The 109,723-nt window shown below is 40.0% G+C and overlaps 5 protein-coding genes and 1 long non-coding RNA gene across 27 annotated transcripts; 4 read left to right on the forward strand and 2 right to left on the reverse strand.

Moving 5' to 3' along the window:
• The first annotated feature begins 983 nt into the window (after positions 1 to 983).
• carm1 (coactivator-associated arginine methyltransferase 1) lies at positions 984 to 26,002 on the forward strand. Of its 12 annotated transcripts, none has more exons than XM_079830254.1 (17): positions 1,042 to 1,202; positions 3,596 to 3,721; positions 3,918 to 4,024; positions 4,235 to 4,339; positions 5,902 to 6,012; positions 6,725 to 6,902; positions 10,706 to 10,796; positions 11,024 to 11,105; positions 12,124 to 12,209; positions 12,342 to 12,431; positions 15,629 to 15,766; positions 15,854 to 15,943; positions 16,032 to 16,129; positions 16,269 to 16,367; positions 18,244 to 18,312; positions 21,764 to 21,820; positions 22,929 to 24,868. In XM_079830254.1, exons 1-17 carry the CDS (start codon positions 1,061 to 1,063, stop codon positions 23,066 to 23,068), a joined length of 1,809 nt encoding a protein of 602 aa, XP_079686380.1. In that variant the 5' UTR covers positions 1,042 to 1,060; the 3' UTR covers positions 23,069 to 24,868. The 12 variants fall into 12 exon arrangements, with proteins under 12 accessions (XP_079686383.1, XP_079686385.1, XP_079686384.1 ...); XM_079830250.1 differs by having other exon boundaries at positions 1,048 to 1,202; positions 16,032 to 16,144; XM_079830255.1 differs by having other exon boundaries at positions 1,048 to 1,202; positions 16,032 to 16,144; positions 16,269 to 16,349.
• Positions 24,860 to 30,038, reverse strand: yipf2 (Yip1 domain family, member 2). The gene is made up of 9 exons (XM_079830795.1): positions 29,756 to 30,038; positions 29,585 to 29,662; positions 29,362 to 29,504; positions 29,192 to 29,272; positions 28,366 to 28,453; positions 28,113 to 28,229; positions 27,628 to 27,794; positions 27,361 to 27,543; positions 24,860 to 26,414 (listed from the first exon to the last, which is right to left on the reverse strand). Exons 2-9 carry the CDS (start codon positions 29,613 to 29,615, stop codon positions 26,310 to 26,312), a joined length of 915 nt encoding a protein of 304 aa, XP_079686921.1. The 5' UTR covers positions 29,616 to 29,662; positions 29,756 to 30,038; the 3' UTR covers positions 24,860 to 26,309.
• A 625-nt stretch (positions 30,039 to 30,663) lies between these two features.
• Positions 30,664 to 31,984, forward strand: timm29 (translocase of inner mitochondrial membrane 29). Its single transcript, XM_079830813.1, has 2 exons — positions 30,664 to 30,776; positions 31,092 to 31,984. The coding sequence occupies exons 1-2, from the start codon at positions 30,680 to 30,682 to the stop codon at positions 31,724 to 31,726; spliced, it is 732 nt and encodes a 243-aa protein (XP_079686939.1). The 5' UTR covers positions 30,664 to 30,679; the 3' UTR covers positions 31,727 to 31,984.
• A 29,184-nt stretch (positions 31,985 to 61,168) lies between these two features.
• LOC307134500 lies at positions 61,169 to 63,593 on the reverse strand. Its single transcript, XR_013817573.1, has 3 exons — positions 63,470 to 63,593; positions 62,673 to 62,722; positions 61,169 to 61,271 (listed from the first exon to the last, which is right to left on the reverse strand). It is a non-coding gene; the product is annotated as an uncharacterized lncRNA (long non-coding RNA).
• An 11,831-nt stretch (positions 63,594 to 75,424) lies between these two features.
• slc25a23b (solute carrier family 25 member 23b) lies at positions 75,425 to 92,765 on the forward strand. 4 transcript variants are annotated; one of them, XM_079820499.1, is made up of 11 exons: positions 75,425 to 75,904; positions 75,999 to 76,190; positions 79,381 to 79,504; positions 80,380 to 80,467; positions 80,666 to 80,777; positions 80,886 to 81,044; positions 83,161 to 83,307; positions 83,412 to 83,525; positions 84,923 to 85,090; positions 90,589 to 90,739; positions 90,880 to 92,758. In XM_079820499.1, the coding sequence occupies exons 3-11, from the start codon at positions 79,474 to 79,476 to the stop codon at positions 91,059 to 91,061; spliced, it is 1,152 nt and encodes a 383-aa protein (XP_079676625.1). In that variant the 5' UTR covers positions 75,425 to 75,904; positions 75,999 to 76,190; positions 79,381 to 79,473; the 3' UTR covers positions 91,062 to 92,758. The 4 variants fall into 4 exon arrangements, with proteins under 4 accessions (XP_079676625.1, XP_079676623.1, XP_079676624.1 ...); XM_079820498.1 differs by having other exon boundaries at positions 75,684 to 75,904; positions 75,981 to 76,190; positions 90,880 to 92,765; XM_079820497.1 differs by having other exon boundaries at positions 75,425 to 76,190; positions 90,880 to 92,761.
• A 1,404-nt stretch (positions 92,766 to 94,169) lies between these two features.
• Positions 94,170 to 106,816, forward strand: znf207a (zinc finger protein 207, a). 8 transcript variants are annotated; one of them, XR_013817414.1, is made up of 15 exons: positions 94,212 to 94,325; positions 96,437 to 96,563; positions 96,644 to 96,782; positions 96,876 to 97,055; positions 97,139 to 97,214; positions 97,306 to 97,376; positions 97,475 to 97,620; positions 101,640 to 101,720; positions 103,076 to 103,297; positions 103,635 to 103,791; positions 104,155 to 104,339; positions 104,539 to 104,617; positions 105,679 to 105,733; positions 106,383 to 106,467; positions 106,581 to 106,816. XR_013817414.1 is itself a non-coding variant. In XM_079828179.1 (12 exons), the coding sequence occupies exons 1-11, from the start codon at positions 94,285 to 94,287 to the stop codon at positions 104,313 to 104,315; spliced, it is 1,401 nt and encodes a 466-aa protein (XP_079684305.1). In that variant the 5' UTR covers positions 94,212 to 94,284; the 3' UTR covers positions 104,316 to 104,339; positions 104,539 to 104,866. The 8 variants fall into 8 exon arrangements, 4 of the variants coding, with proteins under 4 accessions (XP_079684306.1, XP_079684305.1, XP_079684304.1 ...); XR_013817415.1 differs by lacking the exon at positions 101,640 to 101,720; XR_013817417.1 differs by lacking the exons at positions 105,679 to 105,733; positions 106,383 to 106,467; positions 106,581 to 106,816 and adding an exon at positions 104,792 to 104,865.
• The last annotated feature ends 2,907 nt before the right edge of the window (positions 106,817 to 109,723 follow it).

Raw genomic sequence — 109,723 nt, forward strand, 5'->3', positions numbered from 1 at the left:
ATGTATTGAATCTCAGGTTCTTTTTGATAAAGATCGATGCTGTGTTTCTGATATATTCAGTTTTCTTAATTTCTGAATGAGGTACTACTTTATGTTCAAATGTGTTTTCTCTAATCTGGGGGGTAATGGTGTCTGCATCATTTTGAAGTTTCATAAATGTTAAGCAGTGTTTACACAAGAGACTCAAGTGCAGAATTATCTATTTTTCTTTTTCTTTTCTTTTTTTTTACTGATATTTGCTCATGAAGGGATGCTGCCTGTCCATTGCACCTTTAGTCTATGAATTGAACACCAATGACTGAGCATATCAGCTGGCCTGTTTTTGCATATACTCTGTCCTTGCATGTATATTTATCTCATTTTAAATCTGTACTGTGTCTTTATCAGTCAACCACTGGACATTCATGCAAATGTCATTTGTACATGGGGGTTTTTACTGCTGCCCTGCATTGTTGACTTTTTCGGTCTGTTTACCTCATGCATGTCTTGCCTTTTAAGTGTGAGTGTGCCTAAAGGAGCAATATCCGACTTGTGTGCAGTAAGACTGTATACTAAACTATATACTATACCTCTCTTTACAAAACTGAATCACAATGTAATTGAAAAAAACTAAATAAAAATGAGAGTCTGAAAAGCTTACACTGATCACATTTGAATTTTCTATGGGTTTAAAAGCAACAATTCTACTTTTGTGGAAGCTACTACAGCAGTTTTATTATCGATAACTAACATGTACAAAACAGCCGTCTTATTGATCAACTGGGGAATTATGGTGATATCTATTAGTTATTTCACCTGTGGTGCGTTTTCACACACTGTACAATAAAGCAGGTTTCCAAGCAACACGTCCCATGTATTTATTAGTAAATGTACTCAAAATGTTTCTACTTTTTTTCTTAGTAACCCATATCATGTCTTGAAATTGAACAACAGCTGGGGGAGAAAAAAAAAAAGATGTGGCCATGTGGAGGCAGTAGTAAGTCAGGCCTATCTTGACCATTGACTCCAGGGGAGATCTGAGCCGCTGCGAGCTGCCTGCATGACTCTCCCCAGATCGAAGATGGCGGTGTCCGTGTTCTCAGGCGTGCGTCTCCTCTCCATCGGAGACGCCAATGGAGACATACAGCGACATTCAGAGCAGCAGCCTCTGCGACTAGAGATCAAAACAAACCAGGACGCGGCTCTCATAAGCCTCTCGAACAGTAAGTAGACGCTGGTTTTAAACACTTTGCATCCGGCCTCAGCTGAGCGGTGTATCCTAGCTTAGCCTAATGAGAGTGATGCGCGTGCGGCATGTGCGTGTGTTGCAACCCCTGATCAACCTTTGGCTTTTGAGTTGTGATCTCAGATACGGCCCTCGTGCCCGTGCATGCTCTCTAAAACATGTAAAGTCGCGGGTGCCAGGGGTTTGGTTGTAACAAGTATGCCACAAACCACGTTGATCGTAGCATGTTAGCATCCGTAAACACTTCGTATTGTGTTAAGCTGCTTATAGTTAGCTGCTACCCAGCTAATACGCACGAGCCGCGGCAATCCAGCACTGAGTGGGTTTCTACAGTCTAAAATATACATGTATTGTGCATGGTTTTCCCCCCCTAGATGCATGTCCTGTTGATCCAGGCTTTCTTCCAGACATTTTTAGCTGGCAATAAGGAAGGATTTGGATAATGTTGATTGGCGCCTATATAGTTAGCCGCAGTCTAAACCTTCAGTCATACTATTACGCTTCAGAAAGTGCAAAAGAAACCTCTTTAGTTATGTTGTGCATTGGTTTTATTTGTGTAAACGGTTGATGTGTTTATTGAAATTGTTTTAACCTGGTTGGATGATGGGCTGAATGGATGCTGCGAGTTTACTTGATTGATTGCGCACATCCCAGGCGCGCAGTTCTGCGCCACCTCTACTTTTACTATAGTGTACCACCAAACAGCCCGGGTTCTCTTACTCGAAGTGCAGAAGACATTGCGAAAGTAATGTGAATTTCGCGGAGGTTTCTTACGGTAGCGCCGTTTGGTCATTCATCTTTGTTCAGCGGGGAACAATAGCGGGTCCCCCGCCTCCCTTTCTCCAATGTCCCGCCTGTTCATTCAGCGCTCAGTGCTTTTGTTTGGAGCCTCATCCTGCCGATGTCCCGTGGATGAGATGAATGTCTTACTGAAACAGATGCGTGACCCACATCCTATAGATTTCTTTCTTTTTTTAAAAGTTTTATTTCTTCAAGCCCCACTTGCAGCAGCACCCTCAGCATTTTTTTTTTCGTCGAAAGCCCAAGTTTAATTAGTGTGTGAGGGATATTTTGGGCGTTTTATGCACGTACGTGAAAGAGTAACGTTATGCTCTTACATATTCATTGTTGCGTAAAAAATATAAATAAATGATAAATGTGCTGGTGTTTTGCATTTCACAAAGAAATATTACAATTATTTACACTCGTGAGATTAATAATTATGAAATACGAGTCGTTTGTTGTACATGCCCCTTTGGCTGCCGTGTTTACATCACATGGCCGGTCTTGTTGTGCTGTTGAGGGGGTTAAAATGACAAATGTCTTTATGCTGTACACAAAGTGCCTCAAGGTGCTGTACAAAGCATAAACAAAACAGATTGCGTGAAATTCCAAACACAATGAGTATGGTTCGGAAAATAATGAAATGGCCAAATAAACTGGTACTTTTGTACTGTATGTTAGCTAATGACATACTGAGTGCAACTTTAAGGAAGTAATTCAGCTCTTCCACACTCTTGTGACTGGTTAATTCACGTTTGTATAGCAATTTGTTTCTTTCACTTTCACTGTGGTATACCTGTTTTCTCTTTAGCTTGTTGTAAACAGTTGTTTAGTCTTTTAGGTTGTTTTTGGAGTCCAAAGAGCAAAGGCTTCAGTTATGAACAGTTGATGCCAAGAATCGCTTATGTTCTAAAGCTCAGATTTTCATGGCTTCAGTGCCTTGCCCCTGTTTCAGAGGTATTTTCTTGAGCTGCTGTAGAGACTGTTCTTGTTTTCAACTCAATTATATAAATGAATACCAGCCTAATCTGTCTATGGAAATCCTGACCTAATCCTACAACAGCTGGGGAAATAAATGACAAAATCCCTCATTCTGGCATTACTGCATACTGTTGCATTGAATTAGAAGGCCAGGTTAATGTCTTTGAACAGGACTAATTTAGTTTGCCTGGCTTCATTTTTGTATAGTTTGTAGTAGTAACCTTTTAAGGAGCTAGTGTAGTTCATATTAAAGCTGAAGTGTATGTTGTTGTTGTTTTATTGTTAAAATAAACTTTCTCCTGTCCCATCTTAAAGTAATGAATCACCTATTAACCTGTATGACTTTTTTTGTGGAACAGAAATATACAAATATATAATGAAATTCAAATGGTTCCAGTATTTTTGGGACCAAATTTGGCTTCCGATGTATGGACAAAATCTGTTGAAACATTCTTCTAAATATATGTCAAATAATTTATTCTGTTTTTCAATGAATATCAAACACAATCTGTTTTAGGCCGAGACTGTCTGTTTGTTTAATAATAACAGTATAAATGAATTATCATACATGAATATTTATATCCGTGCAATTGCTTTTCTCCACAGATGAGGAGACGTGTGTCTTTAAATGTTCAGTATCGCGGGAGACAGAATGCAGTCGTGTTGGGAAGCAGTCCTTCATCATTACTCTGGGCTGTAACAGTGTCCTCCTGCAGTTTGCATCTCCAGCAGGTAGAGTTCACCTCCTTTTGCAAGTGCATCACCCTTTACGGTGATTTATCAGTTCGCTGAGACATTCAGACAAGCACAGCTGCAGTCACTCATGGTTTACAAACACATTTAAATGATTATAGGCAAACCTGAATGAAGAGATGGTGCTGTGAAGCATGTAATCTCATAATGTGTCCGCTGTTGTTGTGTTTGCCAGATTTCTCTTCATTCTATAACCTCCTGAAGAATTGCCGTGGACACAGGGGCGAACGTTCAGTCTTCAGTGAGAGGACAGAGGAGTCCTCAGCTGTACAGTATTTCCAGGTTTGTTTGGCTTCATATTGTGTATATAAATATGCAAAGCGGGCATTTGATGGACCTGTTCTTACTCATTTTAAAACCGTAAGATATCTTTTTTAATAAGTAACAGGTATCCAAACTACCATTTAAATCCTAAGTTTTTTTTTTATGGTTTAGCATAAACAGAAGTGGCATGTTATGAATGTTGTCTTTCTCTTTTTTTCTTTCTCTCAGTTTTATGGCTACCTCTCTCAGCAACAAAACATGATGCAGGATTACGTGCGAACTGGAACATATCAACGAGCCATCCTCCAGAATCATACTGACTTTAAGGATAAAGTACTGTATTTTTTCCCTCTGTATTTTTAAAGGGGTCATGAACTGCATTTTTTTTAAATAATGTTTTCTGAGGTGCGCTTAGTGTTAGTATTAATTGTTATTTTTTTAACAAAAAATTGTCAATTTAGAAATGAAAGGCCCTTTTCTACCCTGATTTTAGCCCTCAGTTTGAAGGGGCGTGTCTGTTGTGAGACTTCAGTGTACAGACCCACAGCTGTGATTGGCTAACATCTTTCCGTATGAAATAAGTATTACATGTGGAACTTTCTCTTGAAATCTTTTACTACGTCTTTACGTTTATTACAGTTGTCGAGATGAACTAATTGTAAAAGTGTTTATTATAGCATTATATTTAGATCTACTCCTGTGGCATGAAAGGTTGCAGCGATGAGCATTGCAGCCGATGATAGACATGTCTGTTGAGCGCATGAATGCAGTGATCTCGTCATTGCAACTCAATTTCTGCACTCTCTGGAATGCTTTTATCAACTTAGTGCAAACACAATGTAAATAAGAGATTCATTTTGCAGTGTGAACAGCGTCATTGACTATAACTGAAGTTTTGGTGGGAGTCCAGAACTGTTACTGGTAAACTTGCACTGTGATTTGACAGCTCCAGTGATTTTAAAGGGAGGATTCTTCGATTGCTTTCTTTATCCGTTTGATAAGTCTGATGCGGCAGCGCTTCCGGGTCCAAACGCTCCATCTTATACCACAAGAAAAACAACAAACGGTGCTAATATACCACACAATGCGGTGTAATACTACAAAAAAAATATATAATCATAACCTTTATCTCCATACCAAAATTCCAGATGGATAAATCATTAAAATTTTAATGTCTGCAACGCTGTGAGCACAGAGACTGTTGTGTAAACTGTAAGTATTTAAATGTTAAACTTTTTAAAATGTTTGATGTTTAATATTAATAAATAGCGCTCATAAATGGCCGTCGATAGCATTCTCAAGTGAAACGAGTTGAGGCTTGGACCCAGAAACGGCGTTCCTTACGTCACGATTTAACAAGCGGATAGGATTCAATCACGATTTAAGTAACAGAAAATTCTACAGAGGCAGTCTTTAGTCGCACTATTACGTCATAATGTGACAAAGTCTTTCTGAGCTTGGTTTCAATAAAGGCTGTTTTTGGATGAACAAGGAAGTTTTGAGTTCTGAAACTTAAAGGATGTTTTTATAGTATAGTAACAGTGTCAAAAGATCAAGAAAAATTTGATTTCTCAATTCATTACAGTTGAGTGGTTTCAGAACTGCTTTATCTGTGTTTATTGTAGCATTTCTTGTTCTGTTTTTTGTTGTTGTTATTATTATTAGTCAGACATGTTGGCTATTATGACCTTGACTTTTAGCTTTAATGTTGTCCAGACCAAAATATCTGAAACTGGAACAGTTGACTTGTTACAATTAAGTAAAAAAGGACACTTGAGTCTATTTAAAAACAAAAAAAAAAGGTTATTCCTTTGTGACTGCTTCTCTGAAAGCATTATTATCTGAATGCATTGATTCTTGTTCTCATTCCTCCCTCTGTGTCCTCCTTGTCTCAGGTGGTGCTGGATGTAGGTTGTGGCTCTGGAATTTTATCATTTTTCGCAGCTCAGGCTGGTGCCCGTAAAGTTTATGCTGTGGAGGCCAGCACCATGGCTCAACATGCAGAGGTATGACATTTCATATACAGATTCATCAGTCATTAACAAACACTAGCCATTCAAAATTGAGGTCGGTAATGTTTTTTTAAGAAAATAATTATCTTGGCAAAGCTGAATTTTCAGCATTATTACTCCAGTCTTCAGTGTCACATGATCCTTCAGAAATCATTAATTTGGTGCTCAAGACAAATTTCTTATCAGTGTTGAAACCAGTTAATACCTGATTAATTAATGTTTTATTTGGTTGTTTTAAGGATTCTTTGAATAGTAAGTTCAGTGTTTTGAAATAAATAAAAAAATATTGTAACCTGTCTTTACTGTCACTTTTAATCAATTTTATGCATCCTTGCTATAATTTTCTTTCCAAAAATCTTACTGACCCCAAAGTTATATGTATACATGTAAAATCACATTTAATCATTAATAAATGTGCATGCAATTGTTTTGTTATACTGGTACTAAAATAAGTATGGTGGTATAATAAAACAAATATTTATATTATTAAATAGTCAGTAATAGTCATTTTTACTCCCCTAAAAAGGATGGGAATGCATGACAAAAAAAAATGGCATTAAAACTGGTATTAATACTAAATAAAATAAATCTGTTTTTATGCCAAAGCCCTAATTTTGATATCGATACAGCCTTAGGAGATAATAAGATGGCCGTTGACCTCGACTAATCGAAAGTGATACTAGTGCTAATAATTGTGTGTCCACAGGTTCTTGTGAACAGTAACAGGCTATCAGATCGTGTTGTGGTGATTCCTGGGAAAGTGGAGGAAGTGTCCCTGCCCGAGCAGGTTGACATAATCATCTCTGAACCCATGGGCTACATGCTGTTCAACGAAAGGATGCTGGAGAGCTATCTACATGCCAAGAAATTCCTCAAGCCTAACGGTAAGAGAAAAAGGTTAATTCAATAAAAAGAACCAATCAACAGAAGATTGGCACATGCTTGGGTCATAGGAGTTTGTAATAGTGCACAAAAATGACGGTTCACTATGTACCTCGGTTTTGAAGTCACGGTTTGTTTGTTTTTTGGTACAGCAGGTGGAAAAATTTTAGTATTATTAAAGAGATAGTTCACCCAAAAATGAAAATTCTGCCATCATTTACTCACCCTCAAGTTGTTCCAAACCTGTTTGAGTTTCTTTGTTCTGCTGAACACAAAAGATGATATTTTGAAGAAAGAGCAACAATTGACTACCATAGTATTTATTTCCCTACTATGGTAGTCAATGGTTGCTCTCTCTGCTTGTTTAGAAACATTCTTCAAAATATATTATTTTTTGTTCAGCACAACAAAGAAACTCATACAGGTTTGGAACAACTTAAGGGTGAGTAAATGATGGCAGAATTTTCATTTTTGGGTGAACTAACCCTTTAACTCTCTCCCCGCCAGTGTTTCACACAATTTCACAAAAGTTTAATAGCCCCCAGAATATTTTGTTGTATGAATATCTAAACATGCAATATATCAAAAGAAAGAACATACCCTCTGCTTTTAAACAAAAAAATATTCAATGTTAGCTTCATCAGGGTTTTTCCTACATTGAACATTTTTTGGTGGCCGCCAAAACAAATTTGTCCCGCCAAAGCCTTATTTGATCAGTTATTGTGATTTATGATTGATGTAGTAGATGACTGCTGCGCTTGTGTTAACTGAGTGACAGAGAGAACGAGAGAGCTCCACTCTCTCTGTCTTCAAAATAAGCATTTTTAGCTTTTGTAGCAACAATGAGTTTTGGGGAATAATTAATTCAAATGGTATGAATATTCATGAGTCTATGAATATTATTTGCTTGTTGTACAGACAAAAATTTACGTATAACGGAACCTTTAATCATTTAAAAGTAACCTTTATCCAAATTGATTTCTTCATCAATTATCAATCTTACAAACCTTAAGAAACATTGATCTGTTTGATCAGGACAAATAATATCTCTTATGTTTGAACCATTTGTATCACTGAAGGAGTAATACAAGAAAATCAAGCTTAAATGGGTAGCTAAAATCTTACGTCTCATTGACTTTGATATCTGTGAGCAAAACAATACGGATTCAATTTAATGCAATCATTGGGTTTTAATAAAACAACTACAGTTTACAAAGCTACGATTCATACGGGGGAAATATGCATATATATGTAGGAGAAAACAAACAATATGGTACAAACAAGGAAACATGAAACTTAACGAATAATAAAAAAGGAAGAAGAATTAACAAGAGAGAGAGAGAGAGAGAGAGACAGAGAGAGAGAGACAACTTCACAGTCTTTTCGCAAGAGCCCACAAGAAATTCATATAAATTCATAATTCAGACAACCTTTTCCAAGCAGTTTGATTGTGAAATGGAATACTTGCATTACTACGGCTTCTCGTGTAAGTGTCTGAGTTCGAATCGTCGGGGAAGTTCGCTAAGGATTTGCGAGTCCCAGGTGAGTTTCTTTGAAGTTTAGGAAAGTCGCTCCAGAAGTCTGCCGGTTTCTCTCTCCGTGGAGGCCTTCTCTCAGGGTTGGGAAGACCAGGGTTGGTCTTCCCCTCCATGGCGAAATGCCAAGAGGTCCGTTCCTTGTGGTGGCGAGAATGCAAAGAGCTGACGGTCGGTTCCAGTTTTTATAGAGGGGAAGGCCGACGCCCAAAGAGTTCGACTCTCCAATCTCTTGCGGCTACATGATGCAGTTCGGATCTAATCAGTGTAACACACAGGCCCTTTGTTTAAGTATGATTTGATTAGACAAGTCACGAGGGCTGTGAGGTGTTCAGACTTTGGTCTATCCTGCCACATGACTGATTGAATCATTACTGTTACACTTTCTAATATTTCACATATTACATTCATCAAAATCAAAAGGTCGGAAGACCGAATCCATGTTGCACGTGGCGCTATCAGACGATGTTTTCCTTTAATTACCGCTGGGTGTGAATTGCGCTCAAAAAACGTTGACTCTCTTCTCTGACCAGCTGACATAAAGCATACTTTCAATAAACAGGAAACAAATTCTATCCAGTTATGAAGTGTTTTCTGTGTGTTGACAAATCTTTCGCGATGTTCTAACAGACGGGATTCGCACACAACGCGTCTGCTAATGTCCGATTCACGACCTAATGACTCGTTTGAACCGAGTCATTTTAACGACTGGTTAGAACAACCGATCTGTCCAACACTGAACTTGCGAATCAGTTTAATCATTTACTCAGAACACATCTGAAATGAGAACACAAGTGTGCTTACCCAATTTAGCAAGAGTGGGTGTAAGAGTTATTTTTAATTATCCACAGTCTTTCAGCTTATGCTCACAATGTGTAGTAAAATCAATAGCCTATAAATCATTTAGTTTAGACTGGAATGAGGTGAACCCAGAACAAAGTTGTTATTAGCTAGCTGATAATTTTATGAAATTGTATATGGCAGAAAATTAGGCTATTTGTTCTTTTTTTTTTATACTACTTTTTAATATTGATATGATTATATACCAAAACAATGATCTGTAAAATAGTGTAAAAATGAGGAACAAAAACAAACATCAAGGTATCAAAACAAGATGAGCAAAAATTACAAACTTTCTTTGAATTTATTTAAAATGTATTGTCAGTATTGCACTTGCTGATCACGTGGGTAGGGTACTTTTTTACTGTGCGTGTCTGTGTGTATGGATGACCATGTCTGTCAGCCACCACCGAAGACCATTTTTGACCCAGGAAAAACCCTGTTCATGCATTCTTTTTTTATCAACACTTGAATGTGGTTAAGTTTAATAAAATAAAATAAAAACATTGAGCAAAAAGCTGAAAAAAATTGCTACATCCAGATCGGATTCAGAAAGATTATCAAAACACAGATGGAGTAGATCAAGTCCATCTTCTTTTCCTTTCGGCTGTTCCCTTCAGGGATCGCCACAGCGAATCATCTGCCTCCATCTAGCCCTATCCCCTGCATCCTCTTCTCTCAAACCGACTACCTTCATGTCCTCCTTCACTACATCCATAAATCTCCTCTTTGGTCTTCCTCTCGACCTCCTGCCTGGCAGCTCTAACCTCAGCATACTTTTACCAATATATTCACTCTCCCTCCTCTGAACATGTCCAAACCATCTCAACCTGGCCTCTCTAACTTTGTCTCCAAAGCATCTCACATGTGCTGTCCCTCTGATGTACTCATTCCTGATCCTGTCCATCCTCGTCACTCCCAAAGAGAACCTCAACATCTTCAGCTCTGCTGAACACCAACACCTCCAAACCATCAACACCTCCAGTCGTATACCACTTCCTGGGCCGACATTTAATTCAATAACAATAAACATGATCACATTATTTTTCATATGCATCTGCTTGCATATGAGTGCTCATTTCTGCTTCTTCTTTGTCTGTGTTTTGATCTGGAGAATTCTGTACTTGTTCAGGAGATTTCAGTATTGATACATATCAATATTTTCGAAGCGCTTTGTTTAAGACGTCTCTTGTTTACGGCAGTTTGGATCATGCACTTATCTGGCAGCGATATAAACAATATTATCCCTTCCTGTGGGGAAACTCAAAATTTTTAAATTATATTCCACACACAGAGAACTTCTGCACATGCAGTGGTTAAAACAACACTGTATTTGTTTGGCGTACCGGACATTTTTGCTATGAATACATGTACAGTTAAACCACTAATAGTTCAATATTTGTATATATCACACCTCTGTTCTTTTACAGGCAAAATGTTTCCCACCATTGGAGACGTTCACCTCGCTCCTTTCACAGATGAGCAGCTTTACATGGAGCAGTTTACGAAGGCCAATTTCTGGTGAGCTTTCTAAAAAGAGGATAAGGACATTGGGTGGGGAGGGAGTAAAGATGCAAAATGTTCGTGTGTGAGTAAATAAGCAGGCAGTCATGTAACGGGTAGCAGATGTCAAATGACAGACTCAAAGTGTAAATAAACTGTCATTTAAGACTGCAGCAGATGACTAAGACATAAATGGAAGATTTATTTTGTTTATACTTGATAAACTGACATTTCTTGTCTTTCAGGTACCAGCCATCTTTCCATGGGGTGGATTTGTCCGCGCTGAGAGGAGCTGCGGTTGATGAATACTTCAGACAGCCTATTGTGGTGAGAAATGGGAGGGAATGACTAGCGGATAGGGTGTGTGCTAGTTAATTCGTTAGTGCATGCTAGCTTTTTAAACTTAGCCACAGTTTGGAAAGTTCATAAGGCAGAAAGCCATAAAAACACATTAGCTTGTGTGTGTGTGTGTGTGCCTTCAGAGGAAAGATTTTACTGATAAATTGTGTGTGAAGTATGAAGGTAACTGGAGATTTGTCTCCTCACTGGCTATAGAGGCCTTGAGGGTAAATACGGACAGGATTGAGTTACGTACTTGAGCCCAAATGAGAACGGTGAGGATGTTTCTAGGAAATGGGGAAAGGCAGTATGCTTCATGGATTAGGAAAATGTATTCAATGGTAGTTTCATGTAGGAGACGGGGAAGTATGTATGCTTGCTTTGTGCCTGTGATGAAAGGCTGTACTTTGTGGTCAGGGCTTCTGAGCTCACTGTTTGTGTGTGGTCAAGGGGTATGCAATAAATTTAGATCCATCAAGGAAGGTTTATGAAGCATGTCTTTATGTGAACAAGAACGCATGCAATTCTAGAAGTTGATTTTCATCTAGGATCCTCAGTGTTTTGAAATCCATCAGAGCTACTTTTTCCACTTTCGTGCCCTTGAGAGGCCAATTAACATGTCGATTGTGTGCTCGGTTTTCAGTCCACTGATTTCTAAGCATCATAATTATAGTTTACATTCTGTGTGTGGTTTATATCCAGCAGTAGTCAGCTGTTCAGGCATTTGAGGTGTCTGTAATGGTGTTACACTGCTGGGACAGTGACCTGCTGTGGTCTGGCTCTAGGGGGGGCTGTTGTAGCATCCTCCAGAGTTCAGGCTGAGGCAGGAGAGCCCTCTGAGCTAGGACTGAGTCTGATTTACTGTGGCTCAGCCCTTGACAAGAGGCCTCACAGCGCATCGTCCTGTTTGATTTGACCCGTTACATCCTCCTCCGCATGCAGGACTGCGTGTTATATTGAGATGTCTTGTCTTGGCATTTCTCATGTATTCTCTGATTTCTTTCAGGACACTTTTGATATCCGGATCCTTATGGCCAAATCAGTGAAATATACGGTCAACTTTTTAGACGCTAAAGAAGATGATCTTTACAAGTATGGGTCCACCAACTGCATCATTTTATTGCATTTAAATGTAGCCTTTTTATTTTAAAATATGGCAAAAAATAATGTCTGTCTGTCAATTTTTTTTAAATGTATATTATTCTTCTTTCTTGCTCTTCCCAGGATAGAAATCCCCTTCAAATTCCACATGATGCATTCAGGGCTTGTACATGGGCTGGCTTTTTGGTTTGATGTCGCATTCATTGGATCAGCGTACGTTCCAAAACATTTCTCTTTATGTACAAGTACACACGGTTAGAAAAATCTGCGCTTCTGATCACACGCACTGTATGCTGAGTTGCTGACCCTCACGTATAGCCGCGTTTCCACCGAAATTACCCGGAACTATTTGTACCAGGAACTTTTTTCCCAGGAACTTTTTCTCCCCCAGATCTGCTACAATCTGCGTTTCCACCGCGGTCTAAAGTACCGGGGAGATTAGGCAAATTAGTCCGGTGACGTGGGAATGCGCGCGGCTGCTCCTCCCAGTCACCGACGGACAGTAATCTCTTTTGCGCGATACTGTCTGCAACAATAACAAGTGTAGGTGATGCAAGCAGCGCTGCTTTTGCTGATTATGTACACACATTACCAACACTGCTTATTTAAACGTGCACTTTCACCTGGTTTGACCATTTTAATGCAAAATGGGATGATGGGCAATCCAAAATCTGAATGTGTTGTAATAGCTCAATTCCAAAACAAAACATTTTCTATAAAAGGATAATGAGGTTTCAGTCATTCATGACAGATGTGTGAAAAGTTAATTGAATGAAAACAATAGACTGAATTAAGCAGTTGAAAGATTAGGTACTAGACTGCAAGTATTTTATTTTTTTTATCACAATAACATCTCTTAACATTCACAAAAACATAAATAAACCACATGACTAGTATTACAATATGCTTCATTAAATGCATAATTTTAGAGACTTCTTCCTCAAATTTGAAATGAAGCAGGACCACACTTATGGCTTCACTTAAGTTGTGGTTATAAGTTATTATAGCCTACTACATTCACATAGTTATACATTTAAAAATATAATATTTGGGTTTGCTAGATATGTTTATGTGCATATTCAGAAAGACTTGCGAGCAGCAGCCCTTTTATTTGCTTCCTACACTATATGAATACAATTAGAATGTGGTTATATAGTTAAAATGTGGAAATTAAAGACACAGTGACATTTTACACATTTGACTTTATTTTAGACAGATTAGTTCTTACAAAATTAAAATAAAAGTGTGCAAAGACAAATAAATTACTAGAACAATAAAATGAAAATATAAAATGTGAAAACAACAATATAAAAAAAGTGTATTTTTCAGTAACCTTTCCAAGAGCTGTGCCAACACGTACAATATATAAAGTACAAATGTGGTAGTGCAAATGCTTCATTCAAGCGGCTGGTCATTGTGGCTACTTCTTGAACAACTGGACAAACTGTCCCTCTGCTGCCGTCTGCTTTCTTCCGCTTCTGACTGGTGGAATGCCAGCTCTTGCCTCCTCATCTCTCCTCGGCCTGGCTCTCCAGTAACAGCTGCATATATTGGTCAGTTCTTGTCCATGCTGCAGGACGGCCGGTTAGCATCCGATCCATGTCCCTCAGTGCATCAAGAAAGTCACAGTCCCTTTTCCTTTTCCCTAAGTAGAAAAATTGCACAGAAACACATGGAAATTAATACACAAGGCAACCATGAAACAATAGAAACCATCAATTAATTATTTAAAGTGTTTTCACTACAAATAATGAACAATTGTTTGCCCAGCTTGAACAATGCCCAGTGTGCAATTTTTATCATGGGCAATTTAAGTTTACAATTAAAAACAACAAAACCATTAAGGATTACACATCAGTTTTAAAATATATACACATTTTTGTCAGCTTTATAACGTACTGGTGACCGCGGGGGAAAACACGCTGGTCTCCGTTGCCTGCGATTCATCAGGGCCACTCGTTACGTCTGGAAAAGCACGTTGAAAAAAGTTACTGCAACGTGTTTAAACACTGCAACGAGTTTAATAGATGATACCAAGATGATATATTTACCTTCAACCCACTCGGATTCCTGGATGGTTTCCAACAACGCACTAGCCGAGTCTTTCGTTACCGCTGCGCCAGAAAAGGACGGTCTGTGTCCCAGCAACGCGTCCAGGCGGTCATAACACTTGTTGGTACGCCGGTCGGAACCGCTCCGGTTGTTATGATCCTTTAATTTCTTGTAATCTTGTCTAATTTCTTCAACTTCTCTCTGCACTGTTTTCCAGTGTGACTGGAACCGAGTCGATATCTTCAGTTATACCTTTTCATTGCGGGTCGCCGTTTCCAGTTCCCGCTGGATGTCCTCCTCCGCTTATATGCTCAATAAAGCCTGAACCTCGTCGTCGGTCCATCGGTCGAATTTTTTGTTGAACTCCATTGTTGCAAAAAAAATATTTACTGAACGCAAAACCCACGGAACGAACCTCGCAAAAGACTTGTAAATATGGCGGTGGAAAAAAAAATAGCTGCGAGAGCTCAACCAATCAGCATGTTCAGCGCCCAAGTCCCACCCCCGAAAGTTCGGGAACTTTTGAAAAGTCCCACCTCGCAAGCAGGGCCGTTTGGAGGGGGAAATATTTACCCGGAACTTCATTTAGACCCTGGTTCCTGCGGTCGAAACACACCGAGTTCCCCCCCAAAGTTCCTGGTTCCGGGGTAAAGTTCCTGCGGTGGAAACGCGGCTTATGTGTAAAAAGATACTTTGGCCTTAAGCCTCGGATATACTCCGGTTCGGACATGTACACAGACGGCTGCGGACAGCGCGGACTACTTGTATTTATACTACTTAAAGTGTATGCTGGGGTTCCACACGTGCAGTAGATTTGCGTCCACGAATTATTGCACATCTGGCTGTCTTTTATATTGTTTTAACTATTTAGGATTGCGGAGGGCTTCTTCACACAGCCTCTGTTCAAACTCGAAGTCCATGTTGTTTTTCCGCCGCATTCACAATTGGTGCTTAGTAACTGCGTGAAAAAGTGGGAGGCACACGGATGGCCGAAAAGAGCCTCCATGTACACCCTCCGATTTTTTTTTTTAATGTTACGCGGACCCTTGTGCACGCCGAAAGTATAACAGGATGCATGTACCATTGCAGCCTTTGCTATTTGAAGTTGCTACTATATTTGAAGTTCTCCATGTGCGTTTTGTGGAATTAACGATATCGATTGATTAATCGTTAATTTTAATAAAAATCGATTATTAATCTCCCTGACAATTTACATCAATAGTAGTTGTGTGATCATTTATATAACATTTCCTCTTTTTCTCTTTTTTTGAGGGACTATAATCATGTTTTTGATTTTGAATAATTTGTAATCAGATTATTGTGACAGGTCTGCTCTTATGCTGTGTGTCTGTGTACAGGATGACGGTGTGGCTCTCTACAGCCCCCACCGAACCCCTCACTCACTGGTACCAGGTGCGCTGTCTGCTGCAGTCACCTCTCTTTGCCAAGGCAGGGGACACCATGTCAGGCACTGCACATTTAATCGCTAACAAGAGGTGAAGACACACTATTCTTTGTGGTAACTCTCAGGTTGCGAACGTCAGGTGGTTAACGGTCTCATTTGTTTTCACTTCCTCTCGCAGACAAAGCTATGACATTAGTATTGTTGCTCAAGTGGACCAGACAGGCTCCAAGTCCAGTAATCTACTTGATCTCAAGAACCCCTTCTTCCGGTGAGAGGACACTTTGGAAACCGTTAAGTGTTTAATAAGTTTCATAAGTGTCTGAGACATGTTGCTTACGCTATGCTGTGTTCTGCAGGTACACGGGCACAACACCCACCCCACCTCCAGGGTCACACTATTCCTCCCCTTCAGAGAACATGTGGAACACTGGGGGAACCTATAGCATGAGCCAAGGCATGGCTGTGTCGGGTAGCTCTTATGCAATCATTCCTGACTTCTTTTCACATTTACATCAGTTGGCCACAATTCCTTCCATCCAACTTGGAATTTGGAGTAATGTCACTGACATTTTTCTTCTCTTTCTGTCTGTCAGGGATGCCTACGGCCTATGATCTCAGCACTGTCATTGGCGGAGGTGGGACAACAGTATCCCACAACAATCTCATCCCCCTTGGTACAGACACGCACGCACGTATGGATATTTACACAAACATACTCACACATACACACATATTTTGAGTGAAATGAGCTCTGGTGTGGTTAATTTAAAGAGACCATTCACCCAAAAATTTACATCCTGTCTCTCCAAATCCATAAAACTTCGGTTCATCTTTGAAACACAAAGTGAATGAATTCCCACGTCTCACCAGGAGATGGCGCCCACAGCTGAAACAATCTGGATAATCTGTGTCGAAAGGTGCAACAAAAAATGTACTTTTTATGGAGGCTCAGACTGTTTGGAGTTGCTCAAAGGGTCAGGTTGCTGTTTTATCATGCCTGTATTGAATCCATCATACTGTATGGTATAGCAGTCTGGTTCGGTAATATAACAGTTACTCTTAGATCTCAGTTGAACCAGTTTGTGCGTATAGCAATGAGGCTCTGGGGCTTGATCTACAGTCCATATTCAACAAAATAATTTTAACAGGCAAAGAAAATGACTTTGGACCCTTCTCATGTGCTGTATCCAGAATACGAACAAATTCCATCTGGTTGACTTTTTCGTACTCCAAAGTTCAGATACAACCGCTATAATAATTATTTTGTTCCTCTGGCTACCAGGTTGTTAAACTCTAGTTCACAAAGGACACAACTGTGTGATCATGTATTGGTGTGGGTATCTTGTAATGCAGCTTACCTGTATTGCCCAAAACAATTTTTCCTTAAAGGGACAAATAAAGTTAAGCAAGCTATAGGGGGCGATTTCGAACACGACATTGGTAAAAGGAATCCAGAAGCTCAGACCTCATTGGTTCTCATGCATCAAGAAAGCATGTTTGAGCTTCTGTGTTTACTGTATTTGTATGTTTACAAGAGCTCTATGTATGGGTGTCCAAACTCTGTCAGGCAGAGGTTAGTGCCAACAATTGGGGCTAAATTCTGTCTGCAGGACACTGGGGCTGAATTCGAAATGCCCCCTAAACCATATCACTATCTTCAATCACTATTCCCTACGTTAGTCCACTAATACAGTTCACTTGAATTCGGACAGCCGTTGAGTGTACATTGGCTGTACACTCGTTATTGCGGTGCAATGTGGTATAGAAGGAGTGCACTCAATAATGTCCTCTACAGTTTCATACTACCCTATTTGAGGGTATGGGGGGTGATTTCGGATTCAGCCTGGCCCTCCAGGAGCAGGATTGGACACCCCTGATATAAAGTTCAGAAGACTTGGATTAAACCACTCAATTGTATATTTATTACTTTTACAATGTATTTTTGGACACAACCAAAACTTTGATACTTCAGTGGATAGACAAAAATGAAAAGTAAGTGAATATAAATTAATTAATTTAAATATATTTAGTTATATTCTGAGGATGAAAGGAAGTCATGCAGGTTTGGAACAATATGAGGGTGAGTAAATGACAGAATTAACATTTTTGGGTGAACTATCTCTTTAAGAACCAAAGGCTGAGATTTAAAAAAAAAAGTTTGTGATATTAAAGGGGCCACATCATGAAGGATTCAATTTTGATCTTTAACTTGATCTTTTAAGACAAGAGCTTAGTATGTATTATATAGCTTATTGGAGATGTTGGGAGAGGGTTGAAAATGGCTATAAAACATCTTTGGTGCAGAAAACGTCATTTATAATGGGACATCAGGGGAAAAAATTAATGTATGATCTGACCCCTTTAATGTATGCTGTTCATTACATGCTTATATTTTTTATCTCTTCAAAAACCCTTCACACGACATAGTTGTATATTGTTTAAGATTTTCAATACTACAGTACAGTCAGTCTCCTTCAGCTTCATGTCAAGTGTTCATTAGTTTTTTTTGTTAATCACATTTTGCTCGTGTATAAATTGAAGAGAGTTATCTGTCTTTTTCCCCTCCAGTGAACACGGGGATTGTGAACCACACTCACTCCAGAATGGGCTCTATAATGAGCACCGGAATCGTCCAGGGTGAGTGTCTCTTCTCTTACTGTCCTTAACAAGGCCTACACTTTTACAGATTAAAGTAATAGTTCACCCAGTAAGGAAAATTCTGTCATTTACTCACCATGTTGTATCATAGACTTTTGTTCAGCTTCAGAACTAAAGATTTTTTTTTTTGGTTTTTAATATTTTGAAGTTGTCTATTTATTGGAAGTCCATATGAATTGAGTGGTTTAATCTAATGGTGCGTTCACACCGGACGCGATTCGCGCGAGTGATTTACATGTTAAGTCAATGCAGAGACGCGAAACGGTATTCTGCGGCGCGATTCGCGCGATTGAGGCGGCGCGAAGGACGCGAATTGAGCGTTTTGAACGCGCGATTCGCTGGAATCGCTCGAGTTGAAAAATCTGAACTTTGGCGGATATTTCGCGCCGCGTTAACCAATCAGGAGCTTGCTCTAGTAGTGACAACAATGAGGAGAAAATCTGTATATTAATATCTGGTTCAGACAATATGATTATAACTGTGATAACATTAAATGACATGAAACACAACCCAGTCTCTTTTTGTTAAATGCAAGTTTATGTATGATCAATAATACAAAAGTATAAGTAATGTATAACAAGCTATACATGAAATAAAGCAAACAATGCAGTCAAACATTCAAAGTCAGTGCTAGTAGGCTAACGTTACAACTGCAAAGTACAGTTATAGCCTAAAAATATAAAGTAATGAAACTTATCTTTGCCCTCAGCCTAAACGATTTGCCAGGGAACAAATTATAGATCCATGAGACCAAAGATCGGCCGTTACAAGACGAATTATAGATCGAGACACACCACAGAGACATCAGAGCCAGCGGCAGACGGCAGAAGGACTGGCCGAGGAAAGGTTGCCCTCGCCGGCTTTGACGAGCGCTGACCGCCGCTGTTTGCTGGAGCTCACAACTCCGAAAACGCCAGATAAAATGTTCAAATAGGCACTCTTTATATAAATAAACCACAGATTTGAGCTTTAAACAACTACATTATCGACTGAAAAAGTCTTAAAACTACGTTTTGCCACACATTAACAGTAGATTTTAACAAAAAAAAGACATGTAAACACAGCCCATGTCAGCCATTTCTCAACGAGACGAGCTGCTGGCGGAAGCCCCACCCATGACGCGAATTCGCGTCTGTTGTGCAGTGAATGTCACGCGCGATTCGCGCGAGTAAACTCAAAATGTACACGCGTCCACCTTCGCGCAATTAGCGCGAATTATACGCGCGAATCACGTCCAGTGTGAACGCCACATTAGTCTTCTGAAGAGACATGGAACGCTTTATTAGATTGAAAAATAGACTTTATATATGAATAAAAGCCCAAATTCAAACATGAACTTTTATTTTGGATACCTTTTAATCGATTTTGACAGCACTGATATAAACATTGATTGATATGCAAGCTGTTGATGTTGCTTCATGCATGAGAACAAGCCTCAGTGGTTTGAGCTCCTGTGATGAGAGAATATAAAAAAATCTTCATTTGTGTTCGACTAAATATGAACATTTGCTTTGGGTTTGGAATGACATGAGGATGAGTAAATTATGACTATTTAGATTTTAGATTTTTAAAAATTCTCACAGAATAAACCAAAAAATGAAATAAAATAATTTAAGTTTATTGTCATGTTGCACTGAACATTTGTTCTTGGTGTGATATGAATTGGCCTTTACAGTATAGTGTGTGCTGGGTGCCTGCAGAAATATATATTGTATTCATTCTCAAACCATGAGGGTTGTATTCGGGATGCCATGTTCAGTAAAAAAGAAAAAGTTCCACATCTTGCATCTCCTGCATTCTATTCAAGTCCGCTGTGTTCAGTTTTTATAAATTATATATATACATTTATTTATTTATTTATTTTTATGCAAGAAGCATCTCAGGGTCAAGTTTTTTTTTTTCTACCGTAAATATTAGCTGACTAGTAAAAAAAAGTTGCACCCTAACGGTCTTTAATTTGTTCTCTTAAGCCCAAAGTATACATAATCTTTTTTGGGCGTGAACACTTCTCCATTTAATAGTGTTTGTGCTATTTCTCTCTAAAAGTTATTACTGTTAAAAATCTTTATACTTTTGTACTTGCACTAGAGTTGCAGGTAGAGGTCTGCATGGGACTGTTTTTTTTTCGTCCCACTCCCGCTAGGTTCTATTCCGCACCCACCCGCTCCAACTTAAAATTCACTCTGTTCACCCGCTTACCGCTTTGAATGATTTTCTTCCTGACCCGACCAATTCCGCTACATTTAGACCTTGTTTCCAGATTAAAATTTCACCTAAAGAGAGTGACTGGGATAACAAATATAAAATGTTGGCTATACAATAATTGTATTAGTTATTTTTGTCTTATCATGATACTGTCAACACCGTAAAAAATGTAACAGAGAAAAACAGGCTAAATCAAATTCGACATCTGTTACTCAAATGTATAAGCCAAAAATACAAATAAACAAAAACGGTTGGCTTGGTAGCTATAGCTACTGCAAAATGATTTTTTTTTTTTTTTTTTAAATCCATGCAAGAACAGAATGTTGCTGATGGATGACAGTTTCATTACCGAAAGTATCTCCTCCAAAATCCGACCACAAAGGCTGAATATTCTCTCTGAAGGTGCTCTCGTGGACAGAATGCAAAGAACATACACTCACCTAAAGGATTATTAGGAACACCATACTTAATACTGTGTTTGACCCCATTTCTGCTTCAGAACTGCCTTAATTCTACGTGACATTGATTCAACAAGGTGCTGTAAGCCAGTGGTTCTCAACTCCAGTCCTGGGGACCCACTGCTCTGCAGATTGTTTGTCTCTCTTATCTGACACACTCAGTTCAGTTCATGGAGCTCTCTCCTAACGAGCTGATGATCAGAATCAGGTGCCTTAAATAAGGTAGACATACAAAATGTGCAGAGCAGTGGGTCCCCAGGACTGGAGTTGAGAACCACTGCTGTAAGCATCCTTTAGAAATGTTGGCCCATATCGATAGGATAGCATCTTGCAATTGATGGAGATTCGTGGGATGCACATCCAGGGCACGAAGCTCCCGTTCCACCACATCCCAAAGATGCTCTATTGGGTTGAGATCTGGTGACTGTGGGGGCCATTTTAGTACAGTGAACTCATTGTCATGTTCAAGAAACCAATTTGAAATGATTCAAGCTTTGTGACATAGTGCATTATCCTACTGGAAGTAGCCATCAGAGGATGGGTACATGGTGGTCATAAAGGGATGGACATGGTCAGAAACAATGCTCAGCCATGGCATTTAAACGATGCCCAATTGGCACTAAGGGGCCTAAAGTGTGCCAAGAAAACATCCCCCACACCATTACACCACCACCACCAGCCTGCACAGTGGTAACAAGGCATGATGGATCCATGTTCTCATTCTGTTTACGCCAAATTCTGACTCTACCATCTGAATGTCTCAACAGAAATCGAGACTCATCAGACCAGGCAACATTTTTCCAGTCTTCAGCTGTCCAATTTTGGTGAGCTTGTGCAAATTGTAGCCTCTTTTTCCTATTTGTAGTGGAGATGAGTGGTACCTTGTGGCGTCTTCTGCTGTTGTAGTCCATCCGCCTCAAGGTTGTGCGTGTTGTGGGTTCACAAATGCTTTGCTGCATACCTTGGTTGTAACGAGTGGTTATTTCAGTCAAAGTTGCTCTTCTATCAGCTTGAATCAGTCGGCTCATTCTCCTCTGACCTCTAGCATCAACAAGGCATTTTCGCCCACAGGACTGCCGCATACTGGATGTTTTTCCCTTTTCACACCATTCTTTGTAAACCCTAGAAACTTTTAGAAACCCTGGTTGTGCGTGAAAATCCCAGTAACTGAGCAGATTGTGAAATACTCAGACCGGCCCGTCTGGCAAAAAATAGCTTAAATCACCTCTCTTTCCCATTCTGACATTCAGTTTGGAGTTCAGGAGATTGTCTTGACCAGGACCACACCCCTAAATGATTAGATAATTGCATTAATGAGAAATTGAACAGGTGTTCCTAATGATCCTTTAGGTGAGTGTATATTGCCAGGTTCAGGGCAGGCAACTGTGTGAACGCCACCATTGCAGAAAGTTTTGTTCACTTCAAGGTCAAGCGCAGATACGCTGTTGTCAAAGGATGTCGGGAGCGGCTGGCCTATTATCAACCCGCCTGCTCCCATCCAAAGTACTCCAGAGTGACCGACCGCTACCGTCTTTGATTTGGAAGTTAACTCTCACGCCGTGAGAATTCTGATCGGTTCACGCGGGAATGCCGTGGGAATGCAGACCTAGTTGCAGGTTTCTCTTTACCACCTCACACAAGCACTCGTCAATATGGGCGTCTATTGTTGTCGTCTCCAGTAGTTTTTTTGCTCCTTCCTATCAGTTTCTTTTTCGACTGTTAAACAACAGCCTGGACGAATTAGTGCACAAAAATGTAAGTGTGAGCTAAGCTACACAAGTAAAATCTAGCTGCACACATACAGTACACGCAAAATTTACATCATGCGCAGTTGCAAACTTTACCCATACCCTATGACTTTAATGTCTTGGATGCCAAGTGTTCATAAATGCAAAGCATGTAATGTTGCTTATTGCTTTTATCTCTTCTCAGGGGCCACAACTGCCCAGCAGGGTCCCAGCAGCAGCAGTCCTCATTACCCCGTCACCAACCAGTTCACCATGGGCGGCCCGGCTATCTCCATGGCATCTCCTATGGCCATCCCCAGCAACACCATGCACTACGGGAGCTAAGGCCAAGGGACGGCCTCTGCATGTCCAATCCCCACCCCCCTACCCCCACCCCTGCAGATCAACCGCAGCCAAATTCAGAATACCAAAACCAGTGCACCAGTCTCTGACCATCACTTTATAGTCTCTCTCTCGCTCTCTCTATATATATAGATATACATGTATACGTATATATATATTCTAAACTCTTTCTTTATCTCACTGGTGTTTTATTCTTACATATCCGTCCCGCGGCCCTATAACGTTAGCGTGTGCAGGCATTCGGCCAGTTCAACACGTCTGAGGTGTGTCATTGTTACTCTTCCACTCCCTAGCCGCACGCAGCGCCTGCTCTAAAACCAGCCACTGGGAGGCAGCACTTGTCTGTAAGCATGCTGAAAAAGCACAAACCAGAGACTCAAGACTCAACGGAAAGGACTCGGGCGCAGAAACGCTGTCGTCGGGACACGTCTTTTTTAATATATAAATGCTTTACAAATGTGCACATGTTCCCCCTTAACTTCATGAGCTCCCACTTTTTTTTTAGCCGCACGTATGCCATCATTGACTGACTATTGATATGAATTTGAGATCCATTACAGGATCTTGCCACTGTTCCTAACAAGTCCAGCTATGTTGAACCTACACTTCACTGTCGGCTTTTTTACGTTTCCAGCAACATCGACTGGCCATCGCATCTCGATTCTCTCAGCATGGGCTTTTGACGGCCACATTGACTCACCTAAATGTTGCGCGACCTCTCATCGCTCACCAGAAGAGATGGACACGTGCTGTAGATGCTCACAGAGTTCATTACGGCTACTAGCACAGTACCGCTGGATCCTGCCTGTAGACAAACATAGCGTAGATAGAGATCGTCTTACTTTTCATTCCATTTCTGACTGTATTTTAATGTAGTGCAGTCCCAGATTTATGTATTTTGCTTGGTGTTCCCTGCGGTGAATTCTGAGTGTGGTTTATCGAGACCGCTTCTGTCAACCCCCCCCCGACTCCAACACGAAGCAAATCTGACTTATAATTGACAGAATGAATCCGCCAATTTATAAGGACATAAAAGGTTTCAGGAATAAATGACCAGCAACAAACCCTCCACTACCAGCCAAGGAGGACGGCGGAGTGCTGGGAAGGACAGTCGGCAACTAGGGGGAAGAAGACAGAAAGACGAATGATATAAACAGTCAGGTCTGTGGACACACACGGACCGCTGCAGCAGGACAACTGTTTGGAATTGCAGTATCCTAGTTTACATCCCTTGAACCTTTATTTTGTCAACTTCTGTGTGTTGTGAGACTCGTTGAGGAAAGGAGGAGATCAAGTGATGCCTGACTAGCTATAACTTTCCTCCTCATTTCCTCTCTCTCCTTCCCTTCCCACACCGAGGGATATGATGAGAACCCCATCAAAGACTTTGAAGTCGTATGCACCGCTTCCAGTCAGGTTTTTTTTTCTGTTCATTTGGTTTGAAATAGCAACTTTCATGAGATCATGAGATGAAAAAAAAAAAACGTGTCTGTTAGTTTGTAGAATTAACTTTTTGTTTTGGTTTCCTTTCACAAAAAAGCTACAGACAAAAAAAGGAGCAAATTAAATGTTGATGGAGAAGTCCCTACGTGTGGCTACTTACAGTAGCATTTGTTGTTTTATGGATGAGTGCGCAAAACGAGTATAAAATCAACCTTGATAGTTGGAGGAATCGTGATCTGGTTAGGTTGTAGATGGCTAAAGATTTTCTGCTTTCCAGTGAAGCAGATCTTGAACAGATTTAAAAAATAATAATAAATTCAGTACACTTTACACTGGTGTTCAGTTTGTTAATATGCATTTGGTATTATGAACTAACAATTCATTTTACAGCATTTATTAATCAATGTAAATGTACATTTCTAAATGTATTAATGTTCATTAATTCATGCGTTTAATATATTGTTCGTTTATACAATGACATTTTGTATAAAATATGAAGAAATTAATATTAACCCAGATAAATGCTTCAAAAAAGTTGTTAGTTCATGCTAGCCATTGTATTAACACACAACATTATTGTAAAGTGTTATACACAATTCTGTAATATCTCATGTTGTTCAACACCCGTGACATTCTAGTTTTGTCTTTTCTGAAACACAAAAAGACAAATTTTGCAGCCTAAGCAAGCTACTCTTTTCCAAATAATTAAAATAGCCAGTACATGAATTTTGTCTGTTCTTAACACAAAGCTGTTTAGAATACTTATTTTAGTCATAGGGGCTAATTTTAATTTCAGCTTGTCAGCTACTGGTCACTGTCCACATTTTTTGTATGAGAAAGAGCAGATTGGACTAGATCAGTTGAAGAAAGTCGTACATGTTTGGAGCAACATGAGGGTTTGGGAATGATGAGAACTATTTGTGGGTGAATGATCCCTTTAAAAAATTGCTAGAGGAGGAGTAAGTGTTGATGAAACTTAAATTTTTGCGCATAGCTATCTTTTAGCCATACAATACAATGGAACTCATTGGGCACCAAACCAGTTACCGACGTTCTTCAAAATCTCTTCCGTTTCACAGAAGAAAAAGTCATATGTGTTTGGAAGCGAGCTCGTTTCTGGTTAAACTACTCATTTTAAAGCTTGACTGTGCACAAGCACAAAGCATACCTCATTAGAAATGTGTGGCCCAAAGTAAGTTTCATATCCATTCATACCAAACAAGCTCAACATTAAAAGGTCCACCCTGACAAGAATGATTTAATCCACAGTGTCATCAAACAGAAAACTGCCCAGGAAAGCAAAATTAAATACTTAAATACATGTACTTCATCTCTCAATTTACAGAGCAATGAGAGAAAGTAGCCTTGAAAGGAGAGCAGTCAGGGTTTATAAGGCAAACCTCAAATCAGTTCAAAGTAATGCAAGATCATTGCTTTTAAATTACTTCAGTTTGAACTGCACAAAACCCAACCAAATTAAAACATAGCAAACGGACAAGTGACCATAACACTAAAGGAAAATAATATCAGGCAGGTCACTTTATGTATTCAAGAAAAATAGTACAAACTAAAGTCATCAGTAAATCATTACTGTGATTTTACTTGAGGGAGGTTATTTCATCTGCTGGGTTAGTTACAGACTGGAAACACTTTCGATGTATTTGCTGGGAATGCATGTGTGCGTCTAGAGTTAGCACGCTTATCAGAACTCTGTTTCGTAACTTTATAGCATATTCCATGTCCTTTGAATCTAAAGACTCTTAGGTTCCCATTCAGTTGGTCATTGATGTTTTCCCACGGTAAGTGCTGTGTGATTTGAGGCTGGGGTAATCTGTTGTCCGGAGTGTGATGATCCTTTGTCCGTTGCCGTTTGGAAAAAGTAGAGCTAAAACGAGAGAAGAAATGTATTAGTTAAATACTAAATCTGAGTGTAACTACCTGGAGAAATAATGAATGGCACTGTAAAATTGGAAGGGGAGTTTGTTTATGCTATACGTATTTCAGTCACTCAAAGGATACACATCCATTCAAAAAGCTTGGGGTCAGTAATATTTTTTTAAATGTTTTTAACAGCATTTTAAAATGTAATTTATTCCTGTGATGTCTAAGCTACATTTTCAGCATCATTACTTCAGGAATTATTCTAATATGCTGATTTGTTGCTCAAGAAATTATTATTATCAATGTTGAAAACAGTTGTGCTGCTTAATATGTGGAAACCACAATAATTTTTTGATGTACAAAATCTTTTGTAACATTGAAAATGTCCTGTCATTTGATCTATTTAATGTGTCCTTGCTGAATAAATTAATTGATACCAAATTCTTTTTTATTTTAAATACTGACCCCAAAACTTATGAATAGTAGTGTATGCCAGATTATAAATCACCTGACCTTAATCAACAGCATCTGTTGTCAATTATCACAGAAAATAATAGGCACTCATCCTTTGGTTTGTAAAAAAGTAACAGACTTGGAAGAAAGCACAAAACATATATTAAAATGTTTATTCACAGTGCTGTCAAACGGTTTCAAATTAAAAGTGTTAGCATAAGACTGGTGTGAAAGAGTCGGTTTATGTGCAAAATAACATGCAATCTCTCAACGCATGCCATAACCAGCGATAAAAGTAAACCTGGCTACTTTAGTTTCATATTCACATATGGATAACAGGAATTATGGTAATGCGTAACCAATAGTTGCTCCTAGAAGCGAGGCCAATTTAAGGAATTTTACAGCTCAGAGAAGAGTAAGGATTATTTTCTGTGATGTAGCGAATTGCTTTTAAGGTGTATATGACCTGGAATATTCATTTGAAGAGTTTCTCTCACCATGCAGCCAACAGCCAGAAGGGCATGAAGTGACACTATAACTGCCATGGTAGCGAAAGCCGTTAGTTTTGTGTCATCGCGAACAGCCGGCCAGAATGTCAGGACCAACACAGAGCCAGAGATCACCATGGCAATGATGATCAACAGCCACTGGAGCCAGTAGTAGGGAATTGTACATAATATCTGAAAACAGAGATCAAGTATGACTTGCTGGGTCTAACATGATGAAGTCTGATCATGTGTTTTTGAACATGATATCAATCTTACCGAGGTAGGGATATAAAGGAAGAGAGAGTAACCATAGACGCACACAGTCTCTAAAAACGTGTAACCGCTGATCTGTCTCTCAACACTTTGACGCCACGTTAGGAAGCCCCAAACTCCTAGAGGCACCAGCCATGCATAAAGGAACACAACGACTGCTGCAATCGAGACTGCAACAGAACAAAACCTTCATTTCGTATATTCATAATCGATTGACAGAAACAAAACTGCTATATGACTCGGTTGTTTTTAATAAATCAATTGAAAAGACTCACATTAGTTAGTACCTCAAATCTGATTGGATGTTCATATATTAATATGTATTAAAAATAAATGTTAATAAAAAGTTATATTTTTGTTCAATATATTTGTAAAGTATATTCAAATGTATTATACTTTATAATTATATTAAAATATATTTGTAAAATTGTTAGGAAATGAGAAGCAGAATCATTCTCTATACATTCCCATCCCTACTGCCCTCTCACCTCTGTGGAATTCAGGTCTGTAGTGATAATTTGTGTTTCCCATATTACTCAGAAAAGTGTAGAGATTTCCACTGATGGCCACTGAGAACACTAGAGTCGCACAGATCCAGAAAGGACCTGACAGAGGAAGGGAAACAATTTTTTGAGTCTCGTGATAATCCAGCAATGCAAAAATACACTCAAATATAAAGAAATAGTTTGAATGTGTTGTGAATAGGTGTTCCGCGTGAATAAAAATAATATGGTACATTACCATAGAGGTCAGGGTTACTTCGAATGTGGTGTTTGACGAAATTCCGCCCTGGCAAAGGCATAACTGAGCCCTTTATCCTATCCAGCACCTACAATAATAAAGATAACAGCACATACAATTACTAGGGCACTCGAGTTGTCGATGTTCACACTTGAGTGTAGAAGCTCCAAGTAGACGGGTTTGGAACGACATGAGGATGAGTAATTAATGACAGAAATTTCATTTTTGGATTAACTAACCCTTGAAATGACCAAGCAACCAGGATCTCACTTTAAAATATTAGTAATTTATCAAGATATGAGATATCAAGACTAAAATGTATAGTTACTACTACTGTATTATGCTGCAGATTTAATTTGGATTTTATTGATTAATTTGGAAAGTGTGAACACAAATTTTTTACAATAACATGTTTGTGGGTCAATTTGCACAGAAGCAGATGTATATTGTTATGTCAGTTTCTCAAAATTCTTTGTTGATGGCATATCAGTTCATGCATATTAATTTAGCTGGGAATCAAACCCACAATCTTGGAATTGCTTTTACACATTTTATAATGTTAACGTTTTTTTTAAATAGTTTTTAAAAAATGTTACGATACTATAAAATGTATAGTTAAATGTGTTAAATACAGATTTAAAAATCCTGTTACATTTTTATAATGTGTGGTTAATGTTAAAGGTTTACTGTTTTTACCCCATAGTGTAATTTTTGTTAAATTATACTGAATGCAGTTAGGGTCAATTTGACCCACATATTATGATCGTACCCAGATTTTTAATTGTTTGGGATTAAAAAGAATGCTAGAAGTAAGAAAACATTGTACCTGCAATGTATCTACGTTGAAGAACGACTGATAGTATTCAAACGTCCAAAAACCACCAGTTTGTTTCTCACCTCCAAGCAACTGTGGGAATAATGAACAAACTGGCTTATACTTTTGACTATAAACTTAGAGGCATGTGAAACAAGCATCTGTTTTGTTCTGCAGCTCACCTCTGATCCCTCTTGCTGGTTTTCTTCATCATCTGACAGGTCAACTTTAACTTCTCCAGAGGAGGCTGCAGCGCTGGGGCTGGATAAACTGAGGGTTGAGGCTCCAGGATTTGAAGACAGGAGATCTGTGGCTTCCTCAAACTCTGGAAACGGGAAGAATAAAGATTAAAGCAGAGAGACAGAGAAACAAGAACAATGTGGCACATATCAGAGGCATAATTACCCTGAAACTTTAAATCATCTGGACTAGCCATGACTGGAGATCACAGGTTCTCTCAGGGAGTTCTCATAAGAATACAATCTGCGAGGGAGGAAAAAAAATGCATAAACATAACAAAATCATTCGACAACCGTCAGCAATAAAATAATATCAGATTTAGACTAATTCACTCACCTGGCTGCTACAATATGGTAACGTTAATCCTATGCCAACGCTGACTCCTTCTGGCAACTTCAACAATCGAGCTTAATTGTTTCAAGGAAGCAGGTTAAAAAAAATACTGTTCCGTCAGCCCGGATGCTATTTAACAATATCCTTTGATCAACTGATATTTAAAACATCATTGACCGATTCGATTGAAGCGAGAATAGACCTGAGACCGTCTTAATAAACAGGGATTTATCGTTATCGTCCCCATATTCCACGTCACCTGCAGGGTTCCGGTGCGTCAAAACATAACCACGTGACCGGAACAAAGCCGGAATTAAAACGGTATATATTTTTTTTACCTGTACATCATTTTTTCAGTATATTGATGGCTCAAAATGAAGGATCGTCAAATCACGTTGTATTACATCTTAGACCAAAAGGGTTTGTATGAAATAAAACCTCTGTGTCCTATTGTTTTTGTTGTTGTAGACTACTTTTATCAAATAAATACTGTTATGTAATAATTAAATACTTTGAAAACATATTTATCAGTACAGACGTATATAAAATGGTCAGAAAATCTTCATGGCGCATAAGAATATTTTCTTGCCAAATTCCACATTCACAGATCCAAATATTCAAAATTATAACGCTGTAAAACATTAGTTAAACAAAACATACTGACAATTAATACCACTCTCCTCTTTTGTTTTAGTATTGGTTTTTATTTATTTGTTTTTTTATGATGGAACGGAAAAGGACATTTTATGTTTCCCCACCGGACCAATAACATTTCACGTGCCGTGCGTCTCGCCATTTTGGCTCTGCAGTTTCATCGTTGCCACCGTTACGTTGGGCCACCATTGTAAACTGACTGCTGAAAGCTCTTCCTGTGCTATATTCACCGTGAACTGTGAACTGTCACAGTTCGTGAGTTCATTTGCTAACATGGCCGCCTCGTGGCTGCTGAAGAGATGGTGCTCCACTGCAGCCACAGTGACAACCAAGGGCACAAGATGGCAAAGAATGATAAACAGTCGCGCCGGTAAGATTAAGCTACGGTTTTTCTTTATTGCTTCTGATATAAGTAGAAATATAGTGTTCATATTAGCGTTAGGTGGTCAATCACGTAAGTCGAATGTACAGTTACCATCTAAATGGACTGCAGTGCAGGCATGTTAATTTTATCTACAGAAATAGAACTGTGTATTAGTTTGCTAATAATTTTTCTGATGGCACTAAGAAGATGCTTCCGTATTGCATGCTTTTTTTATTGCATTGTTTTACGTATAATGTGTGTCAATAGGAAAATTGTATTAGTTGAATTTTAATCAAGATCTGCTATTTGCACTGTGTTCAGCTGTATGGTGCCGTAGTCTTTTAAACGATTACAAGGAGGCTTGTCGTGAGGCAGTTGTAGGGGCCCGGGAGCGACCCCTCAAAGCTTCAGTGTACCTGGGTCTTCTGGGAGGAATGTACGCCTGCTCTTACACCAACCCAGATGATGGCTCTTTTGAGACCAGCCTGCTTGAAACCTCCAACCGCCTGGCTCTCCTGTCACCATGGATACGCAGTGGCACCTCAGATGGACACATCCAGAGCCTTGTGAAACTGCGAAATGAGGGCAAGCTGTGCTATGTCAGTCTGGGCATTGCCTCTTTGACTTATTACACAGACTACAACCCTGAGTCCAGCCTGTATGAGGCGCATTGTTCAGCAATCTCTGTGCCCTGGACAGAGCTGCCAAAACGTGTGCTGGATGTGGGCTTTGCGGGACGCTGGTGGGTGCTTGAAAATAAAATGAAGGATTTTGATATAAATGAGGAGGAGTTCAAACATCTTCCTCCTGCTCTGATGGCAACAGTCCCCCCGTCACCCCAGATAACTGAAATGAACGAAAAGCTTCATCAGGATTCGTGGAAAGCTGTGGTGATGGAGGATGAGAGCAATGAATTAGATAGTATACAAAAAGACATGGTCAAATCTGTTAAATGAAAGGAAAACAACTCAACATAGATAGAACAGACTTTTTGATGAACGTGTTAACTTTGTGTTATCTCACAAATGACCCCAGTGATCGTGCTTTCAAGAATCAGCTGTTGATAAGAAATGAAAAGTAAAAGATATGTTAGTGGAAATCATTATTATAATGTAGTCTGTTACTGCTAAAGTTGATAAGTACATTAAAACATCTGCAGTGAATGCTGACCTTGTTTTATATGACACAATAGCACAACACTACATAAACTGATCAAAGATATGTCTCTGTCAAATTTGTCAAAGTATAGTTCTTTAAACTGTTTATTTTATTTATTTTTGCTATATTTTGTGATAATGGTGGCAATGCATCAAAACATGAATTATAAAAATAAGTATATATATATATATATATATATATATAAAATGTATAAGTATAGTAAAGACTTTAATTTTTTCAACAGCAAAAAAATCTAAATAATTGTTGTTCTTTTGAAATTTCTAGTAAGTACCACAACTGTTTTAAACATTGAGAATAATTTTAAACTTGTTTCTTGAGCGACAAATCAGCATTAGAATGATTTTCTGAAGGTTCATGTGATTGATTGGACAAGATTTTAGACAAATATTATATATATATATATATATATATATATATATATATATATATATATATATATATATATATATATATATATATATATATATATATATATATATAATAATTATTATTTTAATTGTACAAGGATTGTTCAAACAACATTTCAAAGCTGTTGAGGATAATATACACAACAAAGCCAAAGGCTTATTTCCATTGTGGTCTATTTACAAAATGGAAGGACAGATAATATCAACATCAAGTTCAGCATCTCACAATACATCACCTTTAAATGAATGATAAAAAAAAAAAAAAAAACACTTCCTTTCTAAAAACACTTTCAATTATTATCTGCTTTATACAACAAGGGAAATCATTCCAGGTTATAACACTAGTATATAAAAGAGAATTCATCCCCATTCAACTGTTTAATCTAATAAAGGATAAATAGCAGTGCTACTCCCCCTTGTGGAATGACTATGCACATTTCTCACAAGTACATAATACTTTGTCAGGTCCCTTGGAACACTTTTCTTTATTATTTTGAAAGGTCCCATGACATGAAAATTTCACTTTATGAGGTTTTTAACATTAATATGAGTTCCCCTAGTCTGTCTATGATCCCCCCAGTTGCTAGAATTGGAGACGGGTGTAAACCAAGCCCTGGGTATCCTGCTCTGCCTTTGAGAAAACGTAAATTCAGATGCAGGGTTGCCAACTTTTGAGATCAGGTTGGAGTGAGATTTTCTTTTCTTTTTTTTGGGGGGGGGGGGGGGGGGGGTACGTATAATAACGTATATAGGATATGTACGTTATTAACATTTTAAAACTTCCCATTTAAAGAAATCTAGTGTTTGATCATATCAAAATATTTATTAAAATGCAAAACTGCAATACTTTTTTGAGCAACTAGATTAGATACATGTATATTGATTAAAGAGCCATAAAGGCACCAGTGGGTAATGGGATTACAAATGGAAATTATTACTTTTCAAGCCACAAAATGACTCTAATTTGCCTCTTTGAATAAGAATTCTCTAATTCAACCTTATAAATAAGAAAAATATTAGAAGAACAATATTTTAAGTGGTCAGGACCATAATTATTGCACAGATAGTATTTAGTACCAAAATATCTCAAAATATTCAATTAATATTTTTGAACTAAAATATAGAACATTTATTCAATTGAAAAATAGTGAAGGTGTATGGTCACATTTGACCATCAATGTGTATGAGTGTATGAGGGCTAAATACAGGAAAAACATTAACATTAATGTTAACAATGTTGCATCTCCATCACTCTCTATAATAAAACGATCCTGTATGGTTGACGTAATAATCAATGCACACTATGCTGTACTGTTTACCAAAACTTGCTGCAAACACCTGAAGTGGAGCTGTTGTGTATCCAGCCATTCAAATGCATTGACACAGCGCTAGAAGTATTGAGAGCTCCGTGGAGCACGTGACCGCGCGCGCACCCGCGAGATGAGAGAGCATGTCGCATCTCCGTTTTTCAACACTCTGGCTTTAACTGTTATGCCATATTAGCGCCAAAACGCTATTTATTGTTTGAATTTCGCATTAAAACTTAAACAAATCTAAAAGCTTAGACTTTGTTTAATATCAAAAGCAGATTTGGCAGTTTGGCGTGAGATTAAGTTGGGCAGCGTGAGACAGAGCCTGAAAGCGTGAGTGTCACGCCAAATGCGTGAAAGTTGGCAAACCTGCAGATGGGCCAATCTGAAATCTTCCCTATATGTCATTATACGAGGAAATGTTATCTCCCCTTTCTCTGCTTTTCCCGCCCAGAGAATTAGGAGAAAAAGGTTGCAGTTTATTTTTTACATTTAATTCAGTCGCGATGTCAGCACAGGCTTTACTAACAGACTTTTACCATATGGATTCGACAGCACCGCCACAAACAGTGAGTAACAGTGTTCATTAATGCCTGATCTGTGATCAGTGATTTCTGATGTGTAGCTAATCATTCAAGTTCACACAGACTTTCTTTCTAAATCGTTTAATACTGTTTATGTGTCAGTGAATCAAGCCAGTGACTAAACGATCAGCTTCACATTTTTTCTCTTAGTAGCATGAAAACATTGCGATTAAACTACATAGAGCGATCAAAGAACACTCTCTTTATAATGTTCGGAGCTGTCAATCACACGTTGTGAGTGTATCTGCACACTTGCCCAAACTGCCGTTAAAATGAATGACGCTGTACTGTATTCATATCGATATTGTGTTTGCTGTTAGTTGTGGGGAAAGCATTTTGTGAGAGAAATAGTGCTGCAATGACGAGATCACTGCATTCACACAACAAACAGCAAACACAATATCGATATGAATACAGTAAGAGCTTTGTTGACAAACAGAAAGTCTGTGTGCTCAATGCCATTCACTGCAGCCTTTCATGTGATGGGAAAAGATCTAAAACTAATGCTATAATCAACACTTTCACGATTCGATAATCTCGACAGCTGTAATATTATATTAAAAAAACGTAGTAAAAGTATTCAAGGGGTTCAAATGCAAAGATGTCAGCCAATCACAACAGTGGGCGTTTTCACTGAAGTCTCACAGCAGACACGCCCCTTCAAACAGAGCTTTCAAGCCAGAGGGCTAAATCAGGATAGGAAAATGCCTTTTATTTCTAAATTATGACATTTTATGATGTAAAAATCATACTAACAATATAAGTACACCTCCGTAAACATTAAATAATAAAAAGAATCTACATCATGGGACTTTTAAATGGCAACACCAATTTGAGAAAACATACCGTTTTTTCCAATTTTAAAAAACCAAGTTCTCTAAAAGTTCTCTCTTTGTCGTTTAGATGCAACTGGATGTGCTTTCAATAACCTTGCATAACTTATTTTGAGCAGTCTGCAATTTACTTTTGGTTCGTTTTGTACTACCACTAAACCAAAATATTGCAGCATAATCATAATGTGACTGCACTAATGCTCCAGCTAACATTTTTAAAGTTTGAGTGTCCAAAAAAGATGCTTGTCTTGCTAAAAAAAAAAAAAAAAATCCTATTACATATCTTCTGTGACACTGAAGACTGAAGTAATGACGCTGAAAATTCAGCTTTGACATCACAGGAATAAATTACATGCTAAAATAGAAAAGAGTTCTTTCGAATTGTAATAACATTTCACATTACTGTTTTTACTGTAGTTTTGATTGATGAGCATTATAGTTTCTTCGTAGCTAACCAATAATATCTTTGCTGCCTTTTAAAAAGAGTTAATTTAAAAAAGAGTTGGGTTAATTATCTCCATTAATCCCATTACATTTGACCTTCTGTTTCAGTGGCCGACTTTGATTCATTTTCAAGGGAAATCCTCTTTTACATTAATCTCTTTACTCTTCCTCTCTCTGGCTTGTCTTCCTCCATTAGTCTTTCACTCGCTCCCCTATGCAGTCCTTTCTAAGATGGTTGGTATTGATTCACTGGCTCACGGAGCAGCATTCGTCTCTTTTTCTGATTGGTATCTCAGCTCCTGGACAGGATTGTTCATTCGGATTGTGCAGTTCTCCTGCAATAAAGCATGTGAACGCAGCGCTGACCCGTTCATGTCAAACTAGACAAGATCATATTTTCAGTAAAAGGCCAAATAATGAAAGTAAAGGATAGTACACACTTAATGATGAAAAGCACTTAAGATACGCTAATGAAAGTGTAGGAGCCCATTCGAAGACGTTTCTAATAACATAACAGTGGCAGACTGCAGGGGCTTATCTGTGTGTAACTTAACCCTGCTACAGTCAATGTTGAAATAATAATGTCATTAGGGTGCATTTACAAACTGCCTAACAGAAATATTGCATGTCACTCGAGACGAGTATTAATGAGAGAAGACCTATGGCTTGCTTCAGGCAAAGGCTGAACCATCTGAACCATCTGAAATCCTAACGATCCCCTTTTAACTTCTCCACTGTTATAAATGACTCTTACTGTTGTGTATTGAAATGGTCACTTAGCATTATCACACCGCTGTTATCCAATCACTAAAGATTTTCAGCCGGTAGGAGGATGTTGCTTTAGCCTCGGGCAGCGGTATCTGATGTGCCTCAATCCTCATAATGTACTGAAGCACTCTGTCTGTCCATCAGGGTGTCCACAGGGACACAGGCATTGGCTTATTGCTAAAATGGAGGAGCTTTTCTAACAGTGTACAAGACACTCTCAGCTCAGACACACCACTGCTGCATCCCAGTGCTTTTAAGGTGCTGTCCCTGGCCTGTCTTATTGCCTTCAAGCTCACTGAACTGAGATAACTAGGCAGTGGAAAGCAATGGAGTGGAAGCCCACCATGTTTTTCAGGTAGTGTCGCTGCGTTCTTGTTTGCTTTTTACTGGGCTAAATGATGAGGGAGATGAAAAACTGGTACTCGTTCATTTAAACGTTCGTTTTGCCTTTATATTTCATGGATTCTTGCTTCTCAATTGTCAAAAGCAATGTTTTCTCATAACCCCATGACACTAAAATAGCTAATACAATATTTAAGGGATAGTAAATGAAACGTCTGTCATTCTTTACTCACGTTCCAAACCTGTGGGACATTCTTTCTTTTTAGGGAACACATAAGTAATGTCCAAAACTATTGACTTGTATCGTGTGGACAAAAAAAAATGCTGCTTGTTCAAGTTATTTTGTAAAATGAGCTAAAGCAACAATTATGTAAGCAACATTTTGTCACAACTTAATTTCATTATCTTGAGTAAATTTGTAAGTCATTTTTTGGGACTACATGAATCATTTTTGTTGACAATTAACTGGGCAGTTGATCTGTAGTTCCCAGCATGCTTTGCATGAGACTGCATTAGGAGAGGAAATGTTCAAATTAAGTTTAATTGAATGTATTTTTCAGTAAAGAGAAAGGCTTGTTAATGTTTAATGCTCACTTAAGAACAATGGATATTTTGAAGAGTTTCGGTTGTTTTGAGGTTTTGTGGTTGTCATTGTGCTGAAGGAGCTAGGCTACATGATGATCTTCATTATGTCTGTTGCTTCACTCACTGAGCAATAACTGTATACAAAGTAGTATGTAGTAAGAAGTACATACCAGTAATGAGATCAGTTGCTACTTACTTGCTCATCTCATGTTACACATAACAATGTAAACTGTCTTTTTGCAACTGTCTTTTTCATGCTAACATGCTATTGTTATCTAACACAAGAGCATTTAGTTCAGCAAAACATTCTGTTTAAATGAACTTGTTTTAGTCTTGTTGTACTGGCCTAAAGTAACTGTGTGGACTTTTCCTGTATTAAAGTTTAAGTGACACGTGAAGGCCAAGTATGGTAACCCACACTCAGAATTTGTCCTCTGCATTTAACCCATGTTAGTGCACTCACATAAGAAGCAGTGAGGAGTGAACATACACACATATCCAGAGCAGTGAGCAGCCATTTTTGCTGTGGTGCGCTTGTTCATTTAACAAGCTTAACTGAATATTTTTCAGAATATTTTATTTTATGTTCCACAGAAGGAAAGAGAATAAAGGTAAATGATGACATATTTTCAACCCTTGTACTATGTTACAGTCGAGCTCGTTCATCCTTTGATCGACTTGGATCCTCCCCCACCCTCCCCAACCTGTCCTGTATTGACTATCGACTGTCACTCTATCCATATACTCAGCTGCCAATGTCAAACGGATATGGTGGCTGAGGCTGATCAGTGGTCAGTCTGGAAAGGGGGAGCTTGGGGTCAGCGAGGACATGTTGGGAGGGGGTGGGGGTCATGCGTAGGGGTGAGGGAGTCTAGCCATGGCGCTAACCCCAGTGACCACAACAACACCACCCCCTCCCATTATGTCTGATCAATATGTCACTATAAAGAAAGAGAGTATGGAGAGCACGAGGGGGAGGAAAATGTTGAAGGCACAGCGATGCACCAGACACTGGATCCGTCAATGCAGCATCTGAAAGTAGTGTGAGTGTAAGTAGCGTGTCTGTTGGGAAAATAATGCTTTATGCAATTCTTTCCTGACACCACACACATGTCGCTCAGATGATTGCACAGCGTCATGCACATGCTGAGTATCATTTATCTGCCTGTTACGTTTTTGTATGTTCAAGAAATTGTTTTAGGCTTAGGGGATTAAAACACACACACACAGACACATACCAGTAATTCCACACCCGTCGAGATTTCACACGCGTTCAACTTCTACATCAAATAGTAAGTCTAGGTTAGGATAGACCAAGGTTGGAGCATTGATGAATGTCTGCTTGAGCGGCTGGAACAAATCTGTGGCTGCTGGAGACCAGGGCAGATACTTGGGAGTTTTGCGTAGCAGGGAGGTGAGAGGAGCTGATAAGGTGCTGAAGTTTGAGATGAAGAGGGGTGAAAAAAGGCGATAGAAATGAGTGAAACCAAGGAATCATTGGAGTTCCTTTATGATGGTGGTTATGGGCCAGTTTCAGACAGCATCCACCTTCCTCTGGTCCATCTGGATACCTTTGGCATTGATAATATAGCCTAGGACCTGAATAGAGGAGCAATGAAATTCACATTTTTCCAACTTGAGTTGAAGGTGATTCTCCCTCAGCTCTTGGATGACCTGCACAACGTGGAGGCATTGGTCTGCCTCATTACGGGTGTAGATCAGGATGTTGTCGATATAAATGATCACAAAACGATGTAGATACTCCCGAAAAACCTCATTCATGAAGGCCTGGAATATGGAGGATGAGTTTGCTAACCCATACAGCATGACCAATATTCATAGTGCCCTGATGGTGTTATAAAGGCGGTCTTCCATTCATCCCCTCCGTATCTGGATGAGGTTGTAAGTGCTGTGCAGGTCCAACTTGGCGAAAGTGGAAACACCTCTTAGCATCTTGAATGCCGTCGGGACCAGAGGAAAGGAATATTTGTACAATACAGTCTGCTGGTTGAGGGCTCTATAATCGATGCACGGCCGCAAGTCTCGTTCTTAGCCACGAAAAAAAAAATGGATGCGGCATTGGATGTAGAAGGGTAGATGTAGCCCTGACGAAGAGCCTCTTCTACATACTCCTCCATGGCTATAGTCCTCCATTGTTCTGGGATGGATAATGGATACACTCTTCCCTTTGGCAGGGTGGCACCAGGCAGCAATTCAATAGCACAGTCTTATGGCCGATTGAGGTGGTAAACGGGTAACCAGTTGCTTATTGAATACATCCTGGAACACTCCGTACTCACCTGGGTTCTTGACTTGGCACTGTGCTTCAGGACTCTTGATGGTAGTTGCTTGGAGGAACATATCAGATGATTTAGTAGCTAAGATGGGTTGAGATGGAAGTTGTAGACAAGTCTTAAAGCAGTTGTCATTCCATGAGAAAATGTCACCAGAGGTTCCCAGGATGATGTTGGCCGTTGATCCATCCAGCACCACCTTTTCATAATGATTTGCACCAATGCGAAGAATGAGGGATGGAATGCAGTGGGTAATATTACCTTGTCTGAGTGGTTTCCCCGGGCTGGAGTGCACATTCATCTTCTGGCAAGGGATTTGCAGAATGTGGAAACAGTTGATGAAGTCTCTTGAAATGAAGTTTCCCGTAGAGCCAGAGTCAATGTGAGCCTTGAAATGGAATGACTTAACTTGAGTTAAATAGTTATTGTATTTTGCAGTATAGACCAAGACCGATGAAGGTGAGGGAAGAGCAAGGATGAAGATGATGAAGATCAGCAAACAGGATACAGGAAGTCTTGCACATAAGTGAGAGACGAGACCAGACAGCTTAGTGAAGTTGAGTGTGGGCCTATATGCAGATCCTGGTTAATTAGTGATAGGTGTAGGGAATCAGTACTCTGGTGAGTTGGAAAGGAGAGGTGGAGTTGCAGGGTCTGACACTGATGGGGCATGAACTCCACTAGACCCCTGAAGGTGTGCTGTGATATCTGGCCAAGATGTTAGCAGCAAGTCCTGTAATTTGCGAGGTAGGACCTCCATGGATCAGACTGGTACTGTACTGTAGCTGACCACCACGACGCCGGGAGTCCAAGATATCCTGGACCTGGTACGCTGCGCCGTCTTCTAGGAGAAGCGGAGGAGGGGGCTCCGGGGTAACGCCAGGCTCTGGGGAAACAGAAACAGACGGGTGATGAGGTTTAAGAAGTGACACATGGAACATGGGGTGAATCCGGTACTGTGGTGGGAGTTGGAGCTTGTACATGACAGGGTTGATCTGCTGCAGGATGGTGAAGGGGCCAACGAATCTGGGACTCAACTTCTTGCACTGCAGACGCAGTCTGATGTCCCGGGTTGACAGCCAGACCTTCTGCCCAACCTGGAACGTGGGAGTCTTTAAGCAGCGAAGGTCGGCTTTCCTCCTGCGTCTGCGAAGGCCCCGCTGAAGCTGATGGTGTGCAGAGTACCAGACCCTCTCACTCTCCCGGGAACCAGTAGTCGACTGCAGGGACATCGGAGGGCTCCCCTGACCAAGGGAAGAGGGGAGGTTGATAGCCAAATACACACTGGAATGGGGTGAGACTGGTGGTAGGCTGGCGGAGTGAATTCTGTGCGTACTCGGCCCATCCAAGGAACTGGTTCCAGGAGTCCTGGTAGCCGTGACAGAAGGTATGGAGGAAACGGCCAATCTCCTGAATCTTGCGTTCCGTCTGCCCGTTCGTTTGAGGATGGTATCCTGACGAGAGGTCACACCTAGGAGGGAGAAAAAGGCCTTCCATACCCTGGATATGAACTGGGGACCCCTGTCCGATACAATGTCTTCAGGGATACCATAGTAGCGGAAGATGTGATTGAACATTAACTCTGCGGTTTCCATGGCAGTGGGTAATCCTCGTAGTGGGAGAAGGCAGCAGGACTTTGAGAAACGGTCAACCACTATGAGGACGCAGGTATAGTTATCCGAGTCTGGGAGATCCGTGAAGAAATCCACTCCTAGGTGTGACCAGGGGCGGTTGGGAACGGGCCGAGGATGGAGCTTTCCAGCAGGCAGATGACGTGGGCTCTTGGACATGGCACATTCCCTACATCCCTGCACGTACCTTCTGACATCTGATGTCATCTGTGGCCACCAGAAGCGTTGACGTAGCAGTGAGAGGGTTTCATTGACCCCGGGGTGACCAGTGCCCAGTGACGTGTGGGAGGAGTGGATGAGAGTACGTCGTGAACGGGTGATAAACTGCAAGCCTGGGGGGCAACCCGGCGGGACGTTGGTGGAGGCAGTGGCTGAGGGCATGGTTTTTTCAGACCAGGTAATGGGACTGACGAACAGTTGGGTTGGGAGAATGGGCTCAGTCTCTTCGGGTCTTTCTTCGGGGCTATGGATGCGGGAAGGGCGTCCACCTTGATGTTCTTGGCGTCAGGTTGATAGGAGATGTTGAAATGTAATCGTGTGAAGAATAAAGCCCATCTAGCTTGGCGGGGGTTTAGGCGTTTGGCAACCCAGGTTCTTATGGTCGATTAGTACAAGGAAGGGGTGTTTAGCGCCCTCTAGCCAGTGCCTCCACTCCTCCCGCGCTAGTTTGAAGGCGAGGAGTCCGCGGTTGCCGATGTCGTTGTTGATCTCCGCCGGGTTGAGCTTGCGGGAGAAGAAGGCACATGGGGGGAGACGACTGGGGTTCCCCTGCTGCTGAGAAAGGACCGCTCCCACTCCGGTGGTCGAGACGTCCACCTCCATGACGAAGGGCAGCTCCTCCATGACCTCAGCGTTGTGCTGCACTAACCATGTGTGCCCTAAGATGATGTGACTGACGTTCCATATGGAGGATTCCCACTTGAATGCCAATGGGGCCCACGGAGCGACTGACCTGTCTCCGACTGAGGGGCTTTCCAGTTATCGATTGGATCTGGTAGATGGTCGAAGTAGCAGTCGTGTGGAGCTTGAGCTGGCGGCAGAGGGTGAAGTTGCCGGCTGACCCAGAGTCGAGGAGGGCAGTAACTGGAAGGGAGATACCGGCAACAGTAAGGTTTACAGTAGTGGTGAGTGGTTGCATTTTACTTAGGGAAGGAATGATAGCACTCACCATGGGACGTGGAGGACGGACGGGGCATTCGGAGATGTAATGCCCGGGAAGACCACAATACAAACACATACTCCGAGTCAGCCGCCTCTGCCGCTCAGCCGCTGTCAGTCGGGAATTCTCCAGCTGCATAGCCTCGTGGGCTGGTTCTGGAGGGCTGACACCATCTGGTCGGCGGAGGAAGAGAGAGAATGACGGCTGGCCCTGGTGTTCTTCGATACACGACTGCATACGAGTGGCGAAGCGGATGGAGAGTTGGATGAATTGTTCAAGCCCGATGGTATCCTCGTATGCAGCGAGATGCAGCCGCACCCAAGGATTCAGACCCTGTCGGTAGGTCGTTATCAGGGATTGCTCGTTCCAACCACTGGCAGCAGCGAAAGCAGGTTCGAAACTGGAGGGCATACTCATTTACAGACAGTGAACCTTGTTTCAAATGATAGAGTTGCTCACCGATCGACGAGTCCCAGGAGGGTTTTCCAAAAACTTATTTGAAGTGTGCGATGAAACCGGAGAGGGTCTGAATCAAAGGACTGTAATTGGACCACAGAGATTCCGCCCAACGGAGCGCTTTACCTGATAGCTGCAAAGTGATGAACGCCACCTTGGCGCGATCGTGTGGGTACAGGTGCGGCTGCATCTCCAGGACCAGCGAACATTGAAGCAGAAATCCGTTGCAATCCTCCGCCGAACCAGAGAAGGGTGCCGGTCTGGCCATGGGACTGCCGCACTCGGGGGGCGAAGAAGCGGTGGTGTTGTTTCCGGAAGTGCTCGCTGGTGAAGGTGCAGGTGTGCTGGAGGGAAGAGCTCGCCGAACAGCTTCGACGAGCTCCTTGAAGGGATCCGGGGTGCTCATCCTGGTGCTGTGCGGTGTTGGTCTGGTCTTCTGTTACAAACAGAGGTGACACGGAGAACTGATGGCAGGGGTAAACAGAGTTTATTGAACAGAACCAGGAAGTGAGCAGATGAGGTGAGTAACAGAAGAGGTAATCCAGCGGAAAGGTAAAGTCAATGGGTAATACTGTACGTCTGGTTGCAGGTGACTGGGAGAACAGGGCGATGGAGTGATGGAGCGATGGAGAAAGGGAGCCAGGAGACAAGACGAGGAGACACTCAGGAGAACAGGTAGGTAATGCAGGTAAGTCCGTGGAAGCAAGCAGTAGCGTGAGCATGTGCAAACGAGACCGGACAATGACTGAGTGAATGCGTGGGGCTTAAGTGCAGGTTGTGATTGCTGTGATGATGACGTGCAGGTGCGTGTAATCAGTATTCTGGTGAAGGTGAACGTTGTGTCTGGGAGAGGGTGGAGCCTGGCGTGCTTGTGATAATAATAGTGTAATAATGCATTTGCATAACACTTCAATGTAAATTCTATTGTGTTTTTTCTTCTTCTAAGTACTTAAATGACAGTTTATTGCATTTTACTTTAATTAAATTACAGCATTCATTCATATGTAGGCTACTTTCAATAAATGGTCAAATATAATAATTAGTGGTGGGCCATTAACGTGAGACTCTTATCGGGCGATTAAAAAAATATCGCTGTTAATCTATTCTCAAAGTTGGGTTGGGAGCTGGGTCCTACGCAAGCTATGATGACTTTCACCTTTAAATTTTAGCGCCGATGTATACCTAGCCGAATTGCACTGTAGGGGGCGAGAGAACGAGTCTTCGAACCTGTGTGTATGCCTACTAGTGTTGTCGGTTGTGTGACCGGTGTTTCGCGTGGGCTTGCACATAGCGTTAATTCTACTAATTCTACTAAGATTTCGCACTCTCATCTGAAGCGCACACACATACCGTAATAAAGCCGCCTCTGACATACAAGTGCAGAAATGAGCTCCTTTTTCCAGCTTATTAATGGTCAAATACACTCAAAAATGTCTCAATGCCCATTTTGGTGAGTTTTAACATAAACACAGTCGTAACCAGCTCACAGGAACAGTGGGATCCATGCGTATGTCAGGTTTTAAAGGGACAGAAGTAATTTATTATTCAAACTACAAAAAAACAAACAATCACTTACGAGCACACATATTCTGAATGCCTTCGGCAGAATTCAAATGAGCCATTTTAATCTAGATTAATTCCAAGATTACAGTGAGATTAATCTTGATTAAAAAAAATAATCTATGCCTCCAACTTATAATAATATATTAAAGCAGCAAGCAGTGATGAAAGGGCCCTCGCACCCGGGACCACTGCCACCCAGTGGCCTCAGGTTAACAGTGAATAGTGGGTGACATGCATTTAAGCACGTAAAATTTGGAGAAAATTAGCAGTCATTTTGATGTGCCACACTTCCTGCTGCCAGCAGGTGAGCATTTGACTATAACTGAATACTGGCATGTAAATGTCTTCAGGTCAGGACTATTATCAAACGTGAAGTTTAAGACCGATTGGACATTGTATGCCTGAGTTACAACAACTTCCTGTTTCGTGGCGTAAATCGCATACATTAGCACTTAGCCAAATGTTGCTTGATTTAATGTGTTTCTAGCATGCTTGGGACTTGATGGCATATTTTAATGTGTTTCTGGGAGTGAATTCTTCTTCCTCGGTGGTCACTCGAGACGAGTATGACTGTCCTCTCCGTCGGGTTGTCTTATTTGTGCATCCTCAGGATGCTGTAAAGGCCGATCTGTGATCCACAGATTCTGCTGCAATGTTGGCATTTGAAGGTTGAGGTGGTGTATAGTGTTGGAGCCCTTCTCTGTTTGTCCTTGCGGTGTTGCCGCCTTAATCTGCGGCACGGCAGAGTTCTGTTTCGTGGTGTGCTGCACCTTCTGGGAGTACATGATCTGCTTTGGGAGTAGTGTTGTCAAATATATCGATATTACGATATGTATCGATACTGAAATATCTGAAACGATACGATATTCCTTTTCTACAGTATCGATACCAGCTGCGCTCTTCTCTCCTCTCCGACCGACAGCGAGTTTGCCAAGCCTGTAGCACTCCTGGCAAAAACTGAAGCCTCCATGCCTCGATCGCCCTCCGGTGGTTGGTCCCAGTATAGCTCCTAAACCCCACCTCTCCATGTATTAGAATGGACGCGAGACACACTAAACAATTCAATTACACTTCAAATAATTGTTTCCTAAAGATGGTTTCTATCATTTTAGGCAGTTTTTATTACGATGATTTCATTTCAAGTGTTCGTTTTTAAAATAAGCTTAGTTTTTAGTTAGTTATTTGATGCTATAAAAACGGGGCGTGTGATGTCATGATTGACAGCTGAGATTGACGGCTTCTCTGAGTGAAGTTGTCACTGAGGCACTAACTGACTTTTTTTATGGATTTTTGGGAGGAGATTGGAGCTTTAGCTTTCATTTCTACAGTTCTATAACTGTTTATTTCACACCAACATAATGAATTGTTCTGCATCTGTGAGAGTGTGGGCGGGCTTTTGATAATCGCGCCTCTACTTCCTGCTCTCTACTGCTCAACTCCGGTCCTGAGATGTCAGCGCCGTGTGCGGGCCCATAGACAGTAAAAGAAATGGACACAGCGACCCCATAGACTTCACAGAGAAAAAAGGAAGTCACGTAGAAGCACTCACTTCCTGATGGCTGAGCGTACTGCGCAGCCTCAGACTGAGCTTGATGATGTAGATGTGACGTAAGCAACCTGTCTGACAGTAGCAAGTCTTCTAGTAGTTGTGCAAAGTGAAATCTGATTCACGTTGTTGAACTATTTTGTCCCGTTGCCTTTGGCTCTCTATGGGCTTCTCCCCATGCCTCTCCCTTGACTTTATCGGACTTTCATGCCTCCACGTCCCCCCTATTGCCTCATAGTATACACAGTAAAAGATTGCCTGTGAGCTTCTCCTCCTGTCTATACGGTAATTTCTCTACTATGCGCCGGTTGTCGCGTGGTTATGATACAATCGTTAGCCTATTTTTACAAAAACGGCTTCTACGGGGCGATAGTGTAGGATACAAGGTAATGGAGCCTTTTATACTTTGTAGTGTTTCTTAAGAAATAAACAATGGTCAAATGGAGTCTTTAAACGCCTCAGATGTAAAGTTATTCGCTGTCAAAGTGACGCCAAAATGAAAGGGAGTCAATGGGATGCTACCTGCAGGTGATGGCTTGGTTAGCAATGGCCGCCCCTATGGAAGGTACTCTTTCCGGGTGAAAGATTACCCCCTTGTGCGGGCCTACGAAAGCATCAACTCTGGTCAGCGGAAGTCAATGAAGTCGCGTCGTCCATATTTTTTTACGGTCTATGGTGGTTTACACGCACCCACCTCCTCTCATTCAACCCGGTTAACCCTCTAAACACGGCGAACATGTGTTCTGCTGGATTTTTCCTTATGACTGCGTGTTAGTGTTGGCGTGACGGGTCTGAATTTCGTGCAGGATTGCACATAACGTTAATTCTACTCATTCCCGCAGATTTCGTGCTCGCATCTGAAGCGCACACAGACATACTGTAATAAAGCTGCCTCTGACATACAAGGGCAAAAATGAGCTCCTTTTTCCAGCTTATTAATGATCAAATACACTCAAAAAATGTCTCAATGTCCATCTTGGTGAGTATTAACGTAAACAGAGTTGTAAACAGTTCAGGAAGAATGTGTAACAGGAGTGTTTGGGATCCATGCTTCTTAAAGGGACAGCAGTTAATTCAAACTACAAAAAGACAAACGATCACTTACTGCTCTTGACTGATTAACTTGTGAAAGATTATCCAATGTTATTTTAAATTTGATTACTTTATTTTTTTTAATTCAGTTTCTTACCTGAATACTGTTAGACCTACCTGAAAAAATAAAGCAGTCTATTTAATTTGTATCTTTATTCTATTGTATTTATTTGTGCTATTGTTAGTCATTTGTTTATTTGTTCTTATTTTATTACTGTTTACTCGTCTTTTTTAATTCAATTTGAAATCAAGCTTCCTTGTGCTGTAGCTATTGCAACACAATTAGTTAGCAAATATTTGTGAGATAATTGTAATGGTAATTGATCAACGTTTATATATGAGAAAAATCTTAAAAGCTTTATTATATAAAGTGATCTCTTCAGAATACATTTTTAATCGCCTAGACTTTCAATAGACGGACAAAAAAAGAAATTATATTAAAAATATCTATTTGACAGTATATTCAGCATTTTTTCCCCGTGGTATCGAAAATGGTATCGAATATCGATACTTTTTTAGGTATCGTATCGAAGTTAGAAATTCCAGGATCCAGTATCACAGCTCTGTAAACGAGGACCTTGGTTTGAGCCCTCAGGTCTTGGTCATCAAAGACTCGTCCTAAGTTGTCCTAAGTTTGGCATAGGCTCCGCTGGCACAGTTTAGGCGATGTTTAACTTCATAGTCTATATCAGCTTTGGAAGAGTGAATGCTGCCAAGGTAGGTGAAGTGGTCCACGCTTTCCAGAGTGGTGTTTTCTACTTTGATGATGGGCTGGAGTGATGGCTGGTTGGGTGGTAGTTGATACAGAACCAGAGTTTTCTTTATGTTAAAGGCCAGACTCAGGGCTCTGTATGCCTTGGCAAAGGCATTTAGGATGCCCTAGAGGTCTTCAGGGGAGTGTGCTGCAATAGGTGGTATTCCTGACTTTACTCTTGGCTTTAAACCTGTTAAGGCTGAAGAGCCTACCGTCAGTCCTATAAAGGATTTGGATCCCCTGTGGCAACTCTTGGCCAATAAGGTGAAGTATGGCTGCAATAAAGATGGCAAATAGGGTGGGTGCAATGATACATCCCCACCCCAGACTGCACAGGGTAAAGCATGCCATTTCCTGTTGCCAGCAGGTGGCTCTATGACTAACTAATATTGACATGTATATGTCTTCAGGTCAGGACTCTTATCAAACATTTGAAGTTTGGGGCAGGTTGGACATTGTATGCCTGACAACAGCTTCCTGTTTCATGGCGAAACATCAGACTTTGTCAGGCCACCAGGGACACGCTCTTCAGCGAAGATCTTCGCTGTTTTGATCTGATTAAATCTCAAGGAGGAGTTTGTTAAAGTACAACATATGGAAATGGCAAAAACTGCAAAAAAATATGCAGAGAAGATTTAAAAATATCTCACTTCCTGTTGGGTTTTCAGATTTTCAGGGACTTTTTAGTAGGTATTGGGCTGTTGTGTCTACCGAATTTCATAGTCATACGCGAAACGTAGCGCAAATGGCACTTAGTTAAAATTTTGTAGGGGGCGCTATCGAGCCATTTTGCGTAACAGTTGCCATATCAGACGTAACGTTTTCGAGCATGTTTAGGCCCCTTAAAAATGTTATTTCTTTTCGAATAAGAATACTAGATGGAGCAATTTACAATAGGGTCCTCATACCATCGGTGCTCGGGCCCTAATTAAGAAACTTTTAGCTGTGTTGCTATGTGTCATGAGAGTAAACAACTGAGCTACGCGCTTATTATACATTATCCAAGGTGCAGGTGCATTTTTGACATAACGCGTCACCCAGCATAGGGTAAAAAGTCACCGCTCGCCACTGATATATTTATATTTATATACATTACAATGAGCACTTTCAAGACTTGTCTGCAGCTAAACACCAAAACACAACAAAATTTGGATAATATCTGTGTGAATAATCAAAACACAAATGTGAAAATTAATAAACATAAATAAACATTGAGACTGTCCGATACCAAGCTGCATACACAATTTTTAGGGTAGTGGCTCACAGAACACAAAGGGTTAAGTGTCTGGCGCACAGTGAGGAAAGCATGAATGTGTGTGCATTTGTTTAAATGAGGGGAGAGAGAGAAAGAGAGAGAGAGAGAGAGAGAGAGAGAGAGAAACATGGGGGAAGGGGGGAAGTATAAAAATATAAATGTCTGTCTGGAGTGTGAAAATGTTTGAAGATGGGAGGAAATACAGACGGAGCAGGCACCCAAAAGAGAGTGAGAAAAAAGAGTGCGCAAGAGAGTAGGGTGGGGATGAAGGGGGAGGGAAGGAAACGAAGAGTGAGGGGGAGAGAGAGAGAGAGAGAGAGAGAGAGGGGCAGAGGGAGAGGGGGAGGAGAAGGAAGCGGAGCGCATTCACAATTTTCATTCAAACTGACACAGCCTGTGTGTCCCGATTTGCACTCCCTCTCTCTCTCTACACACACATGCACACACACACATACATACATACACACACACACACACACACTCACACACAGCGAGCGAAACACCAGACCGTCTGCAGTTAAGTTAACAGCGGCTAGAGGATAGCTTCAAGAAGAGTGAGAGACCGGGACGGGAAAACCAGAGGAGACCGGCGGAAGGGGTGAGAATAGAAAGAGATGGTATGGAATTCACAAAGAGATGTCAGGGTGGAAGGTGAGTAGGGAGAGGACGAAGAGTTTTAAAATAGAAGAGAGAAAAAGGGAGGTGGAGGAATGCAGGGGTGGAACGGCCAAGCTCGACGTATGGAGGGGGGCAGAGATCGACTGGAGCCAGACTGGGTGTATGCATCTGAGAGAGTCACTGTGGTAAGTGTGTTTTTCTTCTCGAACCCATGCCACCTCCCTAAACGGAGAGCCTGTGATCTACTGCGACTGTTTGAGCGCATGAGAGAGGACTTTTTCATTAGGATGCACTGTCAAGCTATTAGAATGTGATACAAATTTGATTTGACAAATGTGACAAGTGTTGCTTATGCGGTCAGACATGACTGCAGGACATTTTAATGTGATGTTATCCACCAAGGCATGCATGAGTGTTCTGTTTGCATGTGTTTGTATGCTAGTTAAAGCTTTGGGACATGTTTGGGGCTATTTTTCTTTTTTTAAGAACCAAATGTCATTTATTTCCTTTTCAACCGCTAACTTTGACTAATTGTTGGTTGTAAATATTAGTATGGAGAGTGTAATGGTCTCCTAATGGTGTGTGTGTGTGTGTGTGTGTTTGTCTATGCATGTGAGGTGATATCAATCCCTATGGAAGTGAATGGCAATTGGATTAAACTATTGATTTAGTCTGGAGCAGGTAGACATACACCCAGTTGGCCAGACGAGGGGGAAGGGCCATCCACATTACTGCAGACATCTTCATCAATAATCCTCTCGCACCCAAAACTAAACCAACAGCAGTGACCGGCACAATTATGACATGTGAAGTGTTTGGATGCTTTGAATGACCAGCTTTTGCACAGATACACACTTACAGACTACCATGTGAACTTCACATGCATACTACAATGTGCTACTTCTGAACTTTTTTCTTCAAAAGAAATGTGAGGTTTGTGTCTTTGTGTTATGACTTTTTTTGAATTGCTTTTATCTCTCGTGTCAAATATGTCTAATGTCAACATTTTTATTTTAAGGTGACTTTTAAATCGCTGTAACAGTCTGCTTTCTTGTAAAAACGGTTTAATAAGTTTGCTGGAGATGCTAAAGTTTCCTAATTACGTGTTTTACACCCTAAAATCCAGTTTTAAAAGTTTCCCAGAGAACTTGTCCGGACCACAAAACTGGCTGTGATGCCTATGAACTCATTCACCAGAGGGTCATGAGTTCAAGTCCCAAGTGGAGGGGGGGGGGGGGGGGGGTGCTGTCATGGTAGCCTTATTTTTTCTTCCAGACCCTTCCCCCTTTCTTCTCCGCATCTCACACGGCCGTCATTTCGACGGCTGGACAAACATGAACATCAGGCCTGTTACGAGTGCCTGCTCATATAGTCCAAATATTTCACCTTCACCTCATAGGCCAATAGTTGGTTGTGTGTTTTTTTGTTTTTTTGCCAGATATGGGCCTTGAGAACAGTTTTTTTTCTGTTTTTAATGGCAAATAGTTGTTATGTAACGCATGTTCCAAAAGTCCTTTAAAACTTGCTTTCATGTTTGAGTTTGCATGCTCACCGCACGTCTGTTTGCATGTGCATACGTGAGCGTGTTCCAAACGCATCAAGCCAACAAACGGACAAGGCGCATTTCAGACAGCCCCTCTTTCATAGGAAATGAGACCCTTTGACCTTTGCCATTCAGTCTGTCTGGAAATGTTGAGCCTGGAATCGATCAACACCCCCTTGCCCAGACATGCACTCACCACCTCCACTCTTCTGCCCGCTCTCTCGATTCCTCCTTCCCCCTTCCATTTTTCTCTTTCTCTCCAATCGGCAACCCCCTGTTCCCGCTCACTCTCAGCTCCTGGTCCCTTCCCCCCACGATCAGATAGACCCCACAGAGCTCATGCTATACTTCATGCAGAGCTCTACAACCGCTTCCCTGTGCATGTGACCAGATCTCCACAACCCCAGTGCTCACACAAAACTTCCCCTCAGCGACTGTGAGTGCACAGGGCCGTATGGCCCAAAAATGTATTTGTCCTGGTCAAAATATATGCTAAATATAGCATGGCTTAAGGACATTTATTTTTCAAATCAACCAAATTGATTGCAATTTCAATGCAATATGTGTTTTGAGGGTCAAAAAAACCTGTTCAATCTTAAAATGCATGTTGGGTAAATGCAAGATGTGTGTACGTATATATATATATTGTGTGTGTGTGTACATATATATAATATGTATTATACATATAATGGGATGGGTGGTAGATTTGTTAATATGTATTAATGTGGTTAACAATTGAAAGTTGGGGTGGGAATGTAATATCATGTGAGGTACATAACTGTGTTTATGTCAATTTTCTGGTGTGCATGTCTAAAATCACACAATTCCAGAAGTATCCAAAGTGTGTGTCAGTCCCAGGCGAGTCTCAGTGAACATTCAACGCTGTCGGTGAGTTTGCAAGTCAAAGAAACCATCGAGTGTTGAGTGTACCCTGCCTCTCGAACACATTCCGACCACACAGACCTTCTGAGTGCCAGCAACTACATGTGCGAGTCCATTTTGTTGCTGAGCTGGCCAAGATGGCTGCTGTAGTGTCTCTAAAGCTGTCCCAGCTGATCAGTGAAGCGAGAGACTGTATTCTGCATCTACTGTCACAGCTCAGGGTCCTGATTCACATTCATTGCTGTCGGTGGGTTTTATCTCTTCGACTCGCCGGACAATGAATGAGAACTACGGCCCTTCCTGCTCTAATGTACACAAAAGATGTGGGTTGAAAAAAGAAGTACTGTTAGTCTATTACTAGTCTATTACTAGTACTATTAGACGTGTCGCTCAACAAATGTACATCATAGAAGGTCAATAAACAGGGTGTGAAATGAGAATTGGGAATCTATTGTTGTCTTTTACTGCTTGTTGTGTGAGTTAAAGGGAAAGTCTCCATGTAATTCCAAACTTCTATAGAACGCAAAATAAGCTATTACATATAGTTTCTTAGTATAGTTTCTGTTATAGTATTTCCAGAGAATCAAGGCATACAGGTTTGGAATGACAAGAAGGTGAAACATGTGACAGAATTATTTAAATCTGTCACATTTTTCACCTTCATGTCATTATTTTTGGTGAACTATATTTTCTTTTCAAAAATGACTTGTATTCATGGTGCCAGTGGTTTGAAAGCCACAGTGTCTAAGGAAAACCCTAGAGCCAACAAACCGGCTCACTGACCAATGTGACCCACACAGACAAAGACAGAGTCAACATTACTCACAACGCAGTGTTCTTCCTCGGGCACAGTGTGCATGTAGCTAAAAATGGTCTGCCGAATTTAAAAGGTGGATCACCAGGGAAACTGTCATGACTCTACAGAAAGTATACGGGTGTATTGAACTCCTCACAAGACAAAGCTTTGAATTTTGAGACTAAATAAAGGAGCTCTTGAGGAACTGTGTGCTATTATTAGGTTCCGTGCGCACATAGAGAGAACAGGCTTTAATGAATTAACCCATATGTTTTGGGGTTCTGTGACAGAGCTGTTCCCACACTGCGAACAAGAGATTCACTTTACCTCCCCCAGCAAGTCATTAGAGAACTAGATATGAGCAAGAGGAAATCACAATCTTCAATCAATTATATCACAATGGTCCTATACCCAAACAATAATACATGTACGCCGCATGCTGTGTCACATCAGAACATAACAACATTGCTGTGAGTCTTTGACCCAGATCATTGTGCTGGTGGTTCAATGGGGTCGGCAGCCAATTAGAGAGTGACTCCAGTAATTGGGTCTGACCGGATTGGTCCAAAGGAAGAGAAAGGGAGACTGACTGGAGCAGTCAGCTGTCTGATCTGATATCTGATTGAAGACTTCACAGTAATCAGCAGCGTACGACTCTCCACTACCCTTAAAAGACTGTTTACTACTGGTCAGAAAAATATGAAGCTTACACTACTTGGTTTACTATCTGGATTTATGAATTGTTGTCCCCACTCTGAGAAATTAATTCCCTTGTTTGTAACTGACTGCTGCAATACTGCAATAGTGCTTGTTTAAAGCTCAAAATGCAGCTGCAGGTACTAGACGTCACTCCAAGGTGTGTGTGTGTGTGTGTGTGTGTGTGTGTGTGTGTGTGTGTGTGTGTGTGTGTGTGTGTGTGTGTGTGTGTGTGTGTGTGTGTGTGTGTGTGTGTGTGTGTGTGTGTGTGTGTGTGTGTGTGTGTGTGTGTGTGTGTGTGTGTGTGTGTGTGTGTGTGTGTGTGTGTGTGTGTGTGTGTGTGTGTGTGTGTGTGTGTGTGTGTGTGTGTGTGTGTGTGTGTGTGTGTGTGTGTGTGTGTGTGTGTGTGTGTGTGTGTGTGTGTGTGTGTGTGTGTGTGTGTGTGTGTGTGTGTGTGTGTGTGTGTGTGTTTGTAACCCTGGACCACAAAACCTGCAGTCATAAGTCGCACGGGTATATTTGTGGCAATAGCCAACAATGCATTGTATGGGTCAAAATGATCGATTTTTCTTTTATGCCAAAAATCATTAGGATATTAATTAAAGATCATGATCCATGAAGATATTTTGTTAAATTCCTACCGTAAATATATCAAATATATATTATCAGTAGTAATGTGCATTGCTAAGGAAGTCATTTGAACAACTGTAAAGGCGATTTTTCTACCCTCAGATTCCAGATCTTCACATAGTTGTATCTCAGCCAAATATTAACAAACCATACATCAATGGAAAGTTAACCCTTATGGCTGGCTTTGTGGTCCATGGTCACACATATTGGAGTGACGTCTAGAATCTAGTGTCTCAGTCTGCTCCTTACTTCAGTCGTCAGTGCACTAGCAAGCTGCAAGCTTAAAAGACAAACCTTTTAAGTCTTTGCCTTATTTTTTTCTATTCTTCGTAAGCCACTATACTCGGATGTGTATCACAATGTGGAAGAGAAGATCTGTCACAACTTCTCTTTTTAATTGAGAATGTCACAACTTCTACAGCACTATAGTGCACTGAAACGTTCACTCCATAAAAATTCACAGAAATGCACTGGTAAAAAAAAACACAACAGATAAAAACCAGCCTCTAACAAGCCTGCAAAAGAGATTTTGTTTGAAATTGTACTTCACCCCTAATGTGCTTGAAAGGTATTAAAAGTGTAAAAAATATATTTTTTTATTATGTATAAAAATCTTTTTATTTTTTTCATTGTTATGCATTTTTTTATTTTAATTAATTCAAAATTCACTCTTTATCTTCTTTCATATTTCAGTTTTGTATACAATCTCCATTAGTTATTATTTTATCATTTCTGTCCTCTCTGCCAGTGTCCAGGCAATTACCTCTGCTTTCACCCACACAGCTCCATTTCCTGGGTCAATGCCACTATCAACCTGAGAGCATTAGACACTTGAAAGAGAGGTGAAGGGGGAGGTCAGAAACACCTTGTCTTGTCATCACACACATCCATATCTCAGATAATGTCGAAAAGTACTCCTGTCAGTAGATACCTTTCTGGTGCGCCACTTATTAGTAACAGCTAAACACAACAGGGAGTACATTAAGACTATCAGAGCTTATTGTGTACATTTAGAGGACACGTCGCAAAAAGTCTGTGAACTTTTCTGAAGGAAAATAATCTGAGTTCTACAGCCCCTAAACAATGAGAGCACATAGTCTTTGGGCTATGACTTGGTTTCAACCACTGAGAGGGGCAATGACAGTACAAGGCTCGGGGAATTTGAGCCTCCTGTGAATTCTAGACGCAAATCCTCTCGGCAACTCCATATAGAAACATATGTCAACAAGAGACTGTCTAAAATTGGAGCCATCATTTCAACTTAGCACGCGGTGAGAGTAAAGCCAGAAAACAATAAACATTTATAACATGGTTTCATAGTGACTGAGCACCACATGAAAGCATAAGAGAGACTGAGAGAGAGGACAAAAAGCGGGTCACTCTTTAAACTGTGCACACACAAAAAGGCAATTGGAAACATTTCAAGAGACTGTGCTGCCCTGACACAAAGCTTCTGCAATTTTGAGCAATACACTGAGGCACAATCGCACACAGTCGGATGATAGATTTGTATTCATTATCATGGCAACGGAGTCCTGGAGAAGGGAAAAAGAAATTGAGAGCGCGATCTGGGCAGGCCTGCAGGGCTGTTACTTCTGTCTGCGCAGATGATGAACAGTCACTTGGTCATCTCCAGTCTGCACACGCACCAGAGACCTGCATCACAACACGTTGCGGGCATCCATCGCAGGCACGCAGTCATAATTCATCCCACTGGCAGCTTGCAGGGGTCAATGCAACATAAAGCGCTGCACATGAGAGGAACACAAAGGAAACATTTTGTGATGGCTGGAAGATGTGCATTAGAAACAAACTCTCACTTCTCAGGGAACATCAATTTGTCTTGCGGTTGAAAGATAACAACTGTTCACTGCTGTAAAATGCAGATGTATGGGCAGAGCAAGTAGAAATATAGCAGGTATTTAATCACAGAGATAAGACTGGGACCTTCACATAAATAAACAAGTGGCTTTTATGAAAATCATGATCTTAATTGATAAATAAAATCCTCTGAATCAATCTAAAAATCAGATTTATTATTTTAGCTATAGTGTTGCAGTAGCCATGAAAGCAATGACCAAAAATTCAAGCGATTCAGTTTGTATATAAGTTAACACTAGTATTTTTGACTGGCGTTTAGTTATAGAAAGTTTTATATGAAACTTTTACATTTTACTTTCTAAGCCAGCTATTTCCTACATTAATAAAGAAAACCCTAAACATTACAGGTGGAAATGCTCTGAGAGCCATGAAACAGTTAGCATTAAACCCAACCTGATAAATACAAAGTTCTGTCATGAAACTCTAGATGGCGCAGGCTGATGGGTCCTTAACTCAATCTGCTTGCAATTATATCATTCTCTATAGGGCACAGCGTATCAGTAGTCAATGAACTCGCATGCTCAACCTTCAAATACATTTGCCATAGTCAAGTCAAGTCACCTTCATTTATATAGCACTTTTACAATACAGATTGTTTCAAAGAAGCTTTACAGTGATAATAGGAGATTGTGGCTGTACATCAGCTCTAGAAAAATTTTATTGTCCAGCTAAAGACATTTTTTTGAGTAATTCTAAAACAGTTGACGCACTTTCAGAAACCCTTCACCTTCCCCAGCTCCACCTGTATAGATCTGCTATGGGTAATTAATGTGCTAAATATGCTTACAAATAAGTCAGATAGAATAACGGGTATGCATATTTGGCGTGCTGTCTGAGGAGAGTTCCTGGCTGTGGTATACGAACAAGCCAAGAGTGAGGAGTCGGGGTGGTGGAGGGATGCTGAAAACTGTCGAGGAATGTAGGTGAGTCGACTGAGTATATATATAGGCTTCCTCTCATGCTGATAGGATAGACGTGGTAATTGTTGATGACGAGTTGATTGGATTGATTGCTTCTTCAGAACTTTTTTAATGAAACATTTAATTCATGCTTAACTATGCACAGATAATTACCTGTTAATATGACTCATAAAGAACATTAATGATTACTGCATCAGCAACTAATAAAGAGTCTATATGATCAATAGATTAAGTAATGTATGAATTGCTATTAATTAAATGTGTACTAATGTATTAATTCCTTAATAACATATATGGTATTAACTAATAGTTAATACTATATACACTCTTAAAAAAAGGTTCTATATGGCACCAAAAATGGTTCTTGGCTCGTAATCATAGGGGAACCTTTTTTAGTGATATATAGCACCAATTTTGGTGCTTCAGTGGTTCTTCAGCCGTTCTTCATTGGTGCTATATAGCACTAAAAAAGTTCCCCTATGATTACGAGCCAAGAACCATTTTTGGTGCCATATATAACCTTTTTTTTTAGAGTGTATGTATTAACAACTTCCAGTTGTCTGCTTTAATAAATCATTAGCTAATGATTTGCAAATGTATCATTATGTTATACTTTATTTGTCGAGGCACATGACTATTAACTAATTGTTATGTAACATGTCATCGTGGTTATGGGTTTTGACATCCCCACTTAAGGTCTGCGGCAGTTGCACATGCAGTGAATGTAATGTTAGAGAATGGGTTTGAATGATGAGTAAGTTGGGCTGCACACAAATATCCGCACACCAGAATTTGAACAACTGACCGCTGTTACACTGTGTTTAAACTAGACACGACCATTTTCACGTCATGCTGCAACAGCTGTCTACATTGGACATGACAGACCATTGCTTCGTGACAGAAGTAGCACAAGAGCGTGGAGTACGTCAGAAATAGAATGTGGCATCAGTTTACTGTCAGGGTTTTGTTGTCTTGTGTAGCGTTGCACTGCATCCAGTGTAGTATCACCTTTAATGGGTTATATTGTCTTTGTCCACACTGTTAGACATTTTATTGTATTTTTGCGGTAACTTACTGGCAGCACTATTGCCAGTAAGTTACTGTAATTGCCCCTTTACAGTAGCTTACCTGTAAATGTGTTTTACAGTATGATGCCCTTACCGTAATTTAATTTTACAGTATGATGCCCTTACCGCAATTTAATTTTACAGTATGATGCCCTTACCGTAATTTAATTTTACAGTATGATGCCCTTACCGCAATTTAATTTTACAGTATGATGCCCTTACCGCAATTTATTTTTACAGTATAATATTTTTTACAGTAATTTTACTGTAATTTATTTTACTTTTTATTTTACAAAATATGCATGTTAATATGTTATTACTTTATTTTGAATATTTTACATGAATGCAATAAAATAAATAATACATTTAATAAATTCCAAATAAGAGACTTGAGTCCATGTACATCAGTATATTTTTTATTCACCGTCACAATCAATTACAAAAAACAGAAAAAAAATAGAGAACTGAATTCATTACAACAAATCAAAGCAGAGATCATGACGATATGGCAACAAAAAATATGAACAAAATACCCCAGCTGGTCTTGGCTGGCCTCCCTACTGGTAAACTACTGATGGCTGATCTGAAACAAAACAGAGGGAAAATGTGTGAGAAATGGTTTATCTCATCTAAATTTGTTCATGGACAGATGAGGTAACAACTTGTGCAACAGCAGTTATTCATAGTTATACTTGTTATATTATTATTATTCATAGTTATACTTATATTATATATCTCTATCCCGAGGACAAGCGTGTGCGCTCTGGAGATTATCATGTGAAACGCAACAATACCCAATCAGAAAGCAAGCTGCTGACGGAAGACACCTCCCTCCAGCTCACGCTGGAACATGTAAAGGCCATGTTCACACCATCTCCATTACTTCATCTAAACATTTTCCTTTCCCCCCCCCCCCGCAAATTTTCTTTAAAAAGCATTCCATACACTATCAGGGTATATACAGAACTTCTTAAGTTGAATTTAATACCTTTTACTACCTTTTTTAATACCTTCAAAATATTTTTTAATACCAGCGCGACTTCAAGCTGCAACTATAGTAGCGTAAATGAAATATCTTTCCAAATGGAATAACATATTGCATCACAATGTAACGAGGTCATTATAACTTAACATCAGCTGCCCACAGAGATGAGAATAGAAATAAAGACAGAAGTGGAAGGAGACATCTTCTTCATAGTTCATGCAGTGTACAGAGCAATTTTCACGGCGCAATATAGATTTTTTTTCTTTTTCGTTTTAAATCATGAAGGCGAGTCAGTGGATATCACACAAAAACGTAATGTGTGCGAGAGTCGGTGAAGTCTCAAACCTGGTCAATTATTCACTACTGAAAGTGAACGTAAAATCTGACAAGCTTTCGGCGCATATTCTCACAGAGACAAGAGATATCTCTTTATTTATATAAATCTGCTTTAACATATGCTGATAACGTATAGCCTATAACTGTCTGAATTTATATTCTTAATATTTCTCTTTTGGCCCATATTGTGAAACAAATTAAAAGAGAAGTATAGGCCCATTTCGTGTTAAACAAGTTTTTTTTTAAATAAAGCTGCTCTTACTTTCTGATAATACTGATATTATTGTAGTGTTCTGACATATTATAGACTGATAATCATTTTAATTATAGGCCTATAATTCCTTGTTTAATTGTGCAAAATGTATTTAAATAATGAGGAGTAAGCTAATCTATCTATTCTTTTATTATGCAACATGTCGGTTGTGCATTGATGCATTATGAAATTATCACGGGAGCAAATTAAATGTATTATCAATTTAATAATAAAAGTAGGCCTACCCTAATAATAATAATAATCATTTATATACATAAATAGTAAATGCTAAATCTTCACTCATACAGTGAGCAGACAAGTCGCGCTCGACGATCCGAGCCATGGTGTGAGCATATAAACCGTGAGCTTTGGCTTTACATCGCATGCGATCTACTCGTACAGTGTGAGTAGATAACCTTGCTGAAATCGCACAGAAATCGCACAGTGTAAGCCAAGCTTTAAGCAACTTGCATATTTCGAAACAGCTCTTCAATGCCATAGATTCAAATTTAAAGAGTGGTGTTTAGTTGCAAGGTCTAAACACCACAGCACCTCAGCTCGCAATGTAGCGGTGGTGATAGGGCATAGCGTCTGCTGTCTGACGCCTGTCACGCACCTGTTGATGATGCTGCTAGACTAACGTTAGGCTACTGGCAGTGGTTTGAATCGGGAGAGCAGTCGGGGTTGAGGGCAAAGCAGTGGAGGTTGAGGTCGTTGATGCATCTGTAAAGCAGAACATTGATATGGGAAGCTGCTCGCTACGTCCGCGCATCCTAGCTTGGTGACTATTTGATTACATATGCGATTTGACGCCATTCACCCCCACCCAGGTTATATTAATTGTCTTCTTGCAGACGTGGCAATAAGCCTCGTGGCTGTTGCAAACTACTGGCCTAAGCCAGTCTTTAAATCGTGAGTCCTCCAGCCAGAGGTCCGAAAACTTGCATTTCCCCATGCTTTAATTACTGAATGGAAGCGAGCTCGCGTACATGTTTGTCAGCAAGCCAGCCGCGGACCCAGTTTGTTTCAGCGCGCGCGAACGAACACCACCTCACACGATATCGCGCAGGTCCTACTCTAAACATATAAATAAATCCACGCGAATTTTAGAAAAAAAAGGCCAAATTGACAAATTTATCTAAAAAAAATTGGGCTCGAAAATTTAATACCTCGTCAGATGACGTTTAGTACTTTTTACTACTTTTTAATGCCCTTAATTTTGGCTAATTTCATTTACTACCTTTTACAACCCCGCGGACACCCTGACTATAAGAGCAATTTCATGATATGATATACTTCATATCACCTGTGGTGTGGTAGGCAAACGTCACCTCCTGCTCAACTGACATCTTATGCTGCCTTCACGTGCTATAGGAATTACTGAACTAGTTTCCTAGTTAAAAAATTGGACATGAACGCCCTCTCAAGTCAAAATCTGAATGTGATGAGCTCGTAATCACAACTTCAGAAGTGGGAAGTAGGAAATTTCTAGCACATGAAGGCAGCATAAGACGAGGTTGGCTGAAAATTAAAAGATAAAAGTCTCTCAGAAATTGCAAATAATTAAATACTTGCACCTGTACATACTTGCATGATTAGTTTTTAGTTCAGGTTTTAGTTGTAGTCCAGCTTTGTCCGTTTCTCTGTCTATTCCTCAGTCTCTCTGTTTTCTGGTCACTGGTTGGATATGATCTGCATATAAAATAATGTATACATATTTTGGTAACACTTTACAATAAGGTTGTATTAGTTAACATTAGTTAAAGGGTTAGTTCACCCAAAAATGAAAATTCTGTCATTAATTACTCACCCTCATGTCGTTGGACACCCGTAAGACCTCCGTTCATATTCGGAACACAAATGAAGATATTTTTGTTGAAAGCTGATGCTGAGAAAGGCTTCAGATAGGCCTCCATTGGCATTCAGTACATTGACACTTCCAAGATCCATGAAAGGCACTTAAAACATCGTTACAAAGTCTATCTCACCACAGTGACTCTACAATAATTTTACGATGTGACGACAATAGTTTTTGTGCGCAAAAAAAATCTAAATAACATCTTTATCCAACTTGTTCTCGACTTCCGTGTGTGCCTCCACGACGCATGCGCGAGAATATGACGCAGATCCGGCGTTCGGACATATGACCCAGAAGCGATTTGTTTACGAGCAGAGGAAGACGCGCGTGTCTAAGCTGTTGGATTCTACATTGATCGTGCTTTAGGTCTCGGCGTAGTTCTCAAAATGGGGCTTAAGTGTGCATTTCATGGATTCCCGAACGCCGGATCTGCGTCATATTCTCGCGCATGCGTCGTGGAGGCACACACGGAAGTCGAGAACAAGTTGGATAAAGGTGTTATTTTGATTTTTTTTTGCGCACAAAAACTATTGTCGTCGCATCGTAAAATTATTGTAGAGCCACTGTGGTGAGATGGACTTTGTAACAACGTTTTAAGTGCCTTTCATGGATCTTGGAAGTGTCAATGTACTGAATGCCAATGGAGGCCTGTCTGAAGCCTTTCTCAGCCATCAGCTTTCAACTAAAATATCTTCATTTGTGTTCTGAAGATGAACGGAGGTCTGACGGGTGTCCAACGACATGAGGGTGAGTAATTAATGACAGAATTTTCATTTTTGGGTGAACTAACCCTTTAATGCATTAGTTAACATGAACTAACCATGAACAACACCTCTGTTCAGCATTAGTTAATCTTTGTTAACGTTAGTTCATAAAAATCCAGCTGTTCATATTAGTTCACAGTGCATTAACTAATGTTAGCAAGATTTTAATAATGCATTAGTAAATGTTGAAATTAACATTAACAAAGATAAATAAATGCTTTATAAGTGCAGTTCATTATTAGTTAATGTTAACTAATGTAGTTAACTAATGAACCGTATTGTAAAGTGTTACACAAATTTTTAAGTGCATACAATGAATCATTTTTAATTACTTTGTCATGTTATGCAGTGACATATCCCACATGAGACTAAACAGTCACAACAAGATAACAAATAGATGCCAAGTAGGAAATGCAGGCAAATGCATTAAAAGACGTTAATCACATAATGTTAGTCAAAATATATACTTACAAAGCCAAAGATGCTCAGTGCTGTGGCTCTTTCTGGGGTGTTGTTAGCTCCTGTTGACACAAGAGAGAAAAATAAGAAATTTTCATTAATGTTTATTGACTATAATGGTGCCTAAATGTTATGCACATGATAATTCACAGATATAGGATGACTGCTAGATTGACCACTTACACAATCAAATGACTATCAACACTGAAAAAAGAGAGAAGACAATAATAGAGCCTTCAGTGGCATGTAAAAATGAATTCATATGAAATAATATAATAAATAAGAAGCCACAATGAACATACTTGAACTAATTATTATTTTACTTGAATATATATTAATCCTCTGGTGTATACACTGGCGTAAATGTTCTATTTTCGAGAGAGAGAGAGAGAGAGAGAGAGAGAGAGAGAGAGAGAGAGAGAGAGAGAGAGAGAGAGGGCGCGCGAGACAGCCTTTGACACCGCTAACGTTACTTCAAATGGCGTCACACACATTTAACTGTCAACGAAAATATGTAACTATAACTGGCCGTGAAAAGACGGAAACCATTGTTCGCGTAAATACAACATTTGGTACATAATGTACAATGCAGGTAACAGTTAGTCAATTGTATGCAAATTTAATGGGTTATGAAAGCGGTTCTTGAGGAAAATGAACAGTTCCCCGAGACTGTCATATACGTTAGTAATAGCAATTCGATATTATTATTTACTTTCTTCATATATGTAGCTATATTTAATGGATATTGGTTTACGTTTTAAAAGTATCAAAGACATTTGTGACAAATTTGTCAAATAAAAACTTCTTACCTCAGGAAAGCTCGCAGCTGGTGTCTGGCGATCCGATCCACAGGCAGGGACGTCCGTTATGCGCGCACTCGACACAAACCTCATTTGCGCGGGCTTGGCACGCGAGTAAACAATTTAAATTGTGTGAGGTGTAAGCAAAGTTTATAAATATATTTTTTAAACATTTAAAAATTACATTTATATCACCACACTTGTACTGGTATTACTCTGGCATTAAAATAATAATAAATAAAATAAAATTACGGATCATGAGATATAAAATGCTAACAGTAGGTGTGTGTGTGTAGCCTACCGTTAGCATTTTATATCTCATGATCCGTCATTTTATTTTGCAACGTACAGTTATAGCCGAAAAATAAACAAGTAATGAAACTTCACTTTGCCCTCAGCCTAAACGATTTGCCAGGGAACAAATTATAGATCCATGAGAGCAAATATGGGCCGTTAAATCTCCACAAGACTAATTATAGCTGGAGACGCCACAGAGACATCAGAGCCAGCGGCAGACGTCAGAAGGGCTAGCCGAGGAAAGTCTACTCTCGCCGGGTAAACAAGCGCTGAACGCCGCTGACTCACTGGAGCTCACATCTCCGAAAACACCAGATAAAATGTTAAAATAGGCACTCTTCTTATAAATAAACCACAGATTTGAGCTTTAAACAACTACATTACCGACTAAAAAAGTCTTAAAACTACGTTTTGTCACACATTAACAGTTTTAACACAAAAAGACGTGTAAACACAGCCCATGTCAGTCATTTCTCAACGAGAAGAGCCGCTGGCAGAAGCTCCTCCTATGAGGCGAATTCGAAATACATTTATAACACTAATACTTTACTCTATTTATTCTATACTCTATTTTTTCCTCTTTTTGAAAGTTGTGAAATCACTATTGTGGAGTTTTTCTTTTGCTATTTGAGCAAATGGGCACACAAAAAATATATAATTATTGTATTCTCTCATTCACCGCTATAAAATTAAACCCAACTATGACGACTTCCGCTCTGAGAAACCCGAAAATGTGAAAAGGGTAGGAGAAAATACTAAATATAAAAATTACTTCTTTGTCTCCCACAAAGAACTAATTTTACATCCTTCCATCCACATGTTTTTATTTAACTTTTAAACATCCAGTGTGTGTGTGTGTTTGTGTGTATTCTTTGTTTACAGTAGCACTACTGCTTTTACGTAAACAGTAAAATACTGCAAATTCCCATATACAGTAAGTTACTGTAAATTTCATTAAAAATACCCACAATGCAGTGCATATTACAGTAGCTAACCGTAAATAATATAAATGGTATTTTACTGGGCTTTTTTGCGGTAAGTAACTGTAAAATTGCGGTAAAGTCTAACAGTGCAGTCTAGACACAGTGTTATGAAATGGCAGTGCCAGTCAGATGTTCTCAGTGTTCCGTCTTTGATTCCTAGTCCTCAAGCTTAACCTGACATATACTATATTGTCAAAAGTTTTGCGTCATCTGCTTTTACATGCACATTAACTTTAATGACATCCCATTCTGAATCTGTAGGGTTTAATATGGAGTTGGCCCGCGTTGCAGATATAACAGCTTCAACTCTTCTGGGAAGGCTTTCCTCAAGGTTTAGGAGTGTGTTTATGGGAATTTTTGACCATTCTTCCAGGCACTGATGTTGGACGAAAAGGCCTGGCTCGTCATCCCAAAAGTGTTCTATCGGGTTGAGGTCAGGACTCTGTGCATTCAAGTTCCTCCAAACCAAACTCGCTCATCCTTGTCTTTATAAACCTTGCTTTGTGCACTGATGTGCAATGTTGGAACAGGAAGGGGTCATGCCCAAACTGTTCCCACAAAGTTGGGAGCATGAAATTGTCCAAAATGCCTTGGTATGCTGAAGCATTAAGAGTTCCTTTCACTGGAACTAAGGGGCCAAGCCCAACCCCTGAAAAACAACCCCCCACCCATTATCCCCCCTCCGCCAAACTTTACACTTGGCACAATGCAGTCAGGCAAGTACCGTTCTCCTGGCAACCACCAAACCAAGACTCGTTCATCAGATTGCCAGACAGAAAAGCCTGATAGATGGCCCAGTGACTTCTGCGCACTGTGCGCCTCTGCATGCACTGACCCCACTCTGTGATTTTACGTGGCCTACCACTTCGTGGCTGAGTTGCTGTTGTTCCACTTTGTTATAATACCACTAACAGTTGACCATGGTATATTTAGTAGTGAGGAAATTTAACGAATACCACGGTACCATGCTTGAGCTCACTGAGCTCCTGAGAGCGACCCATTCTTACACAAATTTTATACACATGTGGCCATGGAAGTGATTGGAACATCAATGATTTAGAGGGGTGTCCCAATACTTTTGGCAATATAGTGTATTCCTGTATCATGAACAACAAGCTACTAGATGCGGCAGTTCACCTAGCATAGTGGAAATTGAAATCCATGGCTTAGTGTGGATGTCAAAACCAAAATGACATATTCAGGGACTAAGGCTTAATTCGTTCAATAGTTTGTGCTGTGGTGTATATGTGGAAATATTTCAGGCCACAAAAATTATCATCACTTTTATCATAAAAAAAGTATTTTCTGTAATAAAACTGAATAAGCCACGAAACTGGATTTTTCCTTTTGATAACTGTACATATTTCATCAATATCAATATCAGAATGCAAAACTATGATCATTATATGTACCTCAGTCCTTCTTTATCTCAGTTTCAGTAGTTTGTAGTATCATTAACCAGCCTTGAAGCGCACCTGCAGGTGTTTACCTGTAGACAATTAGTCTCAAACTGAATGTCTTCACAAAGCTTCTGTCAGGAGCTTCACTGTTTTGTGCGTCACCTTTCCCTATCATTACAGGGGAAATTAAAGCCTCTGTGGCATGCGGTGGGGGAGAGGGACCCTGCATGCTGAAAACCAAGTACTTATCTCCTTGACAGAAAATTACATGTTTGCCGCTTTCCCTCTTGTTGGAAAAAGCCTGGGTATTTAGGGTTTAGATCTCAATACATTTTTATTTAAAATCTCTATTGTACTTTATAAGGTGCAGTGTGAGCATGATAATAATGCGTTAGATTTTCATATGAAGATGCTCAAAGGGGTGAAAAAGAATGAGAAAATAAAAGACTTGGGGCTTGAACACAATACTGATTTTATGGTAACATTATAAACCTCCGATAAAAATATATTTTTTTAAAAGTTATGGATTTCTCATAAAGTGCATATTGAACCATGCCATTCCAGCTCATTATAATAAATGTTTCAAAGCATTGTAGTCTAATTATGTATTTATGTCCTCAGGCAGGATTCAATAAAAAGAGAGAGAGGACAAGACTTCATTAAACCGATCTAAACCCGCTATCTCAGCCACCCACATCTAAATATTATGGGGCAGCGATTTGCCTGATTCACAGTTAGTCTTGATTGTGCCATTACTTTAATAATGCTGTATTATGGGCCCGAGTCCAACTCTGAGAAACATCTCTGCAATTATATATGAATGAATATATTACCTATGAAGGCCTAATGGGAAATTATGGTCACTATCGCAAAACAAACCCCAACAAGGTGATCAGGACTTCCACTAAGAAAAAGTAGTCCACTAGAACGTTCAAAAACAAGAGAAACAATGCAACAATATTACAGTAATATTATACTGAAGTCCACTGAGATCATTTTCCCTACAATCGATAGTCGAAGTCCACGGTGTGATATGAGGAACATGAAAGTAGCTAGTGCCAGTTATTATAGGAGCTATAGTATAAGTCTGAATGTGCAGACACGTACCCATTGTTCGGATTCGCCGTGTTGACCACCAAAAAAGCCAAGTAATGCTCACTACAGAGCCAAATGTCATCCAGCTTCAGCTCGCGGGACGTCAATTGGTGGAGGGATAGCGTTATGGGTAGGGTTAGGGTGTGGTTGGACCTTCTAGCTCCACCCATTATGCCCAAATTTCATCCAGAGAGGGGGAGCTGGACTTCACGCTCCAATCATGGCTCTGCAGAGAGCAGCCTCTCAAAAAAGCTGCTTATACAATTGACCTTTTTGTCTGTGAAATTTTGTTTCATTTTGTGACTGCACCTTGATATGGTGCGTTCAAGTCCTTCTGGAGCGTATTTACACATTGGGATGTTACACGATGTAGACTACCTATTCTACAAAAAATAGGCTACAGCACTTTTTTTTTTGTTCTACAAAATTATGAATAAAGATTGTGCATCGGGTGTGTTTTTCTTTTTGCAGGATTGAATTCGATGTATAGGTGCTTAACTGAATCGTTAAAAGCATAGGCCTATAGGCTATCGTAGTTGTATAATAGGCTACTGTCGTATTTGAGCTAGTTTTATAATTCTAATAAAATCTCAAGTTCTCCATTTGTAATTACGACTTTGTGAATGCAATCTTTCTGACATAGGCTATCGTCATCACAGGATGGCAGTGAATATATTAACCATAGGATATATATGCTACGTTTTTTGTGAATTAGGACAAAATGATTTGCTAAAAGCTCAAGCTAAACCCTCAAGCCAATCAATTGTAATTGATTATACCCAATGAAAATGGCGTCAAAGATTAAGAATGGTCGGCACCAAAAGCCTCGTGGGCAGTGCGCTGACATTTAGTGCTGTTGCGCTTCGGGCGACCCGAGTTCGAGTCCCGGCTCGTGGATCTTTCCCGATTCCGTTCCCCTCTCCCACTTCGCTTCCTGTCTACCTACTGTCCTATCATAATAAATCTTTAAAAAAAAAAAAAAATTTAAAAAAAGAATGCCTTGGAAATCTCTTACCGTGGCACAGGAACACAGATCCAATCAGAAAAGAAATAGGCCTATAATTGTTGTGGTTCTGTATATTACCGTTTTTTTTCTTGTAACCCATTTCTTAAAAGAGAAAATAATAAGCAAGTGAAGGGGATATTCATCTTACTGACAGCGAATGAGCCATACCAGCGTTAAACAACAAATCCACCAGGCAGAAGAGGCCCATCTGATCGTGAGTTTAGTCAACCCTGACAACACCCCGCCAACCACAGTCTGTTTGTGTTGGTTAGGCTGTCACGAAGACTCAGTTTCCAATCCTATGAAATGTCACAAACATTCAGAGTTGATGACACCACTCATTCACATCATAGCTCAATATGATATATTACATTAACACAATGCCATTCATGATGAAAAGCTCTCAGATACAAATGTGATCTCTCTGGGTCAGTTGTGATTTATAGTTGGCTATAGATTAAACATTTCCAAAGACTGCAAGTGAATTAGCTATTGATCCCTCACTGGGCTGGGTCACATAGAGCAGGCTGATTTGCGAAGTGTGACGTTTAAGCTGGTTAAAGAAATTAAATGATTGTATCTTATTAACGTTAATAAGGGAATGATGTGGATGACTTTGCTTTTGCTGGCTTTTATAATATGCAGACTATGACAGGCGTTTTGTTCCTCCTGTTTTTACGTACGTATACTCCTCATATTTGAACGCCACACTAAAGGAGAATTTAAACTGGCTGCTCTCCAAACTAAACAGACTGGAGACACGGCTTCACTACCTGACAGCCAAGGTACCACCTGTTTGTCACGGCCAGCACAAGTACTCCCACCCCTTTCATCCTCTCGTTCTCGCTCTTTTCCTCTCATTCTCTCCCCTATAGCTTTTGGCTTTCGTTCTGGATGGGCATCTTGGAGCATCTGTGCCTGCCTGAGGCACTGGACTGTGGTAGATGTGGGTCAGAGCTGTAAATTCTGTGTGGTCTTGTACCAAACAGCCATTGTAACTTCAGGAGACACAGCAAAGCCAGATGCCAAGTGTTGCTGATGGATTGCAGAAGAAGCATGCAAAATAATAAAGTCAATAATGAAGGTCATAAGTCAACTTAATGGTTTGCCTGGAACTTGGCCCTCCCTTCTCTAAATGAAATCCAAAGCGGAGGCATCCAAGTGAGGAAATTCCAGTTCATTACCGCCACCTCCTGGTCAGAGTCTAAAAAGAAATTTTTAGACACTTCACCGATATTATAATAATACAAAATGTCTTAGATTCATACTTTTACATACATTCTTAATTGCTGCTGGACAACAAATCTTGTAATTCAGAAGCACTGGATCCCTATTTTAGCTTTTTAAAAGCGCACTTTGCTATATTCTAAAAAGTGAGGGCTGTGGGAACAGAGAGTGTGGAGAGCCTGCAGTTGAAACAGACTCTCACCCACTCATGCTGAGGAGCTTTGAGGGCCGAGGGCTGTTAAATGAGGAGGGAGATAATGAGAGAGAGGCAGCAGCATGGTAATCAGCAGGCCTCAATTTCCTCACTGATGCTCCAGATTAGCCCAGCCTCACAGGCTCCCTTAGGCATGTTTCATCTTCTCTCACCCCTTTTGAGAACACTTCGGATGAAAGGCAGAACTTCTCCATCCAGTCTGCTTACGAACCCCATGCTGAGGCCACTGTGCAAAACTCTGCTGATAATCAAGAGGGATTTTTTTCTTCTTCTCAATTCATTATCTTTTCCATTGCTTTCTGGTCCATTAGCAACACTTTAAGCTCTAAAATATTTGATGTAGCATGTTCCCTGAGTTTTATGTCTTTAAATACACAACATTGATTTTTACCTCTCTACAGTTTCCACAGTCTCACTGAAAGCAGAAGAAAATCAGGTTTTCTTATTGCTATTCACTGAAGGTCTGGTGTACGATCAGCCACAAGTTGGCAGGCATCTTCAGCCAAAAACACTGCAATGAAAACAGAAATATTGTGATTATTGCAAAAAAGCATCATTACTCCAGTCTTTAGTGTCACATGATCCTTCAGAAATCATTCTATGATTTGATGCTCAAGAAACATTTCTTATTGTTATCAATGATGAAAACAGTTGTGATACTTAAATTTAAATGGAAACAGTAATGCATTTTTTCAAGATCCAGCCTTTACTGCCGACGAAAAGTACACACAGAGAAATAGGGTGTCAAAATTGTACCTTTAGGGGTACAACAGCTTGTCGCTGGGGCAGTGCCCTTAAAAGGACATATTTGTACCTGTTTTACTCCTAAAAGGTGCATATTAGTACCTTAGAGTACAAATACGTACCTTAAGGTCCTACTATGAACCTTTTTGTGGTAAAAAAGGTACAAATGTGTCCTTTTAAGGGTACTGCCCCAGCGACAAGCTGTTGTACCCCTAAAGGTACAATTTTGACACCCTATTTCTCTGTGTGTATACATTTTCTTCCAAAAACAAACATATTAATAACCCACATTTTTTAGTAATTGTTCATGCCATTAATTCAGCTAAAGCTTTTTCTTTTTCCTCCAATTTTGCCACAAAATAATTATTCACAAAATGAGGATCTAAGCTTTTCCAGAAAATGTGAACTGTTAGATCCACCTTGTGGCCAATTATGTAATAGCTATTACCATCCCAGTAGAAATTAAATTCACATTCTCAAGTGCAGTTCTTTATTTCTTTGCAAATATGTACTGATTGTGGATAATTATCATTTTTGGTTTGTTTTTGAACTATTTGGCTTTGAACCACAGGCGGTAGTATGAAACAGCAAACAGACCCATACACTCTGAGAGGTGGATGAGAGACATGCAAAGAGCTATTATTTAGATTTCATCCTGTTTTTGAATGTGGCCATGAATCACCTTTTGTGCAGAAGTGACATACATCTTGACCACATTAATAAAGTTTTTCTCTGCCATAAAGCTGGCAAAAATTTTGGAGCTCCATTACAGCACGGTCTCTTAATTATTGTGTTTTAATTCAGACTAATTTATGATTGTAAAGATGTATTCTGTGAAGTGTCTCCTTTTTTAATGGATCTGGTGTTAGGTGAATGTTGTCCAGGTCCCTGAAATGAAGAGGTTCACTATAGTCCTGCATATCAGTATAGCCAATTCATTGAGCCCAGGGGAGAGGAAGCCCAGCCATAAAAATGTTGCCCCAGGCCCTGTGACTTTTAGCAATGGCCAAATGAGGGAATCACTTCTCACTATTCAATAATTCATTCATTACCTTCACATTAACTGTTGCATATTAACATAATTACATTTCAGAATTTATTTATGTAAATTAATTACCTCTACCAGGAAATCTGTACAATATTATTCCTGGAACAAATTAGTAAACATTAACCACTGAACTTTTGTTTGCTAAAAAGGGATTTAACTGGAAGCAAATATATTTTATAACTATAATGATAAGATTCATAAATTCTCTATGAATGATTAATGCAGATTCATGAATACTGAAATGGTCTGTGTTTGTTCAGTCTGTGTGTCTCCACTCACAGGTGGTGATATTCAGTGCCAGTGGAGGTTGCCCTGGATACATGCTAAAGGGAACAGACAAAATAAGCTCTTTCTGCTATAGCCTGCAAGGCATATGTTATGTTTCATGTCCCATTGTCTTTTAATGTGACAGAGCGTTCTATCTGGTCGACATTGGTGATGGCGTAACCATGACAAATAAAAAAATATCCGGAGTGTAGTATGACGTCCTTCAAATTGTTTTGGGGTTTGATTTTTTCCACATTTTGTTATGTTACAGCTTTATTCCAAAATTGATTAAATTAATATGTTTTCCTTAATTCTACAAACAATACCCAATAATGACAATGTGAAAGAAGTTTGTTTCAAATCTTTGCAAATGTATTAAAAAAATTAAAATGTGTGTGTGTGTGTGTGTGTGTGGGGGGGGGGGGGGGGGGGGTCACATGTAAATAAGTACTCACAGCCTTTGCTCAATACTACCAATTACAGCCTCAAGTCTTTTTGAGAATGATGCTACAAGCTTGGCACATCTATTTTTGGTCAGTTTCTCCCATTCTTCTTTGCAGGACCTCTCAAGCTCCATCAGGGTGGATGGGGAGCATCGGTGCACAGCCATTTTCAGATCTCTCCAGAGATGTTCAATCAGGTTCAAGTCTGGGCTCTGGCTGGGCCACTCAAGGACATTCACAGAGTTGTCCCCTAGCCACTCCCTTGTTATCTTGGATTGTCCTGTTGGAAGAGGAACCTTCACCCCAGTCTGAGGTCCAGAGCGCTCTGGAGCTGTTGGAAGATGAACCTTCCCCACAGTCTGAGGTCCAGAGCAGGTTTTCATCAAGGATGTCTCTGAACATTGCTGCATTCATCTTTCCCTCGATCCTGACTAGTCTCCCAGTTCCTGCTCCTGAAAAACATCCCCACAGCATGATGCTGCCACCACCATGCTTCACAGTATAGGGATGGTATTGCCAGGTGATGAGCGGTGCCTGGTTTCCTCCAGATATGACGCTTGCCATTCAGGCCAAAGAGTTCAATGTGACCAGTGAATTTTTTTTCTCGTGGTCTGAGAGTCCTTCAGATGCCTTTTGGCAAACTCCAGGCGGCCTTTTACTGAGGAGTGGCTTCCGTCTGTCCTGACTTGTGGGGTGCTGCAGAGATGGCTGTTCTTCTTTAAGGTTCTCTTCACTCCACAGAGAAACGCTGGAGCTCTGTCAGAATTACCATCGGGTTCTTGATCACCTTCCTGACTAAGGCCCTTCTCTCCCGATCGCTCAGTTTGGCCGGGGGGCGGATGATGGAGGATACTGTGCTCATTGGGACCTTCAATGCTGCAGACATTTTTCTGTACTCTTTCCCAGATCTGTGCCTTGATACAATCTACAGACCTCCTTGGACTTCATGGCTTGGTTTGTGCTCTGACATGCACTGTTAACTGTGGGACCTTATATAGACAGGTGTGTGCCTTTCCAAATCATGTCCAATCATTTGAATTTACCACAGGTGGACTCCAGTCAATTTGTAGAAACATCTCAAGGACGACCAGTGGAAACAGGATGCACCTGAGCTCAATTCTGAGTGTCATGGCAAAGGCTGTGAATACTTATGTACATGTGATTTTTTCATTTTTCATTTTTAATAAATCTGCAAAGATTTCAAAAAAACTTCTTTCACGTTGTCATTATGGGGTATTGTTTGTAGAATTGGGGGAAAAATAATGAATTTAATCAATTTAGGAATAAGGCTGTAACATAAAACGTGGAAAAAGTGAAGCGCTGTGAACACTTTCAGGATGCACTGTATGTTTTTTAAACATCTGTTTCTTAGAATGGTTGATTGTTGTCTATAGTGAACTATACTGTACATGAACAAAGCAGCATTAAAAGCAGAGCATTTTACTCCTTGACATTCACACTGCACTCAGATATGACAGAAATATATAGGCCTAATATATACATTATAATGTTGCACGTTTTGCATGATAAATAATTAATTGAATCCAGTATAAAACTATATCATGTATAACCTTATAGTTTATAGGCTATTTTCCATAACAGGAATAAAAATATTAGTAGCCAATTATTAATATAAAGTAGCCTATAACACAAATTCCATAACCTCCATAAATGGTAAATTACATTTCTAACAGTCAGTGTCTTTGATTGAGGTTGACATTAAAATCAACACATGGGACATCCTTATCGTCATGACAAAATCCTTCACTGGGTTCCTTCTACTCTTGAACTATCCTTCAAGTGTTGACTCAGTAGTTTCCATTCATCTCATAGCATCACTAAAGAGGATGTACGTCACATGCACCCTAAGCACACTCTATTCAGCAAAGTTTGTATTGCATTTAAACTGTTAGAAACAGTTTGCCTGATAAAAGACAAAACAGTTGTAATTGTTCATTGTATAAGAATGCAGTTGGCATTTGAGCATTGGCAATGCCATTAGATTGCACTTTTGTTTTGTTACAGCAGATTACTCTGCATTGATGCCATTTTGTGACACCAATCAAATTTGAGGGGCAAGTTTATAGTTAATGTCAAGTTTCGGCTTATAACAAAGGTTAGGTGGTTCTAGACATTCATCTATCATTTTCCTCTGATTTTAGGGATAAGTTATGGGTAGGTTTTGGGGTGGGGTGGTTTGGTTTAATTGATATTTTCGGTCAGGAATGTTCCAGGACCAACAACAATGTTGATCCAGGAACATGTTGTACTTGGTAAATCACTTTTACTCGACATGTCTTACTTGACAAAATCACAGTGCCTACAATAGGGAATTAAAAAGAAAATATTGAGAGATTAATTACGCTGGTCAGAAAAGAGAAATATAGCTAGGGGAGAGCGGGGCACAACCTAACGCTTTTTGACTTTCTCAGTTTGTGTAAATCCACTTGGGGTTCAGAGTATTTATTTTTTCCCAGATTCATTTCCCACATGTCTAGTACAAATATGTAGTTTTGTTTCAGGGTATACTTCTTTCTTGATTTACCCCAAAAGAATGCAAGTGAAATGTGACAACATGCCATGTGAGGGGCACATTGTAACATAACAAAATGACAGCTTAAAATGTTACCTAATCAAAAAAATATCCAAGACAAATTAAAATATTTTGTCAATAAAATACAATTATTCACTTTTAATGGCATTTTTAATATTTAAAAATATACTACATTTTTCATCACTAAATACAGCTACAGCATAGTTAAAAACATAACAATAATTAATAATTTATGAACATTGACTCAATCATGGTTTTTCAATATAATTCATAATAGCGTATAGTGGCACATACGTGTTACAAGTAGCCTACAACAAGGCAAGATTTTAAGAACCACAAAAGGACGAAATATTAAGTTAGCCTAGCTACGCTCCCGAAATCGCTTTCGCCTGAAGAAGTTACTATAGCAACACGCTGCTAAAGCACTGTTAGGATCTTTTTTTACCGTAGCCTGACTGTCGTCTATTGTAGGCTTATCACTTTATTAAAGTTTGTTTTAATTAAATCTGAAATCTAAAAACTGACCTAACCCAGTAGAGACAGACCGAAGCCAGTGAATAATTTGAAGTCTGCGCCGTAAGTAGGCAATCAATGACATTATATCGCTCCTCAAGGGCGCTTTAATAGATTTGGGACACAAAGTCCTTTCCCTACGATTTATCCAGCGGCGACGGCGCTAATTCGGCACATAGAGAGGAACGATAAAATGAGCAAAAGAGGCGAATTGAAAGCGCTCGTGCATGTGAGCAGTAATTAAGCGTTTATGCGGGTCTCTCCGTCGCGCTAAAACGCGGTGAGCTAACCGGTGCAGGCGGCGCGCGCATGTCATCTGAGTCCAGAACAGGACAATCCTGAGTTGACGGACCTGGGTTTGAGAGAAGCGATGGAACAGTCAGTCTCGAGGATTATTATTCCAGCCAGAGGGGCAGAGGTTTAATACTTCCTGGATTAACTGTGTCGTAATCGGAACGGGCTACAGTAGAGCAACGCGCTGCTGATATTGTTCGCCCGTTTAAACGCTTCCTTTAAATATAGGCTAACGTTACACCGTTGCGGGACTCTTGACAGGTGAACGAGGCTATATATTACATACAGCATTTTTTGATTCACCTCAATCCACAAATCCTCAAAGTGGTCTTTGTTGAAGAAGCACCTGTATTTGAGAGGTAGGATGCAGATCCACTAAGTTACCTATCACAGCTCTGATTCTCGAGAACAAATTTGGCCCGTATTAACCGACAGCTGTTTCATATGGGCGAGGCGAGAACTCGGCTCCCTTCGTGTTGGACATGGGCTCGCTGTCAAGATAACGGTGTGTCCGATCCAGAGCGGGAGAAACGATGGGTCGAACTGTTCGACCAGCTGGATCTGAATAAAGATGGGAGGATCGACGTGAATGAGCTGCGCACCGGATTAACCGCACGGGGGATCCTTCGCAGTGAGGTAGACGAGGTGGGTCGCTCGGGACGGTAGTTGTTCACCCTAAACATGTTCATTTCTGTGAGTTGAGCTGTAGCCAGGTTGTGATGAATTGCAAACATCTGAAACCTCAGCATATCATTTTTTTTATAAGGCCAAAGAAGAACTTGTGCTTACTTTCAGCAGGATCAAGTGAGTGAAACTTATCCAATACAATACTGCTGTGTCTTCGACCAAGGACAAATGATCCCGTGTAATTTATTTAAGAGTTAGACTTTCCACGCTGCAATATTGACAAACCACCAGACTCATTTCGTTGCTTGTGTAGGGCAGACCTGAAAGTGTTGTAAGGCAGGGAGAGATGTGACGTCATTGGTCCTCAACCAGAGAGCCAGGGCAATCAATCAATTTAACACAAAATACACAAATACAATTTAAATGGATAAATTATTATTATTAGGCATAAAATAAACTTGACATATTTCTTTTTATTTTCCCAACTTGTTTTAAATGAAGAATGTACCTACAGTTCTGAAATAGAGAACAACTTCTGTTAATTAATTTGCATGCAACTTTCATAATCACAATTATCTTATAGGCCTAGTGTAGATAAATAATTGAATATTGTGTTGGACAACAGGGTGCCTTCGGGTCAAAAAGGCTGAGAAATACATGTTTAAAAATAAGAAGTGTCATAGCTGACCAAAGTTGAATAACACTCATAGATCGCCTGGACAGCATAAAATATTGCAAAAAATAGAACGTTTACATTGACTGTTATATTTTTAGAGTTTAATAACATATAGCAAATTTACTAAAATTGATGCACACAATTTAAATGTTTCTATTAGTCTTAAATCCCCACTAATTGTTTGTGGTCTAATTCTGCACTTTTTTGTTTTTAAAATTAATTTACACAGTTTAGGCGTGAGATAATTGTATCAAAATTTGAGACATATGGTGCAAAATAACAGCGACAGAAACACAATGTGTTACAACACTCCCAGTGTCTCCTGCTATTTAAGAAAGAGATGTCATAGGTGGTCCAATCATTTGATATAAACAGCAGAAATACACCTGCACCACTGGGTTATAGGCTGCTTAAGTTCAGGGACTGTAAGTGCACTTGATCAAAACACCTTGAAAAGGGAAAGAGTTTGCAATATTGACAATTTATTCACTGAGGATCTTTTGTATGGTCTGTATAGTTATATTGGTTCCACTGAAACCACCTTTTACAAGACTGCGGTATATTTGTTGACTTGATACAAGAAGAACATTTACATTTATGCATTTAGCAGACGCTTTTATCCAAGCGATTTACAACTTGGGAGTACAGGAAGCGATTGGTCATTAGTCGAGTAAGCGCCTGAAATACTGAGTCTGTGTACATTGCAGTGTAGCACAGGCTAGCGTAGGGAGGGAAAGAGGAAAGAAAGGTTTTTATTTTTATTTTTTATTGTGAGGTTAAGTGGTCACGGAAGAGATAAGTTTTTAGTTGACTTTTGAATGTTGTCAATGACTCTGCGTTTCGGATAATAATCACAGGACAATAATCACAGGACAATAATCATAGGTTGGCAACTTGAGTTGAGATAAGTGCAGAATTTAAATTGATGGTCTGCTCATAAAAAGACCTTCCTGGCAAATCCTGTAGCTCAAACAGTAGAGCGTGGCGCAGGCAACGCCAAAGTCATGGGTTCGATTCCCAGGGAAAGCAAGAACTGACCAAATGTAAAATGTGTACCTTGAATGCAATGTAAGTCGCTTTGGATAAAAGTGTCTGCCAAATGCGTAAATGTAAATGGTCTAAAAAGGCTACATGACATTTCCATTTCTCTAAACTTGCTACACACAAATTATAGTGCACCAACATTTACATTTTGACTTCTGTTGCAAAAAACCTTGTTCTTGCCAAAGTGACTTGAAAAACAGTGCATATGTACAATGAAACAATGAAATGAAACAAATTTAAAAAAGTAGCTTAAAGACTCCAAGTTTCCTTGGAAAGAGCAGCACTATGTTCCAGTGGTATGCAGAGGTGTAAAGAGTACCTGCAAACCATACTTGAGAAAAAGTACAGATTCCGTACAGCGAAAATGACTCCGTTACAAGTTACAAGTCACCGATTCCAATACAACCCGAGTAAAAGTCTTAAAGTATCTGATTTTAACAGTACTTAAGTATTTTACTCATACTAAATATAGGCTCAACGATCCACTAGCCCTCGACATCTGAGAGACATACCAGTGAAAATAAGAAACAATTGATTTGTAAGATGAGAGATCATGTTTATTTTCTCAATATTGCAATAAATCATGGTCGACACAACAGCCTCTTGAAAGTCTACAAACTCTCAAGTCTCAGTTAAGCTCAATTGCACAAAAAGGCCATAAGTAAACCAATATCCTTCAATAAGGTCTCGTCAAAATAGCGGATAAATAAAATAATGTTAAGTTAAATAGTCAAAGCCTTCTTGCACTGGATGTGCTGGTTTCAGCCTCATCACCGGCTGCAGTCATGTCCTCATCTCTTAAATCAAACACTTGCGATTCATCCATTACCTGCTAATGCACTCGCATTCATGTAAAGTAGCCTTGTTGACTTGTTTGGGTGAGTGAAGGCAAAACGCACAAGATGTAGTAACTCCAATGCCCTTAGATGGCGATATCGCTTCTTTATAATAGACACAAACTGCTGCAGAAAAAGTTAGGTGCCATGCAAAATGTAATGTGTAACTGCATTACTCAACACAAATGTATTGGAGTAAAAAGTACATTTACTTGTTCAAAAATGTAGTCAAGTAGAGAGTAAAAGTTACTCAGTACAACTACAAAGTAGCCAAAAAGAGAAAAGACACAAACTAATTACATTTACTCAAATACTTTACACCACTGGTGGTCCGTCTGTGCTGTTGGGGTGTGTGACTGTGTTAGTCATGTGCTGTGATGTAAGAGGAGAGATTAGCTCTAGCTCACAATGTATTTGCGATTGGAGCCGCCAGACTACTGGCAGGGCTTTGCACACAAACAGAAACCTTGCATCTATAAGCTCAGAGCAATGCCTCTTGTCTTTCTCTCTCTCCTTTTGTTTCTCTTTGTTCCTCATTCTACATAGGCATGGCCACAGATGCAGTGTTAAATGAAGTTCGCATATAACTCCTCCATCAAACATTCACATTCTTGCCATTAACTGCACTTTTTCCACCTCCTCCACCCCTCAGATTGTACGTGTGAGTGACACCAATAATGATGGCCAGCTGGACATCGAGGAGTTCACACGGTATCTGCGCACACACGAGAAAGAGCTCCGACTTATGTTCCGCAACCTGGACCGCAACAACGATGGTCTGCATTATCCTTTCACACATTATAATGTCACCACATGACATCGCTGTAACTGCAACCTCTGAAAATGCACATTTCCTTTTTGCACAATTGCTTTTAAAATAGGATTTTTGTGTTTCTCTGTCTAGTATATATCATCATGGTAGCATTCAAAAGTTTGGGGTCAGAAAGATTTTTTATTTTATGTTATTTGAGAAAGGGAGAGAGAAATTAAGGTAACACTTCATTTCGATAGTGAACTTTAGACATTCTACTAACTATAAGTAACTAAATGTCATCATTAGAGTATTAGTAGTCTGCTTAATATCTGTTAACAATTGATAATGATAAATAAAATAAAAAATGTCCTGAGCACTAACTCATTAGAATGATTTCTGAAGGATAATGTGACACTGGAGACTGGAGTAAGGAAAAAAATATTTTTTTAAAAATAAATAAAAATAGAAAACGCTTATTTTAAATTGTAAAAATATTTCACAGTTCAATTGATTTATTGCATTTCTGATCAAATAAATGCAGTCATGGTGAGCCTTGGGGTCAGTTGACCTAATGGTTGGAGAGTTGTTCGAATTATTCGATTCTCAATACCGGCAGGAAATGACTGAGGTGCCCTTGAGCAAGGCACCTAACACAAAATCGTTTCCCGGGAATGGCTGCCCACTGCTCCTAATGTGTGTTTGCACCAACTTGAATGGATTAAATGCAGAGGAAAAAATCTTGAGTATGGGTTGCCATACTTGGCCTTCACATCACTTCATAAGAGACCTCTTTCAAAAACTTAAAATAAATCTTTCTGACCTCAAATTTTGAACAGTAGTATATCCTCTACGGTCTATATGTAGAATAAGCATTACAGTATTTTATGACCTCCTCAGGTCACATAGATGTTGCAGAAATTCAACTCTCCTTGCACAGCCTTGGAGTGAACGTATCTACAGAGCAGGCCTCCAGAATCCTGCAAAGGTTAGAGCGCTTCAGCTTTTCACAAAACACTGTTTTTTTTTGTGCTTAATCAATGTCATGTACACAACTACCTCCCACTCTGTGTTTTCATAAGACTTTGAGATGTTTCTTTGAAGCCCACATGTGTTGAGCCACACAGTTTCAACGGGCATAGAAAAAGCTTGTTTTAACTATTCTATATTCCTTTTTGTGTGTCAGCATAGACAGAGACGGCACTATGACTATTGACTGGAATGAGTGGCGGGACCACTTCCTGTTTAACCCCTTGCACAACATGGAGGACATTGCCCACTACTGGAAACACTCTCTGGTTTACTTCCAGCTCTTTTCAGAAATTAGATTGTAGGCTTGATATTCATAGATATTTTAGAATGTAAACTTTAACTGTCTTTTGAATCTGTAATGTATGTGTGTTCAGATGTTGGACATTGGAGAGCAACTGACTGTGCCAGATGAGTTTTCGGAGAAGGAGCGGCGTTCAGGTGTGGTGTGGAGACAGTTGGTGGCCGGGGCAATGGCGGGTGCCGTTTCGCGAACAGGAACTGCTCCTCTGGATCGTCTTAAAGTTTTCCTTCAGGTTCAGTCATTTCTTAAAGAGGCCATCTTATGCCCTTTTACGAAGTCTTGATTTTGTTTTTGGGGTCTACTAGAAAATGTTTTCATGCTTGAATGCTTTTACCTTGTTGCAGTAACTTTCTGTTTAGTTCCTGTCTTTATGAAAAGCGCAATGCACTCTGATTGGTCAGCTGGACCAGTGTGTTATGATTGGCCAAACGCTTTAAATGTGTTTTGAAAATGTCACACCCCTCACCGTAACCCAAGTTTCAGCACTCTACTAACGCAGCTCAACCAGGCCTTACCCCCTTTTTTTGCGAATACCTTGGGCGGGAATTATTTAAATGAGTGATATTGTGAGGTGTACATTCCCCAAAGAAAACTCAAGACTAAAATCAAAGCTGTAATGATGTTCATAGGAATAGTTCAGGGAAGAAGGAGGCAGGAACCGGCGAACATTTAACTTTAATTTAAAAATAAACAAACAAAACAAAAGTAAAGCAGCAGCCCCTCATGGATGACTGCTGCATATGAACATAATAAAACACAACATAAGTATTCCAGACCTGGTCCTCTTTCGTCGTGCACTGCCGTCACACCTTCTGGAGCTCCTCCATGAGACTCAAGACCGGTGTGCACTCACTAGTCATTGTTAACTTACTTTTTTTTCTTAATTTTTTTACTTCAACGCAATCATTTTGTTCATTCAGACTGAATCGTGAACACAGAACATGCACGAAAACAAGAGGCATTGCCTCCTCTCACGTGACTTTCCTCCATTCATTCTCAATTAACCCCCACCAAACCCACTGCACCCTTTAGGGGGTCGGTTAAAACGTCAGTGGGCTCAGGGGAGGCAAGAGAGACGCGGCGTCCCACTGTATCTGTCCTGCTGGTGTTGATGTTGGACACTATTACTTTAGAAAAAAAGAGTAATTTATACACTTTTGGATGTCACATTTTGTAATATTTGCCTTTTTTTTTATTTTGTAATATGGATTATTTTCTCATCCTATTTTTTGAGGAGTGTGGGGTAGACTAGTGTGGGTGCTGGTGGATATTGAGCAGACATAAGTCGTCCGGTCAGAGACGAAGTACACTTTATTGGCTTGATGACTTGTCGTACAAGTAGCAGATGGATGGCAGAATGATACAGAGTAGTTTGGACTGTATTATGAGTAGTATGAGTGGTTCTAAACAACAGAAATAACAATACTCAATTAGTAATGCAAATAATAACAAGAATTAAATCACTTTGTCATTTAAATATCCATTATGTATATAGTTATACATATATAGCGATCGTATAGGCTAGATTAGCACACGTGAAATTAGCATCACATTGGTCTGCCACGTGAGCTCGGGATAATCAACACCTCTGGCGTAAATAATGTGCATAAGATCACTTATAAAGTACATAATAACGTACACATGCTCAAGGTGACTCAAAGTATCTCAAAACATTAATATTTAACTGTCTCTGTATGCTTTCACTAGCGTTGCATATGATGCAATAGGTAAACAATGATATGGTGAACATCCGCGATTACAACTAAATAACCTCAATACAATCAAATGTATATTTTAACTATGGCTCTTTACAGATAATGAATAACATAAACAAAGTCACTCACTTGTATATGAACGCACTCTGAAACAACAACAACAGTGGCAGCGAATTCTCTATTCGTACTCTCCGAACTGCGTTCTGTCAATACTGAACTCTTAAAGGGGAAGTGCGTCATTTCACGTAAGGTATCTGAAAGACCACAAGGGGGCACTAATGTATCTACCTATGTATTCAAAGCCTTTTCTACAAGGAGGCACTGCCTCCCTTGCCTCCTCTGAGGAAATATTTCTAGTGCTTACTGATATGGAGAATATCTCAATTTGTGACTGTGCTTTGTAGCTTTGCAGACCTTTTTCAACTATGTTCAAACAGCAACATTACACACTAAAGAAAGTTGAAAATGTAAAAAAGCATAATAGGTCCTCTTTAAAAGTTGTATTGCCTCTGTGAATTATTGTTGTATCAAAGAACCTCAACAGAAATAAATAAATTCTATGTTGGCAGTTCTGTTGTAAAAAAGTACAATACTAATAATGAAAGGAGTGTGAACTGAGTGGGTTTTCAACAGGTCCATGGCTCCAGTGGTGTGAGTTTGTTGGGTGGCTTGCGTGGAATGGTGCATGAGGGAGGATTGAGGTCCCTTTGGAGAGGCAACGGCATCAACGTCCTCAAAATAGCCCCGGAGTCAGCTATCAAATTCATGGCTTATGAGCAGGTAAAACAAATAGAGTACAGTAGCTACACGTTTAAATGTTACAGCCACTCTTTTTAGTCGCATATTGTCTAATGTTAGTAAACTATATCAAATGTCGTGTGTAGATCAAATGGCTGATCAGAGGCAGTAGGGAGGGTGGCTCTCTAAGGGTTCAAGAACGCTTCATTGCTGGCTCATTGGCTGGAGCTACAGCTCAAACCATCATCTACCCCATGGAGGTAAGAGAAGAAGAGGAAGTGAGAGACACGAAGAGACTTTCACTTTTCAACTCTATAAGTAATGTAACCACAGACCCTTTTTCACTCATAAATCCAAAACCGGCATTCTAAAAACCCATTAGGAATTCCTGAGGGAATCCTTGGTAAATTAGCCTTCTGGGTTGGCCTACAAATTGACGTCAAGACTAAATAGCTCTATAAAGATAAGACCTGAAGAACTCAATCGCTTCAATTCTAAATTTATCGTCTTTTTGTATCATAAACACTTCTACAGAAACTGTATAAAGCAGAGAGAATATAAGTTAAAAGATCTGTCCCAGTTTTAGACATAGGGCTGAAAAACTTCAATATAAGCTGTCAAGATAATATCTATAAATTATAATTTTAATCATAATTATATATACAGTATATAGTACAGTAAAATACACATTTATAATGTTAAAAAAGTTTTCTATTTCACATAAGTGATGTTCTTTTGAAATTGAAATCAAAGAATCCTGAAAAAATGTGTCCCGGTTTCTACAAAAATATTAAGAAGCACAAATGTTTTCAAATTTGATAATAAGAAATGTTTCTTGAGTATCTAATCATCATATTAGAGTGATTTCTGAAGGATCATGTGACACTGAAGATGGAGAAAATTCAGCTTTGACATCACAGAAATAAATGACATTTTCAAATATATTAAAATAGAAAACAGTTATTTTACTAAAGAAAAGAAAATTCAACTCATATTTTGGATTTTCATAAAAACAAAGCAGTTAGGGGAAGACACAATGGAAGTACACTAAACATTAAAAACACTTTTAAAAGTATAACCACAGTACTTGATATGTGTAGTATGCTATTATTAATATCTGGATGATTTGGATTATCAAATTAAATCCTGTATTTGATCTGGAACATTCCTTTAATGGTCTTACTCATAAAATGTCTGGCTGTAAAAGTATCTGTTATCTCAAGTTGTGTAGTTTTTGCAGCTGCTAATGTAAAGTACAAACATCAGAGACTCATGTAACAGGAGATGTTGGTCAACAAAGCTGTTAATTGCTGTTTACCTGTTTACTCGTGTTGTTCTAAATGTTCAAAGAGTCGAAAATGAGCTGGGCCTACTTGACAAATACAGATAGAGATTGTCTTTCTATTCCTGGTGTGCTTAAATGCAGAAAACAAGTTTCTTTTTAGGTTCTGGTAATTATTTATTTAGGCAGATCAGTATCACATTTTGGAAGCCAAATCCTCTATTTATTTATTTATTTAGACATCTTGACTAGAGCTGCTGGAATAAGTATCTGCAGCGTAAAGTTATCCAGTGACCTCCAAACTTATATCTCTCAGTATTCTCTTTATTTTTTTAATCTTTCTATATTTTTACTCTGTTCCTTTTTGTTTGCCAGGTGTTGAAGACGCGTCTAACCCTCCGAAAGACAGGACAATATTCAGGCATGGCAGATTGTGCCAAACAGATACTGCGTAAAGAAGGAGTGCGCGCATTCTACAAAGGCTATTTGCCCAACACACTTGGCATCATCCCTTATGCTGGCATTGATCTGGCTGTCTATGAGGTATGGCTGTGTGTGCGTATTGTAACACATTTAAGTGTTTGCGAATTCCTGCTACCACTGACAGGCTGTGGAAATTTATCATTCTCAGTTGCTATGGTTGGTAAAATGTTACGTATTTTACATTGCTGTGGTCTCTTTCTAACCACTCACAGGTCTTTTTTCAGGTGATTGGCTTGTTAACCCCATGTCATTGTTTACCATTTGGCAAAAAAAGCATGTTTTATTTGGCCATGGACGCATTTGTGTTATCAAAAGTGTCAGTGAAGACATTTATAATGTTACAAAAGATTTCTATTTTAAATAAATGCTTTTCATTTGAATTTTCTATCTTGCAAAGAGTCCAAAAATGTATCATGTTTACACCAAAATATTAAGCAGTATAAATCAGCATAATTAGAATGATTTCTGAGGAATTGTAAACCTGAAGACTGGAGTAATGGCTGTTGAAAATTCAGCTTTGCTACTGAATAAATGTAAATCTGTATAATTCAATATAAATATATTTAGACTGAAAATATTTGTTGAAAAATTGCCTAAAATAAATTGATGTAGCAAACCCCTTCACAAACCCCTTATGATGACAAAAAGAAGGAGGACCGTGACGTCGCCCGGTATGGCGCAGCCGGGGCCCCACCCTGGAGCCAGGCCTGGGGTTGGGGCTCGTATGCGAACGCCTGGTGGCCGGGCCTTCCCCCACGGGGTCCGGCCGGGCTCAGCCCGAAGGAGCGACGTGGGGACACCTTCCCGTGGGCCCACCACTCACGGGAGGGACCGTAAGGGGCCGGTGCAAAGCGAATCGGGCAGCAGTCGAAGGCGGGGGCCTAGACGACCCGATCCCTGGACACGGAAACTGGCTCTTGGGACATGGAATGTCACCTCGCTGGCGGGGAAAGAGCCTGAGCTTGTGCGTGAGGTTGAGAGGTTCCGACTAGAGATAGTCGGAATCACCTCCACGCATGGCTTGGGCTCTGGAACCACACTCCTCGAGAGGGGATGGACTCTTTACCACTCTGGAGTTGCCCATGGTGAGAGGCGGCGGGCTGGTGTGGGTTTGCTTATAGCCCCCCATTTCTGCTGCCATGTGTTGGAGTTTACCCCGGTGAACGAGAGGGTCGTTACCCTGCGGCTTCGGCTCGGGGATAGGTCTCTCACTGTCGTTTGTGCCTATGGGCCGAACGGCAGTGCGGAGTACCCGGCCTTCTTGGTGTCCCTGGGAGGGGTGCTGGAAAGTGCTCCGACTGGGGACTCCGTCGTTCTACTGGGGGACTTCAACGCCCACGTGGGCAATGACAGTGAAACCTGGAGGGGCGTGATTGGGAGGAACGGCCCCCCTGATCTGAACCCGAGTGGTGTTCAGTTATTGGACTTCTGTGCTAGTTACAGTTTGTCCATAACGAACACCATGTTCAAGCATAAGGGTGTCCATCAGTGCACATGGCACCAGGACACCCTAGGTCGTAGGTCAATGATCGACTTTGTGGTCGTTTCATCTGATCTGCGGCCGTATGTCTTGGACACTCGGGTGAAGAGAGGGGCGGAGCTGTCAACTGATCACCACCTGGTGGTGAGTTGGATCCGATGGCGGGGGAGGAAGCTGGATAGACTCGGTAGACCCAAACGTACTGTGAGGGTCTGCTGGGAACGTTTGGCCGAGTCTCCTGTCAGAGAGATCTTCAACTCCTGCCTCCGGCAGAGCTTCAACCGGATCCCGAGGGAGGCTGGAGATATTGAGTCCGAGTGGACCATGTTCTCCACCTCCATTGTCAAAGCGGCTGCTCGGAGCTGTGGACGCAAGGTCTCCGGTGCCTGTCGAGGCGGCAATCCCCGAACCCGGTGGTGGACACCGGAAGTAAGGGATGCCGTCAAGCTGAAGAAGGAGTCCTATCGGGCCTGGCTGGCTTGTGGGACTCCTGAGGCAGCTGACAGGTACCGACAGGCTAAACGGACTGCAGCCCGGGTGGTCGTGGAGGCAAAAACTCGGGCCTGGGAGGAGTTCGGTGAGACCATGGAAAAAGACTATCGGCTGGCCTCGAAGAGATTCTGGCAAACCGTCCGGCGCCTCAGGAGGGGGAAGCAGTGCCCTACCAACGCTGTTTACAGTGGCGATGGGCGGCTGTTGACCTCGACTGGGGATGTTGTCGGACGGTGGAAGGAATACTTCGAGGATCTCCTCAATCCCGCCGTCACGTCTTCCATTGAGGAAGCAGAGGCTGGGGGCTCAGAGGAGGACTCGTCCATCACCCGGGCTGAAGTCACCGAGGTGGTCAAGAAACTCCTCGGTGGCAAGGCACCGGGGGTGGATGAGATCCGCCCTGAGTACCTCAAGTCTCTGGATGTTGTGGGGCTGTCTTGGCTGACACGCCTCTGCAGCATCGCGTGGCGGTCGGGGACAGTGCCTCTGGGATGGCAGACCGGGGTGGTGGTCCCTCTTTTTAAGAAGGGGGACCGGAGGGTGTGTTCCAACTATAGGGGGATCACACTTCTCAGCCTCCCCGGGAAAGTCTATGCCAGGGTACTGGAGAGGAGAATCCGGCCGATAGTGGAACCTCGGATTCAGGAGGAACAGTGTGGTTTTCGTCCTGGTCGCGGAACACTGGACCAGCTCTATACCCTCTACAGGGTGCTGGAGGGTTCATGGGAGTTTGCCCAACCAGTCCACATTTGTTTTGTGGATTTGGAGAAGGCATTCGACTGTGTCCCTCGCGGCATCCTGTGGAGGGTGCTGGGGGAATATGGGGTCCGGGGTCCTTTGCTGAGGGCTGTCCGGTCCCTGTATGACCGAAGCAGGAGTTTGGTCCGCATTGCCGGCAGTAAGTCAGACTTGTTCCCGGTGCATGTTGGACTCCGGCAGGGCTGCCCTTTGTCGCCGGTTCTGTTCATAATTTTTATGGACAGAATTTCTAGGCGCAGCCAAGGGCCGGAGGGTGTCAGGTTTGGGGACCACACGGTTTCGTCTCTGCTCTTTGCGGATGACGTTGTCGTGTTGGCCCCTTCTAACCAGGACCTTCAGCATGCATTGGGACGGTTTGAAGCCGAGTGTGAAGCGGCTGGGATGGGGATCAGCACCTCCAAATCCGAGGCCATGGTCCTCAGTCGGAAAAGGGTGGCTTGCCCACTCCAGGTTGGTGGAGAGTTCCTGCCCCAAGTGGAGGAGTTTAAGTATCTAGGGGTCTTGTTCACGAGTGAGGGGAGGATGGAACGGGAGATTGACAGACGGATCGGTGCAGCTTCTGCAGTAATGCGGTCGATGTACCGGTCTGTCGTGGTGAAGAAAGAGCTGAGCCGTAAGGCGAAGCTCTCGATTTACCGGTCAATCTACGTTCCTACTCTCACCTATGGTCATGAGCTTTGGGTCATGACCGAAAGGACAAGATCCCGGATACAGGCGGCCGAAATGAGCTTTCTCCGCAGGGTGGCTGGGCGCTCCCTTAGAGATAGGGTGAGGAGCTCAGTCACTCGGGAGGAACTCGGAGTAGAGCCGCTGCTCCTCCACATCGAGAGGGGACAGCTGAGGTGGCTCGGGCATCTGTTCCGGATGCCTCCTGAACGCCTTCCCGGGAAGGTGTTTCGGGCATGTCCAACCGGGAGGAGGCCCCGGGGAAGACCGAGGACACGCTGGAGGGACTATGTCTCCCGGCTGGCCTTGGAACGCCTCGGTGTCCCCCCGGAAGAGCTAGAGGAAGTGTCTAGGGAGAGGGAAGTCTGGGCATCTCGGCTTAGACTGCTGCCCCTGCGACCCGGCCCCGGATAAGCGGAAGAAGATGGATGGATGGATGGATGGAAATTGATGTAGCATATTGTAATGATGTGTTTCGGTTTCGAGTGAGTGTGAGTGTGTCACACGTTTTAGTTCTGTGTCCTAGTTTTCAGTCTGCTTCTACGGCTTTTCATTGTTTGATTATTAGTTACACCTGTCGTTCATTTCATTGATTAGTTTGTCTGTATTTAATGGTGCATTCAAGTCATGTCGTAAAGATCGTATTTACGAGTTGAACGCATATAAACATCACCACGAAGTCGTAAATACCAGTGGGAAGTTCTGGATTTTCTTTAAAGGGTTAGTTCATCCAAAAATGAAAATTATGTAATTTATTACTCAACCTCATGCCGTTCCACACCCGTAAGACCTCCGTTCATCTTCGGAACACAAATTAAGATATTTTGTTGAAATCCGAAGGCTCAGTGAGGCCTGCATAGACATCAATGTAATTTACATTCTCAAGATCCATTAATGTACTAAAAACATATTTAAATCAGTCCATGTGAGTACAGTGGTATAATATTAATATTATAAAGCGACAAGAATATTTTTCATGTGCCAAAAAAACTAAATAACGACTTATATAGTGATAACCGATTTCAAAACACTAATTCATGAAGCTTCGGAACGGAAACGAATCACCAAGTCGAATACTGATTAGGATCGCGAGTCAAACCGCCAAACTGCCGAAATCACGCGACTTTGGCGCTCCGAACCACTGAATCGACTCGCTGATTCGATTCCGCTCCGAAGCTTCATGAAGCAGTGTTTTGAAATCGGTTATCACTATATAAGTCGTTATTTCGTTTTTTTTGGCGCACAAAAAATATTTGCGTCACTTTATAATATTAATATTGAACCACTGTACTCACATGGACTGATTTAAATATGTTTTTAGTAAATTAATGGATCTTGAGAATGTAAATTACATTGATGCGTATGCAGGCTTCACTGAGCCTTCGGATTTCAACAAAAATATCTTCATTTGTGTTCCAAAGATGAACGGAGGTCTTACGGGTGTGGAACGGCATGAGGGTGAGTAATAAATGACATTATTTTTATTTTTGGGTGAACTAACCCTTTAAGCCCCGATCTGTACGAGTTGGGGGCGTGTCAGTGAGAAACATGGCGGAATCAATGGATGCATCATCTGTAGTTGAATAACGAGTATTTAGCAGTGACACTGTGATTTACTTTGTCAGGCTTTGTCATTTACAACAAAGTAAGCTTGCATTGTAATATAACAATTAGCCTAATTTATAACGATATAGTTTACAATGGCTTCATAGATTAATTAAAAACGTAAAAGATTAAAACTCAGCTGATGCCCATTCTTTGTTCTTCGTTTTCTATAAGCAATGTTAACAAACCTTGCTGTATTTTCGTGAAATTCATTAATAGAAGGTACACCGCCATCTTGCTCTGACCAAAGAGACTTAACCATGATGTCGTAAGCACGACTTCTCACCTTGTAAATACGAACATCCCAGGAGGACTTGAACGCACCATAAGTCCAGTGTTTCTTTCATCTCATTGCCTGTTCTGTCCGTATGTGTTTTGAGTATATGTGTCCCTTTATTTTGTTTTGTTTGCAACATAGTGCGACACAGATAGCATGTTTTATGTATAGATAACATCTATATTAACACTATTTATTTTGTATAATATTATATTTCGAAATATACTCAAATATATATTTGAAATATATGTATATCCCTCTTTTCTGTTATTCCGACAGACTCTAAAGAACGCTTGGCTGCAGCAGTACTGCAAGGGTTCGGCTGATCCTGGGGTTTTGGTGCTGCTCGGATGCGGCACTGTGTCCAGCACATGTGGGCAACTGGCTAGTTACCCGCTGGCTTTAATCCGCACACGCATGCAGGCTCAGGGTGAGCGAGATAAAACTCTTTATTTTATGTTATTCTGCTTATTTGGTGATTTTTTTTAAGAAACCCAATATTCTCACAAGAATACAAATATTTTAACATGCAAATGAAAATAACCTCACTCCTCTTTTTCTTCTGAATAGCCTCAGCAGATGGCGTTCCACAGCTGTCAATGGTTGGCCAGTTCAAGCACATTGTGTCCCACGAAGGCGTTTCTGGACTTTACCGTGGCATTGCCCCCAATTTCCTCAAAGTCATTCCTGCTGTTAGCATCTCTTACGTGGTTTATGAGCACATGAAGAAAGCACTGGGAGTGGGATCCTAAGGCCTGTATTAAAAATAGGAGCATTAGGGAGGCACAGAGGATCCCTAAAGAAAAGGATAAGGTAGACATTGTCAATGAATGACCTAAAAACCTACTCTATATTGTACACAATCACATTCCCATTGCAAATGTATACTTCAGTAGGATGAAAAGCCTGAGGCAATCATTAAGAACAATGGTTGTGTTTAGAGTATGTTTCTCTGTGACTGGCAGCTTATAGATCTCAGGTTTATTGTGCACTATTAACAGCTTCTTATCTTCAAAGGTGAACTCCACACATGGTACTTCATTTAACATGCAATGGAATGTCATTGGCGTGATTAGAAATGTGGGGCAAAAAACGAATAGGTAATGAAAGACATCTAACGACAGAGAATGATGGTGAAAATAGTAGGCCTATTGCAGTATTATATATTTTTTTATCAACGACAACCAAAGTTTCCCTCCTAAAAATGACCAAAATATTTAAAAAAGGTGTTTTAATGTACATTGGGGCATGGAATATTTTAAATAGTGTCTTCTGACTGATGTTTCCTAACATTTACTTATGAGTGATAAATTGTAAAGCATGTTTCTGCAGGGATTTACATTATTGTGCGACTCATATTTTTGTAAAGGTCAGTGAGAGTTAAGCATGTTTTATGCTACAATTTAATGATCAAGGATTTGCACTCTTCAAATGATTGTGGTATTATTTATACTTAAACTCGACTATCATGTTCTTTTATGACATCTCTGCTGCTTTGCTTTTTGCAACTTTAGCCTTTTCTGATATTTCAGGCCCTATTGTTGTGTAGAGTACAGGATTTAGTGATAAACGGAAGTAAATTATATTACTGCCTTGAACAACAAGGGCATTAGATGAGATGGGGACAGGGTCGTCGCTAGAGGGGGGAAAAGTGGTTATTACAACAACCTCACCGGGCCTGGGAGACCCTAGCTATGGCCCTGGATGGGGAGTGTATTTTTAAAGTTTTACATTAGCTTTGGATGCTTTGTGTTTATTATGGTTATGGTGAATGCTAAAAATGTGGCTCAAAGTAGTTTATTAATCTGTTTTAAGAGCTCTGGTTGTCCATATCAGAAATATGCAAAGCACTGTTATATTTAAAGTTGACAAGAAATGCATGTTTATTTGACATAGAACATGACTGCTGTTACCAGACTCTGTATATCAGAAACACTATACAAACTATTGGATGCTATTAGATTACAGGACTAAACTACAAATAACAAAGTCATTTGTTTGGCTCTAATGAATGAACAAAATTAAAATGTTTGTATAACATGTAATAGGGGGTATTCAATCCTACTCTTGAAGGTCCTGGTTAGCTGCATCTAATGCAGATTAAGCCATCTGAATATTTCTATGCCTGCCTTTTTCGTGATTTAATATGATGTATGGTTTTAGGTATAAATACTGTTTGAGTGTAGTAATTTGAGGTATACATTTATAACTTATCTTAGAAAATAATTATTAAAATAAAACTAATAATTAAAAAATTCCCGCTTGAATGCATTGCATTGAGAGTAGTGTGCCTTGACATGCTGTATTCACTTTAAAAGATGTTCATGCTGTTTTATTGAGCCAGTCTGGCAATGATTCCCTGCTTTTTCATGTATAAGTGAGAATAAATATATTTGAGAGGTTATTAAATATATACTACAAAATAAAATGTTTTGCTCATAAACCTGTCATTAATCAGAATCAATATTTGCTTTCAAATGTTGTCATTAAAATCAAAAGGCCATTAAATCAGATAACACTGACTGAATTATACACTCAAAAAAATGCTGGGTTAAAAATAACCCAAGTTGGGCTGAAAATTGACTGTTTTAACCCAGCAATTGGATTGTTTTAACCCAGCGGTTGGCTTAAATGTTTGCTTAAAACAACCCAATTGCTGGGTTTGTCCATTTTCAACCCAACTTGGGTATTTTTGAACCCAGCATTTTTTAGAGTGTATGGAGAGACCGGGGAGTTTAACAGTTTAACGAATCAGAAAATAACTGATGGCATCAATATCATACACCCCATCATCTTTTTGAGCTCACAGGAGAAGTGACTGTGAGCAACATTGCAGATTTTATGACCAAAAAAAAGTAAAATGTATTATCAAGATTATTTTTTCCCTAGCAATCATTGTATATACAGTTATTTGACTTGCATAACATAAAGTAGGCCTAGCCGTTTCTTTAGTTTAATTCGATGCTTTGCTTTAAACCCATATGCTAACAGCTCTGTAATGGCAGTTAGGGTGGGGATAGTTATAACAGTTCATTCAAAATATAACCAACCCCTTATATTGATTACATTGAGTCCAGTTATCAGTCACATCCTCTATTAAGACACCCTCTATTTGTTTGTATTTTTGGCACCAATGGATTATAAATTAAATGTGTTTTCGAAGTTTTATCAGATAAAAACATTATCCGTCTTGAGTGCGTATTTTTTTGTGCACATTTTTTAGAAACTTGTGTATCTTGGCGTTTCCATCCAGCGTTTTTATGTGATATCGCAAAGTTCACAAAATAGGTGGATGGCAACATGGCTGAATGTGACAGGAATTTAGTAGGCCTACACAACCGAACACTCACACAACACAGTTGTTATTGTGCTAAATTTAAAGCCCTAAATCGCCTATCCCCAGCTAGTGTTACAGCTCACCCCAATAACGGAACACTTTGTATATTTGACATAAACTCTCATAATCTGTGATTGTGTGGTACACGTCCAATTGAGTTGTTTTTGTAGTAGACAAATGTGGCTGACGTGTATCACAGTTTGAGAGATCTAGCACAAACAACCACTGAGTTACTGATGCTCAAAAAGTGTTACTACCATCTCCGGTCAACACTTTATTGTGGGTCAGTAAATGATTTATTAGGCAAACTATCTATTTACGTTTTTTTATGTCCTGTTTCCTGTAGAATTATACTCTTGGCAATAGATTGTGAAAGAAAGTGGTGAGTATGGAAAGTGAAAAAAAGCTTAATGTGCAGTCATAAATGCATACATACATAAATGATTGCTGAATTCAGTTAATTATTTAAAACATTTCAAAGCTTTGCACCTCCTGTCCGGTTGGTGGCGGCCTTAATTCTGATGAGTTGTCAGTGCATGGGAAAAAGCGTCGTCATGTCCTGTTTACTCCATTTTATTTCTGCTAATGGTGTGGTAGGTGTCAATGTGCTGATTGCTGAAAAGGTTGGTAAATAGATCATGGGGAGAAAAAAGAAGAAGCAGATGAAGCCCTGGTGTTGGTATCCTTCTTTAAAAGCTATCGTACAGTTGTTCTATGTGTGTCGGTTTGTTTATTAGTAGGGATTGGCCCACTTCCTGTTTGCGGATGGCTAATGCATTGTTTCGCATGTTGCTCTGATATCAAGGCTGTGTCTCAAAGCAAACTGAGCTACGTGTTTACTCACTAGACGCCACAGGCGTTGCGAACTTGAGTTCTGTTTGAACGCCCGTCTGATCGCTGAGTATAGCGCAGTCTTTGTTCATCTGGTGATGGTGGAGCAAACGCGTTAATGTACAGTCAGTCGGTCATCATCAAAAAATGAGCCTGGTCATGGTGACCAGGACCTACCAATTATTACATTGACTTGATACATCATCATATTTAGTGACATAGATCTACTTTTTGTATATGTCTGTTTATATGTTACTTGTAGATTGGTGCAACGTTTGCACTAACAAAAATAGGCCATTATGTTGATAACGTCGAGAACAGTCAACAAGAAAATATCCAATTGAGTGGATATTATACAACAATATTTGACTGTTCAAGAAGCTTACAACAAATAAGACATTATTTTATTTGTTTGGCTTATTGAAATTAATTCACCCCTGTTTTTTTAACAACCATTTAGAATATATTAGGAAGCATACTTTTAAAAGTCTGATTTCTAGAACTGCAAAAGTCCTCTGAGTTAATAAAATATGAATTTAGTCGAAGTGTAATAAACTTTTATATCATTTTTATAATGATTAAACATTTTCCTCTTAAATGTTTTATCAGGTAGAAAAATCCTTCTGTCAATAATTCCTCACCCCCATGTCGTCCCAAATCCGTAAGACCTTCGTTAATCTTCGAACATTTCGATATTTCTGATTAAAATCGAGAGCTCTCTGACTCCTCCATAGACGGCTATTTAATGAACACTTTCAAGGCCTAGAAAGGCAGTAAAAACTAGGGATCTACCGGTATGGATTTTTTTAGTGCCAATATCATCGCCTTCGCCGATGACCGATACAGCTGCCGATTTTCTTGAGCCAATATTTGGAGCCGATACTGCTTTTGCTCCCTCAATTTACATCATAAAAATTACACAATGATCATGATGATAACAATTTAAAAAAGGAACATTTATTGAACTAAAAAAACAAAATATTTAACAAATAGTAAAAAGAACAAGAAAAAAAGAGTTCAGTGGTGAAACTAAATTCTGAAAATAAATATTTAAGCATAAATAAAATAATTACACTATTGCACACTATCAACAAGTAAGCATCATAAAGTGCACACTGACTGTACTATACTTAAAACTATTATACTTTTAAAACTATTTACAACCTAGTCATTTAATGCTTAGGTGCACTTAACTTAATCTCTTGAAAAAAATATCGGCGAACGCAGCAGCCTTGTATCGGCCGGCCGATATATCGGTCTAAAACTAGTAAAAACATTGTTAAAATAGTCCATGTGACTTCAGTGGTTCAACCTTAATTTAATGAAGTGACGAGAATACTTTTTCTGCACAAAAACAAACAAAAATAACGACTTTATTCAACAATTTCGTTCTGGCCTGTGGCAGTTTCCGTTGTAAATACAGTGCAGCGCCCGTTCATGCGTCGTGGTGCTCACGTGAACAGCATCGGTTGCCGTAGAACTCGAAAGCGCTGCAATGTTTACAACATAAGCCCCGTTTCCACCGAAATTACCAGGAATAATTTGTACCAGGAACTTCTTTTCCCCCAGACCTGCTGTCTGCGTTTCCACTGCGGTCTAAAGTCCCGAGAAGATTAGGCAAATTAGTCCGGTGATGTAGGACTGCGCGCGATGCGACTGCTCCTCCCAGTCAGCGACGGACAGTTTGTGCGATACTGTCTGCAACAATAACAAGTATAGAGGAGATTCAAGCAGCGCTGCTTTTGCTGGTTATGTATTGGTTTACTAAAGAGGTCATTAACAAAACGGCAGAAAAGAGACGAGCACTGTCAAAAAGGTTGAGAACCACTGTACCAGGGTGTTTATGAAAGAAGTGTACCAAGAGATGTAAGCATCTTTATGCTAACAATGTTGACTTTTTTGCCTTTCTGTTATGATTTTTTTTTCTTCTTGTTTATATGACTTTAACGGCAAACTCAGGTACTGTAACAGGGATTTTGATGATGAAAAGATTCTCATTCAACACCAGAAGGCCAAGCACTTTAAGTGTCACATATGTCACAAGAAGTTATACACTGGTCCTGGTCTGGCCATCCACTGTATGCAGGTATGTCGATGGGATTTTGTCTATATATGTAATATGTTTGATTTACTGTATGTCCAAAACTCTGCTTTTGTTTGTTGAAGGTTCACAAAGAAACTATTGATGGTGTCCCTAATGCGATACCTGGAAGGACTGACATAGAACTGGAGATCTATGGAATGGAGGGTATTCCAGAGAAAGACATGGAGGAGAGGAGACGTGTACTGGAACAAAAAACACAAGGTAGCACATTTAACTTCATATTACTTGTGCTCTTTTTTTTTTTTAGCCCATGTAAACCCATAACAACTATATTCCTTTGCTTTGTGTGAACAGAAAATCAGAAGAAAAGACAGAACCAAGATGACTCTGATGAAGATGATGAGGATGAAGAGGCTGGGCCCTCCTTCCAACAGCCGGCATCAACTGTACAGCCTCAGGCAGCCTACGCCCCTATGACTCAGCCAGGAATGGCCCCTGTCCCAGCACCAGGGATGCCACACGGAAGCTACTCAGGTGTGTTTTGTAATAATACAAAACACTCAGTTTAAGCTTTTATGCATATTTATTGTGTGTCTCTTAAATGACTTCTCTCAAAGGAATGCCCCCGATGATGCCTGGTGTTCCCCCAATGATGCCAGGAATGCCCCCTGTCATGCCAGGGATGCCTCCAGGGTAGGCGTTAATGGAGTCTAAATATTGCCCATCCATGTCTTAAACATGTTTCTTTCAATAAACTTTCTTTCCTGTTGCATGTAATCAATAGCATGATGCCAATGAGTGGCATGATGCCACCTACACATGGAATGCCCCCAATGATGCCAGGCATGCCACCAGGTACAGTAACCTTTCATTTTAAGGCTCATTATGTGTATATACTATATAAGAGAAATGTTTTTTCAGTTCTTCATAATAATTTTTATTGTTGTGGTCAGGAATACCACCTCCCATGGGCCATCACCCTGGCATACCCCACATGGCTCAGGCTCCTCCTACTACCACCCGGCCAGCTGTGCCTGTCACCGCAGTGTCCACGCCACAGCCAAGTGTCTCCAAGCCACTGTTTCCCAGTGCAGGACAGGTATACTGCCCTTCCTTGCTAGTTGCAGAACCAAAAGGCATCTTAAGTCAAATTAAATATCTTTATTTCTTCTTATGTCACTTTCAGGGACTGATTAGACTCATACCAAGGAAAATACTGTACGGTCAGTTTTGTTCACTGTCAAGCATTTGGTTAGAAAGAGAGGCCAGGATTATTAGCACCTTTGCATCAATTCATGCTACTGACAGTGATGTTTTCAGGTTTCCAGTGCTTCTGAAGTATCCAAGGCCCCGTTTACACCTGATATTAAGATGCATTTTGGGTGATCCGATCACAAGTGGATGACGCTAATTACAGGTGTAAAACGTTTTGAGCTTGTCCACTTTCAATCAGTTCAGGCCGTCGAAAACGCATTCGGCCGGTTTTTCCTTTGTAGTGTGGGGCGGCAGTGGCTCAGTGGTTCATGTAGGTTGTCTACCAACCGGAAGGTTGGTGGTTCGATCCCCGGTTCCACCTGAACAAGTGTCGAGGTGTCCATGAGCAAGACACCTAACCCCAGCTGCTCCCGACGAGCTGGATGGCGCCTTGCATGGCAGACACCGCCGTCAGAGTGTGAATGGGTGAATGTAAGGCAATGTGTAAAGCGCTTTGGATGGCCATTGGTCTGTTAAAAGCGCTATATAAATGCAGTCCATTTACCATTTTAGTGTAAACGCTCATGGTCATATCGCCATCTTGGAATTATAAGGTTCTATCTGCATTCTGACTGGTTTGGAGATATTGAGCTTTAAAGTTTTTGCATTCCATTTGACTGTGTAGAAAGAATCTTTTTATTTTCTAAATAAGTTAAAAAAAATTAAAAACTTAAAAAACAACATCACATAATGTAAAGAAGTTGTCACAGAATAAGAATATGTGAATAACTCAATTTTCACAAAAATGTCAGATAGAACCTTATAATTCCAAGGGGACGATATGTGTTCTAACAGCCACAAAAGACTGCCTACTCTCTGCCCACTGACCTAATGCGCAAACATTATGGGAATCGCATTTGCCAGACAGGATTTAAAGGAACACGCCGACTTTTTGGGACTTTAGCTTATTCACCGTATCCCCCAGAGTTAGATAAGTCCATACTTGGGTGCAGCAGCGCAATGATATTATTTTCAGGCGCTGCGTAATATCATTGTGCCACTGCACCCATGGTACGGCAGCAAAGTTGCTTAATTATTATACAGGAATGAGAGGATAGTTCCTAGCCATATCGGTCTAGAAAATCGCAACTTTTAATTTTCCGTCAGTCTTAGTACACGATGTAACTATACACATCACAACATGTAAATAGGAAAATGTTGGCGTTATTTTGTCTCTTATTGAGCAGTAGGCTAGCTGGAGCCATTTACCGGCAGTCTTTGTGCTAAGCTAGGCTAGCGCTGGGTGCGTCAGACAGAGTTATGGCACGCACGGAGATGAGAATGGTGTGTATGGACTTATCTAACTCTGGGGGATACGGTGAATAAGGCAAGGCAAGGCAAGTTTATTTGTATAGCACATTTCATACACAGTGGCAATTCAAAGTGCTTTACACAGAAATTAAGTTAAAATAGTTATAAGTGAATAAAATAAAAATATATATAGTATAATAGTTATAATAGGAATTAAAAGGAAATAAAAATAAAGATAAAGTATAATTTAAAAATAAAACAGGGTTAAAATGAAACATAATTAAAGTGCAAGCAGTTCGGACAAAGCACAGTGCTCATTCAGTGAATGCACAGCTGAACAGATGTGTTTTGAGTCTGGATTTGAAAGTGGCTACTGTTGGAGCACATCTGATCTGTTCAGGAAGCTGGTTCCAGCTACGGCTGGCATAATAGCTAAACGTAGACTCTCCTTGCTTTGAGTGAACCCTTGGTTGGAATAAGCTAAAGTCCCAAAAAGTCGGCGTGTTCCTTTAAACTTCAAAAGTTTGATTTGAAGGCACAATGTTCTCTCACCATTCCTGATTTCTATCACACATTAGCCCTATTCGGACGGTAATTGTTTCTCACGTGGACGTCCGTAAAAATAAATTTGCATGCCACCTCAGTGATAACTCGTGCATTCGGACGGTGATTTATTCACGGTGGAGGAGAGAGTTTTGTGATCCTGCGCACCTGGGAACGCACTGCTCACGGGGTCAATAACATGATTGTATGCTGTAAATAAAATGTCATATGCTTTGTATAATAAGAATAAATGCATATTTAATTTAATAATAGGAAAATAATATACTAATTATTATTGAGTTATTTAAATCTGTTTAAAAATAGGAATATATATAGACGCACATTATGCGTATTTTATCAAAAAAATAAAGGATGTAATTTTATTCCACATGGAAATGAGCAGAAATATTACATGAGGTAAACATAATGCTGTTATTTTAACATATATAATTGCTGCCGTAATAACGGCCCATTTCAAATGTTTACGTGCTTTTCTTCTTTTTATTTTTTGAGCGGTGATGAAATGTATTGCTCTTGTAAATACCAGCATTTCAGTAAGTGGATTCAGACAGCAATAAAATTACCACACAACATTGGTGTTTGTCAAAAAACAGTAGTTGATTCCGCCGGGGATTTTTACGAGGGTGGTGGGAGAAAAACACTGACATTCTGGATTCGGACAGCAATAAAATCACAGACTTGCCCCTGTCAATGATGAAAATATCTTACGACCCCACGAGAAACAATTACGCATTTGGTCTGTTCTTGCCGCTATCAGAGCAGAAAAAAAGCCACTGCTCTGCATTCATATGAAAATTACTTGAGCTTATTTCTTCCATTAGATTGCCTATACATTTACCTGCCCATAAACCTTCCCCTCAAAGAAATCAGGACCGAAGTGAAAGTGGGCAAAAGAGACGGATTAAAACACCAGGTGTAAACGAGGATGTGTCTCCCTTGTCTGCTTGTGGTCTGATTGACCAAAATGCATCTTAATACCAGGTGTAAACCATAAGTGCCACAAGTGAAGTGCTGTTCTCAATCAGAGACTAGCCATTGTTTTCCAATAAAAGTGTATGAATTCATACACTTTCAGGGTTAACATAAAAAAGTGTTTGGGCTTCTATTGCTGTAATTTAATAAATAGAAAACGTGAATAATAATTGTTAGTTTATTGAAGACAAAGTATAAAAACATTCTGGTGCATATATGAAATAAATTGCTTTATTTGTTTGTTTGTTTTTTCAAGTAAAAGTTATCCTTTTTTATGTTGGACCAATGAAAAGATCTACTATAACTGACTGGACCAGCAGAAAAAAAACTTTGTTGTGGGAATCCTTAAGAAAACAACATGTGATCTGGATAAACCTAAAGGGTTAGCTCACCCAAATGAAAATTCTGTCATTAATTACGCACCCTCATGTCGTTCCAAACCCGTAAGATCTTCAGAACACCAATTAAGATATTTTTGACAATTCCTAGAGCACTCTTGCCCCTCCATAGACAGCAATTTAAATAACACTTCCAAGGCCCAGAAAGGCAGTAAAAACATTTAAACAATGTTTCAACGGAAACTGCATAGGAGACTGGCACAAGCTAGAACGAGATTGTTGAATAAAGTCATTATTTTTGCTTGTTTTTGTGCAGAAAAAGTATTCTTGTCACATCGCAAAATTAAGGTTGAACCACTGTAGTCACATGGACTATTTTAACAATATTTTTACTGCCTTTCTGGGCCTTGAAAGTGTTAATTAAATAGCTGTCTATGGAGGGGTCAGAAAGCTCTGATTTCATCAAAAATGTCTTAAATTGTGTTCCGAAGATGAACGAAGGTCAAACTTATGGGTTTGGGACGACATGAGGGTGAGTAATTATTGACAGATTTTTCACTTTTGGGTGAGCTAGCCCATTAAGAGGGGCTGTATTAAAAAAAAAACCTTAGTGCTGGTAGTTTTAGAGTGCAGTTGTAAATGAACTGGGGTTAAGTGTGTTCATGATCGTTTTGGTGAGCAGCAGTCAGGTCCAGAATTAAACAGGGTCTTTACTGTGTGCTCTCTCTCCATGCTGCAGATGGGCACTCGAGCTCCAAGCACAAGCTCAGCTTCCTCCAGTCTGGACACTTTGTCAGCATCCTCTAAACCGCTGTCCCAAGTATGCAGTAGCTTGCTGACTCGGTGAAAGAGCTGCTTTTTAAAACTATTGATGGCATGTAACAGCAGACAGACCTCAGACTGCCTCTTAGAATAATTGACTTTGCTCTTGAGGATGTCTCTAGTGCTTTAGAAAAGTCAAAACGGATTTTTACTTGAGGCTGATAAGTGATAGACAGCTTAATTTTCTCTTTTAAACTCAGTGTTTCTCTTTCTTTTAAAATACACCTGCATAGTCAATTTTTAACTGTGTGTATACCGTGGCCCCAAAAAGTATTTGGAGTGGACACACTGAACCACTTGATCATGATCCACTTTTTACTACCAGAAAGTGTCCAAATACTTTAATTTGACCAACATATCTGTTTTTTTTTAATCATTTGAAACCAGTAGGCCTACAGATATTATTTCATCACCTAAAACTAACAAAACTAATTTTGTTAGAGATGCGCTGCTATTTAAAATCTGTCCTGAGATCATTTATAATCTTGTTTACATTTTATGCGTTTAGCAGATGCTTTTATCCAAAGCGAAGGAAGAGAAGAACAAAAACAAATTAAACCTTTGTTGTGAAGGACCAACAAGATGTCGCTTATTCAGTGACCTTATCTGACAGAAGGGAGCGTACACTTGTAGGAGTGAGTTGAGGTGGTCAGTCCAGAATGCCAGCATCAAAAGTGGAGTGAGATCTGTAGAGGTGTGACATGGGTTCTGTTTGGCTGATTGAACCAGACGTGCTACTGTGTTTAGGATCATCTATAGAGGTTTAGTTGAGACGGCTGGAAGGCCTGCCAGTAGAGCGTTTGCAGTAGTCCAGTCTTGAAATGACAGGAGCCTGGCCAAGAAGTTGCACCACATACTTTGCCAGGAAGAGTCTGATTTTCTTAATGTTGCAAGTGCGAACCTGCACGACCGGGTCATTGCTGAAAAATGGGTGAATATTATGGATGATAATAATTCTATACTATTTTGTCTAAATAAAAAAATTCAAAATTTCAAGTAAATTATGGCATCACTCCATTGTATTATACAGTATGAAAAATTAAAGATCTTTTATTGAATTAGTGTTTTTAAATATTGACTTTAAGTGAGCTTTAGATGGTGGCATTCTGCTTGAAAAATGTGCTTGCGCTCTATTTCTAGAAAAAAGTAAATAACCCATGATTTTATATTGTTATATCTTGCATTGTATATTAAATGTGACTTAAATACTTTGTGGGGCCACTGTATTCAGTTTTTTTTCTTCTTGTTCTGTTTTGTTTTTTAAATCTGCTTTGCTTCTGTTAACTGTAGTACCATAATGCAGCTTTGAGTTGAATCCCTGAATGCATCTGATCTGCTCTTTTGTCTCTCCAGGTCCAGCAGGCTGGTTCTGGTGTAGCAGTGAGCTCCTCTGCACCTCCTTCCGCTGCTCCCAAACCCACATTCCCAGCCTACACCCAGTCCTCCACCACTGCTGCTGCCAACAATAGCAGCACTGTGGCCAAACCGGGCACCCCAGTCACAAGTAAGCCCGCCACCCTCACCACTACCAGTGCAACCAGTAAGTTGATCCACCCTGATGAAGATATATCACTGGTAAGTGAACCTGTTTCTGTGCTTTGTTTTTTAAGCTTTGCAGAAATAACTGATCAGCTTTGGAGAGGTGCATGCTTGCATTTGATAAAGCAACTGGTTCATTATCTTAGACTGTCTCGTTACAAACCTGTGACTTTCTGTCCTCTGCGGAACATACATTTGAAGAATGTTTTTGTCCATAAGGAAAGTCAAAAAGGTCCAAAACAACACTGGGCCCCACTGACTTTCATTTTTTTTACAATATCTTCTTTTGTGTTCCACAGAAGAAAGTAAGGAAGCTTAAAAGTCCATATTTATGTCTTACCGCCCTGCACACTTTGCATTATGTGTTTGACAGGAGGAGTTGCGAGCACAGCTGCCTCGCTACCAGTGTAAAATCCCTAGTGCGGGACAGGCCCACGTATCTTCCCCACCAGTTCCAGCGATGGGAGGCGTGATGCCCCCTCAGCAGGGCATTTCTGCGCAGCAGCCGGGTGTTAGGCATCCCATGCAAGGTATGGTGCATTTGAGTGCTCTCGGACTTTTGGATGCCCGCTGAATGTCAAAATAAGAGCGAAAATATTACACTACTCTTTGAAAAGTTTTTATTCAGAAAGGACGTATTAATCAAGTGACATTAAAGGTGCCCTGCCACACAAAATATTAAAATAGAAAAGTTATTTTAAATTGTAAAATTTCACAATTTAAATATTCACACAATTTTGACCGTTTCTGATCAAGTAAATGGAGCTTCTTTCAAAAACATAATAAAAGTCTTCTCAACCACAAACTTCAGAACTGTATTAGTGTGTAATCGCTGTGTAAGATAAAACCAGATTTTTGTTATAAATGCAACTAATCGGTTTCTTCTCATATAGGGCCATATGGTGCTCCACCACAAGCAGTGCCTGGGTACGTCCCAGGAGGGATGCCTCCGTATGGTCAAGCCCCACCCATGGTTCCTCCTTACCAGGCCGCTCCCCCTCGGCCTGCCATTGGCATGAGACCTCCAGTAATGTCTCCCGGAGGCCGATATTGAAGAGTCATCTCTGGTCTACATTAGGTTTGGTGATTCAACCATTTTACCATCTAGTGGCGTGCTTTACAATCCAGATCAGTAACCGTAACCCTTCTTGCAATGAGGAGATGGCGTAATCAAACTGTGTAACGCATGGGACATTTGATTTTACCAAGTCTTTTATTTGGACCTACCCTTTGTTGCAGATCATACAGTTTGGCTTTTTTTCTCATGTTTTGTTTAGGTTTTTAGAAGTGAAGTGTAGTAAATATGGTTCGTAATAATTTGAAGCGGCTGGAGTTTCGTACAGCACCTTTATCAAGGCAAGTCACTGTAAATATACTACTGTACTAAAAGTGTGAAGCCTTCGCAGCACCCATAGGTGCTGTTGGACGTCCTGTCCCCAGCTTTGCTTGGTGAGGGCTTCAGAATAGCTGTCACTGTTGAGTTTATTTTTCTGTGTCTGCTTGTCTACATTTACAGTGTTCTCTCTGTAGGGCCAATAACAAAAGGACTCCTGTGAATGATATCTGTACTGTTCCACTATGAATTGTAATAAACTATTGAAATCTAACGGCTGTTTTTTCATGAGCAAGTAAAGGACAACCCCGTAAGGTTTGTACTACAGATGATCCACTTGATGGCTGTTGTTTGTATGAAAGCAGTGTGTTTACCATGTACTGGAATGCATTTTATGAGTGCGAGGAAAGCCGAAGCGTTTGCATCCACGTTTGATGTTCTTTCATATTGACGTTTGAGTTTAAAGGGGTCAAATCATCTTTTGAGAGATATTAGTTTTGTGCCTTGTAAACTTGATGTAACTTTAAGACGTCCTAAAAGACCACCATCAAAACATCTCGCAATGTCTGACATTTACACATCCGTGATGCCTATTTGGTGTTCGGAAGCTTGGACCACCCAGTAAGGCTGAGTTCGGATAGGTACCTTTATTCCTGAACAACATGCAACTAACAAGGTCCCTGATCTTAACAGTTTGAGTGGCACATTTTAGTGCAGTTGAGGGCGCTTTAAAGGTGCTACAACAGCAAGTCAATTAAATTGTAATGATCATAGAAAAACTAAGTTTTGATTCTTAGTAGGGAAAAAAACAATGGACCTCAGAAGTAAATGTGCAAGACCCCTTTAAATATTCAGCTCCTTATGGAAGAACATATGGCTCTCAAAGAGATAAACAACCATTCAGATGGCAGTCTTCCTGAAGATCACCGTCTTGTAAAAGAATGAAATGACCCACATGAACCGGAGAATCGTTTATGTCCAGCGTAAGCTCGACTGTGATTTTCAGGAAGATGCCCAGGTAAGGGTGTGACTGTAGTTCCCTGTGGTTGTTGTCCTAAACTGAGGATTTCTCTTCTCCTTGTAGCAATGCCATGGGACTGGCTGAGGCAGAGTCTCAGTGTTGCCCTGCACAGGCTGAGGCAAGTCTCACATTTTCTCTCTTTACTCTCTGTATTCAGGGGGCCTCACAGTCATTTGGCTGTTGGATGCAAACGTCCCCAAACTTGGAGCAAGTTTGGTGATGGCCCCCAGTTTTATTAATATCAGGGGAGTTTTCATAACTAACTCATAGTTTTAGCTAACATGTTAAATGTACACAAATATGCTTCGAAAGTCTGGGGTCAGAGATAAATGTTTCTTGAGCAGCAAATCATCATATTAGAGTGATTTCTGAAGGATCATGTGAAACCGAAGACTGGAGTAATGATGCTGAAAATTATTATTTTTTTAATTGTAATACTATTTCTCGGTACTACAGTTTTTACTGTATTTTTGATCAAATACATGGCGATTTCTTCCAAGTTCAGAAACATTTAAATTCTTGCTGACCCCAAACTTTTGAATGGCAGTGTATGTTAATGTTATTATTTTCAACTACATCTATGGCATTCTGTCGATTACCACAGACAATGACTCGTCTCGCAGTTTGTACGAAACAAATGGGAAATGGATATGCAGTAATTAATGAAAGTTTAGCAGTTATGCTAGCTAATAAGCCTTTAGAAAATGTCACTTGCATATAAACATTACATGTGTGTAATGTAATGTAATTCCCATTTTTACAAACAGAAGGATGGTTGAAATTATTCAGGATGCCACAGATTCAGTCCACAAGCTTTGTTGAAAATCCAGAAAAATAATTGAAATCCTTGTGGTAAGTTAAAGTCTGCTTTTGATACAATGTAGTTTCATAATAAAGAAATGATGCGGGTGAACAGTAGCACTGAAGAGTAATGTGTGATTTTGTTTCTTTGACATATTTACAAGCTCTTTCACTGGTTTTGGAGATGTTTGGCATGGCACTAATGTATCAATCCACAGAACTACTTCAAGGAATCATTAAACATCTAGCCAACCATATGAATCCGATGGATGTGTGTTCTGTAAAGTACTGTCCCGAGTTCTTTTATTCTTTTTCTTTTATCTGTCCGTTTACTACTGATCAGTTCCCCTTGATTTTTAAGGAAAACGTAATCCAGGACTCCCTTTACAGGTTAGACTGAGTAAGTATAAGATATATTTTGGATTTCTTCACCGACTGTTGATGGGTAGAGATTTGGTTAAAAGCTAAAGACATTGCTTTCCTTTTTTGTTTGGTTAAAGCTACACTGTGTGATATTTTCCCCCATCTAGTGGTAAAAAGGTATATGACCATCCAGTGAATATTAGTTTCTCTTCCTCTCGATTCCGATTTCGTTTTAACTCCTACGGTGGCCGATTTAGTCCAAGATTAATATGGCTTCCAGTTCGACCTCGTCCACATTCGACACGGTGCCATCGAGTGTTAAAACGCAAAAGGCGAAGCTTGAATTTACGGGTATGTCCCTCTTTGGCTAATGTACTTTCAAGATGGAGGGGCAACATGGCGACCCGCATTCGAACCCCTAACCCGTATGTATTTTCAATGGCATATTATAAACTTACGAGAATACTTTATTACTTGAAAGAAGTAAATATACATTAATGAGCACATATATTTTTGAAAGAACTAACTGTTTTTAGCTAAGAATAAACTAAAAAAGTTACACAGTGTAGCTTTAAGTTTATAGTCCTCGTTTTCTAAATCATTGCTCATTTTCCTTTTTACAGGAAACACTTTGGTAACTCTTTACTTGAAGGGGTGTGCCTAAGACTGACATGACACATCATGAATATGAAGGAGTTGTGTGCATGTTTATGACAACTGCCATTAAGTGTTATTTGCTCAATTATGTCCTTTTTAATGCAAAGATGACATTATTTGAGATGTCTTAGTTATGACAACTTGACATAAACCAATACATCATAACCTGTCAGTGTCTTTCTCATGACAACTTGACATCACCAAGACAACATAACCTTTCATAAATCTGTCATAAACATGACATGGCAGATTAATTATCAAAGTTAAGAAACGACTTAGCTTTATGGGTTAACATTAAACTGTCATGTGGTTGGTTTTGATGTTGACTGAGGCCATTATAATGCCATTCATTTTTCTCAGTGGTACAAGTTGAATTTGACATTAAAATGTCATTAAAGGGTTAGTTCACCCAAAAATGAAAATTCTGTCATTAATTTCTTACCCTCGTGTCGTCCGACACCCGTAAGACCTCCGTTCATCTTCAGAACACAAATGAAGATATTTTAGTTGAAATCTGATGGCTCTGAAAGGCCTCCATTGGCACAATGCACGGTACAATCTCAAGACCCTTAAAAGGTACTAAAGACGTTGTTACAAAGTCCATCTCACTACAGTGGTTCTACAATAACTTTACGAAGCCACGAGAATAGTTTTTGTGCGCAAAAAACCCTAAATAACGACTTCTATAGTGATGACCGATTTCAAAACACAGCATCATGAAGCTTCAAAGCGTTATGAATCAGTGAGTCGATTCAGCGGTTTGGATCGCCAAAGTCACGTGATTTCAGCAGTTTGGTGGTTTGACACATGATCCGAATCATGATGTTGTGTTTTGAAATCGGTCATCACTATATAAGTCGTTATTTAGGGGTTTTTTTGCGCACAAAAACTATTCTCGTCGCTTCATAAAGTTATTGTAGAACCACTGTAGTGAGATGGACTTTGTAACGACGTCTTTAGTACCTTTTATGGGTCTTGAGAATGTAAAGTGCCATTGTGCCAATGGAGGCCTTTCAGAGCCATCAGATTTCAACTAAAATATCTTCATTTGTGTTCCGAAGATGAACAAAGGTCTTACAGGTGTCGGATGACATGAGGGTAAGTAATTAATGACAGAAATTTCATTTTTGGGTGAATTAACCCTTTAAGTGTTAATACTCTGTCAAATTTTTTTATAACAGCGTCATTAATATTTTTCAGTTCATAATGTTTTTTTTAAAAAAAGTTTCAAGACAATTTCAAATGTCTTAAAAATATGATTAGGTGTTCGAGAAATAAAATCAATCATCCAATAATAATTAAAATGGATGAAATTTTATTTTATTGCATTGAGACTGATTCACCCAAAATGAAATGAAAACAGTACAATGGTGGGCTAAGCTATGCTGCGTTTGGTCCATATCACTGCAAAAACAGTTAATTACAGCATCACACACACATTTACATTTTTCTTGAAATGCTCTTTTACATCATGGATAAGTCTAGCTAAGACACCATCGTAATGGCGTACACCTAACCAGTGGTGCCACTCTATCATTTTTTTTTGGGGTGAGTTTTCAATGACTCGTGACGCCATAGTTTAGGTCAAGAAAAATATTTATGACACTGTTATAAAATACTTTGACGGAGTATTAACATTTGTACCACTGAAAAAAGTGGTCATAAAAAAATTCATGAAAAAACCCAACCACATGACAGTTTAATGTTAACCCATAAAGCTAAGTAGTTTCTTAACTTTGATAATTAATCTGCTATATCATGTTTATGACGGTAATGTCAAGTTGTCATAACTAAGACAACATAACCTAAGACATCTCAAATAATGTCATCTTTGCATTAAAAATTACATAAGCGAATGACACTTAGAGACAGTTGTCATAAACATGCATAACAACTCACATATGTCATGATTATGAAGGTGTCATGTCAGTCTTATGCATACCCCTTCAAGTTTCAGAGTTTGCATTTGCCCATGATCTGTCTGTTGTTTAAGGTCCCCCCCCCCATTCCTGTAATGTGCAGCACAAAGTGAGTTGCCTTTTCCTTTAGTCCTACTTGAAAATAATAAAAGTTGAAATAAAACCGAATGAGCTGTGTATTTTTGTTTTTGTTTATTTGGTCATATATTTCATATTGGCCTGGTTTTACAGACAGGCCTTAGTTCAATTGGGACATTTAAGTAGCTTTTATAAACGTGCCTTAAGAATCATTACTGGTGTGCATCTTGAGACAAAACAATGGCACTTGACATATCTGAACAAGTAATGTTCAATGAAAACAGCTCAAA

This window comes from Gobio gobio, assembly GCF_949357685.1.
Source record: "Gobio gobio genome assembly, chromosome: 1".
Taxonomy (NCBI): Eukaryota; Metazoa; Chordata; class Actinopteri; order Cypriniformes; family Gobionidae; genus Gobio; species Gobio gobio.

Excerpts from the sequence above, each read along its gene's own strand:
- carm1 (XM_079830250.1), top strand. The coding sequence starts at position 1,061 with ATGGCGGTGTCCGTGTTCTCAGGCGTGCGTCTCCTCTCCATCGGAGAC. Across the intron at positions 15,767-15,853 it reads CATTTAATCGCTAACAAGAG|ACAAAGCTATGACATTAGTA; the intron begins GTGAAGACACAC and ends TTCCTCTCGCAG. Across the intron at positions 18,313-21,763 it reads GAGCACCGGAATCGTCCAGG|AAATCGAGACTCATCAGACC; the intron begins GTGAGTGTCTCT and ends ATGTCTCAACAG.
- slc25a23b (XM_079820497.1), top strand. The coding sequence starts at position 75,990 with ATGGGCGAGGCGAGAACTCGGCTCCCTTCGTGTTGGACATGGGCTCGC. Across the intron at positions 76,191-79,380 it reads TTCGCAGTGAGGTAGACGAG|ATTGTACGTGTGAGTGACAC; the intron begins GTGGGTCGCTCG and ends TCCACCCCTCAG. Across the intron at positions 83,526-84,922 it reads CCATCATCTACCCCATGGAG|GTGTTGAAGACGCGTCTAAC; the intron begins GTAAGAGAAGAA and ends TTTGTTTGCCAG.
- znf207a (XM_079828178.1), top strand. The coding sequence starts at position 94,285 with ATGGGGAGAAAAAAGAAGAAGCAGATGAAGCCCTGGTGTTG. Across the intron at positions 97,215-97,305 it reads ATGCCAGGGATGCCTCCAGG|CATGATGCCAATGAGTGGCA; the intron begins GTAGGCGTTAAT and ends TGTAATCAATAG. Across the intron at positions 103,792-104,154 it reads TGTTAGGCATCCCATGCAAG|GGCCATATGGTGCTCCACCA; the intron begins GTATGGTGCATT and ends CTTCTCATATAG.
- yipf2 (XM_079830795.1), bottom strand. The coding sequence starts at position 29,615 with ATGGCTAGTCCAGATGATTTAAAGTTTCAGG. Across the intron at positions 29,505-29,584 it reads AGATGATTTAAAGTTTCAGG|AGTTTGAGGAAGCCACAGAT; the intron begins GTAATTATGCCT and ends TCCCGTTTCCAG. Across the intron at positions 28,230-28,365 it reads AAGTAACCCTGACCTCTATG|GTCCTTTCTGGATCTGTGCG; the intron begins GTAATGTACCAT and ends TTCCTCTGTCAG.
- timm29 (XM_079830813.1), top strand. The coding sequence starts at position 30,680 with ATGGCCGCCTCGTGGCTGCTGAAGAGATGGTGCTCCACTGCAGCCACA. Across the intron at positions 30,777-31,091 it reads AATGATAAACAGTCGCGCCG|CTGTATGGTGCCGTAGTCTT; the intron begins GTAAGATTAAGC and ends CACTGTGTTCAG.